The sequence below is a fragment of the Maylandia zebra genome, linkage group LG22 (genome assembly GCF_041146795.1).
Source record: "Maylandia zebra isolate NMK-2024a linkage group LG22, Mzebra_GT3a, whole genome shotgun sequence".
NCBI lineage: Eukaryota > Metazoa > Chordata > Actinopteri > Cichliformes > Cichlidae > Maylandia > Maylandia zebra.
Window position 1 is genome coordinate 10071973 of NC_135187.1, and position 119068 is coordinate 10191040.

The window sequence follows — 119068 nt, forward strand, 5'->3', positions numbered from 1 at the left end:
CAGAAACAACTCAAATATTATGGAACATGCTGCCCAGTGTCACAAAGAGAGAAGTAGTGAGTTATTAGGTCAAAGTGAAATGTATTTTGGTACAGTGTGTGATGTCAGACTTTTTAAGCAAAGCGTTATTTCTTTTTTCTTTTTTTTTTTTGTCAATATTTAACTTTAGTACAGCACCCAAACAAGAGCCGTCTGCATCTTTGCTTTATTCCACACCAAAAAGCATTAACCTCGAACAGAGATAAGTAGCTCTAATGTTGTAATCTATAGTCAGTTTCATGTCAAGAGTCAAATGCTGTTGCACGTGCTGAGTATTACTGGACCAGCTGGTAGTTTGCAGAGTTAGTTTCTTTGAATATTTTAGCTTTCAGATGCTAAGCAGAGACTGTTTTTTTTTTTAATACTGTAATTGGTTTGCAGTTTTTCTTTCAGAGCTCACTTGATGTAGACAGTCTCTATGTACTGCATGTACTATATGCACTCGTAGAGACAAATATTTTGGAACATGCTGCTCATTGTTCGCAGAGTGATTTGTGTTTCGGTTTAATCCGAAGGAGGCTTATTATGGTACAGTGTGCAACGTCAGACAATCGCTACAAGACGGTGTGCATTTTAAATATTTTACTTTTAGTACAGCACCCAAACAAGAGCTGTGTACATCTTCACTTTACACCAGACCAAAGCTTAAACATGAGCAGTGAACTTTAACTCCACACTCTCGCTCTCAGCGACGCACTTTAGCCGGATGTCCATCAGTCTGGTCTCCGTTCCAACCACTGATGACTGAAACGGCACTAATTTCTCTTCACTGGCTCTCTGTCAAATTTATAATTGATTTCAAAGTTAGATTTATAATTTTTTTGCTCCAGCTCAGCCACAAGTGTCCAGAACAACTGCTTTAAGTTCAGAGCAGCAGTTCTTTTTTCTGCCATGCCCCAGTTCAAAAAGTTGACGTTTATTATGGAAATAAAGGCTAAAATGTCATCAGCTCATTTCCTTTGCAAATAATTTTGGAGCTATGCCCTATTAGCTCAGTGACGTAGAAGTTGAGTCGGTGGTCTCAATATATTTTTGATTATTTTACATATATTCCTGATATTGGGTTTCATACAATGTATTCTGCCCTTTGTTTGTTTGTTTGTTTGTTTGTTTGTTTTAATAAACTGATTTTATAATTAGCACTAATCAATGGTTGGTTTCATATCAAAGTCACAGATAATATTACATCTGAAGGTTACAGGACCAGCAGTTACTTTGATTTGATGCTGTTCCATCTGCAAGAAGTGAAATGACACACAGGGACACGTTTCTGGTTCAGGAAACTTTTTTTGTATTTTATGTTAAAATATCAAAAATAACATTTAAAAAAATACAAAAGGGTCAAATTGAGCTGTAATACAAAAAGTGCCCAAATAAGACAGAAAGAAAAAGAACAAAAAGTAAACTTGGTGGAGAAAAACCAATCTCCCCCCCCCCCCCCCCCCCCCCCAATGCTGTCAGTCACATGGTTTGATCCACTTTGATAGCACCTGTATATCAACTAGCTCCACCCTCAGCCTCCTTCTTTGACTCACTGACTAACTATGTAACTTTAGTGGCCCTAATAAAGATGTAAACAGAAATATGGTACCGATGGAGTGTAAAACTATAAAGCCGTGTATGCGGAGTGTTGACAGGATATATACTATAAAACTTATTTCAGCTGTCAACATCTGATGTCTGTTAGAGACCATCAGATGTTATCTGCAGTTATCACATAATTTCTAGTGTTTTGTGAATTGTGAATTTTTGTGAATGTGCAGTCTTGTCAGAGGACGTACTACCTATACCAGCTGATAACCAACGAAAACCTTGGAAGACCTTCAGAAAGCCTGGAGTCTTTTTAAAAAATCATCACAAACTCATAAAGAATGAGGGAATGACCTACACAGCACTTTATGGAAACATATATACCACATATCAACATATATGGAGCCACTAACAAACTGCTTGCAAAGACTGGAAAAAATAAGCCTAGCTGTTTTTATTTTTTCATCTTTAGCCTACCCAGAGTTGCTGTGCATCTGCAAGCTACTTTGCAACCCTCCTCGTGCCATGCTGGGACTTATTGAGTGTCGTAACTCTTGTCACTGTTCTGGGCTCTGCAGCCTTTTACTTCCCTTGTATCAACGTGGCACTCCCATAAAACTCCCATAAAAGTCATATCAACCAGTATTAATTATCTAAGGTGGAAATATCAATCTACATTCATTATACTGATCCTGACTTGATCTGTGTACAAGCATACCAAGGTGTTCCTGTTTTTAAAGATGGTTGCAACAAAGGCATTTTTATGTAATGTGTAATTTAATGTTAGTTTAAGTGCCTCAAACTCGCTTTCTCCTCAATGTGTAAAGATTATTCTAGTGGAAGCTGTTCACCCTTTGTTTCCCTGAACCTCCCTCTCTGTCCTGAGGCAGTGTCAATGCAGGAAAGGTCATCAGGACCTGAATGGCGAGCCAGACAGCCATCATAAAGGAGGCAGTCCATCCAGGACCCCTGTGGGGATCAGGTAGGACACAAGGGTCCCTGACATGAAGCTGGGCTTAGCACATCAAAGATTGGTGCTTTAAGAGGGTGAGATTTGAGAGACCTGACCCTCCAGCAGTCACACTAATTAGGAAACATGAGGTCGAAAAAGAAATGATTAAAGAAGAAGATTGAAAATCAGCCTAAGCCCACCGTTCCATTAGTATGTAACTAACCTTTTTTGTTTAAAATGAACTCATTTTCATGATTGTGTAAAACAAAAAAAATAATTATAATAAGATCTCCTGTGGCCGCGAACAGCTTTATCAGACTAAGATATTAAAAAGCTGAAGAAGCTTGGAGAGTAGGACTGGTTTATAAATGCAATCAAGTATTAAACATGGTTATTTTTTAAGACAAATGTTAAATTGAAAAGATTCCTTCCCTAACATTCAAGAGAAAGACTGAGAGCTGAAAATAACAGTCAACCAATATTAATTCTATTCATATGGATTCAGTGGGAGAAACGTTTCAGAACTCATCCAGGTATCCCCGGCCCCATAAACCTTATTTTGCATAATGACTGAACCCAGCACGGTGGTGTATCTATGAACCATAAGCTCAGGTTTTGTTTTGTTTTTAATATGCAAATTGTGGTGACTGTGGCTCAGTAATGATGAGTACCATTTACAGAGAGTTGGCCAATGATGATTGTTCCCATTTCACATAAATAGGCTTCTTGACTCCTCACTCAAAACCAGTGTTCCTCCCTGTACAGTATGTGTACATTCCCATCACTGAACGAGTGGCCACTGGCATGTAGGTGTAGGTGACTCTGGTGTCCTGGACTGATGAGGCAGCTCTTCTGTGCTGTGGCATCTACTTAGAAGTTGTATGCTTTCCTCGATGTATAATTCACAGCAAACATACTAAAACTTAAAAACGTATGTACTATATTACTCCGTTTATACCAGGGGACCCAATTATTGGACCAGTTTTTAGTTTAGTGTGTTTTGGGCCTTGAGAGCCGAAGATACAAACAGCTAGGTGGGATAACCACATTTACTCATGGCCTTGATGTTCTTCTGCTTCCCTGGCCGCTGTGTCTGTGGGGATGGTGTTGGCTCTCCATCCTGATGACACCCAGTTTGTGCTGCAGTGGATGATGAGAATTAAACCATGAATACTGATGTGTATGGATTGGTGTGCGGTGCACGTAAGCTTTCAAATGTCCCCCATTACTGTGAAATCTCACAGTCGAAGAACACTAGACTGTAATATTTCTTATCCTTCCTGGTGAATCTGATCTGTTTGCCCATCAAGTTAATGAGATCAGTGAATTGTGGTACGGCCTGAGATTTGGCTTTCACTTCCTTCTGTCATTCACATGCCAATGGATCGGTGTTGTTCCAGGATAGGATATCATAGCCCTCTTTTCCACTTCCTCCATATACAAATAAGCCACTGAGAACTGGGAACCCATGAATCTGCGTGTAGTGCTGGTCCTTGTATGTGAAATATGTACAGTAGATAGAAGACACCGCTCCAAGAACAACCAACACGTCCTTCACTTCGCAGCTGCAGGCAGGGGTTTGTCCAGATCTAGTATAGTTACTGCAGTACTTAGTATATCAGTACAGGTCTAAAGACCTTGTACTTTTTTATTTTTTGTATTTTAAGTATTTCTTTTATGCTGACTGCTTCTGCTCCGCTGCATCTTGGATGCAAACACTGTACTTTGTGCACCAATACTTAGTTGTTTTAAAGCGTTTGTTATCTGTTGTTCTAGATAAAATGACCCAGCAGTAAGCAATAAAATTATCTCCAGGTGCAACATTAAGGTTATATAAACATCTTACTTCATCAATCATAGGATCCAATCATGACTTTAGCTACGTAAATAATCTTAAAGCCTAAACCTACATAGGATCATGACTTTTACATAAATAAATGGTTTAAATATTTGTTTTTAATCACAACAAAATAATGTTCTAGCTCTTTTTAAATACTACATCCCTAATCCAAATCTACTCTGTTTTTTCCACTTACCCGGTGCGGCGGGGAGGCGAGCCCCGAGCAGGCTCTCGCTTCTGGTGCCGGGCATGATCCGCTCCGTGGACAGTGGCAGGTGGGGAGTTGACTTGGGTGTTACACCTGTCAAACTGTAACGCAGGTATCCTAAGGTGAGCTCAGGGAGGACAGAAACTTCACTTGGAGCAGACGGGCAAAAGCTCACTTGATCTTGATTTTCAGTATGAATACAGACCGTGAAAGCGGGGCCTCCCGATTCTCATACCTTTTGGGTTTTAAGCAGGAGGTGTCAGAAAAGTTACCACAGGGATAACTGGCTTGTGGCGGCCAAGTGTTCATAGCGACGCCGCTTTTTGATCCTTTGATGTTGGCTCACAAAATTGTGAAGCAGAATTCACCCACTAATAGGGAACGTGAGCTGGGTTTAGACCATCGTGAGACAGGTTAGTTTAACCCTACTTATGATGTATTGTTGCAATAGTAAATCCTGCTCAGTACGAGAGAAGGTTCAGACATTTGGTGTAGATGCTTGGCTGAGGAGCCAATGGTGCAAAGCTACCATCTGCTTCAGAATCCTGCCAAGATGCAGTGATACTGTAGTGCTGTGGATCTTCAGTCGGTCTCGGATAGCCGGCCCGACGGTGAAGAGAGGCATTCGTGACTGGGCTGGGGGACGGCCCGACGGCGGTCGCCCCTCTTCGATCGCACACTCATATTTGTGGAGAACCTGGTGCTAAATAACTTGTAAACAACCTGACTGGGCTAATTTTGTGCTAGTTTTCTGATTTCCTGTGGATCCCTGCTGCCTTGTCATTCATCTACAGAAATCTTGCATCTTACTTGTACATACTGATTATTGTTGTCATTTTGAGTAAATTAACTAAATTATGAGTAGATTTGGGGGGAAGAACGTGTGCTTTATAGCGCAGGGCAAAACAAGAGCTTCTGATTTGTCCCAGTTAGCTTGATTTCATAAATTTGTTATAGAAATGAATATGTAGTTAATCGTCCAGCTTGAGAATGAAGTTGCTTAGCACATCCGCTTTTCATTGTAAGCACGTTATTCAATAATCCTTTCTACTGTCAATCTAAATGACACCTTTTTTTAAGGATGCAGGCAGCATTTCTTTGGACGGCTGAAATCTTCCATGTTGTTTGGGTTAGTGGTTTCTGAAGATGCCATCTGAGGTTGTTGACAGTTTTCGTTTTGTTTGGGAACGGCTCTCTCAAAGTGCTGCAGGTGCACACAATCGTGTTTAGTTTCAGAAAGATAACACCAAAAGCAGAGAAGGAGAGGATGTGTTATTCAGCTACAGGGCAAAGCGACATTATCAGAGTTCCACATAAGACAGCTTGACTTTAACTGAGAGCCGGGGTGATAGAGTGATAGCGAGTGCATAAACACTTTCAGTTTTTGTGTTGTTCACTTTCAGCTGTGAGTGTGTCTGTAAGTCAGTAGCTGTGAGTCGTCTTTATTGGGCAGTTTTCACCCTAACAGGCACATGCTCAGACATAGAAACGAGTAAATGCCCTAAAAAGCAGGTTTTTTTTAGGCAATCTGCTGGATTATGGCAACACTTTGGAAACATGGACCACTGCAGACAGACAGTCACATTGTCAAATTATCTGACTATAATGGATGTTTATAGAAATTTAGCCTATTCATAGTTGAGTAACAGAAAACCAGCTCAGCACTTCAGACCTGAAGCTGTAAAAGGTGCAGGCTTTTGCACTATAGCACAAAATGAGCCCTTTGTTTGTCCAGGGCTTTTCACCTATTAAAATCTATCTCTGCAAATCTAAAACATGCCCTTTAAAGAACTCTGTCAGCTTTCAGTAAGCTTTGAATTACACACGGTCTGCAGCAATTCTCTTATTTCACATCACCAAAGTGTTTGCAGCTTGAAATTGGTTTTCATACATTTTGCTTTCCTCTGTTTGCTCGACTATCTACTTTGGCCTCACTTCATGTCGCACCTTTTCACGTCACGGGACTTCTGGATCTTCAGACTTCAGACTCTAGTGCAGCTGCAGCGCTGTGATTGTGGTATTCAGCGTTGAGTGGGGACATGCAGGGCCTCGCTGCAGACTGACGGCCGTTTGGGAAATGGGACAAAGTCTTAGAGAAAATATGTCTGGAATGTAGTGGAGAGAAAAAAAAGACAGGACACACTTTCATAACCGAGCCAAAAGGATGGTTAAAGGTTACAGTAATCTTGATGTTGTTTAGAACACCAGAGCCCAGCAGATAATTTCCTTTAATATTAACTAAGCATCCATAATTACATTATGTGCAGCCTTTAAGATCAGTAATTCATTTTGGATTGCAGAGGGGAGATTGTGTACATACCAGTTAAATAAATGATTTTACCAGTGAGCAAGGCTCAGCAACTTAAGTTAGCCAGCTACAGTTGTGGTCAGACTTTTGCATGCACTCATCAGGGGCATGAATGTCATGGTAATTCTGAGCTTTACTGTTTCTTGATTTATATTTATCCTCCTAAGAGCTCTTTCATGGCATGCATTTTTAATTTTTCTTTGCTATTTGGGTTGATTGGGACCTAAAGAATGTAAAAACAAAGAATTACCAGATTATTTGGTTTTTTTTACCTAATTTTTGTTTTTGAGAAAAATGAGATCCACATATAAGGACATTCATTTCAAATTTTGATAGAACAGTGTCAGTACAATGTCCTCGTAAGTGGATATCAGGTCTTTGTAGAGAAAAATTAAGCATTTTGGTCTAGACGGCCCAAATGTGATGTCCACATATGTGGACGGCAGGTCCTAGGAGGTTAAATATCTATATATAGGTACTGACTTGACTCGTTTAATAAGTGGATTTGAAGGTTCCACAACATCCTTTCACTCGACTGTTAACTTCTCATTAGTGATCATGGCAGCAAAAAGAGGATTTGAGTTCCTGGGACTCATTGGATTGACCAAAGGAAAAGTCCCAGGAACTCAGTGAAGATCTAAGGAGAACTGTAGATTTACACAAGTTGGGAAGTTGCCGCCCCAGAGCAACAAAGCAGCACAGTCACCTCACAGCAAGAAGAGCTCGCTGAGCCCGCTCTATGTTGAGTTTGCATGTTCTCGTTTCTGCGTAGGTTTTCTCTGTATACTCCAGCTCCTTCCCACAGTACAAAGACAGGCATGGTGTGAGATGAACTGGAGATTGTAAATTGACCGTAGGCGTGAATGTGAGTGCGAAAGGTTGTCTGCCTCTCTGTGCTAGCTCTGCGATAAACTGATATCCTGACTACCCCACCCTGCACCATCTTCCAGCTGTGATAAGCCACAGCCTTCCACGAACCTGAAGAAAATGGACTTATATTAAAGAATAGAGAAAATCAAACATTTTGAATTAAATATCTGAACTGAACTGTTTTGTGGGAAGGTTTTGTGAAAGTGAATACAAAATACAGTCAACACAAATCCAATTTAATATGCTACAAAATATTTTTTTTGCCTGCAAATTGATGTGATTAGTATCTGCCAGTTATTTTTCGGGACATGTAAGTGTTGATGTTTCGACTGTTTTACCTAAAAAAAGGTTGACATGATAAACTTTTACTATGTATCGTCAAACATCCTCTTCTAAATTAGCTCGCGGTTCCTGTTGTATTTTATCAGGAGCAGAACGCTTCATGGGGAGAGATCTTTTTGTGACAATACTTACATTTAAGTGGATGAATTCTCATATCATATGTTTTGCTCATCGTAGGATTGACGATATCTTGCTGATTGCACTGAGCGCAATCAGATTCAAAACGGTGAAAGACAACAGTTCCCTCATCACCGCTGGCTGCCTCGACCGACGCTTGTGAATGCACTTTGCACCGACCTGTTGGCCTGTTCACTTCAAAGAACTTGGATGTTTACGTCCTGGGTTGCATCCATGTTGTACCAGTGCACACATGTCAGTAGTCTCCTCATTCCTGCAAGATCCCGTATTTAGAAAGCGCATTCTGGGGCTCTTCCCGTATTGTTGTAAGTCCCTTATTTGCCGCCTCACGATGGGATTAAATCTCTGAACTTCAGCTGAACTGTATCGATCCAACGCATCAGAGAGACAGGTTTCTGATGAAGGGCGCAGCAATCTGCTGATTTGTTTTATTAATTCCACTTCAAACATTGCAGCAAACTTCGGATGGAATAACAAAAGCGAAACCACGAGCTTGTTATCTAATCTGATTGTCTTGAAATTACCTGTCACTCCCTGGCACACGATTAGATTGTGATTGCTTGCTTTTTAAAATAATTTTAGGAGCCAATGCATTGCACAGATATTCATCATAATTTATGAGGTTGTAAATCTGCATGCCTAGATATTACTAATTCAAGTGCAGAGTTGAAAGATAATGGGCAGCAGCATGTGTTATTGTTATGGCTGAGATTTCTGTCAGATTCAGCCACAAACTTTTTTGTTGACAAGTTCCAACATGAACAATCATCTTGGCATCACTTATACAATGAAAAGCTAAGCTAAGGAGGATGATGATGGAGTATATAAAAAGACCGGACACAATGAGTCCAACCCAGATGTTTATTACTTGGCACCCATCCTGCCAAAACAGCAACCCAGACTCTTGGTGCTCTCGTCCCAGCGCAGGTTAGCCGACGCTGGCAGCTGGATGGCAGCGAGGCGCTCAGCCCTCGCTCAGGTCACTCACCTCAAATGAGTGGGCTTGGAGTGTTTATGGTCAGGACTCGTTGGTCCACGTTTTGCATGAAGACTGTAAACAAAAGGAAAAAAGGTGGTCTGGCTCTGTTTAAAGTTAAAAAAAGGTGGGGGCGAAAGCAGAATATTTTGAGCCGTTTACTTATTTACCTAAGCTGAGATGAAAAGATAATTATCAATGTTGTGTCTATGCTTTACACGTGAAGCTAAAATTAGGATGTATTATTATTATTTTAGAACTCCTACTAGAAATGCATGCTGAAGCCAGGAAACGCTGACTTTTTCTTGGGCTGGAGAATGTAAACGGAGGGAAACATCTAGTCTGCTCCTGTCCAGTGGTAACAGCACTCGCCTACCAGCATCTCTGAAGCTCACTAATTAACACATTGTGTCTGATCTGTTGCATTCAGAGTGTGAAAACAAAAAGTTGTGGTTTCAAGATGCCACCCTCAGTTCACTGTCGCCAAGCTTTAGCTTTGCAGTGCTTTTAAATGGGACCATCCTTATTTCCAACTCCATATATATTGCTGGACCCTACTAGAGTAGCTTTGCATGATGCACAGGTCAAAATAATCTTTAAACTGGCCCCTGGTGCAAACCCTTAGTAGCTCCACCTTCTGAAACAAGCAGTATTAATTCTTCTACCTTTAACACTTGTTTAAAACCAGCTGTTTTCTGACTGGCTGCTTCTCACAAACAGAGGGTTTGATCAGCGGGTGGGTGGAGCTTCTGTGTTTACACACTGTGGGATATCCTCACTTGGGGCAAAGAGTCAGAAAAACACTACTTGAAACAACTTTAATAGCAGTCTGAATCTTGAGCTTTTGGTTCAAAGGAATTACTTCTTCACACACTGACTTCATTTTGTGTCATTTTTATGCAATTAACAATTTGATCACTCGATCATTACATTCACACATATGGCTCGTGCAGCACCTCGACCCCCAGCCCCCCTACACTCCTTAAGGTTCCCGATATAACCTGTATTATTGTCCAGAGAATAGTCCAAATAACAAAACATGATGTGCAGCTTCTAAAGTATTTCTAAAGTTGTCCTTTCAGTTTCGCTTTCACCTGCTGTTGTGCTTTTAAGGCATTTAAACATCAAACCAAGTTACTGGCATTTTGAAGTACTGGAAAGGTTTTATGCAGAGGCCATGCTCGATGTAGACTTTAAATGTATATAGCCAAAGCCAAGTTCAAACACCAGTCCCAGGGCGTTAATAATGGCTGAAAAAAAGCTATTTATAGCACATACTCACAACTAGAAGCTACTTGTTTCGATTGCATTTCTGCTCAAGTTTTAGCCCCGGATGTGTTTTATTCTGCAGGTATTTTCTGCACGGTGCTTTGCAGAATTTACGGTAATGTTTGATTGCTGTCATAATGTGTTAGAAAAGTGTTCATGCAGTAAATCCAAATGAAAATCTTTTTACATGAAAAAAGGCAGTTTGTGTTTTAAAGGCTTTTATTCTGAAGTATGTTGAAGGCTTTGATACTTTAAATGTATTAACAAATGAAAACAGAGGTAATGGCATTAATTGTTGATGAAATGTCTCTCTCAAGGTGGTTTACACACAAAAGCCTAGTCTTCGCTGCTTTGTACACACCGTTCCCATCTATCAACGTTTACCTTGTGCGTCCTTCACGAGGCACAATAAGAGTTTCATCTCCACCTGCCTAGCAATGTAAGCAAACACGCCGACAAAAGAGAGCAAAACAAACAGCAGATGCTATTAATAACATGTTACCAGGACTGATACTGTAAGTGAATGTCCTCGTTTCTTCATGCGTTTCTCTTTCAGGTTATCCCTCGTAACTGAAATCAAATCTTAATCTGTCTGTTTGCAGGGTCAGCTCAGGGGAGTGTTTTTTGCTGATAATGTGAGGTTTATCCAGGGGCCAGTGTGTCAGCACTTTGCTGCTGGCATTTATAGCAGTGAGAGGAATATGGGTTAAAATTCTCGAGTCAGTCAGCGGCACTTTTTTTTTTTTTGTAGTATAAGATAAACCTGAATCAGTTTAATTCTAAATGCAATGAATGAAAAGGATATTTTTACATCAGCTTGTTTGACTAAGAGCTGCTGATGTTTTGCAGGAAAAATACTTAATTTATGCAATAGATGCTCCAGCTGTGTGACAAGTGAAAGCAGTGTAGAAATGTGCATAGTTTTAAACCAGTAGGGGTAAAATGGACTCCAACACTACTTATTCAGCAGTACTGAAAAAGAAATGAAATTAATCTTATAAATTATCTTTATTCGAGTCAAAAAAGGTAGATTTGCTAGGGCATGCTCAGTGGCTATCGACTTGTCAATTAGCGAGTTAGCCAATGAGCATGCAGTATTACTCCCTCTTCACATCTTGATTCAAAACACCCAGATCCCAGTGACAAACATGCTCATCCTGAAGCTTTTTAACAGGACCTCACTAGCCAGTGGATAATGTTATGGTGTGGTGGAGCTGAAATTACTGAGTTCCCAGTGAGAATTTTCAACTGCAACTCTCTTTGAAGGTTGGAACAGCCATAAACCCCCCCACATAACTATCTCTGATCACGGCAGTACACATAAACATTAGTAACACTGTAAAACTATTGAGATGCCACTGTTGTGTATTTATGAGTAGCCAATCAAGCCATACGTAGAGCACTGACCAGCCTCTGTTGGCGAATATGTTACATTCTGTGTTTTTAAACACACCTCAGACTGATGATGACTAAAGGAATCCGACATCAGTCCATCCTTAACACTGTCTATTAGTATAGCATGCTAACATTTGGCAGAAAGTAAAGTGCAAGTAAGGCTGAGGAGAGTGTCATTAGTCCAGTGATAAACTCGATATTCAATCCAAGCCCTTCTAGAAGCAAAGGCTCTTGAAAACACCTTCAGAAACTTGTTTGGGCAGTTATTTAGACGCATTATCCAGATTAACTTTAATTTCAGATGTCACACGGACATAAAAGTGCTTGTTTTAGACTCACCACTCAAGTATGATAATAACAGTGTAATGACTTTTCCCCAAAATAAAGGTTTTAAAAGCTTCCATCACGGTCAAACTCTCCCATAGACTTCCCATGGTTTCGTGTTATCATAGCCAGGGGTGCACATAAGTGGTCCGCAGGTGCGCATGCGCTGTCAAAATAAAAGACGCGGACCAGATAAGAAGTTGCAACGCGCGTTTGCGTACATAAGATTTCCTGGAGGAGGACAGACATTTGTTTAGAACTCTTAACGCTGGCTTCAAACAAATGCCAGCTCACCTCCTGCAACCACTTTCCCGAGAATGCGCGCTTCTTTTGTGGTTCGGACTCCTTCTGACATTTCTTTGGAGGTGGAGGAACACCAAAGTACTTGCTTAAAGGAGCTTGCTTCTTCAACATCTTTAAGAGTTCTAAACAGAGTCTGTTATCTGGTGGTGCTGATGTAAACCCAAGAGATCGGTGGGATGTATCTTCTGGATACCATGAATGCACCAACATTTCATTGAGAAGATAAAGGTAAAAACCTTGACTCGGAAAACTCGAGAGGAACACAGCAGTCACTGGAATTTGTCCTATTGGGTAGTGAAGTAAAAACATTCATGCCAATCTGTCTTGTTGTTGTCGACATGCCTGAGTCATGAAAGTGGTGGTCTTAGCGACTGACACTGCCATGCCTAAAGCGATGGTGCTGCTAAACTAAAAATAACTGAAAATGTTTCTGTATTTAAGCTTTAATTGACGTTAAGCCATTCTTCTACAGTAGCTCGCCCTCAGGCGGAGTCTTGTCAGCCAGGATGATGAATGTTGGGTGGGTGAATTACTGGATCAGGAATGCTCTCAGACTAACAGCTGTTAGCCACGCAAACAGAAAAATGCAAACAGTTACTTCAACTCCCACATAAATAAATATTTTATTATGTTTTTAACTTTGTATGCATGAAGTTTCATGATGTTTTTAACTTTGGTCGCTTCATGCATACAATCAGATGCAGCATTAGAAGCACCTCTGCGTGGAAACTGCTCTGCTGAGGATGTTTTGTAGTGTTTTGCGCCGTATCGTTTGGGCCCGTTGGTCAACGGGTGGGGCTCAGATTGGGCACTGAGGAGTTTTCTTTGTTTTGCTCGAGCCGTTCCTGAGCAGGTTTTGTGTTGTTTCCCTGAAACTGAAACTGCTTATGAAAAACATTTTAGTTAACTGAAACTGTTGTGGACAGAGTAGAAAAGTGAAGACAACGTTAAACAGTATTTTATAAAAATGGCAAAAAACCCAACCGAGATTTAAAAATTCACCCTTCTGACAAACACATCCATCTATAATCCATAACGATAAAGCTTCATACTGAAACTAAACCTTTTTAAACAATAAAAACTAAACCGAAACAGGCAAAAATGAACTAAAAAACAAACATTTAAAAGCACATTCAAATGAAAACATCTATTTAAAAAAATCTGTCAAGTTTAGCTTCAGGCTCAAAGCCATTTAGCAGAACACTGAATTATAAGAAGATGATTAATGTTATTCACTTTATCTAATGGGTTAAAGGTCGTTGTCATTACTCACAGGGAGACTTCCTGTAAGGGTGAAAGAACTATTTTATTGATCGATCATATTTTTTCCGTTGGCACCGATCAGTTTTACAGGTTTGGTTGCACCAATAGAAAATATTTGAATGATTAGATAATTATTTAATGATTTTAAATAACTAACTGGGTTTATTACATTTGGCCTTGATTCAGTCCAGCTGTTACACCCTCCCTCTTCACATGAGTGTAGCTCATGTGTGAAGTCACTCTTTAATGGTTTTGTTATTAATTCAGTTGAATTACATTATTTTTAATATAGCAACAGTCACTTTAAAGCCTTTTCTACTGCAGAGTAAAGAAACAAAACCCCAACAGTCACAATGACTGCTGGAGCTGTCCAGTACAACAGTGATCAGTCAAACTGTGTACAATAATACAATAAAGCCTTGTGTGTTGGCAAGCAAACAGTGCATCTCCAGCGTCGTGCTGGTGCTTCCCGTGGCCGAGACATCAAAAGCTCCCATTGGCACAGATTAAATATTAGATGTGTCGTACTCGGTCCACAACAAGTGAGACAAACACAGTGAAAGTGGGTTGGGAGAGGGTTTGGTGTCCGATTATACCTGGACTCTGTAGTAGTAGTATGTGTAGTATGTGCAGTATTACTATAGGTAAGATTCCCACAACTCCTCATGAAAAGTGATATATAACCAATGGTCAGTACCCAAGCTTTGCACACCATCATGCATTGCACTGAAGGGAAAATAGCAGAGCATCACAACATAAACTAACCAAGGAATTTACAATAGAAGTTAAGCTCAGTATTTATTCATAACAGAAATACACATGTGATACCAACGACTCACTGCAATGAAACATGTAAAGTTAATTATTTTTGCCATTAGCAGATGTTAATGTTCATAAAGTTTAATATGTTTAATCTCTTTGTTTTAAGAGTTTCATTTTCTTTAATAGTTATACAGTGGTATGGCACGCAGATCATCCAGTACGAGACAGTAAAGGCGTACCTGTGATCAGCAATGTTTTTAGTTTGCTTCATCGTTTTATCACAAAAATATTCACCTGGCTCTTCATCGCTGTCTCAGCTCTCCTGCTTTACCCCAACAGCTGTGACTGGTTTTAATGTTGTGGCGGATGGGCGTACATGTTATGTCATCTGTATATATTTAGACTTTGATGGCGAATCTGTTTTTCATCGCCTGCTGACTTTGACTGATTTAATTTTATACACTGGAGTTCACACCGAGGCTGGTTTCTGAAAGTTTGTGTATAATTCTTTGCGTTCTGAGCATTCCTCCTCAAATGTGTGTGACACTGTGAGACAGGCGCAGCACCGTTAAATAAAGCCGTGATGGAAAAGCAGAGGTATAAGTGCCGACTCATCTCATCCCCACAAACATACTTGTCAGCAGCAGAGCATTTTCAGAATATCTCAGGGATATTCTGAAAATGCTCCTCAGTGTTTGTCGTGCTCCTGCCAGGCAGGGAGGGTCAGGCAGGACTAAGAGTGGGATTACAGGAGTGCTGAGAGATACCAATAATCAGCCCAAGTGTTTCAGGCCTCCTCGCCAAGATGTGATGACAAATCGAGACTCACTTCAGCGTGCCAGTTTCCAGTCTCACCCTCACAGGCCAACATCTTCCACTACAAACCCAACCCTGAATCCTCAGCCTCAACCTCCCACACTGGTTTCATTTGCTCCATCATCCAGCAGCCCACTCCTGATAACCTTCTCAGCCAAACACTGAGTTTGGCTCATGCAGCCAGGGTAATTAATCCGCTCTGGTGGGGCCGCAGCCGAGTTTCGTAATGCTTTCGCACACCTGGGAGTGTTGGTTGGAAAAACAGGGCGTGTGGAGGGAGAGCCAAGCGTTGGGCACACGTCAGAAGCAGAGGCCACCATGCCCTGCCCAGACGTTCCTCGCATAGGTTCCTATTGTTCAGCTCCCGCGCTTGAGAATTCCTGTCGAGTCGAGGAGATTCCTTCACATGTAATGGGCTATTATGTTGTGCTCGCTCTATTGAATAGACTAATGAGTTATGCCAAAAGCTAATGTCTCAGGGGAGTTCTCTGCACAGAGCTGCGTAGCACAGACTCAGTGCCATTGTGTTCAGACCCCCCTGTCCGTTGGCATGCTGTTAACCTGATCAGTGTGCAGGTACAGTGAGGCATCTCCTTTTAGCAATTATCCTGCAGACCTGAAAACTTAATAAAGCTACACCTGACTCATGGTGTAAAATCGAGGGCATTTAAAGGCTGAGGAGATAAGAACAGAGTCATAAAAGTAAACATGCAACAATCACGCTGATAAAAGTAATCTGACAACAAACTGTACAGTCACTGTTGTAAAAGAGCCAAAGTGATATAACATTTTTTTCAGCAGAAGTCTGTTAATATTTATATTGTCAATACTTTAGCACTTGATTTTTCCATAGCGTTATCTTACCATCAAAACATACGGTGAGCTTACTACTTTACTACTTTACCTTACTCCATTTTTACCAACCGCAGCATTAATGTAATAAGAATTTAAGTTTATGTTTTAACGACGGCCACATACATACCAATACTTAAAGACGATTAAATACATTTTAATTCCAGTTAATTTCCTTCTGAGCTGTGATGTAGCCACTTTTACACAACTACAAAATCCAAATCCTTCTGCCACCACCCAACACTGATGTTGTGCATCACCTTTATGTCATGGATTACATTCGTTAACCTGACTGAGCATGTAGAAGAATGCCTTAATGGATTGCTGTTATTGTTCATTTTCACCTGTGGAAGAAGCATTCAGATATTGCTCACCTCACCGCATGAGATCTTAACTTAATCTAAAGTTAAACACGCTTATTGTTGAATTTAAAGACTGTGGTAAAAGAGGCCTGCGGTTGTTACAGCGTGTGTTTTTTGTTGTAGCTGTCTGCATATATGCTGAGTTTCATTGTATTTGTTCCATTTTTAATATGCTGAGAGTTTGTACAGCTGCTGGTTTGGCCACGTCTGTCTTTCAAAATTAATTTTTAGCTCAAAGGTAGGTAAAAATGATCTAGTCCTTAGCAGGTCTTAAGATTAGGTAAATACTGCCTCAGATGAACAACAATACAGGAAATATGACAGTGTGTCAGTATTTATTTACCCAAAGCTAAGCAAGAATGCGGTGTGTGAAAAACTAAGTACACCCCAGGATTCAGTAGCTAGTGGAACCACTTTTAGCAGCAATGACTTGAACAAATTGTTTTCTTTATGACTTTATCAGTTTGTCACATTATTGTGGAGGAATTTTGGCCCAGTCTTCTTTACATTGTTATCTTTGTTTCAGGTAATCACATATCCACAGCTCTCGTCAGGTCCTCCCACAGTATTTCAGTCGAGGCGATGTCTGGACTTTGGCAGGGCGATTGCAACACCTTCTTTTTCAAACATTTTGTTGTAGATTTGTTGCTGGGACTTGAGAGTGCTTTGGTATACAGACGAGTTCTTCGTGGCTGCAAAATGAGCCCAAATCATCACACCTCCACCACCGTGCTTAATTTATGTTGTGCTTGCTGATTTGCTGTGTTTGGTTTTCTCCAACTGTGATGCTGCACTGCATTATGGCCAAAGATCTTGGCTTTTGTCTCGTCTGTCTAAAACATTGTTCCAGAAGTCTTGTGGTTTGTTCAAATTGAGCTTTTTAAACCTAAGCTGTGCTGCTGTGCTCTTTCATTTGTTGTTTTTTTGCATATATTGTTGCTTCCTGCTAACCAGGGCCTGTAGCGTCAGAGATGTAAGCCTATTTTGTCTGCACATTAGTACTTCTATTTCACAGAGACATATCCATGCTTCTGCTTCCATTAACAGGATTTTTGTTTGGCTGCGCTGACCACTGCACCTGGGATTAAGTCCAGCTTTTTTGCGTGTCATCTAAACTTTCTCATTATTGTCTGAATCTTTGGTCCTGACTGTCTCCTGCAGCAGACATGCCTCCAAATTGTTTTGCAAACAAACAGTAGGTCTGTGTGGAAAATGTGACTTCAGCATTGTTATGATTGGACTCAGAGCGCGGGAGGACACAGCAGTGTTTCTTACAGCACGCCCGAGGCACAGAAACCACCGCGGATTTGTTTGCTAAATGGGCTGGATAGATAAGACTTTTCACCCAATTTGCATTGGATTGTTTTTTAGCTGCTAGTTCAAGCAGCTCTCCGATGAGTGATGGCGGAACAATCTGGGCATGCCAGTGTTTGAGCCGAACCAAGAACAACTTGTATCACGTTCATTAAAGAGCAGGGACGTGTCTGACAGATTAATCCAGCAGATTCACGCCGTTTTAATCTCTGCTTTGCAAGAATAAGTGCTTGGAGATCTTTAATGTATGATATAACTGTAGCTTTAGCTGTTTTTGTGAGTCCTGTCCAGTATTACTGTGAAGCTTATGGTGTGTTCACACTAGACACGAAGCAAAGTTTTGCTTCGTTACTGAGTTTAATGCATGCATATGTGGCGTCAGGTTACAGGGTCATTCCAGAGGTAATCGACAAAATGTGGAAAAAAATCAGGTACGTTTTTTTAAACTATAAGTTTAGGATGTTAATGAAGCTACATTTTATCATCATGTCACTTTGACATGTCGTGAAAGTGAGTAAAGATGGGCTGAAATGTTGCTTTTTGTCGATTAGCATTAATTTTCCTGGATGTTTTTAGCCCGAATGACTTTATACAATGCTGTTCAAAAGTCTTGAGCTCGCCATCATTTCTTTATACTTTCCTTCCAAGGAGTCTGCAGACCTAAGTCAAGGGGTGAAGCAGCGTTGTGTCTAAACGTAACAGACAACAAAGAAAGAACCGATTTTAAACTGTATCTTTAAGTGCTTTGTTTACTAGCAACCTGTTGTTTTGTACCAAAAACGTGATTTCAAACACTTATATGCATATATCTGCATGGTGTGTAGTGTGTCTTTAAAAAATTTGAGGAAACTGGATTAGTAGAGATCGAAAACAGGACAGACCTAAAAAAAACTATTTACATCAAATAAAGATCAAATCATGCAAATCGCGAAAAGACCAGGCAGAGGACCTGAGCGATGTGTCCGGCCCTTCAGATGTTCACTGAGGGGTAAAGGTGGCTGTCATGAACCCATTTTTGATGAAAGGAAATGGGGATAAACAGCTAAAGTATTCCAAATTATACAGGAGCTGGGCTTAAAAATCTGTGGTAACAGGTCTTTTTCAGTTGAATTTTTCCTGCCACAGTCTGAAGACATGGATGTTGGGTTCATTCCTGTGTTAGCCCTGCTATAGACTAGCAACCTGCGCAGGGGTGTACCCTTCTTTTTACCCTATGACAGCTGGGAGAGAGCCCAGTGCCCATCCAATGCTAAATTGGATAAGCACTTAAGAAAATGGATGGATCCTAGAGTAACATATTTTCAACACTTTGGTTTTCAGTCAGCTTTCTTTATGACCTCTATTTAAACACTTAGTTGAACCATGCAGCTGCAGTTGGCTTGTGCTCTTCCAACCTGCTTGTCTGTGGGAGAATCCCAGCTGATGATGAAGGTTACAGTCCACAGTCCACATCTGTCTTCTAAGCATTTGAGACCGATTTTAATTTTAAACGATGCACCAGCACATTGCTGAATATCTGCATCCCCACTCTCAGTGGCCGATACTTATTATTTGTGTCAAGTCAATTTTGGTCATGCTAAATGTTTAAAAATACTGTAACGAAGAGCTGAAGAACTCTGAAACTTTAAAATGTCAAATATCAGTCTCATGTCAGTATCAGTACTAGCCCAGAAGTTCATACACTAATTTCTCTTAATTCCTTCAAAGCTGACATTTCCATGGCTCTAGGGTTTCTTTTTGCAGCAGTGATAATAGCTGGATGAATGATTTACTGAAATAAAACGAAGTTGACTCGCGAGCCAAGATTAAATTAAAAGATATGCACGGAAGCTCCTGAGAGGAGAACAGCTGCCCCTGGAGGAGGAGGAGTGGTAAAGGTCGACGAGGAGACAGCAAGCGTACATAATGACCTGTATGTGTAATGATCATTAAAGGTGAGCCGGGAGGTCGTGGCAGGTTGGAATGAGAACTACATAAGAGTGACACGCGCTGTACTTTGCTGAGTCACTTGGTGGTAAAATGTGGAAACTTTGAGGTGGATACATAAAAGACACATCTTACAGGGTTGAACATAAACCGCGTGCTGGATGTGCGAGCTGCTGGAAGAAACCCGACGTCCACTTTCAGCTCGTTTAGAAATTGCACTGTACACACAGGTTTGTTGCCGAGATGAAAGGCCATGTTTAGCTGCGTTTGACTGCTCTTTGCCTGCACTTTCTTGTTACCTCTCAGTTTGTCTGTCTTTATCTTGTTGCTCACACTTTGCTTTCTGACTTTCCCTTTTTTTATTTACCAACTTAAAACCCTGCATACTGAACACATGCAGCTTTCGTCCCAGTTCAGAAACTTTAATCCCACATTCATTCTTTCTTCAGCGGAAAATGAACCTTTGACGTGACAAAAAATGAAGGAGCCGATCCGTCGCTTTTAAATAAACGTATCAAATTTATTAAAGTTTGCCCAGAATTCGGCACGTTGGCGACCAATCATTTCGCAGAAATGACAAACCAAACAAACAAAGGATCGACCAATATGGCCATCTAATTACAATGTGTAAAAATGATAAATAAATAGAGAGCAGCACATGTAAGCAACAAAGTTACTGAAAACATAAATTATGATGAGTGAATGGCAAGAAATCAGTGATAACATCTGGAATACAAAAAAAAGGCTCCCAGCAGCTGACACACAGGAGACACCCTGTTAGGTAAATACAGTTTCAGTCAGTGAAAACATGTCTCGAGCAAAGCCATGATACAAGGCACATAATCCCTTTTACTGACAGATGATCTGTTATTGCAGTTGTGTGCTAGGAAAAAGAAACTATGGCATTTTCAGAATATACAGCAGAGATTTTTTTTTATTCTGTTAGAAAGATTTGAGTACATTCCTCTCTGTAATATCAGGTTCATGAAATGTTATTTGGTGTCTGTTTTTTTTTTGCTTTGTTTGTTTGTTTGTTTGTAAAGTCAATAAGCGTGAGTCTCTGACCGTGACATCTGAAAAGATCAATGAGTGTCCTTGATTTTTGCAGATTGTGGCCAAGTTCTCTTTTTCAGCTTGTCTCCTTTCACCCGAACTCCTTGTAATGTCTCTAACGTCATTCTGGCGTCTGAAGAAGTGCAGCCCGGTCGAGCTGTCTGTGCTCTCTGCTCTGCTGCACTCGTGAAACCGACATGGAGTCGGTTATAGCCGGCCTTATGCGGGCTACCCGCTTCCTTCCTGAGGGGCGCTGCTGCACAGAAGTCCCCGCTGGCTTTAGAGAAGGTTTAAAGCCCCTTCCTGCCTCTGTATGACAGTGCAGAGGAAAGCAGTCTTCTTTAGGAGGCCACGCTCTCGCCCTCCCATGCTCTCGCTCTGTGGTGCTGTCTCACCCTCCACTTCTCCAGGAACAGGCGGGTTTTCAGCGCAGCCCTGAGCGCTGGAGGCGGTGCCCGTTTATCACTGTTGTTCTTCAACCTGTAGATAAAGGCATAAAGCCATTAGACATGCAAACCGGTGACTTTGCAGATTATGTAAAAAGCAGGTGTGTGAATTGGAGCAGTCAGTCAAACACATTCAAAACAAAGTTGTTACTCCTGAGTGGTTCGAGAAGATGGATGTTTGGAGTTTTATGATTCCAGTTATTAATAAGTGAGAAAGTACAGACATGTGGCGCCGCAAACTTTGAGACATGACAGCACATGAACGCGGCTCCTTTACCCACACGGCTCCCACAGTTAAGCGACGTAAAGTGGCAGAGCTTACTCGAGGTGAATTCCACACGATCCTAGGAGTTTTATGGAATTTATAACGCAGCTCAGTCATCATAAGTTTCAAGGAATTCCTCGCTTGGGGGTTAATCTCTAAATTTCTGCTTCTGAACATGTGCTGGCTGTTTTTATCCTGCAGGCTCACGGGTGTTACGCTCACAAGAGCTGACATATTTCACGCTACAAAGGGGCCTCGTGTTGCTGTGAGGTTGTACAGGGGCGAGTATAGAGGGTGGCCATGGGGTGGTGCACGGCCCCCTGCTGCCCCACCAGCATCAAAAGTGCTATTGGACTAGAATTGGACAAGAGTGTTAAAGCACTTTTAATTATGTATCTACAGCTTTTTACTTCTACTCCACTACATTTTAATACAAATATAGTACTATTTACTCTATTTAGTCATTTTTTTCAAAGCTTTAATTTAACTAATGGTGATTTTTAAATATGAATCAACTAAGAAATGTTGCTGTTATTATAAATTAATATACCCAGAAGTATTTAAATTATTTAAAATCATCACCAGCTGCAGGATGAAAGTAACAAACAAGAATTATTACCCACAGTATCATATATATGATTCTGTGTAGAGTATATTTTGATGCTAAAACCTTGAGAATGTTAAGTAAGATTGTGACTTTTTCTTAAGTAAAGAGATCAAATGCTTGTTTCCACTGTGCCACTTTGTCCTGTGTTATTGCACAGGGCCACATGGGAGCATGAGAACAATGCCCTCTATAGATTTCAAATCAAATATTTTGATTTCTTTCTTCTTGTTCTTTGTCCTTCCAGTCCCTCCCTATTTAAAAAAAAATCCTTTTAATGTCCCTGGTTGTAATTGCCACTTTATTTTGCAAATACTGCGGTGTTTATCCCTCTTTAGTGCAAGCGTGTTGTTTTACCTCTTAATCCTGTCCGTGTCTGCTGCCAGCTTGTGTTTGCGCTGCGCCCCAGCACCGTCGTCGCCCCCGGGGGAGCGAATCACCACGTCGGCCGTTGTCTCATACCTGAGAGCGGGAGCAGAAACACGCGATGAGAACAGGATCACATTTCAGTTATTCATTTTCTACACAAAACCTGTCGCCACATGTGATGGAGACAATGCAGAACGATAGACTGGGAGCGTCTTTTGGTGTCACTGTCAGTAAATATGCTTTGGCTGTGTGAAGCGCACCTGAGGCGGTTTTCAGGCCGGCAGAAGTTCAGGCAGGTGTTGTCGTTTTCCCGGACACACTGGCAGCGAGGTACGCTCCTGGGTGCGCTGGAGTCCGCGAGCGCGCGCCGCGTCCGCGGAGCGTTGCCGAGTCCGTACGAGACCACGCGCCTGGATGCGACAGAGACACAGTTAGAATCATAAAACTAAAAGAGTCAAAAACTGAAAACTAAACATGCTTAAAAACATATCAGAAGACTGTTGAATGCGATTCAATTTTGTTGTTTCGCTTTCACGTGCAAAAATACAAATAATCGGAGATTGCTTAAAGAGAGTAAAAACGCATAATTTATCGCAAAACTTCGTCAAACATCAATCTAAGCGATTTACTTTCTCTTTACACATGTTTACACGCTGCTGGAGACCACTAACCACACTTAAAAATACTTACTCAGGTGTGTTGACCCATATGATGTCCAGGTGGCAGAAATAGACGCACTCCTTGTCCTGGAACGATGCGCAGGAACAGCGTTTGGTCCGCACATGGCGCCCCTCTTTGACGGTGGAGGCAGTGAGCGCGTCTCCGGCGGGGGCCGACAGGACTGTAATTACAGCGTCGTTATCAAAACACAATCTACAAGCTATTAAACTAAAGAGAAGTTGAGACTAATCTGCATAACTGCAGGCTGGGGATGTTTTTGATTTGATTTGCTTTCACTCAGCATGGTGAGTGGTTTGCTCGGTGTTTATATACATTTACGTAAAATTAAGTTTATAAGTGGTTGGAAAAAATCTCGCAAAAGTTACCTGTGGAGGAAATCCAGGAGTACATCACTGATAACACGGAAATCCAAACGTATATATCCATAGTTTGCAGTAAAGTAGTGCTGAAGAAAATGAATAATCCCTCAGAGGTGAGAAAACAAGCGTGTATCCCTCAGAGCGTTTCAGCGAGAGTCCTCGGAGATTCGCGCAGGAGCGCAGAAGAGTCGGTCTACAGTCTCTGTTGTCAGTGTGGGCCCACATGTGCAGCCCTTTGACTTTATAGTACAAGTGCTTCCCACCTCCCCTCCTCCCCCTGCAGCGCTGTACAGTTTTGTCCTTTGGCTTGTACCCAGACAATAATGTTTGTTAGCAGTTGGTCCCTGATAAGGGGCCGTGCAGGCCAAGTTGAGGAGTTTGAGATGCTTTGGTTCCAAGTTTGGGGGTGTGGGGAGTGTGGGGGGAGACTCCAGGCGAGTAAATGCGACCTGAGCCGTACTCATCTAGTGGTGCTCTGATTAGACAGCAGGTGGCAGTCTAGTGACAGCATTTCTGCTTTTGCAAATATTCACTGTAGACGTTTAATACATCAGCGTCAGAGGGGACTTGGGGCTATTTAGCAGAAATATAGCTGAAGCACACAGAACTACAAAAAATGTTGATGCTTCACTTAAAGTGTATCAGCATGAGTTCTTTCTGAAAATTACTCAGTTTTTCCTGCATAAAAAAATAAACCTCAATAAAGATGCCTTAGCCTTTTCTGAAAAATTAAAAAATGTCCCCAGGATTATAATAAAAACATGTTAACAGCCAGGCTTAGTATTCTCAACAATTAAATACATAATGGAAGTTTTGATAAACAACAATAAGTAAGGCCTTGGTTCCCATACACGTGACTTGGTATTTAGTACTAAATATACCATTTTGTGCATTATCTGCACAAAAAGTGATGAGTGGAATTTAAAAGTGCCTTATGCCCTTTTTTAATGAGAGGATGAATTAATTTTCTTTAGCTTTATCTTATTTGTAGGCAACAACGGTCGCAACTGATGGTGACTAGGAGGCAAACTTTGTGAAGGGGAAAAGGAGTGGTTCATTTTCTTGTGTGAAGCAGACAACAGGTACCTGCAGAGTACCCATGACCTAAAGGGAGGTAGAGACTAATTAGAAACCATCATGAAAGGTACGTGTAGGTATGTAAGGTATGTGCCTTCAGCAGGATCAGAGATTCAGGTGATGGAGAGAAACTATATGGTTTTGGAGCTTTAAAAATAACAGCTGGCAAAAACGCTGTCAAGTAAAAGTATAACAGGCATAATAATTTTACATTCTATTGATAACGAATGCACCGTATTGTGTCTGCAGTCAAGTGAAATAATTCTTTCAAACTACAGCAGCATAACAGCTTAAAGACACAATTTGAAAAAAGCAGTGCCATCCATACTGGCACAAAGGCTTTAAAGCAGTTGGTTTAGTCTCCAGCACTCTTTTTACTGCACCTCCCCTTAACTTAGATAATGATCTCAACTTTTCTTTAGAATTGTAGTGTCTTAAATCTGACCTGTGATCTACACATTGGGGGGAAAAAAAACAAAATCAAAGCGCAAGAAAAGACCCAAAAAATTTGACTTTATTTTTATTAGTGTAAAAATTAGTCTAAAAGTGTAAGTGTACCTTTTTTAAAATGACCTTACAATGAGTGAATATATACACTCATTGTAAAACTCTAACCATGAATACACCCACTCACTGACTAAACCTGTGAAAAACAGAGAGCAGCATGATCATTTTTAGTGGAAAAACTTTCTCACGTATTGTTTCATGACGGGAAAATAAACTCAAAGCAAGCTTAAATGGAGTATGAACCCGATTAGACCTCTACAGCACAATGCAATTTGTTTCTTCCTTCATTTCCTACTTTAATACACATATCAATATCTAAGACTGTGAAACAGTACAAAGTATTGTCCGCTGCATCCACTTAATCACAGCTTCTAATAAGATATTCCAGCATTTTCTTAAGAAGCCAGCATGTGTTCGTATTGGGACTCGTGTCGTCCACTCTCTGTATAATCTGCACGGCTGCAGATCAAAATGTTGGTCTGCTTGTTCATGAGCTGGAAAAAAGAAGTGAGTTTAATGTGAGTCATTCTCTCTGTTCTTCACAGCATTGTTTGCCTGAAACAATACATTACATAACCGAAGCAAACAGCTTTTTCTGGGGTCCCTTTGGTCATGATGTTTGCCGGAGATTAAACATCTCAGCTGATAAGTATGGCCCAAATGGAGTGTCCTATTTACAGATTAATTGTAGTCGAATTCCACATATGACATGTTTGTAGCGTGTAGGGTATTTTGTGATTGTCTGTTGTCTTGCGTCACCCCTTGCGATCACAAGTTGGAGCAGACTACTTAATCTGATGGTTTCCCTCCATCACCAGTTGTAATAAACCGTGGAAACCGAGGGGTACTTCATTTTCAGACACACTTTGCTGTGGGCAGCAGTGGAAAATTGGTCTTGTTTGCATGTGTGTGCATGCCCATAGTGGAAAAGTCTTAGGTAAAGTATCCTGTCGTGCTCTGATGCCCCTACTCAGAAACTGGCCTCGAGAGTTTCCACTGGCTGGGAAAACAAGTTTGTCCAGGAAAGAAACAAAGCAGGGGAGCTGCACCACGAGCAGATTTGTAAGGTTTGGATTAAAAATTTTGGCACTCAAGTTTAAATCATGCATGGTGTGCTTAAGCCTTTAGAAACAGCCCAGGTTTTCTTCTGTTTTGGCTCTTCGCTTCATCAGTGTTGCAGATCTTGACCTCTAGGGGTCTCTGTTTGCTTTGCTATAGCTTCACCCACAGCAGCCAGCCCTGAGGGAGGAGGGGTGGGAGGATTAGTCTTCAGTGTGGATGGATGAGTCACCTTTCTGAATGGTGAAGAACAAGGTTATCACTGAAAACCTCTTAAGACGACAGGGAAGTTTTCCTCACTGAGGCCAGATTGCCATGTTTGAGCTCTCCATATCGTCACTTTTTTATTTGTATAAAATAAATCAATTCGAAGTTTAGGTCGAATTCTACTCGTTAAAATCAACAAATTGCAATATTTAGGGAATGTTTATCATTAAAGAGTGGTAGTAAGTGATACATTTAAAAAAAAAAAAAAAAGGAAAGAAAAAAAAGATTGAACTATGGTTCAAGATTGTTGCAGTATTTTTTCATCATTTAACACAGCCCAGCGAGCATGCTGATTTTCATTCTGCTCAGGTCTATGCAAAGGTTAGAACACAGAACAGTGCTGAAGCAAACGTGTGCAACATCATCTTTCTGAGAGGTAAGAAACTAAAGTCTGAACACTGAAAACAAACATAACCACCTACTTGTAATTTAAGAAGCTCCATTTTTGGCTCTGCAGAGCATATTTTCATGGTTTAAACTATTAAGATTAATATGTGTGCTTCACATGGCAGTTTGATGTAATTGCTTTGGGGCACCAGATATTAATGACACGCATTTAATGTGTTCATTTCGTAATGAAATCCCTTTGGGCAAGTGGGTTATTTTATTTGCAGTTGTAACAAACAGTTTGCTGCTCATTAATTCATCTTTCAGATCTTTTCCTGTTTGGTCTGCAAAACTTTCCGAGTTTTAAAATAAAGTCAAAAAACCCTAAAAACCAAGCTTATCATTGCAAATCCAGTTCTGTTTTAAAACATAAGCTTTAAAGTATTTCCAGGAAATGTAATTGATTTATTTATTGTTAGACTGAAACACTCCACCTGTCACCTGTAACCGATTCACAAGTCTGACACAAAAATTGTCTAATGACAATCTTGCTCTAGTAATGGCTACAAGTCTGAGAAGACCAATAATAATTCATGTAACTGAGTCACCCGTAAGATGAGGGTAACATGAAGTGTAAAGTGTACGTTAAGATCCATTTTTCACTAACTGGAGCATTTCTGATGTGGCTTCATTAACTATACATCCATAGTGTAGTGGTTTACACATTTGCCTAACACGTGAAGGCTCCAAATTCCTCTGGGGTGGGATCAGGTGTTAAATAAATAAATAAATCTGCCAAATCAAACATGTGGAGCTACCTGCTGTGATGAAAGTAGCTTTTATTAAAGAAGCAAACTAAAGTCTACATTTAATGACAGGAGTGTGTTTTTCTGGCTCATTTCCATCAATTTCCAGTATATAAAAGCACAGCCTGTAAACTGATGTTTACTGTTGGAAATGAGTGAGGTTTGCAGGTGATCAGAGGGACGAATAGCCTCCTTTTTAATGCAGTAAGTGTTTAATCAATCAAGTATAAGACAGTTTAAAGGTTTATAAACAATTTTTTTTACTGATACAGTTAAGAATATTGATACAGCAATGTAAAGCTACCATAATGCACATACCTATGGACTTATGGGTCATAATGGGCACTAGATGGATTATAATAAATAGTTGAACACAACATCTGTACACAGAAACATTGCCCGATAATCCATAGAAATGTACATATACAAGTACAACATTTATAATTCCATAAATTTACGAATGACGAATCCTCCAGAATAAAATTGATATCATCCAGTATTATGGTTCTTTTTTATTTTTTTGAATTAAACACAAGCATTGACTGAATTTATAAGGAATTATGTACAGATTCCTAAACAAGAAACTCCATAAAGGCACAATTGTCTATACAACATGTACAAAAAAAAAAAGAAAAACTGTCTGGAGCTGACAATTTGGAAAAAAAATTAAATGATTGGTCATCATCATCATCATCATCATCATGAATGTCAGCATCTGTGCTTTGAAAGGTGATTTGCTGAGAAACAAACCCCTGAAAAGTGTTTTCAGTCTTACAAAGTGACAAGAATTACAAAAGGAGAAGAAGTGTTTCCACTTGAGGGTTTCAGGTGGCAATGACCAGTCTGTCTTCATCGTCACTGGAGGCCTCATTATAGTCTTCAACTACCTTCTGCCAGCTGGTCACTGGTGGCGGTCGTAGAGGTGCAGGATCACCAGCTCCTTCAGCTGCAGGCTGTTTGGGGCTTCTTGCTTGACTCTCAGGAGCTGGTGATGGATTCTGCTGGAGGGATTTTTCTCGTTCATCCCTCGCCACAGTCTGTGTGAGCTCTGCTCCACTGTTACCTCCGGGGCTAGCCCTGCTGCCTGAGGTCAGTTCTGGAGAGGAGCTGACCTTAAAAGGGGTGGGTGGTGAACCAAGCCTGTGTTCACCATGAGGTGGCTGTGTTCCCAGAGCTTCAGGGCTTCCCTGCCTCTCAGAGGACCCGGGGAGGGGACTGAGGGTGGACAGAGGGCTGAGCGAAGGAATGATGGCAGGCAGGGCAATATTTACTATTTGCAGGCCTGGGACGTGTGTCTGCGGCCCAGTGCCGCTTTGGGAGGTGGGGTTGGCAGCTAAAACCTGCACTCCGAGGGCAGCATTGAGGGTGAGGCCTTGCTGGGGCAGCAGCTGTGTGGATGCCAGGCCTGTATTGGTCAGTCCCATGAGGTTAAGTGTTTCCAGACCCACTGGCTGGATCGTTTGAGCCTGCAGGCCAGTAACCTGCCCTAGAGGGAAGCAGGGTACAACACTGCTGATTGGTTCCTGGACCACAAGTGGCTGAGTTGGCAAGCTCTCCGTTTGGGGTGGAGTGTTGGGAGCTGGCAACGGGCTCGTGTTTCGATGAATGACGCTCAAAGCTGGGATGGTGAGCTGGACGGGGCCCGCCTGGATTGGCACAAAGGTAGAATAAGCCGCCAGGCCAGCAGGGACCAGCTGGATCCCCCCAACTGGAACCATACTGTAAGAGGAGCGAGATGGCTGCTGAGAGTGCAGGGGCAGGTGACTGAACAGGTGAGTCTGGGTCTCTGCTCCCGGTGTTTGTGATACACCCTGTAGGGGGAAGTGTGAAGGAACTTGAGAACCAAAGGAGGAAGTCTGTGTGCCCCGGTCCACTGGTATACTTGACTCACTGGTTGCCACAGCAGGAGACGCAGAGGTGTCCTGTGAAAGGAAAAAAAATATCGTCACTTCTTGACATTATTTTAGCAAAACCCAAGTTTAGAAGATATCTGGATGAGTCCAGTAGACCTATAGGATTATTCACCTTTGCTCAGAGAATTCAGAGGAGTTTTGTGGAAGTGCCTTGCATGCAGGAGTCAAAGTAAGGGTATGGATAGGAAAGAAGGGAAGCAGACAGGGAGGGATGGAGGGGGACACATGGAGAAAATAAGGGTCTCACCTGGCCTATTTTGGAGCCCTTGCCTTGCACTGGGGGACTAGGGGGCACATCAAAGTCTGGGTAGTCGATGGACATCTGCCTGCAGGGTGACACTGGGCTCATCATGTGCACCGACTCTGTGTCTGAGGTGTAGGACTCTGATGTGGTGGCAACAGGTGGAGGAGAGTGAAGGAAAGCCATTTGACTGCAGCAGGACCCCGAATGCTTGCTCAGGAACACGGGGCTCATCATGGGGACAGATTCGGAGTATGTTGTGTGGGATTCGGGAACTGGAGGCTGGGACAGAGGGAGGGAGATGGAGCTGATCGACATCTGGGCTAGGAGTGCGCTAGGAGGGACGTCAGCCTCTTTGGAAGAGATGTGCTGCGGGCTTGCAGACACAGAAGGATTGGTAGAGAGTCCCGACTCTGCCTGGCTGTCCTCCTCTTCCTCCTCGTTGTCATCATTCTCCTCATCATCAGGACCATCGGAGTCATCTCCATCTGAATCTTGGCGGTCAGCACTGCTCACCTGACTGCGGTCTCCTGCCGAGGAAATACGTGAGAAGAAAAATTGAATTCTTGTCTCTGAAATCTGCTGTACTTACACGTCATCACAGCTAGAAAAAAAACTCATTCACTAAATAACTTTGATTATCATCCAAGATTTCTTTCTTAAAGTGAGAAAAAACAGCACTGAAAATCCCGCTACTCGTGGATGTTTTGTACTGCTGCTGCAGTGTTTCACACCCTACACCACCATACGCCCCTGAGCTCCATCACAGGCAGAGGAGGAAAAACAAATAAGCTGTTAGAGACTTGGACCACAGAATGTTTTCAGGCAGCCTCTCTCTCCCTCTCTTTTTTTCTAAAATTAGATGCAGCAATTTCCTCTTTCTAAACGCTGTGCATGTCGCCCACATACGCTTTGAGTTAAGAGGAAGAAGCTGCATTTAGAATTTCTAATTAGACCGTGGCAAAGCCATTGATCGACATAGCAACAGAGCACAAGCAGGGACACTCCATGTTTTATATTTCATGCCATTAAACTATTAAAAGAAGGGCAATCCTGCTGTTAGAAATCAAAGCTGACTGTATAAGTAAATCTGAATTAAGTCAATATTATATATGCAACTGTAGTAATACAAAACTCATATTTTACAGACAAACTGTTCATCTTATAGAAGTTATGGCTTTTGTGCAATTCCCTCAAGGAAAACCCCGAGGAGCAAAGCACCGTACCAGAGTCCTCAGCATCCTGATCGTCAATTAGACCGTCAGGCACCCCCATCTCCATGCACTTCTTACTGTGGGCCTTGGATTTCATGTGCTTGGTCAGATTGCCTATAACAAAAAGGGAGGCAATGAGGTCTTACGGGTGGGTAGAGCTTGAACAATAGCACAGAAGGAGTTTATGTAAGAGTATGCGGTCTTTGGGAAAGCTCTATGTAAAGGGTGAGTAACTGATAAAGACATTTTTAAATGAACGTGGGTTGCTGACACCAAGTACTGTTCTGCAGTGTCGCGTGGGTAGGCAAGTTCGATAAAGAATGGTGAATCATACTGTCTTGGTTTAAGAGATGGTGGAATAACATTTTTAATTTCACAGCTTGTAAAAGGAAAGAGTAAATTCTTTCAGTTCCTGTGTGTTACAGATACAGAGTTTGATATTGCAAAATCAGGCGTGAGAAAGAGCTATAACTTTTAAAGACATTAACAGAACTACATTTGTTCCTGTTTATACGAGGCTGCACTAATTATCAAAAGACAAGGCAAATGAAAAATCATACATGCATGTACTGCATTTAAAAGGGACTTATACAGCTGCATTGTACGAACTATAATCACATGGCTTTAACACTCACCTTTCGTCTTAAAGGAGAAATTGCAGTGGACACAATGGTACGGCCGGACATCAGAGTGAGTACGGATGTGTTTGCGCAGCATGCTCGGCTTCTTGCAGCGAATCCCACATTCCTCACAGATGTATTTACCTCGCCCACGGCCACGTACATAAACATACTCCTCGTTAGATTTGTACCTGTGGGTTTGAAATGTAACCATGAGCACAAAATCTAACATAATGTTGCTAACATTTTGAATATAATCAGATTGTTCCGTTTCATACCCGCCATCAAATATTTTGATTCGCCTCGGTTCTGTTGTAGTGACCAAGTCCTTGTCTGAATCGTTGCTGGCTTGAGTCTCTGGCTGCACTTTACTTTTGGTTTCAACTGATACAGACTTTTGGGTTACTGGCAACTGCAGGAAAAAGATGATATTTTTGGATGTGACTCAAGAAACAAGTCATCATTACAACATTATGATATTTCAGACTTTGCAGAAAGTTAGTCTTACCCTGGGCATGACATCCTTCAGCTTGCCTGAGTAAGACAAGATGTCCGATTTCCCACTTGTTTTTATGGCTGATGTGTAGTGTATTTTCTTGGAGCTCTGCTTGGAGTCAAACAAAGACATGACCACCTTGGTAGGCAACCCCAGTGGGTTAGGGTTGTTGGGTTTGGCTGTCCAGGTAGCGTATGCTGAAGTCTTCAGGTCGGTCTGTTGAACATGGAGAGGTTTCCTTTTCATCAAAAAACACCATGTGAAAGTGGTGGTGGTCTTCAGGCTGGGGAAAGACAGGCGGTGGCTGTCTTTTGTGTTAACCACAGACACAGATGTGGTCAATTTCACTTGACCACCGTGGAAACTGGAGGGCCTAATTGGGGATTTGGCTGGAGTCCACCTCTGTTCCTCAGCTTTTTCTTGAGGCTTCAGATTGTTGTTGGCTGGCATGGAGGTTCCCTGGCTACCAAGTGTAGTATTCAGGATAGGGCCTGTCTCTTCATGAATAACAGTTATTGTATCTTTTTCTATCCCAGCACCATCAGGTGACATAGGTTTAACATCATCAGTAGCCTCTGAGTCCTTCTCCCCATCTGACTTAACCTGGGGCAGAGGTGGGGCCTCCGTCTCAATGGGACTGTCCACTGGTTCAGTTGTGCACACCTGCCTAACGAGTGTCAGCTTCCGTTGTCGGGTCACCTCCGACATCTTGGAATTAAGATAATTGACTGATCGTCCATCGGTGAGGCAGGCCACACCATGCTCATCTTTAGCTCGTTTTTGGTGCTTTTCCATGTAGATGTCCAAGCTGTTTGCAGGTGACAACATTCGTTTGCTTGATGCAGTGGGTTCCTGCTGCGGGCATAGTGTTACTGATGCCAGTTTCTGCGTGCAATGTAAAGACCCAAGAGGAGTTTGTTCTACAGTGCGGTTATGAGGGCCTCCTGTCTGAGCTTGAGTCCTATCTTTCTTTGCAGTTGTTACAACACGAAAATCACTTTCCACACTGGGAGTCGACGACAGACTATTTTTATTGGGCACAGAGTGAGCAGGGTGGATCTGCTCGTGAGTTATCAAGATCTGTGGCAGTGGTACAGCACTTCCTTGGGTTTGATCAAATGATTCTCTTCGCTGTTCACCCGACAAAACAACCGTCTGTGTTTTACTGTCTGCAGCCTGTTGACTGGGTTGAGCTACATACAAATTTTGGATTACATCAGATGATTTTGAAATGCTCAAAATCGGATTGGCAATTGGTATTGTTAAAACTGGCAGGGCTATCTGAGCTCCCTGTGTGCCAGAGAAGGAAAAGGTTTGGCCTGTTCTCAGAGCTGGACACTGTAGTTGGTATTTGGGCACAAAATGTTTTTTTTCTTCTGTGTCAGCTGGTTTGTTTTGGATGTTCTCTCGACAAACCAAGATCTGGTTTAGTGGTTGTTGTATCTTTTGGCAAATTTGAACCCTTGATGTTTGGTGCCAAGGATGTGGAAGGCCATGGACTTGAGGCTGCTGAGTTGGGCTACCCAAATTAATGCTCTGCACCATTTGCTCATTCTTTTGCAGTGGTGGTTCTTCTGTGTGCAGGACAAAGGGCTGAGGCACTGCGCGCCTGCTAGTAATGTGAATCTGCTGGGGTCTGTTCTGAGTGAAAGAGCTAACATTTCCAATGAGAGGTTTATCTAAAGGAGCGGCAGCTTTCCTAACAGGTTGCTGACTTTCAGGTCCAATTTTTAAAGACATCTGCCGAACTAATGGCCCCCGTCTCCTTTCAATTAGTGGCACCTGGGAAAGTTGGGAGAGTTGTCCACTTTTTGGCTGTCCAGCAGGTGACAGAGATCTACTTGGAGATACATTGCCAGAGTCAAAGGATTTGCTGCGGTAGTCACATGAAATCTCCACAGAGGGTTGAGTACATGTGATCTGTTCAGATGCGGCACGCCTCATCATTCCAGGCACACCAAGGGTATTGAAAGCTGTTGGCAAACACTGAGTCTCTGGAATTTTACCAACGCACTCTCCTCGAGAAGGACTCTCCGATCTAGATGGCTCATCTCTGTCAAAAGAGGCTGAGATGCTGGAGCCACGAGAAAGACTGCTGTCCCTGCTGAGGCTTCGTGAGAGGCTCGATTCAAAACTGGATTCGCCCGATGAATGATCCATTTGAGCCAGACGAATTCTCTTCTTCTTAGGGGGAAGTTTCTCTGCTGGGAGCTTTGACAAACTCTCACTTCTCTGAGGCCAGCTGAACTGATCTGCAGGTTTATCTGCTGGTTCAGCAGTCTGTGTTTCATGTTCTCTGTCCGGTTCCACTGTGACTAAAATCTCAGGAACTTGAATGTTATTTTGACGAACAAGGCGAGACTGATGGATAGGAGTAGAGTGTTCACCAACTGGTGCCACTGTCCTATCAGTGCACTGCTCCTTTCTTTGTTTTCCATAATCTGTGCTCTTAGGTTTTGATATGGTTTCATGGTAACCATCAGTTAAGACACCAGATGCCACATCTGATTTGGGTTTGTTCAGGGGATCCTTCTCCATGCTATCAACAGGAGAGATCCTGTCAATAGACTCTGTCTCAAAGGAATTGGGTCTGCTGAGAGAGTTGGTGTGTCTGATGACTGAAGTGCCGCTGCCTTGCCTTTGCAAGTCTCCTTTAGCAGGGGTACTGATCTGGGTCTCTCGTATTGGCGAAAGTCTGGAATCTGGAGAATTAATGCCTCTTGCTACAAGCTGTATCTGAGGTAGCTTTGGCTGGTTGATTTTGGGTTGTATATCTACTATTACAGCATGGTGAGGAAAATTCCTGTTTGCCAGAACTGCTGGTAGCTCAAAACTAACAGAGCAAGGTGCACTAGTATCAGTTGGAGACTGATCATCCTCATCACCAACACTTTTCATTTTCCTCCTCTTCCTGAATGATGTCTGTTGATCAAGTACCCCTGGCCCAGTTGTGGTTGCTCCTGCTATGGGCTGCTGTAAATTAACATGAAAAACATCTTGGTCAGTTTCTTTGGCAGCCATTGGTTTGTTTTTTGGACCATGAAGTTCAGAGCAGTAGAATTTCTTGTGAGTTTCAAAGTTCTCTAACTTTCTGTACCGGTTACGACACGTTTCACACTCATACATCGTGCCTTTAGTCTGCTGAGGTTTTCTGTTTCTTTCCTGACTGTGTTCAAAAGACCTGCTTCTTTGCATGTGCTCTGCAGAATTGCTTTGTCCGATATAGCCCTCATCCATGGAGCGAACAGAGGGGAGACCATGTCTCTCATTGTGGGAAAAGTCCTCTACTGCTATTTGTCTGACCAAGGTACGAGAATGCATTGCAGGATTTGGGGTTGATGGAGCTGATGAAAATACATCGTCATTTAGTGCACTAATTTTGTCATCACATGACTGGCTGCTGCGCAAAGGATGGGGGACAGCAGCAACATTAAGGGGAAGAGCAGTGTGTCCTGGTGTAGTAGGCATAGAGTTGCTCCTTGTTATTGGCAAACAATCCATCGGTGGGTATTGGGGGGGTACAGAAAGAAGAAATACTGGCTTTGATTTATCTGTGGGAGTGAATGGAGATTTGGGGATGTCTGAGCTGGAACTTGACCTTCTTCCCATTGGTTTAAGATCAAACTGAAAAGAGTCTTTAAATATGTATGACTTCGGGGAGTCTATGCTACCTCTCCTTGAAAGAGAGGTCCTCCTTGGCTTTACACTGTCCAGCTGCTTGTTGTCAACTACTATCTCATTATCAGATATCAACTTTGTAATTCGTTCTTCTAAAGAGCGTGCACTGGCTTCTAATCGTGGACGCATTTGTCCGTCTATCGCCCTTGGTCTCTGCTCATGTGCTACATGCATGACTGAGGCAACCACAGGAGGGACATTAGGAAGAGTGTTCTTGGCAATATCAACATCTACTGGTGGAGTTATCTTTACAAATGGACTGGGTGGACTCATGGCCTGATCAGCACTTTCAGAACGTGAGAAGTAACCTGAATCAGTGCTTCCCAAACTACGTGGACTAAGTAGACACTTAGGCTGTTGCTGCTGAGAAAAGTCTGTTGCTTGTTGCCGCTGAAGCTGAGCGTGCCCACTTAACAGTGGAGACTTGCAGTGTTGGTCTTCATCTTCACTGACGGTTTCTAGTAAGGGATTTGCACCATCCACCCCTTTCAGAGATGACAAGACTGTGATATTCGATCTCAGACTGGCAGTCTGGAAGTCTCGTTGTCGTTGTGCAGCAGCTTGCTCAGGTGCTGCTCCTGTAACTCTCGGACTATCCGCCCTCAGAGGGGAGACATTAACTGGGTACACAACAACTTTTGGGAGTGCAGCTGTTACTTTAGGCTCGTGAGCTCTCTGAGCTGGGGATGATTTGACTGAGTCAGAAACACCGGATAAGTCCACTTCCCCATGGTTGGCTTGTGTTCCACCTGCACTCAGTAAACTGTTTTCAGACAAAGCAGCCACGCTGCTTTGTGACGAGTCGGGGTCTAAGTCGGCAGTGCTACCTTCCTCATCGCTGTCTCCACTCTCCTCTGCCTCTGAATGTGTTCCTGTGGTTTTGTCAGACTCTTGAGATAGCGATCCACCTCCTGATTCGGAGCGTGCAATGAGACCCAGTTTTATGGCATGAGCATGTGATTTCTTGTGTTTGTACAAGTTGCTCTTGGTTTTGAATGAGAAGCCACAAGTAACACAGGGATATGGCCTTTCTCCTGTGTGAGACCTGATGTGTTTGAGCAGCACACTGGGTTTTGCACATGCCCGGTTGCAGTATTCACAAACGTACTTTCCTGGTTTTTTAGGCTTTTGGTCTTTGGAAACCTGTTCAGCACCAAAGGTCATAACAGTGGTCATCTGAACTTGGTTGCTGCCTGGTGTAACTGGGACCTGAATACTGCTGGGAACACTGGCTGAGAGGGACTGGCATGTGTGCACAACTGGTGGTTGGCTTTGTGGCAAAGCACTTGAGCCAGAGGGAACAGGAGCATGAGTTATAGTAGATGGTCCTGCATTAAAGTTTATGTGCAAGCTAGGATTTTCTGGATTGGAAGCAACGGGCATAAAATGCGGTGTAGCAAGGGGAGCGGTACCCTGTGGACCTGTTTGTAGATTTCCCTGTATTGGCGCTGCAATGCCAATGACATTGCCCTGTTTGTCAATATAATAGGTCTGCATATGGGAAGGTTGGGTCTGGAGACCAACATTGACACCTGGCATTGCTGTGATTTCACCACTGGCTTTACCGATGGCTGTGACCTGCATCGAGGCTTTCCTCTCAGCCAGTGTGCTAAAATCAGGCTCCATGGCCTTAAGTAGAACATCAAGTGGAGCGCTGTTGGCGTAAGGATCTCCGTCAAAGCTGGAGTCTTGGCTTTTGCTTTCTTTAGGCTTTAGAGTTCCTTTAGCAGTAATCAGAGTGTCCTCCTCACCAGCTGTGAGCTCAAGCGATGGTGGCCTAGAAGATGATTTTTCCTGCTTCAGCCTTTCAGCCTCAGCAGAAAATGACCCCTTGTCAGGGGACGCTGCAACTGGTTGAGCATACTTTTGGTCACTTTCTCCACTGGGCGATGTTGAAAGATTGTGGGAAGGACTGTTGGAGGAGGAGGAGCAAGAATGCGGAGTTTCCTTGGACGAAGATCCTCGGAGAGCAGATTCAGCAGATGTTTTTGACTGCAGGGGCTTCTTCACTGGAGATTTTGGAATTTTCTTTAGCTGATTCTCTGCAACAACCTTCTTCCTCTTAAGACCCTTTATGCTGTCCGCATTTCTTCGACTGCTGTCAGATAGCCCTGTGGAGACAGAGACAATAATTAAGGTGGTATAATAACCATTTCCTTCATCTCCTCTCTTCCAGTGCTACCACAAAGAGTTAGCACAAATGACATTATTGAAAAAATTAACTTCTACTGCTGACAACCTTGGCTTATAAAATGAGTTTAAATGTAATCTCTATTGGACACAGGAAATAACTAATGCCATTTTGAAAATCATATTTTTCGTATAACTAACTCTTCTTGTTCCATGAAACTAAAACAAAAATGCACACAGGAAAAGAAAAAGATCAACAGCTCACACACTACAGTGCTTCTGTTTTACCCCTTTATAGCGCATGAAGAATGTTTGAAACACACTTTAATCTCAATACCAGCACCATCTTCCAACTGGAAACAATAAAACAAGTAGACTGCAGTCTATTAAAATTACTGACTGTTCTGTTTTTGCTTTATTTCCCACTATTTAAATAAATTAACTACTTTTACTATTAATTCTGTACTATATAAGCTGTGTTATCTCCAGTGACAAATAGTGACACTATTCTGGATCATACTGCACATTTACATGTACATGTGTTATCATTTTAATCCAACTGTAAAACGAATACATAACATTTGTGGTTGTTATATATAAAAATATGTCTTAAACAGCTTTTTGAGAGCTTCAACATTCCAGTTGTGAAAGCTTTCTCTGCAGCCTACTTTGTTTTCCATCAGCTTATCGATAATTTGTTTTATTTAGATAATGATAGACGTATACTACAGTGAAGATACTTCGCCCTCGCACTCGTTAGCTGTGTGACTAATACCACAGAGACCCACGCTTTATTATGCAAGTAACAGTCACTTCTTGCCCTTGTTGATAAGAAATGTTGACCTATGAAGGCTCGGCTGATCAGAAAATGGTGCAAATAACTAGCGTATAACAAAGTACATCTGCGTGCTTACTGAGCTGCATTCTTATAATAATAGGTGCACTGTTTTAAAAAGGGCACACCCATGCAATGGTGTCCCATAATAATGACTGAGGCAAGTGTTTTCATGGGCATGTTGCACAAGAGTAGCAGTGTCACAGCCTGTCAGTTTCCTGGCCTGTGTAGGTATTTCCCAAGATGACTTCAGGGTTCTTTCAAGGGCTTCCCTTTACATAAGTAAATCCATTCTCCATGCAACTAGAGAGGCTTTAAAACTGCCATGCAATCAATATAACAAGGTCTTCTGAACAAACCCTGTTTTTTAAAATAACCTTTTCTAATTGATGCTTAAAAACAATCTTTGTACAAACTGTAGCTAAAAGACATGGGAAAGGCAATATTTATTCATCCAAACTACACAAACCAGTTCTCAAAAAAGGGACGTGACTTCACCACAAGTTTTCCATCATTAACAGTCACTGAGATAAAAGAAGCCCTTTTTGTTAACCTTCTCCTCATTTCTAAACACTCTTATGTTCCTGTAACTGCATTAAAATAATATATTTAATGTAAAATAAAGGCGATCCTTTAGTTATCTAGACCAAGGGCAATTGACATACTTCTTCATAAGGCAGGTTGCCAAAGAGATTACCCTTTGACTTACTGGCAGTGATAAAACTACCTGCTGTACTTTAAGAGGTGGACTGAGATATTTATACCCTGTTTAGAATCACCACCCAATCCCATTTACAGTGGATGATTCAATCAAAGGTTGAGTGTCATTAAAAGGAAAATGCACAGCAGGCTGATTCTCAGGCACAGCTTAGTCAAACTGGCTTTTCTATTTCAATGTAGTTACACAACAGTCCACTTATCAAAGAAACTGTTCGTGTGTTCAGTCGGGGCACAATGGAAAGATTACTGAGAATTTATGCACACAGATCAAAACAAAGGAAACATTTTATGGTAAATACACTGGTCCTTATATAGCGCTTTTCTACTCTTACTGAGCACTTAAAGTCCTCTTAAGCGCACACAGCGCACTCTTCTTTGCCGTTGAGCCCTTTTTACCCTTTACGTACACGCTCTAACACCATCTTGCCCAAAGAAAATCAACACAGAGGGCTACAGGAGCTGTGGATCAAACCCTGATCTTCTGATTAGTAGATGACGCAATTCTCCAATTTAATTGCCGGGTTCATCTTTAGAAGAGACGGATAATAATAATTTATATTTTTTTTTTTATTTCAATTTAACTGCAGCATTATCACATGATTATGAATGGATCGTGAACAAAAAAATAAATAAACTCTATCCACCAGATCGCTGGCAGCCCATCGTGGTTTAGGGGCTGAATTTGGCAACAGCGTCACACACCTGTGAAAGGCTATGTCGTAGGCTCTACATAGATTCACTGCAGAAGTATAAATCACACATTTCACTGGAGACCAGGTAGAAATTACAAGTTCACACCAACCTGGAAGCATCAACAGCTCTACAGTACTTGGTAGTTAAATATCTAATTGCTTTTAAAGAAAACCTTAAAATTTAAATGGGACATTTTTGTGCAACCACATAAACATCTGCCACTAATATCTGCTTTCATGCTCAGAAGACATGATAAATGCATCAGTCTTCACTAAAATAAAAATAAAAAAAACCCCACACATGATGTTTATAAGGGCAGTTACCTCTGCTCTCTTTTTACCTTTAAATACAGTACTTATATCAGGTTTGCAAGCCTTTCTAACATTAGCTGTACCTCTTACAATAAACACGAGTTCAAGCACTTTATTACCATAAAAACCTTAATGAGTCTGCCTGTTTAAATGCAGGATTTATTCATATTAATAACAGTAAATCACTGTTGTTTTTACTTTTTTATTATAATTTTTTTCAGTGTTTTTGCCCGCGTACCCTGAAGCACTTTGGGTTTCCTCTGGGTGAAATGTGCTTGCCGTGCCTCACTGATGTGACCGATGTAATAATCTTTCCTTTCCACATCAGTGATTTTGCATTTATTTTGCGCTTTTTGCTTGTGCTTTATTTTAGGTTAAATTACTTATTTAATTCACTTTAAACCCTGAGGTGGTGAAAGAGAAGATATTCTACATTAAAAATGAAAGAGAGAGCTTTCCTCGCAGTTCTCTGGAAATTGCAAGTTTTGATAAGAGATCTCTTACCTTTCTGTGAGCCTTTGGGGTCTTTAAGCTCTTTCTGTGCCTCCTCGATTTTATCTGCAACACAAGAACAGAAACCATTTTCAGCACAGAGCAGCGCGCTCGACAGTCGAGGCAGTGCAGAATGAACTAATGATTCTGGGGATGCTTCCCACACGGCTGCAGCAGGATGAAGGTCTTTCAAATGAAAAACAGACATTCTTCCATAGCAGAGAGAGTGCACTATTCCATTATGGAAACTACTGTAATCATATGAAGGGGGGCGCACACAAAAACACAATCACGCAGGCACACCCACTTACAGAAAAGAGCAGTACGAGGGTGTTTGATACACAGATTAAGTTTGCAAACAAGTCTATAAGGTGGGTTCGTTGTCATTATCACAGTGTGCGCTCTAACCCACAGATCAATTTGCATATTTAACTGCAGTTTACGCCCCTCGGGGGGCACAAGAGTATTCAATTCAGCTCTTCTATATGTCACAGCATATCACCCACATCCAGCAGGTTAAGAACCTGTTTTTGTATGACCCATATGGATGTGTGGGAGGTGACGCAGTACTGTAATCAATATTAATTATATAGACTGGCTCGTTGTGGCGTGAGTGGGTTATACACAGTGGAATAGAGGCAAAGAGATGAGTTAAATCCTCTGGTTTCCTGCTCCTGCAGGGTCACTGCCACTGGCTGTGGGAGTGAGGAAGGATACAGAATATGAAAGTACATGTCCAGCACTCATTATTTCTAATTTATGTTCAAAACTCTGACTTCTTCTCCAAGTTCAAGCAACAGGCAGACATATTTATTCATTAAAACCATAACAATAAAAAAATTCATATGAAAAATGAAAGTGCAAACTCATTACTTTCAGGAAATCTGATGGACCATTAGCAGCTCTTTCTTCTTTTCCTCACTTTCTATTATGCAAAACATATTCTGAGCTGTTTTGACAGCTTTGTTTCCTGGATACTGCAGTAATTTGACTTTTTTTTTGCAGGCTTCTATAAGCAAAATGTAAAATTCTGCATGCAACACACAATACCAGAGCCTGGCCACTACTGTAGCATGTCCGTGCCTTCCCAAACCATCCATGGAAACTGGATGGAAAAACAAACCCACAAAGACTTCTATGCCCTGCTTCTGACATTAGAGTGCAAGCGGAGTCCTTGAGGACCGGTGGGAGTAATTTTGCACAAATGTTAATGGAGAGTGAAAGAGGATGTTCCTCTGTGGTTCCCAAATTTACAGTCCAATGCCGGGAATACTCAGAGGGGAGGACACAAGCAGGCCACAGAGGAGGTCAGGGATTCTGTCATCATCTCTGTGTGTTTGTGTTACTATAGTCACACCCTTCTCAGTCTCTCTCCCTCTCTATATCCCAGGCACACGCCGCGAATTACATAATGCGTCCCCACCCCTGCACTGCTGTAGAGCAAAACAAAGGCACCCTGCCAGCAGAAACACAGCAACCGAGGCACACGAGGAGAGGGTAGAGCGTTTGTTTATCTGCACATCTTTAACAAAATGGTAGATAGAAAGAGAGCAAAGACAGAGGTACGCATTTGTTTACATATAAATGACCACGTGAACGCCCTTGGCATCCAAAGGCAAAGGAACTGCTGTGTTTTCCTGGCAACGAAGGCGGCACGGTATTTCTCCAAACAGAGAGGATCCCGAAGCTTCCCTCAGAGTCATGGCTACCACGGCTCACCCTCACGGCTTCCTCGTGTAAATATCTGTGCTGCTGCAAACCAATTTGAGATAATAAATGCTTATTTTAGTGGTCGGGAGGTTCCGAGGTAGACTTCAGAGAGCATATGCTTCATAGTCTACACAGCGTGATATACATATGTCTCGTATTAGAGCACGCTGGCAAACAAGGGCGTAAGTGATTACTGCCCACCAAAAATCTTATTAGTGGTTGTGTATGTTAGGAGAGCGGAGTGTAAGCTATCATAGAGCATATTCTTCTTCTTACATAACAAGCTGCAAACACGACCCCCTCGCGCTGAATGACACCCATGAAGTGGAGCTCTGGAGCATGGAAAAGATCAGGAAACCCCAGCGTGGGTGAATGGAAAGGGGCGAGGCAGCACTACCTTCAATAAGGACGAGAAAAATATTCTACTCAGAGCGCCCGAATTATTAAACAAGCAGGGAATTATTATGGGGTTGCTCATATTTGCCTCATTATGGCTGCTGGGGTTGCTGAGGTAGTGTGGGTGAGGGCTACATGTGGGCTTTGCGACCATCCCAGTGCCATCTAAAAGAAAAAATTGGTGTAATTGTACCATAACCTCAGCAAAAACAGCACAAAGGAATCCATACAAAATGTTAGTGGTGATGAAAAGCAGAGCGCTGCATTGTGTAACATGACCACAAAATTTGAAGGAAGCGAGAAAACCAAAAAGACAACACAGTTTGAGGACATTAAAGTCAGACAGAGCCACTTATAGGGCAACTGCTTACAAGTGTGGTTTTAAACAGAGCATAGAAGGGAAGAAAAACTATTTGTAGGATCCTTGAACTGCTTTTTAAAAACACTGTGCTGTACATACTCCAATTCTTTTGGCTCCTTCTAACCATTAAACACAAAAAAAATGATCATCGCCCTTACAAAGCACATTGGGCTGCTGCCCTGGGAGTTTGGTGCGCTTAAGTAGACTGTACTGTAAGCAAGAGGCTTTAATAATTTAGTGGACCATGGATCGATATGCAACTTAAACATGCAGTGGTACTTTGTCTTACTTAAATCACAAAGGAGTCTGATGTGCAGGTTGTTCTGTTCTCCTACAAATGAAACAACAGGACAGCAGCGAAACGCAGATGGAAGTTCGCCCTCAGTCTCGAGGGTGCCAACTCCTGATCTTTGATCTATAAAACGTGATATCTCAGGATATGATCAGGCTGGGAGAGGCCCGAGTGGGCGGGTGCATGTCAATTAGGCTGAGGTTAGTGGGCGAGGGAGTCAGTCTCCTCTCTGGTTGCTGTCATGACAACCACAAATCTTTAATGCCCCCCCCCCGCTCGACATCTTCCAGCCCACTCCTCTCTCTGTGCTGTCTACGATGACTAGGAAATATGATTACCGTTACCCCCAGGGCAAAGATGACGTAACGGCAAAGAAAACGTTCACACCTTTCGATACCAGCGCCCACCTGATGTGAGTTTACAACCTTGCACTTATGGTGGGGGGGGAGGAGTGTTGGGTAGGAGGGGAAGCCCATCCAAACAGATGAGCTGCAGATCTAAACATGATCTAAACTTCTAAAAAAAACAACCTATGTCAAACTAGATCCCCACCCTCCTAATGGATAATAATAATATTACATTTCACCCTACATCGAGCAGCATCACAACTGCATCTCCCTGGCACTGGATCCCCGCTGAGAGTCCCTCTGCCTGTTGGCCAACAAATAACCACCAGGCTCATACACCCTCCTCCCGTCACTGCCAGCTTGTAAAAATTCATATTTTACTCAACAGCCTTCCCTGCTGGGCCTCGCCGAGCCAAATGGCGGCCATCGACAGCACTGTGGCAGCGTTTCATGGCAGCCATATGCACAAAATTCACGTGTTTCAGATGGCCCCAACAGTTTGGCTTCAGCTTCCCCTGTTATAGCATCAAAGATGTGTGCGTGTGGGGAGGGGGATAATTGTTTTTCACAAAAACAGCATCTGCGAGGGGTTTGAGGTGTCACCAGCACACCAACGAGAAGCCCGAAAACTGCTGCTGGACCATAGTTTGAGCCGTCTTTTTAATCACGTCTGAGGTACTAAATTAAAACAAATTCTGTGGAAACGGTTGGTGTCGTGTCCGTGATAGTTCGATCCAGATAGGTGGACTGAAGTGCCTGAAGCTGATGTGTGGATGATAGCAGGAAGCAGGAGGACAGCGGGCGCTTATTGCTGGATCAAACGGGAAAGAGGAGAGGAAGAGGAGAAGGAGAGCGGAGATGACAAGATGGGATTCGGCAGCTGCCCCCCTCTTCGCTGTCACTGCGCGGGAGGGAGTTTGGGATTATGTAACTCGAGCACCTCCACCAGCCTGCTGTACCCACCCGGCTCTGTGCAAACACTCACTCACACGCTACCATCAAACACCCATCAAAGACACCCTCACACTAACTGATGCATGCGCTCACTCACAGACGAGGACATTTTCCAACTCCGTAAAAATGGGCAATCGATGGTGATAATTAGTTGAGCAACCATACGCTAATTAGCAAATAAAGCACACTGATCATTTATGCATAATTAAGTCATTTATTAAGGAATATATGGTACTCCACATTCCCTTCCTCCAGCTGGTTTTCTCTGCTTTGTTTACAGATCATTAACTAAATAATATTAAAAAAGGTAAATGAATTCATGAATTAATAACAATTTAAAAGAAACAGTAGATTGACTGAGATTAAAAACAATTTATTGCAGTCCTGCTTCGAAACAGCACTAAAGCATTGAACCTATTCAGGTAACTGTGGGTAAGACATTTGCTGTTTAGATAATGTTCCTGCTTTTGTTTGTCTTGTGCAGCTTTTAAAAGAAATCTGGCAGTTTCACATTTGGCTCAGGGGGCCAAGAAATCAATTTATTGGCAAAAATTATTAAGAAAGGATTGTCAGCATTAAGTGAGAGATAAAACAGGCATATACGGTAGAAATCAAAGCTTATGTCCTTTAATTGATTAGATAACAGACAAAATCCACAATTTACTTTATTTCCTCATAAAATATTTAGAAATCTGCTCTCAGTTGTGTCTCATTTGATACCAATTCCAACAATATGGGTTCCTGAACTGTTTTTAAGGAAAAATTGGCAACATAAACATCTTTTTTAATTACTATTACTTTACTTGCAAAAAAAGATTAATCAACAAAGTACTTAGCAGATTAATGAAATTAGTATTTCAGCTGTGCTGTACGTAGCTTCTCCTTACAGTCTTTTAATTTGGTTCCCTCTGATTAGAGCAGGATTAATAGACAGAAAGGCTGAAATCATGCCAGTTGCACCAGCTGTAGGAAATAAAGCCGTCTGCAGCCAAATAGGGAACCATTTCAACTCTGATAAACGCCCGGTTTGTTCTTTTATGTAATTATAGTTTAAATGACAGATGTACAGGCAACAATATTTTCTCTTCTACAGAATCCTGATCGCTCCCTGAATGGCTTCATTTGACAATGACGCTATTATTAAACATGGGCATCCCCTCGTACAATACTCATAACAACAGCTGGCAGATGCATGAGCTGTGCAGAACTCGCCGTCACCTTTAAAGGCAGTCTGTCGATCTCATCTTTGTCTCCTCCAGAGGAGAACCTGAGTTTTTGCTGTCCTCAGCAGCTGACCGGTGCAATAAGTGTCCATAAGGGTTGTCATCAGTGCGTGACACATTCTTTATCATCGCGGACACACCCGTGAAAACAGCCTGCCGGCGGTCTCGAGCAGGGTGAGCCAATCTGAATGCAGAACTGAGACTGAAACGACTCGAAGGAAGTACAGCTTGTGCTTCCTGAGTGACCGAACAAAAGATGAGGAAGCGCAGAGGAATCCCCAATCGCACTGAGTGTCCCATTACCCTGCAGTCAATCATCATCACCAGTCAGCTCAGCGCGATGCGACTGCCACTCCCGCTCCCTTCCTCGCATTAGCTCCCTCTCACTTTATCAAATCTAATCAACACAAAAGCACAGACACAGAGAGAATGATGGGAACACCTAACACCGATGAAGAGGGAGAGAGCATAAAGACTCGGGACAAAAATCGAATCTAAAATCTAATGCGGGTTAAAATTTCTTTAAAGTGTTTTTCTGCTTGATTTCTGAGATCAAATTTCTGGACGGATTCTTAGTTTATACTTGAAGAAGGTTCAGTTTCCTCTGTTGCCGTTAAGTCAGGTCTTTGAAAATAAACCTTTCAACTGCATAGCGTGATACTGCGTGTGCAACACGTTTCATTCTTTTTAGGACTGATTATTTTAATTATGGTTATTGGCACGTTAATATTGATACACCAGTTAAATATTTGAGGTTTCCAAAAATTTAAGCAAATTTCAGTCTTTAATCATTGGAATATATATATATATATATATATATATATATATATATATATATATAGCATAGTGGTAAGACTACACGCCTCTAGAGCGTCACAAAATTGATTCCCGCCTGGGGCATCTGTATCCAGTAAGGGTCCTAAGGCTAGACCCCCCCCATGCGAGCCTACTGCACACACATGCTATGGCAAGGGGGAGCCAGGACGACAGGTCAGGGGGGAGATATCATCACTCCCACCTGAGATTGGGTAGCAAGCCCCAAGTGTGATAGACCACTAGGATCGTTGAGTGCAAGGCTACGAGATATATATCTTTTTTTTAAATTAGGAAATTTAAAAGAAAGTAATGTACTGAATGCATGTGTTATAAATGTATTATAAATTTACATATATATTATGTAAATGTATATAATTTTATTTATGTATATACATTTTAAAAATGATCTGCCTCAGGTGAACACTAACATAAAATAAGCCTATTTTTATGATGAAGTAGAAATATTTCATAACAAACGAATTTTACAAAATTGTAAAGACTGGACTCGATTGTTTTCTTTAAAAGCAGTCTCTGTACGCATTTAGAAGTTGACGAGATGAATGTAGTTCATAAAGGTAAATGCTTTTAGTCATCTAGATGCAAAATGTTGACTATTTAATATCTCACTGCCTCCTTTGATCTATTTTTTTTTCCCTAATAAATGTTTTCAGTGGGTCTGGGCTACGGGCTGGACATAAACTCTTAATACAGATGCTGTGATGTATGTAAAATGTCTTGCTGTAATAAGTAAGTCATTTTATGGAAAAAAAACCCAAACCAAACCTCATCTGAATAGCAGAGAACCCTTTAGCATTAACGGTGGCTGCACCGGGGCACAGGGAGGTCAACTGTGCTGCTGCATCCACACATGCAAAGTAAAAGTTTACTATGCAAATAAAACGAATAACAAGGAAAAGATCCAGAAACAGACTGTGTTACTGGTTTTTGAGTGAGCCGCAGAATCAGGTTACAAACGTAAAGCCGTCCCAGTGCTTGCACAGACTTGTCCCTTACAGAGATTCCTTCTGATTTTCTGACTCCTTCAGTTATATTGCGTACCACAGATACGTGGCTGTTATTTGCATATTACTTGGAGAAATGCTATGTTTTAATTGCTGGGACTGTTTGCCCTCAGAGTCAAAGCAGAGACTCCTTCCCAGTTTTTACTTCTGCAAACCCCATTTATATCTGAACAAATACGTTTTTTTAACCTAAAAATAAATATTTTAAAATCATTATTTTCTCTTCATGTTTACATTTTACGCAGTGCGCCATCAGTTTTTTGGAAAAGTGGTTCAGGGTTGCTGATCCTCATCCTATCCTGCCCCCCCCCCCCCCCGCAGCCTGGAGATCAGCTGCTGTCTGCTAAACATCCCACGAAGCGGGGGCGACAAGGTGGAAGGGATGTGGATGAAGGGAGGCAGGAGTAGAGCTGTTTACCGTGTTGTTTATGAGCAGCGTGTTGAGTGGAAGTGACAGCAGCAGGGCAGGTAAGAGTTAAAAAAAATATTTTAAAAACCCCGGCATCAACTGGAGCTTCAGGCGGGCAGCTTTTAATAATGTATCACCATCAAGAGAGGAGAGATGAGGATCTTATACACAGGGCAGCAAACACACACACAAGCTGAACAATGCCGTGACAGAGGTGCACTTGTCTTAGTTACCTCTAAAAATAATGCTAATAAGAGCTAAAGCTACTGCATCCTCACAGTGATGAAGCTGCAAACACCCAGTCAACAAATGAAAAATAGATCACACCCTCCCTCCTGCACACAGACAAAGACAGAGGTTTGGTGCGCTATCGGTACAGTACTGCTGCCTCCGCAGGAAACTGTAGGTGGAAGAAGCAGCAGACTGGAGGCCACTGATTATTGGGACCGCGTGGGCACCCTTGTGAAAAATTGATATAACGAGAAACCTACCGGGTGGGTAGAAGAGTGCGTGTTTGTGTTCATGTGTAGGGGTTTTTAATGGTGCGGGCGGAGATGAACGTGAACGTGAATATTATCCTCTATCTTTTTCGGTCCACGCACGCATTAAAAACCTTCTCCCCCAAAAAGCTGTATGCACCAAAATAGACGAGAGAGAACCAGACTTCCAAACGCAAAGCCAAGACACGATAAATGATGCGTTCCATCCCGCAGCTGCAAATCACGGAAGGTGTCAAGCTCGTTTTGTAGAAAAATTATTAACAAGCTACCCAAGAAAATTAAGATGCTGCTGCAGTTAATATCCCAGATTTATTATTTGTTTCTAATTTATTCCAATAATTTCCTCTAATATTTACTTTAGAAAAAAAAAAATCAAGGTAATTTCTACGGTTTATGGTTTTCCTTAAAACGAATAGAAAGAATTGACAGATACAGGCACCAGTTTAGCTCACTGGTTGAGCAGATGCCTGTATGACTTATGGCTGTGGGGCAGCAGCCAGGGGTCGAGTCCGGCCTGCAGCCCTTTGCTGCATTTCTTACCATGCACTCGCTCCCTCTTTGCTGCCAAACTGTCAAAAAAGATAAAAAGCTCAAAAATAATCTTAAAAAAAAAATTTGAGTCGTGCAGAGTTGTGATTTCTCTGGATCTCTGCAGATTTGTTTCACTGTTGGTCAAAGCTTGAAAAGTTGTTCCTTAACCCTTGAACCAAAATGCGAAGTCAAAATTGCATTGAAACACAAATTTAACCAGGTGTCAGAACTAAAACAAAACCAGACCAAAAAACAAAATATATTCAACTTACAGAGTTTTAAAACAAACAAAAAAAACCAGCAGAGCCGTAGACGTACTAGCACTAAAGTAAAAGTGGAATCAGGTTTGGGTGTAACAGCTGAAGTTTCTGGTCAAGACTTCCTGTTACCGTTTGCAGTCCAACCATGAAAGCAGATAAAATTGAAAAAGATAAATCAACATCAGAATAAGCCCAATGATTAAAGACATTACTTCAGCCAATGTCTGTTTGTAGAAATTATTCACCTGCATTCAGTCAAAGCTGATTGGTCGGTCCTATTCAGAAGACTTCCAGTACCAAAAATCACGTCTTATGCCTTCAAATTCCACTTTGTTGTTCATATGCTGAATCTGTTTATATATAACATACTCTCAATATAACACCACTATTTAATTTCAATGAAACAACTACTTTACACACGACTGCGACTAATTATTTCATTTTGTTTCTATTAAAGATTCATTTGGGTTTTAAATCCGTCACTTAATTGTTGGGTTGAAAGCATCGGAAACTAGTGAGAAATTTCCATTAGAGCCATCCAGAGCTTAATACTTTACACCGTGCTTACAGTGATTTAATACACCGAGGGAAACATTTAACATGTGAGAAGCTGAAATCAAGAAATATTTAATCAGCCGTAGAAAGCGTTAGGACCATCAGAGATTTGGTTAATCAGCATTAAATTAGTATTAAAATATTATTCGTCACATAAAAACACATGCACGGGCTCGCCCCGGGTTATTTATCCATCGATCCATCGACCAGAAGCTTTTAGTATTCCCAGTTCCCGTCTGGCTCTCGCCGCCGACCGAGCTCTCTCAGCTGGAACAGCTTCCCCCTGCAGCTACGGTGATCTACCACAATAAGAGCACTCAAACCCCAACTAACAACAACTCTTCTCATGTTCGACACCATGTAAACTCTTAAATATGGAAGTAAAGTTTGAACTATTCATTTGAAAAGATATTAAAATGCTTATTCAATCATTCAAACCACTAAAATCAAATCAAACTGTTATCAGTCAATTCCTGATTGTTTCAGCTCTAGCACACATTTCCTGTTCTGTGAGGAAAAAAAACCCTTAAAAACCCTTAACTGAACTGTGAGCAACTTTTCAGTTTGGATTTGATGTCACCGTTTGAGCCCGACAGTTTCACATAAGACGTGAAACAGTCACTGAAATTTAGCAGCGAGCTCTCAACTGTACACAAACACCCACTTCTTTCTTTGAGGAGTCTAAAAAAAGAAGAAACTGGAAGTAAAAACAAGCTGCATGTCAAACTGCATCCAGTCAGCGTCTCGAGTTCCCCCTGGCTGCTGAGGGGCTGTGACACAGAAGAAACAACGCTGCAGCAGTTCCGCTTTACTGAGCTTGGCGACGGACGGCCGATGTGGCGTCAAGCGACGCCTCGATGGGCCGTGTGGGACAGGAAGCACATTTCAGTCACTTCAGCGTGAAAATAAATTTTGCACACGTACGGTGAGCTCCGTGCGTCACACAAGCAACAAGGAGGAGGAGAGGAGGTAGGAGGCAGGGGGGGACCATAAGAATTTGAGGTTTTGAAAGACCTTTAAGGCATTTAATATTCAGATTAATGCAATCAACCCACCTAATTCAATTCTCATTATGATTTTTTTTGCTCAGAGCAGACCACGCTACCTCAAATTTAAGCTTTTCAAATATGATCCTTCCTTAAATTTGTCTTGAAATGAATTAAAACTGAATATTAGTTAGTTTAGCAGCTGTTCTTGAGCTACTTTGTCATTATTACTGCAGATTTCCCATCTGTTTATGGACTTATATTTGACATAAACACTCACTTAGTATAACTAATGCCGAGCATTATATATTTATTTACTTTTGGACAAAATATTAGCAGGCAAATGTTCAGAGCAGGGGAGCATTTCATCAACAGGAGGAATAAAATGAAAGAATATTTTGATGATGTTGTGACAGTAAGAAAATGAATACCTCTCACACATCTGGACAGTAAATCTGAAGCTGAAGTGAGCAGGTAGTTATCTTAGTATGAGGTTAATTCTAATTATAGTGGGAAAAACAAGCTGGAAATAATTGTTAGTTCCACACAGGACCAGTATCGTCCTCTCCAAATCATGCTGGTACAGTCAGCAGTAAATAATAAATGGACTGGTACTTATAAAGTGCTTTTCTACTCTCACTGAGCACTTTTTAACTACAATTCAGCCATTCTTACAAACACAAACATTACTGTGATGAATGCAATGAGGAAAACTTGGGTTCAGTGTACTGGGGTTGAACCGCCTCTTATCCTCACTGAAGCTATATTGTATTTGCAGCCAGCAGAGGCTCTAAGACGTTACTGGTCCTGCAGAGGAAGAATGAGCAGCAGTCTGTTTTTCTTTGTTTTGCGATGGCTTGTTTTTACGGTGGATAATGTGTGATAATGTGGTGCGATAATGCGGATTCACTTCGTTTCCTTCTGTTTTCGCTCTTTATGCTAAGCCAAGCATCTGCCGGTTCGAGGTGTATATGCTTACTACGCACGCACACCTGTCAGAAATAAAGTAAATAAGCATATTCGCCAACTATACCTCCAAGCGGCAACAGGAAGCTAAATGAGGCTTATGAATAACCAAACTAAATGCACAAAGGTGCAAGCACGTTATAGCCATCACAGTGTGCGGTCAACATTTACTTAACAGATGACAAGAAATCCACAGAATATTTTTTAACCACTTTAAAAAGACGTCACCTCCAGTTTGCAGAATCTGTGGTGCAGGGTTTTCACTATTTTTTGACTAAAGGCAAAACAATGATGAGGAGGGGGAGAAAAGCCAAAATAATAGCAAACGTGTCAGATAAATACTTGGTTTCATTCGGCATAAATGCAAAACAGTTAAGCGCAGATTAGAAATGACATATTTACATTTCAAAGTTAAGAAAAAGTGAAACTTCATCACAGACTTACACATCAATCTGTTGCTGTGTTTCCTGCAATCCTGCACAGAGTGTGGCACATCAAACCAGATGGCAGCGCTGCTTCCCGTCACAGCAACATCCAAAGATAAAAACAACTTTCAAACACACTCTGGATCCCTCAGGCTCGACTGCCCCGATGCCCAACTTTGGCTGATTACTGAGGCGCCGTGAATGAGTGACAGCTCACTGACTGCTTCCTGTCTATGCCGTTCGCTTTGACGACTCAGACTTGAGGAAAAGGTGTCCCACAAGCCTTCACCGACCCCCCCCCCACAAAAGCTAAACTTCACACCTCTGACCTCAGAGGGTAAACAGGAAACGCTGCCGAGAATCCCCGAGAGCGTGACGAGTGGGTTCTTTCACAGGACAAAAACTCACTTCTTTGCTGGACGCTGCTGATGTGAACTCCTTTTGTTCAGGAGACAGAAGGAGACTCTGCAGAGAACAACAAGTGCATACTTAAGTCTGTGTCAACACAAGCAGTCACAAGCCTGCGTTTCCGTCCTATCAGCTGTGGCTGCGCAGCAGCACGGGGCGTTGCCTGCGGTTTCCTCAGAATAATGTGACGAGGAGGGGAATTCCTGTAAGGCCCAGGGAGAGGGGGGGAGGAGGAAGGGAGGGCCCGGCCAAACAGAGCAACAGTGCAGGCCGGCTGACGTCACTAAAACCGGCTTTGGCACCCTCCAGGGGATCCTTCTCTCGGCCTCCCTCCCTCTCTCTGTTTGTCTCGGAGGAATTTAAAGCGTCCTGCCAACTGCTGGTTGCCTAACAGCTCACTCACGGGCTAAAGAAGACTGAGGTGTTTACCAGAGGACTTTGCTTTTATCCCCCCCCCCCCTTTTTTTGTTTTTTAAACATCACAGCCTTAGTCTTTCAGTTCCTTTTTGACAATGAGGCTGCACGTTAGTCTGAGGTGTTTTTTTTCTTCCTTTTCACATTAAAAAGCATATCATTCACACACCACTGTTCATTTTCATACCGACATCAACACACTGCGGGAAACTTTTGAAGTGTTTAATCCTAAATTTCATTTGAAGCAGTATTACATGAGTCTTAAATTGAGCTTTTTTCCCATCTGAGGACACCATGGTTTTGATTTTTTGTGCAGAGACTGCTTCTGCTTTTACGCACACGTTATTCAGGAAATACTTAGTGTGTATGCATTTGATGATATTTAACAAAGATCCTAATACATTATTCTCTTCAGACATAAAAAAAAAAAAAACAAACAAGCTGTCTAATGTGTGTTTTTAACATTACATATGCCAATATTTTTGTGTTTTGGATACAGGACTTTATATTGTTTCAAGGTTTCCGGGATAAGCCAAAGTAAACAATCGAATTAAAAGGAAATGAATCAACAATGTGTGCATTTTTAAGCAACTTCTGGTTTCAGCTTCTCAAATGTTATGACAGATACACCAATTTTGTAAATACGAAACTAAATCTAAACTAATCAGCTCAAATAGTCGACTGGCCTCTGAAATTCATGCTGGTATGTTCACGTATGAGCACAGAGAAACTTTCCTTCTTCTGCCATCATGAGTTATTGAAGTCAAGTGATGGTTTTTGAAGGGATATGGGTTAGACTTTTTTTTTTCCTAATGTGATTTTGAAATGATTGATGGTCAGTTTCCCTCTTTGGAGAGCAGAGTCAAATGCGATTTTCTTTCATTTGCCTGAAGTGTCCCAGCTATAAATACAGCCTCCTCTACTTTGCCTTAAACAACAGCAAACCGCTGCCGCTCTCAGAGGCACCCAGCGGCAATTTTGTTTTTCTTTTCAACTCCAAAATTAAAAAAAAAAGAGACATTCAAGGCTGAGTGTGGGCGAAAAACAAAAAACAAGATTCTGGAAATGGCCGTGAAAACTGCAGAATCTTGTGAGGATTTTTTAAGTCAACAACAAATTGTGTTGCTCAGTTGAAGCTCCCCAAAGGCGGAGCAAAGCTGACTTGACGGACACTGAGGGGGTGAGATAAAGCTGCAAGGTCGCAGTGAGAAACAGCCTGCAGGTCGCTGTGGGAGGGCTCACTCCGAGCTTTTAAAGTGACCAGAGTCAATAGTTAAAAGGAGGGGATTCACCCCGCTCACAGCAGGCAGACTTCCAACAAGTGCTTGGCCTCCTGCGTTACATAAACGCGATGAGCCGGGCAGTTAAATGACAAAAGTGTCTCCCTAAGTGACGCCAGCCTGCACATTTAACCTCACTGTACTGTGGTCTGGTTGGGAAAAAAGAGGAAGCTCCCTCTGCTTTATTTTTGTATTAGTCATTATGGGGAATTCTCAGGGTTTTACAGTTTGGCCGCAAAAGAGGTTCAGAAAATCAGATAAATATTTATCCAGGCCAGGGACAACATGCAGCGTGACCAAGCACTTTTTGCAGTGTCATTGCCGGGGTAAAGAAGATAAACAGTTCACAGGCAAAAACTCCAGGATCAACACGGCACACTGTAATTAGGCCGGCCAAAGCTGCAGCATAAAAAGTCTGTCTTTAAAACTGACCTAAAGAGGGATCACTGTGTGTTTTTGTGTGTGAGTGGAGCAGTGGAGGACACTGCGCCTCATCTCTGTGGGAACATCTGAGTTAATGACAGCCGAGCTGGTGATAATGCAGCACAGCCTGAATGAAGTAATCCAGCTACTAACCTCTAATACTGTCCCTGTGTGTGTGTGTGCTGGCTGTCCATTAGCTTTAAGATATCTACAAACACTCGCACAATCAGGGTTACCACAGCCATTCAGCTCAATACAGCCACGAATTCAACTGCCAAAAAGTCTCCAATCCATGCTGCATACAAGCAGTCGCCCACGCTGACCCTTCATACTCCAAATACCAAACTGAAACCAATCAAAAACCACGTGAGCAGGGCAGTCACAGAGCTGGGAGGCTTTTCTTCTCTCTGGCTTTTTCTGTTTGGGGAGTTCACGTTGAAAATTTCTTCTCTTGGCTTCATCTTCGAATTTTAAATGCATACCGTCACGATCAGAAATCTTTTCAGCCGAGCACAAAAACCACGTTCACACACTCTCATCGGAAACGAGCAGATTTTTGGCAAAAGGGTCAGAATCCGCTGTATATACTTATATTTTATGCTACTTTCATTTCACCACACCACACTATGCAGCCAAATATTGTGTTTTGCTCTCAAAGAAAAACATAGATAACATTAAGATTATACTACCAATACCAGTGAACTTATCTTGGTTGAGATGTCAGATTAGTGGTTTTTATTTCCACTAAACGGATATTTGTCTTTTCTTTTTCATGATTCATATTTTCAGATATTTCAGAGTAAACAGTAAAATGTAAAATCCAAAACAGCGACCTCCATTACACCTACTGCTCAGTTCATCCACTGTCTGAAACAAGTCTACTTTCTCACGATTGGCTGCCCCTCGTAAACAAGGGGGTTTGAACTGCAGGTGGGTGTGGCCTCTGTGCTCACAGTCAGTCCCGTGTGCCTGAGATGACCGTATTAGTGTATAGTGTATGAAGCTGTGTTACAATGTGTTCGGAAAAATGCCAAAAACGTCAAGGAATAAACTTAAAACTAGAGACCTAAGTGGTTTCCGGAAGTTACAGAAATGAGCAACACAGACACGTGCTAACAAACCTCGTAAAAGATTTGAAAACATTCCTGAAACTGACTGATCAAGGACTGTGGAGGACGTTCATATAGCCAAAATAATGAGGCTTTTGGCCCCGCCCACTTGCTATTCAAACCTTCTGTTTTACAAATAGTTATTTTTCATACAGTAGATAAAGTAAGGGACTGCATGAGGAAAAACTGAACTGCACATCATGCAAAGCTGCTCTAGTAGCATCCAAGACTATAAATGCAGAGGGTGGAAATGCCCATAATAGATCCTCTTGGCTTTGCAACGATTAATTTGACTGCTTTGAAACTAAGTATATTTGCTGAAAATACTACAAAAACATGATTCGGCTGATTGAGTACATCTTCCACCCCTCTGCTGAGGCTGATCTTTGAGGAAATGTAGAAAAACTTCTGAACACACATTTATAACTCAGAGGCTTTGACGCAATCGTGGTCCCAATCAGAGGAATCTAACGCGATTCAGGCCAATAAGTTTCATCCAGCTGGCAGCTGTTGCTCTCGTATCTCTGAATCTAATCACAGTGCCATCTTCGCTACAGGAGGAGAGACTATTACAGCCGCCAAGCCTTCTAGGAAAAGAGACAAGTCTTAATTAGATCTGGAGCTTATGGGGCTGAGTACAGTGAGAGGCAGAGAGCAACAAAAGCCAGCGAGCGCGTGCAGGAAACCGGGATCTGACAGTATGCAAGGTCATTGATCATGTTACAGAACAGCAGCAGGATCCTGCTCAGGCTCGGCTTCTGAATCCAGGCTTCTTCTCACCTATTCGCCTCTTTTTGTCTCCCCCCCTCCTTCCTGCTGCGCATACTGAAAAACAAGCCTCGTCTCTCAACCATCACACCCTCCTCCACCCGCTGCCTCCCACTGCTGCCCTCAGGGGAGGAGCTGAGATGTTAATGAGGGCTGTTGTGATGTGGAAACACGGGGCATGTTAATGGCATGAAAATCCATTATGATTTAATTTAAACAAATCTCCTCTCGACTGTAGGATGAAGGCTGCTGTTGTTTCAGTTTGAACCCGGTGTGCGGCTGAAAGGTTTAATCAATTAGTCGATCTGTGATTGTTTAGGCTGAGTGGAAATGCCAGACATTTACTTTGCTTGTCGTTTTCTCTTTTACATTATTGGCGTTTGGAGATTTACAGACATCGTGTAGAGCTGTGGGAACTTTCACTTTGTTACTATTATTATTTTGACATTTTATGAAGTGATAACAACTGTCAGGTTAAATATTAGTTGTAGCCCAACTAATTTTTTATATTTGCTGCTGTGTACACAAATTATTTGGTGGATTATGTTGCTTAATCCTCCTGAAACCAACAAATCTTCAAGTCTAAAATGCTGCATATATCATATGTAAATATCTGCATATTTACAATAAATCAATTCTTCTGAGGTCCTTTCAGGACTTTTTTCTAATATTTTGATAGTTTTAAATTTGAAAGAAATGCAGGAAAGCCATGTGGAGCAAACATTTATACATAAATATGTTCATTCAGATTTTTGGCATAAACATGGTGGTTTGAGATATTTTCATTATTCAAAATAAATCCACTGCAAGAAAATAATTTTGAAAAACCAGAGGCTGAAGAAGCTGAGCTTTCCCATAACCCATTTCAAACGCCTTACTCTCAGTTTATGGCACACGTTTCATAATCGTACATGAAACCAACATGTCACAGCAAGTTTCTGTGATCTTTGACTGACTCGCGACTTCTAGAGAAAGCAGCACAAAACCATTTAACAAGAAGCCACTTGATAAAGACTACGAAGGCTTTCTCGAGCCAAAGCTTTTTGAAAACATATTCAGTGACGACACCACAGCTGCAGTCTTTTTACATACCGAGAAGTGTGCTTGTTCCTTACAGAGTGCCATCGGCTCGCTCGGAGAGACCGGTGGCCGGCGCTGTAGACTCCCACAGGGCTTTCCTGCAGCTGCTCTGCGGCTCTCTCTGGTTTCTCTATCTGCAGATGCCGCCAGACAACCATCTGCTTTTATAGCTCATTTAGCACATACACGTTCTTGCATATACGGGGTTGGTGCTGAATGTAAACACAGAGGGACATGTCTCAACAGAGGCCACAACAAACAGCCCTGTGTATGTCAACCAGCGAAACAAATCAAATCAAAACTATTTAACCATTTAAAAATCTAAAAAAACAAACGAACAAACACTCGCCGGACACTTTATCGAGTCGGCTCAAACCAGTTTTCTTGAACATGACAATGAGTTCACCGTACTTTCAGAACTGTCGTAATTCCTCACGGCACCGATTCAGCAAGGTGCTGGAAACAATGCTCAGAGATTTGAGGCCATATTGACACAATAGCATCGCACAGATGCGGCAGATTGGATGGCTGCACATGATGTCAATCTCCCATTGCACCACACTCCAAAGGTGCTGTACTGGATTAAGATCTGGTGACTGTGGAGGACATTTGAGTACAGTGAGCTCATTGTCATGTTCAAGAAACCAGTTTGAGCTTCATGACAAGGGGTGTGACATGGTCAACAACAATACTCCGACAGAGGGCCCAAGGTGTGCCAAGAATATTGTATATGTACAATATATTGTATATGTACAATACAATACATATCTCCTGCATACATAATGCTTGGTTTCAACTTCAGCAGGTTGTCTCAACCACATCTACGTGCATAAATGCATTGGGTCGCGTCCATGCAATTAGATGTTTGCTTTAACAAGCATTTGAGCAAGTGTACCTCACAATGTGGCTGGTGATTTTTTCACAGAAACTAAATGAAGGTCTGAAAGGCCCAAAAACGTCTGTGTGAGATGATATCATCTTGGTATCATCAAATCTTCAATCAGTTGGTAGTTTTTGCTCAACATGTTGATATATATGTTTTAAAAACAAACAAACAAGCAAAAACAGGGCTCCATAAGATATTTTCAATGATTTGTCAAACAAGTCTGAAAGATTTTCAGAGATAAAAATGCCACATTAAGGCACATTAAACTAGGACAATGTCTGTTAATCAGCTAACTGAATGATCGCCAGCATTATTTTAGGTAAGCTGTGGTTGTCTGACTGACACCACTGCTGCTGCTTCTCCCTCTCTGATGTTGATATCGCTGCCCACCTCCACCTCCGCCCCTTTCACTGTTTTCTGAGCGTTTCCTCTGCCATTGGCAGTAGGCAGGAGGTAATGTTACATAATCCAAGCGAAAGAGACATGGCGTTCCCTCACTGTCTTTTTATCTTCCTCCTCCTCGTCTCATTCTCAGTCCTCAAATTTACCACCTTGTCCTCCCATCCTCCTCCCTGTTTGTATCACTACCACCATCATCTTCTCCGCTTCTTGCCCACTCCTCTGTCTTTTATTGCCATCGACTTCAAATATAATAATTCTTTCACAATCAATCCAAGTAAATTGAATGATATTTGTGAGAAAGCTGCAGAAAAACTCCTGAACCTACAATTCCAACCTACAACACATCCACTTTGCTCCGATGTAAGGCAAGTAAGAAAAAGCAGCAAATTCTCACATTTAGGAACCATCAGCAATTACCAGAACAGCTCGAAATCACAGTTCAGTCGTCGAATTGATTAATGAACCAATCCAGTCAGCTATACCTCAATTTGGGTTTGCAATAGAAGTTTAATTCATAAAGTAAAGAAGCTTCTGGAGAGTTTCTTTATTGAGATTGAGTCCAAATATGATTGGCAGCAAGCGAGTTTCTCACTAAAGAAGTCTTCAAAAAAAAAAAAAAGTCCAGATAGTGCCGTAAAAACCGAGTTAGGATGCAGTTTGCTTCAGCCTAAACCAACTCTGCTTGGTGTAGGCGATGGTGCTGCTCAAGAAGGTTAATTTCACCAGACTGTTAGCTGCCATACAGCTGACAATCTCACACACACACACACACACACACACACACACACACACACACACACACACACACCTCCAACAGCTAATCTTCAGAAAAGTTCAGAGTTATTGTGACCAATAATATCAGTAAACCTCTTATTTCCAGCATTAATGGACATTTAACAGCCTTTTATCAGTGGTCATCACTCCCATACTCACATAGACATCCCCAGTAAGTAGACTCCAGCAGCCAGTAGCCTGAATCCAGTAAATTTCAGCCAACAGACTTCGCACACTGACCTTTTGGCCTCTTGCTAGAAGAGCGCTGCCCCTACTCTGTCTTTCACATTTGCCCAAATGCCACAGCTCTGCAGCATCTGTTCACTAGAAAAGCTCCTCCTTGGTGGTTATTGGGTTTAGGTTTATGTGGCTGAACTCAAATTGTGTGTTTGTGAAAGTAACTTGTTGCAAATGTGTAAACTTAGCTCCTGTTCTCTCGTGTTGTTTAAATCCCCACAGAAAAAGGCAGTGGGAGCTCAGCAGGAATTATCTGCCATACATTTCTAAGCTTTTTTTCTCCTGTTTTGTGTCCAACCAGGGAGCACGAGTTTATGTTTGATCCTGCAGCTCCTGTAGTGGCACTACTCTTTCTTTATTTCTAGAAAGAGTAGTGCTTTTTTTCACGTTTTGGGCTTGGAGTCCCCGATGTGTATCCACTTCCTTTTTGTTCATTTTTCATTTCTTTATTTGTATTTTTTGCTTTTCACTTTATACATGAATAGGAAGTCATTTGACTCAAGCGAAAGAATGATCAGTAGTTTTGATTTGAGGTATGAGCGTGTACTCAAATTAAAGGTCATAACATCTCGGTCATAAGACCTACCTGGTATTTCCAGGTTGTCTACATGACCTAGGTTACTTTCTGTTTATTTATGATATTGTGGTATAATAGTAGCTAAATAAGAATGATTTCTTTGCATATATGTGTGGTATACAACCAATAATTAGGTTTTATTGACAACATTGATGATAATATTCAATTAATTTCAAAAGGTGAGCCAACTATCAGCATTGTATTTCTCCAAGCATCCATTGAGCGTGAAGCAAAAAAATCAAATCAAATACACAAGAAAAGTTTATGCCAGTTTATATCCACTGCTGTAAAACAGTCTTTGCCATCAAACCACCGAAGAAAAAGATCACGCAACAAGATGGTAGCTTCAAAACACCACAGGTGAAACAAACCTAATGTACTAAGTGGACCTTTAAGACACAGCGTCAAGTAAATCATCATTTATTTTGATTATTTCCATATTGGCGGACACACATAGCGAGCGAGTGTGGTAAACAGGAAACCGTCCGGCACCGGAGTATTGACCCGTGTGCTTCAGGGAGAGCTAACGAGATGATGCACGTAATAAAATTACTGCAGAAAAAGGCAAAAGGGGGGAAACCTTGCAAATAAACAGATCTCCAAGTAACTCTTAAACACTCTGGTAGCATAACAGGTATTTCTATTCTTGCATGAAGCTGCTCAGCGGGGGAAGGAGAGGAGCTCTGTGATGATGTCATACTGTGTGGAAGAAGAAGAAGAAGAAGAAGCCAAAAGTGTCTAAGTTCAGCTTCACTCTATCTCTGGACGAGCTGTTGCGTAACGCCTCCAAGCTCATCTCCGACTGCAGCTCACAAGCTTACGCTCTCCTCTAGCTCATGTTGTGCGTCAGCTGCTGCTGTCCGGCCACCGAGGCCGAACTCGTTGCCCCAGACGAGCGCTGGAGTGTCTGAGCTGGGTTGCTGGTGGGGATTTTAGTGAGTTAAACCCCTTAACCGAAGTCGTCGTAACTTAGATCATATTTCAGTCAATGCTGATAAAGTTTTGAAACTATCAGACACTCAGTTTCTTTTAATTTAACCATCGAAGGAAAAAAAGACAGAGAGAGAGAGAGCTGAAATTATTTGCCGCTTCAGAGCATTTGAAAATTTGAGCTCCTCAAATGTGATGACTTTCTGATTTAATTCAGCATTTTTATGCATCATTTCCATGCAGCACTTGTTGCACTTGTGAAGGCAACAGCTAATCTTGAGCTCTGGGGAGGTTATGGAGAATATCTTCTGCTATTTTCTGGCATTATGTCAAGAAAATAATGAGCAGATTATGAGCTACTGGCAGAATTTTTGAAAACACAAGAAAACAGGTGAATCTTAATAAATGTTAAACTCGTTTTCCCAACACATCAGGATGAAACAATGCTAGAACAAAAGGGAGACAAACTAAGGAATAATTACAAACTTCTACAAAAACCTGTGGTTAGATGAGCAAATGAGTAGGAAGGTACAGACAGAAACAAGCAGACAATGAAGCAGCCCACACTGAAACAAAAGCCTGCAGCGAGGAATAAAATACAAACTGATCAGCACAAAGACAAGCTCTTGCAGCGGCTGCACAATACCTGATAGGAGGGAAGAAGAGTACCAAAGAAAGTCGAGACTTTCTCAGAGAGCAGCTGGCTGCTCCCGCTTGGTTTTCCCTCCTGGAGTCAGACACGCTTACGGGGAAACACCTGACATTTCCGACCCAGACGGCAGACACTTTCCCAACCAAAACCCGCTGACATTCCTCTGTGCTCTCTCCGTCTCCCAGAGAGAAGAAGAGAAAAGAAAAGCACAAGACTGAATCGGCACTGCAGAGCGGAAAGCCGAGCGTCTGGCTGCCGTCTGTCCTCACACACTAACGCACAGCTGTGTCTCTGTGCTTTCACTTCTCACTTCTGCCTGGTTTCTCTACTGTCAGTGTAGCAACCACGCTTCTTTCTCCTCCCTGCCTGGCTTCGTGTTCCTCCCCCCTATCCTCTCCTCCCTCTTCGCTCTCCTTCCTTTCTTTTTTTTTTCTAATCCCTACTCTAAATCTGGGAAAGCCCTCACTGCCTGAGAACTGACTTCCCCGAGCTGTGTATCAGTGCTCTCTTCCTGCAAGAAAAACCCCCCCCAAAACAAACAAAAAAACAAAGCAGGATGGGAGCTCTATAAACACCACAGGTCCCTAATTCCCCTAGGCTCACATATACACACACAGTCCACATCAGATTATCCGCTAACCTACATTGGGCATTCAACCTCCCACACCCCCGTAGAGGCTATAAATACCCGTCTATCTGCTCTGTGCATTGATCTGATCTGTGCAGACGACTGTAGGGACTAATGAAGACGCTGAAACACAAATGTCTGCGGGATGTGTAATGAACATTTTCAGTCTGAACCGTGCGCAGCTCTGCCACCATGTAAACATTGCGAGATGTCTTTTCAGAGGGATAGAATTTTGTGAAATGCATCGATCAGTTACAACATCAAAATTGCAGACACGTGAACAACACTGAGCTTTCATTACAATGCCTGGCATCTCTGTGGTTGTTACGTTGAAACACGCATGCCCATCTAAACATCGTTTCCGACAGAGCACACCCTCCGTGGACTTGGCAACGGTCCCCAAAGGAAGAAAAATGCGCAAACTGCTCTAAAAAAAGCTTAAACTGGCCACCAAAACCAATACGTCCCAACATGATTGGGAGCGAGCCACTGCGTCTCCAGACCTGACCGATCCAATGCCAATGGCCAGAAACCACAGAACACATCCACTTTTCACACATTTCAAAGGCATCTAAAAATCCAAAGTAGTCAGTTTCAAATACTAAAAACATATATGCAATACTCCTATAGACTGACTTTAACCTCTGCCATTAAAATGTGTTTTCTGAGTGTTACTTTTTTGATCATCCATCCATCCTACCTCCTCCAGGGTCGCTGGAGGGACTGGAGCCTCCAGCTCTCACAGGGCGAGAGGCGGGGTACCCGCCTAAACTGGAGCCACCAGTTTATTGCAGGGATAACACAGAGAGGACCATTCACATGGAGACTCCACAAAGTTTCGTGTTCTACAATTACAAGGATATAAATCTTTTTATAAACTTTAAAAGAGACTAGCTAGCAGTTAACCCCACTTGTCATGTCTCTACATACAAAGACTGCTCGAGATTTCCACTCTCTATCATTAGAACAGATTAGATAAGGGGCAGGTGCTTTGTAGTTCATGTGGCAGTTGATATGTTAGCTTAGCGTACCAAACCACCTTAGATGGGGCTAACAGTAGAAACAAGCCATATAATATTTTTGGTATTTGACTAAGTAGCCTCCTGGAGGCTGGGTAGACCCAGAACACGCTGGACAAATTAAGTCTCATGTCTCGTTTCAGTCAAGTTTAACAAAAACCCCACATAGGATATCTAGATGAGCAGTAGAAAATGCAGTGATTGAAGTCAATGGTACTGCAACTTCTACAAAAAGTTAGATTAGAAGCAGCTATGAACCAAATTGAGGGTTAATGTTTTGGAAGGATTTTTTTTAACTAATCATTTCAGCACCACAGAAGCTTTCTTTCATCACTCACCCCCAGGAATAAGCTTCTCTCCTCTGAACACCTGTACTCGCTGCCTGAGACTCATAGTTAGTCATTCTGTGCACATGGAAAATAAAGCCTTGGTACAGTAATAAACAATACCTGCATTTCATTTCACGAGGCACACCTGAACTAAAGCCTGAGTCACACATCGAGGCCCTCCAGCACCGCACACAACTTCTCATCCCTCTCACAGAGTTTCACATGGCACCAGCTAAAAAGGGGTTTGGGGGTGGGAGCAGATTTGCTTAAATCATCCTGAAAGCAAGGTCTAAAAATACAACCAATCAAGCTTTTCCTCCAGCTTTTCCTCAGTGAGCGCCCTAACGAGGAGGAGGGAAGTCGGGGATCATCGTGGTTTAGAATTCCCGAGAGACTCTTGAACCCGAGAGGCATCGGGAGCTCCGAAATCTCCCCTCCACTGCCAACATCTCTCCCCATGGCAACAGCAGCTAAAGGAAGAGATGGCCCGTGTTACGCAAGAGGAAGAAGCTTTTCCAGTAGGCAGAACCCCTTCCTCCTCCTCCTCACCCTCCTACACATATTTTCACAGCCTCCTTATTAACCGTTTTTACATTTATCCCCATTGCTCTCCTAACCAGACATCTTTCTCCCTCGCACTTTCACACGCTGAACTCTGGCACGCTGCCATCCACGCCGTTCCCTTCCCTATTATCAACCGCTGCTTTGCCCCCTTTTCTTTCTCCCTTTCACTCCCCTGTGGGTGGCATTCATCTTCGTCCAAAGCTGCAGAAACGCCGCTGCTGGTGCTCCACGCCTGAGCGGCTTTCGATTTAAAAAAAAATAAGCTGGTGCTACAGTCAAATGACCTGATAGCTCGTACGACAATTGCTCAGAGGCTCAGCGTGACCGCTTGACCCAAGTTTCTGCAGGGTTCACCACGATAAGCTAAAGACCTTTTTTAAAACCCACACACAATTAACTTTAATACATGTTTGTGTGTCACACTGACTAGAATATAACAATGGCATGGAAAACAAGCAGAGACAAGACTGATCTGTTATTGCATAACACTTTTTCAGTGCCTCGTTATGTACACCAATAATCCCTGAAACCAAAAGTACACCAGAGGCAGAAAATAGAAGATGGTGTGAAGTTTTTGCTAAAATTGACACCCAGAGTTAGAAAGTAGTTGGCAGTAGTTACAGCCAGCAATTAGTTTAAGACTTTAACATTGTTATAATAACGTATTAATTGGAGATCATTTATCTTAGAAGGTAGATCACACCCCAGTACTCCCCTACCAATTCTGACTACATATCTGACTATGCCTTCTCACACTACAGGGTGCTTGTTCTCATTTACCAACTAGGCAGCACCCCCCCATCCATGTTCTGTTTAAGACGTACTCACCCCGGAGCCCTTACAAGCCATTAGCCCATTACCTTAAGCCCAGCACACTTCACCTTCAGACTCTCTGTCATCACCGAGTCCGGCCGTGTCGGTACCAGAATCACCAAGTTCTCTCATTGTCCAGAATTTCTCCTGATCTTTTCTCCAGCCATTCTTCCATATCTGAGCAGCTAGTTCCACTTCATACAAAGGGATCCCAGTACACACAGTTAAGCTCATGGGCCACTGGTCACTACAAGCCTATCAGTTGCATAACCACAACAATCTTCAAGATATTCTAAATGCTCAGTCACTGCTGCTTCTGGAGGATGTCTTCTTTGGTGATCTTCGCTGAGGACTTCTCCAAACCACAACCACAGAAGCGTGGTTGTTCACAGCTTCATGGCACACTTTTCACTGCTTAAAACTTTGCCGTTATGGTTCATCGTTCCACTTGATTATTGTCACAAATTCAAAAGTGTACTTATGTGAAGCGGGGGTGGAGGAAGTAGTAAATTCCATTGGACAGTTACACACACACTCATAGAAATAGAGTTATATTAAATAACTATTTTCCTAGCAGATCCTTTTTTTGCAGAACGGTTTCTCTAAAGTTATTGTTCCCACATAGACAGATATTTTACCAGTAAACCACCATTTAAAAAGTAAGTAAATAAATTATGATGTTAAAATCTAAACTTTTTATATTTCATCTTTGTGGTGTACGTCTGCATCGTGGTTTGTGCATGCATGATATTAAAAGCATATGAGTAACATCAGAAATGAACTAGGCCTAAAATGATTTTCTGCAGTAAAATAATAATGATGATTTTAACAAGATATGTCTGCAAACTAAATTTCTCTATTAAAAATGGAGTGCATTACACACAACTGCCCAAAGGTGTGCAAACTCTCTACTCTCTTCCTCAAATGTTGCTGTCTACGTGCAAAAAGAAAGGTCCACAAAACAATTTTCAAACAATAGGAAGAGCATGTGTTATCAGCACTGATGATTTCAAGGCATTGAATGCTGTAATATCTTTGGACCCTGTGACATTGTCCGGCAAAGGGTTACCAGGGCTCCACCCATGAGCCAAGCCCAGGAGAGCGGCTCATCAGGTAGCTCAGCAGGTCCGGTCAGGTTGTAATTTCCTGTAAGTTCCTGGCTTTCTGACACAACTACCTGGTAACCATAATGGAGCATTAAACAACTAAAATGTTGAGTATTCAGCCGAATATTTCACTCAGGAGTTGGCACACAACAAAAACAAAGCAAAAGGTTGGTGAGGAACAGAGTCCAAATATATTTTAGAACTGCTCGATAACGGCTGCATGTGTATATAAACAGCAGTTTACTGACAATCTTTGTATCAAGCTAAAAAATCAAAGCCATAATCCCCGTAGCTCTGAATCTGGGCTACTTTTAAAAAGCCAGCTAGTTCATCTGTGTTGTTAAGAACAATTCTATGTATGAATCTAAAAGAAAGGAGAACAAACTACAGGATAATGGTGAAAACAAAAACAGTTTTACAAGCTGTTTGAAGTTTGGGCCTTTCAAAGTTGCTCAGTGTGTGTAAATACCTACAGATAAGTTCTCACACCCTTTCTCTTGTACCGATCATGCATGGTAAGCTCCGCCCCCTCTCTGAAAGCGTGTATGCGTACACAGTAACGGTCAAATATCTGCACGCATGTCATTAAAATATCGACCCGACCTTGCTGACCCTTGTGACTGTTTAGGGGGTTTCAATCTTTCACCATCGACCCGCTGCAGTCCACTGGGTCCGGACACCCAAGGACAGACCTCCTCCCCTTCACTTATCCTGCTCCCCTGATACTGACAGACCCTTTAGGGCACACAGCACTCACTTCCTCCCACACCTCCTCCGCCTCCTGGCTCCGTCGATGTTGAACAAACACAAACCACACAGATGAAACAACATATTTCCTGCTGATGGCAAGTGGCCTGCACAAGCAGCACGGAAACAATCAAAACAAAGAGCAGAGTTTATGAATGAACAAGCAGCGCTCCGTGATATGAGGCAGGGCTCCTGTTTTTTTTTTTAAAGAGGCCCTACGGAGGGAACTTGTTTGCTGACATGCGAAGGGTCCAGCGATTCGTATAAAATGCCCACAGTCTGGAGTTGTACAGCTTTCAGCTCCATTATTCAGCATCCTGCTTTCTGCTGACTGTCTGCTGAGGCCTGTGCGCGTTTCTAAAGTAAAAGTCACAAGGATTCATGAGTAACTTTTAGACCTGCAGTGTGGCTCAGTGGTGAACCGGAGCAGGGTTAGGGAGTTTTTCTATGCCTGCTAGTGTCGAGCAATGGCGACTATTTTGATAAATTAGTGCCGAGGTTGTTCTGGGAGAGCATAAAACAGGTAAACATGTCAAAGGCGGGCAATCATTAAGTCACTGTTTTGAAAAGGGTCACACTCACTGAATGTGTGTGTGTGTGTGTGTGTGTGTGTGTGTGTGTGTGTGTGTGTGTGTGTGTGTGTGTGTGTATTCCTGCTGAAAGCATGCAAAGTGTGCTCATTATGGAGTGCAGCTTTCTTGAAAATGGCTCGAAACAGTGAGTGAGTGAGTGATGTCACTTGTCACAGGAAACCAAAGGCAAAACTAAATGAAATGCAACATGTCCAGCTAGCTTTCTGAAGATCAGTTTGAGTTTGTTTGCAGTGAATGCAGCTCACCCTGCGCTTTGACATTGCCCCACACTGACTGCCTGCATGATACTGCACTGATATAACTGTGTTGGTGTTCCTCCTGCATCATCAAAACAGTGCTAGCCCAAGATCAACATAGCAACGGACCAATGACATCACTGCAGTAGATCTTCTGGTAGAAGTTAGCTAATGCGAACCACCACGAGTAACCTAAATTTGGCTAACAGGAAACCTAACTTCATAATATATTTATTATATCATGTAAATTAATAAAGAAAACTCCTGAAATTTGTTACAGAAGAAAGGTTCAGTAGCTATTTTGACCCTTATGAACAACACCAACATGCAAATATCTGATGAAGGGTGGCAGCAGATGTGGAATTCCATTGCTAATAATTAACTGAATTACATAACATTTGTTTAATTTTGTATGGAGACCACAGGAGGAAAACACTTTTGGAAAACAATTTTCCATCCAAGCTGACACATCTGGTGAAACAGTTCTTAAACAGTTGCTTAACTTGTAGGTAGCTTATCTGACATTTGACCTCCATAACAGATCTACAGGTCTATTAATGCTCTTCAGGTACAAGTAAAAGATATAAAGTCAACACAGACATCCTGGTGGAAGTGTTGAAACCTGTTCTGCTCTTTCCTCTACAACTACCTTGAACAGGACACTGAACATATACCACATCCTCAGTGAAAGGTCCCATTACAGTTGTCTCATTGCATGCAAACAATGACGTCACTATTCACTGAGGGGAATGGGTACTCAGTGCAGTATTTGCCTGAACAATAGGTGTCACTACTTAAAATCCTACACATCGGCGCTGGAATAAGAGCAGAAGTCAAAACTGGAAGAAGAGAAATGTCTCCAGAAAGTTGCATCTTTTCAGGCATCTGTGTAATCTGGAAATCTTTGAGCTTCTGCAGTGATATTGTTGGAATGTTTAAATCCAACACAATCGTGCACTACTATTGAGAGATGCACGACCCGCTGAAATGGTGATTTAAGTATGTGTCACGCCATGTTTAGCATGTGGAGCGGTTCGGGGGGCAACAGTGAAGGGTGTATTTGGCCGTTTAAAGTGATGAGATTTTGTAAAAGTTAAGACATTTTAGTCAGCCTTTTCTACCCTGCTTCAAAGACCAGGGTGAGCATTAACTTGTTTTAGGCTTAGAGTTAAACTTTTGTCCAAGTTAAGGTTCAGGACACAGACTTGTCAATGAATGTCCTCAGAAAGATATCCAGTGTATGCTTCCACCTCTGACTATTGGACAAAGTGTTCCATTATGTGGTACGGTACGGTGCACGGTGTGCACGGTACACAGTTCAACAAGTTGGAGAAGAAAAAAAGAAAAGAAAAAAAAGAAAAAAAACAGTTGCAACTCGCCTTTGTAGGGAATTCTGATGTCAGAAATCAGGCAAGTGATTGACACACAGTATCTCTAGAATTTGTTTTGAGTTTCCGGACACTCTGAATCCGTTTCATGCTCTTATTTTGTCTGCGTAGTCTTCACTTTGAGACACTGATGCTTTCTGGCTTATTGAAACGTTGGAGCGGAACCGATCCAGATCATTACGCACCGTCATCTCCACCGTAATGGCATCAAGAGCGCTGAAAGTCAAAGCTGACATTTGTGCTGTAGATTGTTTCAAGATGCAGCAATAAAAATCTGAGTGTGGAATAAAGTTTTATCGCAACCGTGCAAGAAAATGTATTTAGCAGAGGCAGGGACATATAGACCAGAGGGGGTTGGGGGGGGATCCCGTGCATCCCCAGCAGCAAATCTCACCCTGCACAGCTGAACGTTAACCTGCAAGGAAAGCAGGCTGCTTGCACTGATAACATTAGCCATGTGCAGCAAACTAACGTGACATCATTGGGCAAAAAGTCACACAATCAAAAATGAGCTCTTAAATAGACATATGTCCATACAACAGGTAACAAATCAAGCAGTTAACCAACAGAAAAGAATTTTTCAGAAGGTCCTACAAAACTGGTCAGCACATCATATTCAAGTGCTTCTTGAATATGTTGATTTTCTCATTTTTAAGTTTCTAATTTTGTAAAATTATCATGTTTGCTTTTGTTTCTTTGTTTTGTGACCATTTACTCAAAATGTATTGGTTTTAAGTAAAAGCAGACCCAGTTTCAGTTCCATTAAGCTGCTATTGTCTCTGCAGTGCTGCATCAACAAACAAACAAACAGTGGAAAAATCCTTCACTGCACGTCACAAAGAGCTTGCTGCAATTTTCTCTAATCATTTCGAATTGCTTGTTGTGATGCAGCCTTCTTATGGGCGTCTTCACTCTCCACAGATCAAAAGTGTTCAGGCTTGGATGACAGAAAGCAGGCCGAGTGAGGCGAGGGGGTGGATAATCTGTAATAGAGCAGAGACGTGCCGCGTGGAGGCTTTTCAGAAAGCGTACGGACATGTCAGGTGACAAGTTTTAACGTGCTGTGTAAAGCGAGTGTGGGGGGGGTCACCTCAGAGTTTGTCGCCTGCAAGAAAAGCAACGGCTTGTGCTCCCACGAGGCCTGTTTGTTAGTCATTCCCCTGCCCGATGCATGTGACTCCCGAGAAGCAGAAGCCCACAGCTGCGCTCTGATTGGCTGATGTGCCGCAGCGATGCTGATGATGGCAGACGACCCACGCAGCAGAGAAACAGCAAGTGTCAGTGTTGATAAATACAGCCCACGGCCTGACCTTAAGGAAACCGCACACTCAACCTCTGCCTTCTCACCCATCTGCCCACCTGTCGCTTCCTCCACCACAACATCTGCTTCGCACAGCAGCAGAGGGCCTGTCATTTCTAGTCAAGGACAAACTTAAATACAACGATGGAGCGCAAATTCAGCATGTGTGTAATCAGGGAGGAAAATGAATGTCCCAGATGGATGTAAAGACACTGGAATTGAATTAATTACGCGGTGAGGTATTATAGTGCTGCAGCAAACTGCTTCCATTAATACTAATAGCAGTCTAGCAGTGTTCATAAACATATAAAAGGCAAATGAGAGTCAGCAGCTCTCCAAGCAGCCTCATGAATCAATGCATGATCTGATAGCAGCCTGCCTGGAAAAATGATGACAAGGTGAGGAGCTTGTTTTTGAGCTACGAATCTGAATGGACCTGCGTGCCTGTCACCGTCAGGGCAGAAGGGGAAACGGCGCCTTTTCCCCACAGAATCAGCCATTGTTGTGCATCTAAACGAACTCTACCCGTTTCTCTGCAGAATCTCACCACTTCACTCTCAGGCAGGAAACTCTTTCCTACAAGAGCCGTTTCTTCTTTTCCCCTCCAACCTCCCTCGACGACACATGGCTGACTTTGGTTTCTGCAAAATGGCCACAGTCCTCAGAGTAACGCCCTTCAACAGGCTGGATTTATGTAACCATTACGGTTCAAACACAGGAGGGATGGGATAAATTAACTTGCAAAGGATACCTCCTTCCTGGTGAATCTCTCCTCCACCTCCTTTTTTGCTGAGCTGAGCTAAGATTGAGACACATGAGATCCTCATTATGTCTGACTAGCGAATGTCATCCCTTAGATGTTAAGTAGCGTAAAAAAAAAAAAGCTCGGGGATGGAAGTTTCTATTTAAATGTCTAAATTTCTGAGCTAGCAAGCTATCCTGGAGCCAGTTGCAAGTGAGGTAAGCAATTGCTAGTTATTATTTTTGTTATACATTTTTTTTAATAACCAAATAAATATTCAAATTTTGCTGGTTAAGACCAGAAATACTAGTCTGCTGAACTCATATTTTCCAAGAAGTTATGGGGTCATTTCCCTCTAGCTACGACTGCAGCGTTGGCGCAGGGCAGCACTCCTCTTTATAAAACCAGCAAGCTACAAACTAAGATAAATAGTGTAGTATTATTAGTATTTAGCAAATTAACGTTTACACACGCAGCAAACACTTTCGTGATGACTTTAGAGGCTCAGTCACTGGTTTCAGGTCATATTTATTGATGTGTTGGAATAGACAGGGCATTGGCTGTTCAATCACATTTCTGGGAATGAGGATGTTTGTAGCGAGCCTTCACAAACCAGTGGGTGATATCACAGTGGTAATGTGCATCCTTATTTACAGTCTATGTTAAATAAAATAAAAATAAAAAAGCTTACAGTTGTAATGTGAGTCAGTCTCCAAAATAATCCAACATTGTGTGCGCGCGGTGTTATGTGCTGCAAAGTGCCACATTAAACCAGCTCTGATTATAGAAAAATGCATTTAAACGATGATATTAAACCTCAAACATTGTGTTGCATTTTTACTTTTTTTGATCATTCTCTCCAATTTCTTCCCTTCCACTCAATTTACCATAAATGTTGCATTCCCAGTGCAAACATGTCTGAATCTGACTATTTCCTGCTGTGCTAAATCTGAGTAAGGACAACTTTGGCAAATGTTTCTCCCAGAACTGTCTGAAGTTTATGTGTGAAAACAGCTATAAGGAGGTGTTATTTTCGCTTCAGACTCTCGTTTTATCCTGCTCTCGTCACATGTTACAGTCCTAATATTGTTTACTTACCATATTTTTTACAATTTGACGTGTTTTTTAGCAGTTTTCCCTGACCCCTTCCCCTCCCCTCCTCATTCGTAGGAGGTTCCAGCAGTCGGACACAAGAACAGCACCTGCAGAGCGAGACTCATGCTGCTCTGTTTCCCTGGCAACCCCTACATTGGGCTTTGCTTGTGCAAACCATTAAGCAATGCCAGCTCTGCATACACACACACAGCTGCACACACGCACACACTGAAGAGCGCCCCCACACAGCCACCCTTTTAAGGGTTTTCCGGCTGGCAGACTTCTTTTTTTAATTTGAGCAGTTTTTCCAAAGCTTTTATTATTATTTTTTTTTCTTTTTACTTCAACTCCAGCAGCCTGACCTGCGTCACATTTTCCCCACACATCATAAAAACGGACCCCCTGGGAGGCAGCAGCCCCCGTCTAACAGAGGCAGGTTTTGTTGGGGCATTTCTCTGCAGATGACATACATCCTCAGAGTCTATAGGAGCTCTCCGCCTCCTCTCTGTGTCATGAGCATATCTCCAAAATAATGTGACACGCAGCCCCGGCACCGGTCCTTTTTCGCCACCGCAGGGAGGATTTCTTCCACTATTCTGGGCCCCTGTGCTGACGTGAGCAGAGGCAAATCCCGCCGGCTCCCACCCTGTTTTTTCCCCTCATCATTCCCGCTCCGACGCCAACGCTCACCTTTCTGGGTTGCCAACATCAATGCTGCTCAACCAAGTTTCCAGGAAGTCGCTCAGCAGGCTGCAAGAGCTTACCTGTGGAGGTGGGAGGGTGCATGTAGGGGGCGGGGGGGAGGGGGGTGCACTCATGCACCAAGCAAGTCCGAGAAGGTCAGCATTCGTTAGCTCCAATTTAACTGAGCCCTTCACTAATGCTTCACTTTGAAAAGTTTAAGCCAAATAATTTGACTGATTGGACAGAAGTTCCTGATACACACCCAAAATGGAGCCCATTACACACACACACACACACACACACACACACACACACACACACACACAGGTCAGCCGTTCTCAGGGGGCCCCTACGTAAATGCCAAAGTGGGTGGTGGCAGATCTGAGGATCTTAGCTGCAACAGGTAAAAGAAAAGACTTTGACAGGCAGCTAATAAATGACGCTTTGATCATTTTGTCTCATGGGAGAAGAATACACGTGTGCCTCCGCAGAGTAACACTCACAGCGCAGATGAAAAAGGTGCACGACTTAACAAATGAAGAAACACACATGCGAGACCTTTTCTGCACAGGGAGGCGGGCAGTGTTAGCTACAGTATTAGTCACCAACGTTTGGTAAACAGGCAGGAGTTTGACAGACATTCAAACTGAGAGTGTGCAGACGGCGAATGGGTTTAGCTGAGGTGGGAGGAAGAAAAGCTGAAGTAGGACTGAGAAGCAGAAAAAAAAAAAAAATCAGCATACCAAAGCACAACCACGAAACTGTAACAGCACCCTTCAGAAACAGACCTGCAAGTTAAAGCTCACAATGAGGAGTTACACCACCATCCAGCTCTTCTTATCAAATTTGCACATTTCTTTACACTTATATGATTGAAAACTGAACAATTTTGAGTTTAGACTGCATCACCTGTGGCATTTTACATACATTTTATAGAAAAAAATATTCAGCAGGCAAATCGATATTGAAAACAGGATTGACTGGGCTTAACTAGCTGTGATTGTAAATTAAATAATTAATCAGCTCTATTACGATTCACAGATTTCTTCCATATTATGTCTGCTGTTCTAACAAGGAGGTGTTATCAAGGAGGTGAATATCAGCTCATAACAAGAGATCTACAGGGCATAAAAGTGACTTTGGGCACTGTGACATGTCAGAAAAAATTGAAAAATAATTACGTGGTAGCTGATAAATCCTGATTATTTCCTCAAATAACAGATGACTAATAACTGATCCACAAAAGATCAAACTATGGGCACAAATTTTATTAAAACTCCATATTTCACGGTCTGAAAAACAAAGACATTTAATCTAATATGAAGTCAGGCATGAAACTGTTAGATCAAAAGTGATAATTAATCACAGCTCTCATTTATAGCATTTAATCCACACAAAATACAATGTGCAAATGTCAGTCATTTCCAGTAAAACAATGATGAAAATACTTAAATAAATGACGATAAATCTATGATTGTGGTTCTATTAAGCTCCATATTTTCTCTACAAGAGCAGCTTTTCAGGATTCACAGTGCAAAATGATCCTTATTTGTCTATTCGGGGCCTTGGAGCTTAAACAGCCCCTCTGTTTAAGCTCCTCCTCCTTTAAGGCAAAATACTTCTCATTGGTTGCCCCTCATGACCCCCTTGGCCATATCCCCCTTGCTGAAATCATACAGGCTAAAGTAGAAACAACTGTCTGAAGCTGAGCTTTTGCCTCTCATGGATTATTTCTCCATTAGATGACCTCATCTGAAACTCTGGCCATGTAAAATATGAGCTTACACCATTGCAGCAGCATATTTATGACAGAAAATAAGGCAGACCATAAGAGGGCATCCTTAAATTTCCCAGCAAAGGCTTTTATGCCAAATCACATTAGCCTTTTGGGTGTTAAACATGATCAGACCAGGACAATAAAGGCGTAACAGGTTCGAAGATAGTGATTTGAGTCTATCTATTAAATAAAATATGTCTTCATTTACTGACTAACTTGTAAATTTGTTTTTCTTCTGAATTACTGTGTTGACATAAACCCCTGAAAAACATGCTAAACTAATTATAAAACAACAAATTACATAAACAAGTCCTAACAACTTAACTGACAAATTGGCTACCTCAAAAAACAGATGTTACCAGGTGTTGAGGAGGTTTGCCACAGAGTAATTACCCCGAGGGAGAAACCGCCCTCCACTTAGCCCCTGGTGATTAAAACCACCGTGCCATCTGCGAGATTCATCTCACATTAAGAGTTCATAGCAAATGAAGAAAGGGCAAAAGTCTCTGGTCTCCAATAGTCATCACTTTCCATCATCAAAAATTCATTTTGCACAGCGTCTGAACTCTGAGCCTGTGTGTCTGCCATTAAAGCTCGCTCACTGTGAGGAGAGGCTAAAATATAAGCCTTTATTCCTTTGTTAAAAACAAGGAATAGACATTAACCCACATTTCGGGATGGCAAAGGGAGCAGCTGCCTTCCTCTTCTCACCATATTCAATTTCACACAATATATGGCCATAAAAATTCCTCCCCGGCGGGTTCCTCCCCGGCCCAGCTCTGCCAGTGTCAAAGTGAAACCTTCTCCAAGGTTGCCACAGAGTTAAACAGGCATCCCTGAACTAGTCGCAGCCTGTCTGTTGTAGTTACTGTTGCTAAAACCCCGGTTTATTCCTGCCTCTGGGAGAGAAGTTCCCTTTGTGTGAAGCTCGCTGCACTCGCACACTGTAATTTGAAGGGACTGTACGGAAACACTGGTTTGGCTGCCTAAGCGTGACACAACACGTAAAAATCCATTTTCTCAGGCCGGGATGTTAACCCTTTCCCTGCAGCACTGCACCAGGTTCACGACCCTTAAGCGGCAGGAGGTCGTGCCCTTTACCACACGGTGATGTTTATCTGGCAGCATCTACTTTTAACTTCTGCCCACCTTGTATTTTTACAAAAAACTATAACCCTGACACTAATAAACCTAAACTGAAATGAGCAAACCCGCTCTATTAAGTAACTGAAAATAAGGCGAAGTGAAAAGAAAACCTCTAATATATCTGGTATTTCCCTCAAATGTGCAATCAGAGTGTTTCCCACCACCACCACCACAATACCACTTAGTATGAACACTATGAAACTTAAGGTGTCACTGAGACACACAGCTGGAAGAGGCCACTGTGCCATTTAAAGACATAAGAGAGACACGAACCCTGAATGAAAACGTGAGAGTTTCATAACAGCAAAGATGGCGCTTGACTCACCCCCTGCCACCCCAGCCAGCCAAGAGTAAATAGAACACTTTTAATTTTTGTTTTGCTCTGATGCTGACGACCATTTCAGACATGTGATGCCAGGCATATCTACCATAGACAGTATAACAGATGGACATAGCTTCCATGTCTAAAAAGTGAAGCCAATGCGGAAGTGCTTAAAATCTACACTCTTAATGGGAGGGGAAGGAGGGGATACCAGTGGTTGCACAACGACTTCTGGCACTAGGAAGTCTAAGGAAAAACAACCCTCACACTTAACCTCTGTAAACACTTCTCTGATGAGTTTTAGGGTTCAAGCCCTCATTTCAAGTCCTACCAAATAAAATATCATCTTCATTTTTTACATTTTTGGTCATTATGTGTCAGAAAAGAGAATGATCTATGCTATGATAAGCTCATTGTGAGCACATTTGTAGTAGAAGTAAGAAAAAACATGCTTTTTAAACTTTAAGTGTTTGTGTTTTGCTTTCTAGATAGGAACTTCTCAATAAATGCCCTGATTGGTTGCAAAGATGAAGCCAGATTCTGTTTTCTGCAAAGAAAACAGAAGCTAGTCGGGCTAGCAACTTCAGACGTTCCCACAAGACATCAGTCTGTGTTCATATTGAGTCACCTGCACACTCATTGCTGTATTTGCCCTAAATCATGGCTCTGTCCCAGTATCCTCTCCTGCAGTCTGAAGCACCCAAGTGCATGCTCACAAATCCCCTACACTCAGTAGACAAGCGTAGTGACAAAAAAAAAAAAACAAAAAAAAAAAAACCTCTACATGCCAAACATTTAACCTACCCTTCATGCATATTTCTCCTGATATTGCTGCAGTGATATTCAGAGCCCAGGATTCAACAGCAGAGTAATCACAGTTTGCTTTAAGGCCCAACATCGATCAGTCGAGATAAAGAAGGGCCAACACTTTAAATTCAACAACCCACCTTATTATTATTATTATTATTATACACATCCAGCAAACACACACCAATATCGTCATTCTTCTGCAGTTGTGTTTGTTCTTCTCTTAACTCTGTTTGGGGTTTCTGCCCACTCCTGGGTCAAATGTGTGACCTTTTAGTATCTAAACACTTCACTAAAGAACTTCTAAGTTTAGAATTTTCCACTCTTTGGATTTCCAGTTTCATAGGGAACATTCATTCGTGCAGAGTGAAGTCAACCTCATTTTTGAAAATATTTTTGATAAAAGCTGTTACAACATTGGATAATTCACATTTTAATTTTGAGTAGAAAGGCCACCACAGCACCGTAGGCTATTCTACGGGATCTGCCAATTTGATTTCAGGCATGAAATCAAAGTTTCTGTTGTAGTTTAACTACGCTTCTAAAGTCTAGTTATTGTCTACAAACAGGTGCCACAGACAAACAACCAGCCGTGCAGACTGCCTTTACAAAAATTAGAACCTCATTCTTTCACAGAAGAGCTTTCTGTTACAAACAAGTACAATACAATACAATTTTATTTATATAGCACATTTAAAAAACCACAGGTATCACAAAGTGCTTCACAGAATGAGTTAAGAGCAATAATTCAGTTTCTTCTCTCCTAGATGTTCCACCATCAATTACTGGTGTTATTGCAAAGTGTTTGGAACCACAGCAACTCCAGACCTCCTCTGTTATTAACATCAGGACAGAAAACTGTATGCCAGGAGCTTCGTGTCATGGACAAGCAGCTCCTGCAGCTGTATTGTGTAGGTGGTTCAGTACTGCTGCCATATGTATTATGAGAATAATATTTTATGGTTAAAATGTAGCTGGAAAAAAATTAAAGGACAAAATCTGAATTACTTGGACATACTGACAATTTATTTTTGAAAACTGAAATAACATCTTGTTTCTCTAGAAGCAGGTTTATATAATTATTTTAGCAACTCCTCCATTCTCTCGTATTTAAGGAATACGATTTTAGGAGCGCTCCCTGTTGTGCAACCAAATTTCTGTATTTTTGATTAGCAGGAAGTGGAATGGTTGGCAGAGATTGCCTCCAGCTTCACTCTGTTCAACAGCTCATTGTGTCTTAAGGCTGTGTGGTGCTGAGCAGGTGGTCTGTAGGGGTGTTTTTTTAAACCTTTAAAATGAAGCAAATCTATGAAAGTGTGAGAGAAATTTTACTATAATGATCTGAGCTGCAAATGAAGCTCTTTATCACAATTTCACATTAAAATATAATTTAATACCAACTTATTTTTCCTCCTATTGGTATACAAGACACCATTTTTTAAGATTTTACATCAGATTTATTTTTAATTTGAGTCTAAATGCAAAATGAAACTACTAGATAAGCCTAATGATTTACATTCAGTTGAAAATCTTCAAGAAACCCTGACCTTAGTGTGACTCTGTGATTAAGGGAGATTGGCTTTGACCTGCTATGCATTTCCTTCCCAAAGCACAAGGCCAGTGCAGAAAGCTGACAAAGAGGCATCGCAAAACACTCCCGAGGGTTAGAAGAAGGTCAGTTCTGCTAAAAAACAAAGGCGGCGAGACCAGAGAAGCTCGACTTTTGTTGCAGCTTTCAAGCAACAAACAACTCTGTTCCTGTGTTCAGTGTCGGCCTTGGGTTGGTTAGCGTGCCCACTGTGATTAAGGGAAGTAGCTGCTGTAGCCGATTCTGGACGTGGATGTTTAACCACAGTCAGTGCTGAGGTCAGAGAAGTGGTTGATCATTAACAGGAAACTGATGGCAGTTTGTTGCAAATTACTGCAGCAGTGAAAAGAGAAAAAAAACAACACAAGCTTAAAGACAAATCAAATCCAGAATTTGGCTTGTAAAGATTATTACTCTTTAAGCAGATGCAAAATTAAGTCCCCATCCTCACACATTACACATTAATCAGCCAACAGGTTAAAGTAATAAGATGCAGAAGCTTTATTTATATCTGTGTCAGCACACCGAGGGATGGGAAACACTGTCTCCCTTTCCCTGCATCAGCTTCACAGGGTAAACATTTTCCACCTTGTTAAATGTACCCGCATTCACTGCGGTTGTTTACCATTAATCACACAGTGTGATGCCCGCTAAAGCTAAAACCAGACCTGTAGGGCTTCGGTGTAAGGATCTTTTTTTTTTTTGTATAAGACGAGGAATGCAGAGTCAGTTCAATAAACACTGAAGTCTGGGCATTTTCAGGGGCAGACTTGTCCAGGAACGGGAGTGAAAACCCAAGAAACCACACAGACGGATAATAAACACCACATGGAAGGTAGCATCTGGAAGATGGTCTTACAGGTACCAGGTGTGCTTCTTTATTTGGGACTACACAGCATTTTTAATCCCCTCTCCCTCATATTGAGACACGTTTTGATTGGCTCTAGTTTTCAAACACCAACACTGTAAGATGAGCACACTTCTAAAGTCTGCCTTTTATTAAATGGTTGCAAAAAATAAAAAAATAAAAAAGGGTCTCCTGCAGGTCAACACCTCACTGTCTGGTTCTACATGTGCTTCCCCCGAGAGGGGAAATTAGAAGACACCACAAACCACCACACAGACGTTTGTGGACTACGCTGAAAAATACCACAAACAAAAAGGATGTACAGCTACAAATACAGACTGGGAAACTTCTGGTGACTGGGTGAAACTGATGGAAAGTTACTCTCAGAAGGTTTTTCCTGTTTCTGTCATTTATTTGAATGCGACAGAAACTTGTGCCCAACAAAGACGATTATGAGGGCATCCCCACGGAAACACAAATGATCATCAGACAAAACAGCAGCTTTTGTCTAAGAAGACTATCGCAGAATGAAAACTTCAGCTTCCTTTTACAGTTAGGTACCCCACATTTTGGCCTCTTCTTGATTTCTTTTTTTTTTCTTTGCAAATTTCTCCCACTCAACTGTTTCCAAGGTTGAAAAAAAAATATGTTAGACAAAAATAAGCCTCATAATCTCAATGTGATTTAAATCTGACTACATCCGAAACGTGTAAGAGTGACAAATATCCCAAGAAATCGGGAAAAGAGCAAACCCTTCCTATACTGCACTTCATAAACATTTATAACCACTTGAACTGAAACCAGCAATTGGGGAAAAAAAAAAAGAAAAAAAAAAAAAAGTGAAACATGAGAATTTCAGTAAAAAATTAAAATTGAAAATATTTCATAGTATGCACACACAGTGCAAATTAAATACAAAGAGTATTACCACACATTTCCTATAATCCTATAATTCATAACCTTTATAATCTCTTCTGCTATTTGCACATTCTTTACTGTAAATTCCTAAGTTAATTTGTAAATTTTGTAGTAACCTGTAAATTGTAAATATTGTAAAACTTTTTTTCTGTCATTTAATGGTCAGGCATTGTACAGCTACAAGCATTTCACCCCCATGTCATACTGTGTATGGTTGCGTGTGTGTGACAAATAAAAAAATTTGAAAATTTGATTTGAATTTTTATTGAGCCATGTGTCGCTGAACTCATCTTCAGGGTTTCCACCAGTGAACTGAAAGCGCATCAGCCCACTGAGCCTAAAATCAACCCGGGCAAGACCTTCAGCATTGTGACGTGACTAAGAACATTTATAACTCCAAATGCAATGTAAGAAAATCTGAGGTGTTTCTGTTAGTAACTGTGAATTTAAGATATTTTCAGACTTTTTAAAAATGGCCCATAAATACTTTAAAGACAGACAGTGAACGCAGCTCGGTGCACACTGTCAGAAAGATTTAAAAAAATAATAATAATAATAATTCTCAATCAAGTTGAATTCAAGGCCACACTTTCCACTGCAACTAGGTCAAACATCCTATTTTAGACGCACAACACAGCTGACATTCACAGCTGTCGCTCAGGTGAAGGTGTTTATTTTACCACCATTTAAAACAGTACTTTCACATGTAGACGGTCACCCTAGTTCCCAGTATAGAGCACAGGATATCTCACCCACCTCCTTGAACTTTAAATATCAAGTTTAGGTACACTGTGCTGACAACAAACGCCAAAGCAAACGAACATTTTTGTATTATGTTTTTTGTTATTTCTCTACACTTTTGTTTTTTTGTGCTACACTTTCATATAGCACGTCTTTTAGAGAAAGGGATGCTATGTATAGATCACATTTTAGTCAGAGACCTAACTTTGTAATTGAACTGCTAAAATTCACAAACTATTTCTGTCTATTCACATTTCCTGGTTCCCACTCTGTACAGTGTGAAACAACATTATAAAGGGTTTGAAGGCAACTGTATTGTATAAATTTATAAAACAAAACCTCTATCACATTTAATTAATTAGTATTTTAAATGTCATTGATCATTTTATGACCTGAATCTAACTGATAAAGTTGTTTGTGCTTAAAAGTTATAACTTTTAAAAATAAAAGGCAGTTGTCTTGAAACATACGATGGAATGTCGAATGCAATAACTTAATGACCAACTAAGAATTTTATTGTGCTTCTAAATCTGAATATTATTAAAGTGAAGGCTCATAGGTGCACAATTAAACTAAAGTGTCCAGATTTAACTGAAGGTCTGAGGTTGGAGTCGTAGCTCTGCTCGTTTAAGCCTCGCTGCCCCCGCCTGTTTACATGAGTGCAAAAATATCATGAAGATGGTGCAGGATTTTCCTCATCGCTGTGACGCTGTTGAGGTTGTCGACCTCCCTCCTTGCTAATGTAGAGGATCAAAAGGACATTTGTGGCTGTGATTCTTCACCAGGTCTGGAAAAGGAAAAAAACAAAACAAAACAGACCACCAAGGGTGAAGCGGCCGACGCCTCAACGTAGTGCGAGACGAGCTGTATCTTACAGTTACGACATTTTTGTTGTTTTTATTTGTTTTTGTCTGAAGCACCAGAAACCTTACACTGGATGCTACCAAGCTTGTCCTATTCAATCCTATAAGCTCTGATAGGCCAGTCAGTGTAGGTTGATGTTAAACATTTTAGTATTACATGCTTTATTATAGATGTGTGAACTCTTTTGGCTCAAAGGATATTCTGAATTTTAATATTTCTCCTCACCAGCCATCGCTCAACTGTAAACACAAGCTTAAAGATGATACATGCTCATTTCTCGTTTGGACTAGCTTTGCATGACTCAAAGTTCAAAGTAATCCTTATTTTTCTTACATCAGGCCTTGCTGGAGCCTCTGAGGTAATATTTGTCTGAAACAAGCTGCTTTATCTGCTCTCTCTTTAGATCTGTCTCCTGATTAGCTGCCCCACAGAAAAAAAAGCCTAAACATGGGGCTTCTGTGCTCACACCCAGAGCTGCCCAAGTTAACCATACTGGGGACATCTGCTTTCACCTACATCACACGGAGAGAGAAGAAAACTTGAGTCTTTAGCGTCATTTAAAGCCTGAGCTAATGACTAACAGTGATTACTTATACACGACTTGATTAGCTGAAGTTTTGGCCATGTTTAATATGAGTATTCCCACTGTGACAGCTGATATGTAACAGAAAGTATCACAGTTTGAAAACATCTATTTAAGCTGCGAACCACAGACCAATTTGAATGTGAAAATTGTGCACATGATACAAAAAAGTGAGTAAAGCTCCCAGCAGAAGTGCACGAGCATTACTTCCATTTAGTTTGTTAGCTTTAGGGCATGAATCCAGTATGCAAGTCACTTTTAATCGTTGAGGAAAAATTCACAGTGGATAAATTGAGGTTGATGCACTTGTACTGTTTACGTTAACAAAACTAAGCACACCAACTGTTATTTGTATTGCTGCTTGCATTTCTGTGTGTGCGTGTGTGTTCCTCTGAAGGGGAAACCACTGCAGCAGAGCTAAGAGAGCAGCTGTTTGACAAAAGTAAACAAAGACTCAGAGGAGGGAGGACAGGAGTTCCTAACTTCCTGCACTGTTACCCACAACCTGCGTCACGAGATCATTCCTGACTGTGCACACAAACACATGATCTATATACTGAAGGGAGCCTGATGCAACCCTGTTAAAAAGTTAATTTAGTTTGGAAGTTCAGCTTCTTTAATCAATCTTAAAGCCTTCCCATGAGGGTAAATGATTCACTGCTCACCTGGGACCAGGGTTTTCCTTCTTTGTGTCTCACAGGAGGAAAAATGCTCTGTGTGCGATGGTTTGTTATGACTGAGACAAAAATACAGCCAGCGAACGCTCTCCCAGAGCAGCCCACAGATTCAACAGAAACAAAACAAACTCACAGTTCCTTCCTCTCGGCCGTTTGTTTGGATCTGCGCGTTTCTTATTCAGTCCCACAGTTAAACACCAAGAGACCAGTTTATCAGTCACTCCAGGTCCTCCAAGTGCTTCTGGAAGTATTTATTCATCTTAAACTGAACACCCTCTCCTTATAGTGTTGAAAGATTTTTCTCTTTCTTTCTTTTATAGAAATTAAGCATCAGTGATCCTGCTTTGAACATCAGTTGGTTGTTATTCTTTATCCAGTTTAATGCTGAAAGTCCAGTCTGACACCAGAGTTGAACTCCTGGCAACAGCAACAACAAAAAAAATCCTAGTAACAATGAGCCAATAGAAATCATGATTAACTGACATTTTATGTCGTTTAAAGTTTAAAATAGATTGTGGTAGCCAGAGACTGCATATAAAAGTAGGACGTAGCCACTGTGGCATCACTCATTGGTGTCTGGACCGAAAGTTAGCATGCTGGGGTTTTTTTGAGCGGTCATGTGGTCATGTCACACAAGAGGGTAGACCACTAAGTTAGATGGTTGTTGCTTCCTGCTCGGAAAAATTAAGCCAATGTGGAAATCCCTTAAACCTGCATTCTGTCTGAAAGGCACCAGCAATAGCTGTGGTTGCAAAAAGACTTCAGGTCCTATAAAAGGCCTCTGAAAAAAATAAAATGTCTCTTTCTTGAACTCTGGAAACACTTTGCTGCTGAGTTTGCAGGCTTAGTCACTGATTTGGGGTCATACTGAATAACCCATTTTATTCAGTTTTATTTTTTAAGGAGCATTAGCCGTTAAATTTTCCACTCGCTCATTGGCTGACGACTTGTCAGTCACAAGTTGTCAGCCAAAGAGCAAGCAGTTTCCAACCCAGACCCACCCCTCATTGTCACGTCCCGTTTCTTATAATCAAGATGGCCACAGCAGAAACCTTCAACTCAAAGGGGTCATAACAGAAATTCAGAAACCAGCGGATGACATCATGGTAGTTGCACCCATACTGTCTCTGAGTTATTGCTCGCTAGCTTGAACATCTATGCATGGGCACGGCACAGACATAGATACCTGCTGATTCACGCCAAGTAACAAACCAATAAAATATTTAACTTTCAATCGCCAAACGCTAAAGCACGGACTTCTTGGATGTCTGTACCACACAGCGAGCCGTATTATTAGTCAGATATTTTCACTGAAAGCACTACAAAAGGCACAAACACAGTCAAAAAGTCCAGCTCTGTGACTCCAATAAGCAGAGAGTTGAGGGCATGAAAAACTCTAAGAGGGCGTTACGTGTTAATACCAGGTTGTTTTTTGTACGTTTGCTCTAAACAAATTTGACATTTTAAAACAGAAGTCAGTGGGAAAAAGCTCATTTTTGTAGCAAGCCTCAAGTGGCCACTAGAGGAACTGCGACTTTGAAGATTTGGACATTTGTGGGTTGAAAAGATGAGTTGACAGACAATTTAAAATGAAAAAACATCATCTTTTTTCGACTGGCGGGTAAGTCTCACTCACAGAAAAACATCACTGATACATGGCTATAACTACCTCCGCCAAGAAGGTTGTGTGTGTGGGTGGGTTGCTTGCTTGGCTGGATTACTCAAAAAGTTATGGATGGATTTAACCAGAGATTGAAGTTAATCACTTTTAAGTTGGGCCAGTCTACCAGGATCTTGATGTGGACTCATCTCCACTGTGAGAAAAGGCTATATTGGACATTTGCCATCATAACTTCAACAAATTGGCACAAACTAATCTGGATTCATGCACAGCTGGGGGCACATTTTCAGCCTTGGAGGAGGAATGCTGTTCTCAGGTGTGCTTGTTTCTTTTTCAAATAAATCCTCATGCTTTGGTCTTTTTAGATTTTAACCTTAAGATAACACGCAAATGAATGCAACAGATATGATTAATGGTTTCCACTTTTAGAACACTTCTACCTCCGTGGTGCTTAAAGTAGTTTACATTTCTCAGTTATTCTCACACACAGAGCAGACCTGGGAGTCAGTTTGGGGTTTTGCACAAGGACGTTTTGACATGTGGAAGAGGCGGGGACAAAACCACCATTAAACTGAGGTTAGTCGCAAGCACGTTGTACCACCTGAGCCTTAGCCTTAAAAAAACAAAAACAAAAAACTCCTCCTCTCTGAAGTATATAAATTAATGAAGCTTAAAACTCATCTTCGCTTTTCTTTTTCCACTAAAAGCTTCACCACGGGGCTCACACTTCTGTAAAATATGGCTTAAAACAATAAAAACTAACTTTAAGAAAACAGAAATAATGTAACCAAGACTCTGAAAACATTCGTTCTTCGTTTCCTAACAGTATAATGTTTGTCAAGTCAGATTTTAGTTGACTGGAGGGAAAATTTTTTACTGTGCTTCTTTTTATATCCCAGGCAGATGCTGCCAAGCCTGTAAGGCAGAGAGGACCTGAGAAAAGAATTAAACAGCACCTCCTTGCTTGATGAATTACTGCAGTGTTAATATGCAAAGGAAATTCTGTGTTAAAGGCAGGCGTTGAGCATCATCATGTGACAGCTTCAGGGCAGTCTGAAGAGGCTTCTTTGAGTCTCCAGAAAAAGAAATTCTCCACAGCAGTGTTTAAGCATGTGATTGCACGCCATGCAATTAGCACTTCCTGTCTGATAAAGAAAACCCCTTGAGAGCAGAGCCCTGAGGAGAGGTGATGAACTGGGTCAAAAGGCACGAGGAGACGCCAACAAGTCATCGAGCGATGAGGAAGTGAAGTGGGTACTCCCCACAAGATGTTCAGAAATGTCACAATGGAGGATGGAAATAAGTCAGCACTTAGCTGACACTGTACTGCATTTAAAAGATGAGAAACACAGAGAGACCTTTACTTTAAACTGAGTAAAGAGTTGCATTTAAACTGTAAGGTTTGATTTTACCACCACAACAGAACATCTGACTAAAAATAAAGAGCCAAATCGTAAATTTTGAACACACTTTTATGTAAAAATCCTCCCACAGTGCAGTTGTCTCTACACTTGCGTCCACATTAAAATGTCAAAACAGTTAATTCTCCTCCTACTGAACAACAATAAGCCGAGCAGCCACAGAAACCCACCGAACAACTAACATTTCCATTTAAGTAAAAACCTTTTAGCCTTTTCTAATGTACAGTTTATTAGAGCAGACTGCCATAAAACAATGTCTCGGGCTATAGTTTTCATTCAGAAATTACACATAGACTTCACCTAGGCAGGCTCAGACCAGCACCGTATGTGATTAACTTATGAGCTTGAAGGCCTCTCTGACCACAACCTACAGCAGGTGGAGAGGCTGGTTCAGAGCGCTGCTACGCCGAGCTAACCAAAGCTGCAGAGCAGAACAGGGACTCCTGTCTCCACCTGCAGCCCAAGACTGTGCAGTTGGGGCTCAGACTGAAATATTTGCAGAGGAAAACTTGTGTTTCTTACAACACATACACAAAAACACCAACAACTATCTGCTATAAGGACAATCCAAATCTGTGGAAACTCCTCCTAGGTTACTAGCAAACAATGAAAAGCTGCACCACTGCCAAATGTTATCTCTGTAATATCACAGCCAACACAACTTCACATTTCATACATTTGCTGTACACAAAAAAAAAAAAAAGCAAATTGAACTTTGGGAATCAACTAAAGTGGGCTGAATACATCAAACAAACCCACAAAGAGTCAAGATGATCAGAAAACCTAAAAGAAAATATAAAAAATATGCCCACAAAGCTGGGCAGTAATGATAAAACCAACATCAGCATTTGTACTGGATAAATGCTGAAAAATGAAGAGCTGATAAAACACACAGACACAAATCAATTAAAAACATCAATATCAGCATCAGCTGTGAGCCAGCTTCTTTAAAAGCACCTGTATCGGCTCAGATTTCCACAATCAGTTCATCTTTCACACAAAGAACCACAAATCAACTTTAACAAGGCAAGAAAAAAAAAGTTCAAACACAGAAAATGGCTTGAGGGAGACATCACCCAGACAAACAGAATAAATGTGCAGGCTACCCTCACACTGCTGCTCCGGTCTGGTTTTCTCTCCTTTGTTTTTAAAAACATTCCTGAGCTGACACAATAATAGAGCATTACAGGCAAAACCAGCGTTCACGGTTTCATTTGTAAGCTGATTCAGATTAAAGAGGATAAACAGAGTCAACTTAAACTTACGAGCTTCTCCCATATAGAGCTGCGTGTGGATGAGGAGCTGGAGCCGGGAGCGGTTTCACTCTGACACAAATGGCTTTACTGAAACCAAAATTTCATGAAGTGAAAGGTCACTTTTACCTACACATGTCAGCATCTCCGCCACAAGACTCGTGGCAAAACACTCAGGTGAGCGATGGAAAGGTCACGTGTTCTGTATACAACTAATATAAGAAGCACATATGAAAGAGACCCTAATCAGAAGTGAAAAATATCAGATTCGGTGTGGTTTGTGGTGTTCAAATAGTCATGATAGAACAGATCTGAGTCATACGTGTGCAAAAAACATCAGGTTCAGGTCACTTTCTGCTTCAAGGACAACTTCAAGAAGCCAAAACACAACTATGAAGACAAGAATTTCATTCTTTGCACATTTTTACTCCTTAAAATAAAAATAAAAAAAACAATTCTGGCCGTTCAAGATCTTCTAAACACACCCCTGAAACAACGATCAGCTGCGCTCATCAAATTTCTGCTAATCATCCTCTGAAATTCTGAAATTCAAATTCCACAAACACTGCAGCAGCTGCAGCACCGCCGTCTGCACCAACACCATTTAAACAGACTCGAGCATCGTTCGACCGCCATTTCTATCGTCCTCTGTCGGGCAAAGTAATGAACTGTTGTAAAGCTCAATTATTTATGTGGTTTGTCCAAAGAGGCTTCACGAGGAGCAAAAAGACAAAACACACACACACACAGAGGAAGTGTTTATAAGATAAACAGAGGGACTCTGGCTGGCTGCTCGTGGACAAATCTGTGAGGATTGACTGCTGGGGAATGGCAGTGATGCACATTTTCACACCCAGCATGTAACGCTGCACATTTGTCGATCTGTGAACTGCAAACGTCTGTTGACACACAAATCTGTCAATTCTCGACATAACAAGGAATCCTTCAAGCCAATTGGTGCTCCGCGGGAGGATGCTTTGACTTAAGCATGCCTCCATCAGGCCTTTAATCTTCAACTTTGTTAAATGTATGTATTCAAGTAAATATCTGCACATTCACAAGCGCCAAAAACCGCCTGTAACACACCGTTGTGTGAGGTGGCAGGCCCTGGAGGACATGAGTGCCACTGAGGGAGATTAAAAGCAAAACACTGCTTGCTTTATGTTAATACTGCGCTTTGAAAGGCAAACAAAAGCCACAATTCTCTGTTTACATTAATGAACTCGGGACACAAAGATGTGAAAGCAAAAATGCATCACATCACAACTTAAAATAAAAAAAATGAAAATGGGGATACAAGTTTTACACGAAGCGTTTGGTGGCAGGGAGCACCAGGATGTCTCAGGTGAACCGATAACCGACCGGCGATAAAATAAGCCTCTCTGTTTGTCTCGCTGCAGTGACCAGAGGGAGGGCACTCCAATAAAGCAGCCACTACTGAAAAGTCGTGTATCATCTACCTTAAACTCGATCCGTAATATGAAGGGTAACCGGGATAGTCAGAAACACAATCATCATGTCACTGGAACATAAAGATAACCATACAATATTTTAAAATTCTATTATATTTATTGTTAGATTAGTCCCTTTTCTTTTTTACTTTTAATGTGATTTACAAAAATGCACAAAATTAAAATTAAAGATGAATTTTACTGACGGCATTATTTATTATTTAATATTTGCTTTTGGTTTCACACGGGACACAATGCCCAGTCTCACGCGGGAGGAAGTTCTGCTTTTGAGCCTTTTATCCACCAAAGCCTCGTCTTCAGAAGAGCTCTAAAGGGTTTAACGTCCCCTCGCGTCCAATGCCAAGTTGCAATGTTGAGATCAAAGCAATGCAATTGTTCAGCTGCACTAATGGTTGCAGAGCAACATTACTAAGAAAATCAGGAGATCGGTGTAAAGGCAAACTGCTGACCTGTGCACGCTGTGAGTGCAGGTATATGTACCACTTGTGCACTGGTAAATTACACAGGTTATTTTGTTTGTCTAGAAACACAGAGCACAAAACCAGCATCAGGGTTACTTTTCCGGTACACGAGCTGTCAGCAGGCCAACTTTGCAGAAAATCTCAAATTTTAGGCTGCAAATGAGCACAAAGACTGTAAATTATACTCTCACAAGGCGACCGCATTAGCCCGAAAAACAGCAACAAAGCGCACTGACGTCTGTACGCAGCATGAAGACGATAACAGCAAATGGAGGAACCAAAACTACTTCACCATCTCATGAAAAAAAAAAAAAAAATCCTGGAGGAGTTCAAGGAGAAACAGCACAACTTAACCCAAACACTGGAGAGCTATTCCAACACTACACTCAGTTCTCAGATAAGCATAAATAATGTTATCACAGCAACAACCAGCAAGGCTGTACTTCCTCTTATTCAGCTCATGCCTTGCTCCTCTCTTCATCTTCTTCTTCTTCTACGCCTGACATTTCAGGAAATAAAGACGCTATTTTCAATCGAATCACACATCTTGAAGGAAGAAATACAACCAGGTGGCGAGTCAACAGAGCACGTCCCCTTAAAAATTCCATCCAAACCAACGCGTCTTATAGCCGAAAGTATCTCAGGAAACCTCGAAGCAGGACGGTCGCTAACTCACCTTTTAAATTCTTGGGGTTGTTCTGCTTGGTGCGCGGCATCTTTCCGCCTCAGTTCACAGGTGCATCTTGAGGGGTGGGGGGGGGGGGAGTGGCTGTTAACCTTGAGGTGAGTCGACTCCTGAGCAGTCTTGGCACATCTAGAGGGGAATAAACAAACACACACATATACTGTGAATACATCAAGTCTGCAGAGGCCAAACATGAGCTCCACAGATCAATGAGGCACTGTGCAGCCTCTCCTGCTCCCACTTGGCAGCTGTCTGGGAGTCCAGGACAGAGCGGCTGATTGAGCGTGCTCCTCAAACAGGTGCCCGGGTCGGAGTTTTTCCCCCATTTCAGGGCCGCCTTGAAACTACGTGCAGCGCTGCGCGGTGAGGCTCGGCCTGCTCTCTGCCGTCAGAGGGGAGGAGGTGTGAAGACATTCTGTCGATATCAACATAACCCTGCAGCGGCTGCTATCTGCCGCTCTGATCTCGAGGCTGACACAGAAATGATAGAGTTACTGCTCATCACTTTAACGAACGTCAGCGTGGATCTCAAATCATGCAAACTATACAACCCCCCCCCCCCCCCCCCCCCTCTGAGCGTCAGGCAAAGAAGTGTCAGAGATCTTTCTGTCAAAGTTCAGTCTTGCAGGTCTGCATCCTCCATCGATTGTTTTCGCACTGATATCAATCGATGACCTTTCCCTAAATGGAAGATTAGAAGCTTATTATGGCTGCAATGCAAATTCCAGCTGACAGAAAAAGGTTGGTGTTCAAGTTAAATGTTACCCAGATGTCAAACCCACAGTGCTACCTGACATGCACAAGCAGCCGCAGAGCAAACGCTCCCCCTCTGCGCAGACAGGAAATCACTAAAAATCATGAATAAAACCTCTCATTTAATGGCACCATTAGCCTTCCTTTGCCCTTGCATCATCTCCACCCCAAAACACCCCCCTTACCCCTGCAGGAGACGTGCACGTTGCAGTGAGCAGCAGTGCTTCAGGAATCAAGTCTTTTGTTTCTTCCCCCCTCCTCTCTTCCTCACCAATGTTACATAACACTTACTACAACTGGATGATGATGATGATGGTGATATTTTGTCTCCATACAGTTGGTACATGTGGCGCTAGAGCAATGACATCATCTCACGGTACTCACACTCGCTGCAGCAGGTCGCACAAAAACACATGCAAGCTCGGCTTCAGTAGACGCATGAAGAGGGGCTCCTCGCCGGGTGGTGTTTGAGCGCAGGGGTCGACGGCGCGGACGAGCTAGGGGAGCAGGAGGAGAGAGACGTTTCGTCTGTCTGTCAGTCCGTCTGCCAGCCAGCCTGACTGCTTGCCTGTGTGTTTGTGCGCGCACAGATATGCGAGGAAACACCCCGATACTAACACGAGAGAGAGAGAACGAGAGCGAGGGAGAACAACATACAATGCTGCGTCCCGTTCAGGTGACCAAAGAGTGATGATTTCACACCTGAGGGGCGAAATGCAAAAGCAGCCCCCACTGGCTCTGAGTGCGTTAATCACAAGACTGAGAAATATTAAGCATTAGATGCAGAGCGGGCTGCAGGAGCATGTGTGCTCCGGGTTCATGCAGTGCAGTCATTAGAAGCAGAGCTAAAAAGAAAAAAGGGCATTACTGGCATTTAACTGTGCGCAATGAAGTCAGCAAAAACAATGCGTGGGAATAGCGTATTTTGTGCCTGTTGCAACACGTGAACGCCCTGTGAGGGAGGGCGGAGCCAGGGAAAACCCCTCGCTTGTCGCTGCAACAGCGCTCGAATGGGACGCTTCCCTTTATCCAACAAAATGCAGTCAGATTCCAGTTCAGCCACACACACAAATACACACGTTTGTCACGGCAACAGCGGACACACAAACACACTGAGGAGCAGCAGGTGTAGCTGCTTGGCTTACCTCCAAGTGCAACAGCGGGCACTGCGCAGAGAGGCGACCCCGGCAAGCACAAGTTTTTTTTTCTTTTTTTCTGTGCTGCAGGGTCCAAAAACAACACTGCGCAAAAAACAAATAATAAAATAAATGCACAAACAGACTCACACCTCTCCTCTCTCAGTAACAGACCCCCCTTCCTCCTGCTCCTCCTCCCCCTCCTTCTCCCCCCACTCAAAGTTAGCGACGGGCTAAAACCGGGCAACACACACACACAGCTATAAAAGCATGTCGGACTGTCTCCGGCTGCAGCAGCCGAGCTCGACCTTTAGCAGCCGCAAACGCGCGCGGGGGAGCAAAGAGAGCGCGCGGGACGCGGTGATACTCACAGGTGCGGGTTTGGCTCGTGTCAGGGCCGCAGCACACCTTTTAGAGTAAGAAGGGGATCCGCTGTTTTTTCTCCCTTCACCTTCTCTCTCACTTTCTATTGCAGGAAACAGACAGGCCTACTGACGTCAGCGGGGGTCCCGTCTCCGCCTCCCAGCCACGAGGGGTGTCCTCCCAGGCCAGCGGGGGGCTCCCGACGGCCGCCACGTTAGCGCAGGCCCCGACGCCTCCTCGTCGATGCCCCTTCAGTGAGCCGCACCTCCTCCTCTTCCTCCCTGTGCTCGCTCCCTCCACGTCTGCAGGTGAGGCGCCGCATTCCGCGTCGCTTGTTGCAACCCCCCTGCCGGACCCCCACTCAGCCTCTCCTCTGCACATAGCTCAGGACTGACGGTTTTCCCGGAGGTTCCTTGTTGTCAGGTCACGTTGTGCCCCTCCGCCACTACCGGCCGGGCTTCCCCGTGCACGGATCCAGCTGCACGGACGTGAACAGGGGGGTGGGAGGACTTCGTGCACCAGGACCGCTGTCCGTGGCGGTAAACAAAGGAGAGGGATAAACCGTGGTCTGCACGGGTGCCGAACAGCCTCTGAAATGCATACAGTTCAAAATGACTCACCGAGAAGGCCTATTTTATGGGATTTCTTCCTCCACTAACATATAAAGCCACAAACACCAGTGAAAGTGTGGATATTCAGGTGCCTTTGGGTTCCCAGTTACAAACCAAGTGATTTTGTTACCTCATATGGGTTTAATTCCTAGACTGGGAATCTCCATCTGAAACCTAAATCAGATTTGAAACTGTGGGAGATCGGGTTTCAGCCTGTTATGTAATTTAAACCATAAAAAAAATTGATTAAATATTTTCCACAAGCCTCAAAAAGATAGAAAATCTGGAAAAATCTTTTCCTACGTATAATTTAAATATATAGTGACTCGTTTTCTGCAAGCTTTATTTGTTATTGCATGCTCTGTACAATTTTTTATCAGTTACAGATGCTTAAAATTTTAAATTTAAAAAAAATATATATATATTTTATTTTATTTTTAGTATTTTTCTTATTTGTTTTGCAGATGGGTCTCAATTATTTGTGTCGATAATGTAAAACATCTAAAAATATTATATATTTACATATTTATGTATCTGTATTTTGTATTCAGTGTTAGTTCTTGTGCTTGATCTCCTGACGAATACAAATAATAAAGAAAATAGTCCTATACTAATACTCCAGGGCAGAAATCTATTTTTAGGACTGATTTTGATTTCATATTGTTATTATAAAACTATTAAAGGGTTTCATTAAAGGCCCCTTTTCTGCAGCACAAATACAATGACATTGCTGTACAAAAATTAAAACAACATTGTGTAAAAACAGGAAGCATGCTGCTGCTGCACTTGAGTAAAATGTTAAATGTGATTTGAATCAGTGGTTTCAGGTGTGTCCTTCCTTCAGTTAGTGTTCATATGTCTGTTTGAAATATGAACATGTCTCTCCAGATATGTACTCTAAGTCTGTAGCTGTAGCATCGAAGGGGCCAGTAAGAGTTTTACTGGCCCTTGTTATATGTGACTTATGATTTCCTCCACAGTAACCTAAAAAGCACCACAGTTCTCCTGAGCTGACAGGGAAAAGTTTGATAAACAATTCATCTCTGCTGGGAGGTTTTCATCTGTTCAATATTCAGGGTTTAATTGATTGTTTGCTGTTTTTATGTGATTGCTTGTGGGTTTTCAAGCATAACAAACCAATTAATGCGGTAATGTCTACGTATCACAATTTGTGACACCGCTTTTCTTTTTTGGATTGATGCGTTCCCTCTAGAAAGTCTCGATAACATGCGTACTACAGACACGATATATATTCAGTTCAGACACTAAAGTTTCAGATTATAGTTCATAAAGCAATTCTTTTGGATTAATTACCCAACATTATCCACTCAAAACTGTATTTAGAAATTTGAGCTAGCCGGCAGTTCGTCAGCAGGAAAGCTAACAGGTGGGCTAGCATTAGCTAACATTAGCTTAAAGAAAAACAAGGTTGGATTTGATCCTGAAAACTAAACACTCCCTCCATTAAACCCTCGCTGATGTAGAATGTAGTTCTCTCTAATAAGAAGCTTGGAAAGCACTGGACTTCTTTACATTTCGTGAAGGCGTTTCACCACTAATTGAGTAGATAATATTTAGGCTGGATGGCTTAGCTATATCAAAGTCGGAAATTCCTTTGTTACAGGAGTTAAAAATTCAATTCAACAAAGCAAATGTACTTTATTAGCAAGGGGTCACCATAGCTGATGGATTCACATATCTGATTTTACACAGGAAGCCCCTCCTGACACAGTCCTCCCATTTGTCCAGGCTTTAAGACAAGCATTAGGAGTAAACCAGGAGAGTTTATATCTCTCAGTCTTAAATTGGGAATTTTTGCAAGTTAGCCGAATATGTTAACCATTACACCATATAGCTTAAATAATGCATACATGTGTTTTTTTAAACAGATTTTCTGCCTTTTTTGTTTAATTGCTAATTACATTAAACACTCAAAAATGATGTTGAGCACAGTAAAGAACATGCCAAAGCAACACTGTATAGAAGTGTTGGTCAATTAGAAGCCCACAAATAATACTGACACACACTACAACAAAATAATAATAAATCAAAAAAGGTGCACACAAAATCAAGTTTCTAATAATCTTCACCCTCGAAGGAGTTTTAGGAAGAATAATTTTTGGTCACCAAATAATGTTTACCAAATTATCGATGTATATGTGAACAGGGCTTAAGCAGTATATGTACAGTACTGTATTTTCACCAGGAAAATGAGAACTAGGTTTAGCTATTTAATTTAATGTACAAACATCAATGGAAATGCACTATAAAAGGCAAAAACAGAGTTTGTATAATCCTAATGAGCTTGAAAGTCCATATTTGGTATGACCTCCTTCACTCTCCAACACAGCCTGAACCTCTTAGTTAAGCTTCCTTGTCATTTCTTTAAGTAGTCTTCAGGAAAAGTGCTCCAGGCTTCTTGAAGCTAATTCAAAGCTCTTCTCTGAATCTTGTCTGCCTTTTGTTCTGTTTTCTGTCAAAATGACTCCACAGTGCTTCAGTACTGGTGAGATGCGGGCTGGCCAATCCACGACTGATAGTGTTTCGTTGTATGTTTTTCTATCCAGGTATGCTTTTACTCTACTGGCACTGTGTTTGGGCTCACTGTCATGCTGTAAAATGAAGCTACTGCCTAATATAACACAAAGAAATCAGACTTTTGCACGGTACTGGAAGTGTACATTTAAATTTAAAAAACTATAACAAATTAAAATATTTCAAAACTTTTCCACACCTGCCTGACAGAAAATCTCCAGCATTTTGTTGCATATTTTTAAACATCTCAGCTTCCTCAGGAGATAGCGCCTGCTCACCCACCTGTTGTATAAAGGCTGTTTGTATCTTCCAGTTCTGCCAGCCTGTTGTCAATGCGCACAACCCATCATCACATCAACATCCTGTGTTTTTGGCCACCCATTTCCTTCTAAAGCTGAACTTTTGTTTAACCCTAGCATGCTAAACTTATCACGGGGGAAGAACTACCCAAATACATATTGTTTTTTATTTTCTCGTCCTCAACATGAGCTCGTTGGACCTCACTTGGAATTGTTCACTAGGCGTCACATTCCTTGCATAAAATTCAACCCATGTCCGTCGCATAGAAATCAGTCCACCAGCTAATGAAGGCAACCAAGAGATTTAAGTAATAGCTCTCCTTTTTTAAACAAATTCATATACATTGGCAATAAACTGCATTATTAAAAAGAAGATGAAAAAAATATTCTTACCATAAATATTTTTTGTTGATTTTTGAGTTAAATTCCTCACTAAATGCAGTTAATGAACAATAACAGCTAATGTGACCTAATGAGACCGAACCTGACAGGAACGGTAAGTTAAACTACTGCCTTTGTGTTTGTTTAACAGAAATAATACAAAATGTATAAATCTCTCTCTACAGTGTCAAATGTGCTATGTCTTACATGACCTTTGTGATTCCACACTCTCTTTTACACACAGCTTTTAACTCACATTTTCCACTGCAGCTTCATCTTTGCGAGCCATTTAGGTGACGAGAAACCTGCAAGCATGGAGGGAAATTTTACTTCTTGCTCAGTTTCCTTTAATAAGCATGAAACAATAATGCTACATGTTCTCACAGCCCACTCAGGCACACACAGAGGTCTGTGGAGCAACACAAACCGTTAAAACGACTCTAATGATATATTTTATTATTATTTATTTAGGCTGTGGGTGTTTTAACGTGATCCGCAGCAGAACGCTCTGCAGCAGTTGCCTGGGTGCACTGGTGTTGTTATTTTTATCCCATGTCTGTATTCCTGGCTCCACAGTCACGGTGAGTGTGAGTTGGTCCAGCCCAGCAATGATACATCACTGAATGCAAAAGGTCATGCTATTTTTATTTTTTTACCCCATGCACCAAAATAGCTCTCAGATAAATGCATAAATAAAATGAATAATTTCGCCCGGTAACCAGTTGTTTGAAGTGCATTAGGAAAGCAAGTTTATGTCTAAGAAGCCTCCTGGTATAATTTCCATCCTATTGCAACAGTGTATTAAAAAAAAGAAGATGACAATGAGATAAAATGCATCTTCAACTCATTGTTCAATATGTCAGTAGCTGCATATGCTGCAAAAAGTCTCTGAGAAACACACCACCACTCGAAGAAACTTTGCTGCAGTGAGGCAAATCTACCCATTAATAAGTTATTTTGTGACAGCCGCCCACCACCATATCACAGGCTTCCTGCAGTCTGCAGAGTAGGACTCCTGGCTCAGTTCAGCTTTATGACTCACCTGTTTCAACTGTAACAACTTAAAATGGCACATTTGAATAGTGGAACTTTTTTTTCTGCAAGGAGAGGAACAAATTGTTGTCTTTTCACAGTCAGATCTGAAAATTGCTGCAGTGATTCTGTGTGGTTCATCTTCTGTGAATGAACGAGGGCTGTCGTGAAGGTGATTCGGTTCCTCTCTCTTGAATACAACAAGGCTTTTTGTCAATTAACAGCTAAAATGGCAGCGGCTGCTGTTGCAAAGGATTCTCATTCTTCTCTATGAGACTGCTGTCTGTACACTCTCATTAAAACTGAAATGTTTTGGGGTTTTCAGCTCAAGATGAATATAGCGAGGAGGGTATGGTGTGTGTGTGTTTACATAACCACATTTTTCCCGAGAAGATAGCTTGTTTGGTTTGAGCTAACCAAACGCCAAGAGTAGAACAACTGTTTATGAACTGAGCCCTCAGATGCATCCGTGTTAGCCAAAGTCAATGCAAGCAGGGATCCAATAAAAAGAATAATAATTTTGTGGTTGTAGCTAGAGCCGATCCACGTGTGTCTCTAAAGATCAGCAGAAATGTGTTATTAGCCTGGAAGGTTGTTTAGATTTATAGTATTACAACGGGTGAAGGCAGAAATCGCTGTTGCAGACCTATCAAACAAATAAAAACCTGAATGAATTGTGACTGCTGGATTAAGTATACTGAAGTGTATGTAATCTGCTTGTAAAGACAGTTGATCGTGCCGACAGAGGTTTGCACTGGCTATAGTAAAAAACTGCTTCTTATTGCCTGTTTGTCTAAGTCCCCCCCCCCCGGGTTTCTTAGTCAGTTTTTCTGAGGGGGCACAGTTTCACAATTACAAGGTATTGTCACGAAAGCTTAAAATTCATCATGCAAATCTACTTGTAGCGTAGGTTCTATCTGATTAGGTGTGAATTGACTTGTTTGGTTCATTCGCTTTAAAAAGGCCCTACACTCATGAGGAAAAGGGTTTTTACAGGACTGTAAGCAAGCTTGTGAGCGCCGCTGACCCTGTTTGAAAATGCCAAGATCTGTGTTTGAGCTTTTCTAGACAGATAGAAACTGAGGCATGTGCAAATGATGACATGGGCAGCTTTGTTTGTTTCCTATTCTTTTTATTTAGCTGATAGATTCCAATTTATATACAATTGTTTAGCAGAGAATCATCTCTTAAACAAAAGTTAATCATGGGCATCCACAGGGTTCTGTGTTGGGACCGATTCTTTTTATGTTAAACATGCTTCCTTTAGGTGAAAACTGCATCAATTATCCATCGCACATGGGTTAGTTAAACTACAGAGATGTCCAAAAGACGTCTGGGGGCTGTGTGACATTATATTTGGCTCTAGGGTTGTCATTATAGTAGCATTTCAAACTTGATAGCATAACCCAAGAAAATACTCAATACCATGTGTGATGCCACACATTGGCTGCATTGTTCTAGTCTTCTATAAAATCTAGAATAACACAAACAATGACAGCAGTTTTCATATGTTGCCTTATATGGTGAACAAAATACAGGATTGTGTTTATTATAGATAATAAACACAATCCTGTATTTTGTTCACCTTTATATATGTGACAAATATGTTAAGATATTTTACGATTTTAAGAAAATAAACAGGTAATGCTGTGTAACTGTCATTGCAAGTCAAATAGGGTAATAATTGTGTTATCATGGTAAAATAACACCTATTATGGAAGCTTGTATACGCAGTTTAAAAAAGCAAACCGGGTTTAACTAAGTCTTATCTCAATATTTTAACTTCCTGACTAAGTAACTCCAAATTTGCACCTACTTATGAGTAATGGCCTTCTCCTGTGAATTGGACCCAGATTCTCAGTTTCTTGCTTTTCCTGTTTAAATAAATCAGGATGAGCTCATCGTGGTCTGATGTTGACTTCATTTCTATCACAGTGGGGGGTTTTTTTTTTTTGAGTTGCATTTGGTTTATGTTTACATTAGACAGAAAGATCTGATCTGGAAATTTCTGAATTTTGTGTTGCTTTTCGACGACACACAGTGTGTAATGGCTTTTAGTCTAATTCTTAAGATACACAACTTGGAATTTGGAAATAATTTGTAATTTTTAAATTGACATGTCTAAATACCAAACTGACATTTTGACTCTTGGGTTGTCAAAAAATGTTTAATTAGCAGAAACATGCTTTCCTAATTTAATAATGGTACCAAAAGGCAGGGCTGTTACCGGCTGTTTTACTCCTACATCACTAGCCGCCACCTTACTGACAACTTAACAGGTGGCTAATGTGGTTATTGGAGATCTGCTAACAGTTAAATGGCTAACAGTAACATGTGTGCCAGCCAGCCTCACCTTAATGAAAACAAATACTTCAGTGATGCTGAAAGAGGAACTTTACAAAATTTCTCATAAAGTGTTGTTTAGTGTTGTGAATGTTACTTTCAGCTGCTAGAGAGTAGTGTGGCCAGGGAAGTTGTGCTTCTGCTGGAGGAAGTATAGCCAGCAGTGTTGGTATCGATAATGCTGTAAATGAGTGTCTGATAGACACTAATCAATACTAAAAATTACTGAGTATTGATTTTTTTTAACAACCCTATTTGGCTGTAGAAATCTTTGAATCATGGTGTAAACAAGAAACTCACTCTGAATGTCAGTTCCTTGCCCTTCTGTACTACCGGCTAGATAGTCCTTTCTTATCCAAATCGAAGGTCAGAAGGAAACAGAGTTTGAAAACTTGACCCTACATACCTTAAAGATAATGCAAATCAACTCAGGAAGGATCTAAGACTCAAGCAGGCTCCCTTTCTGTCTCATTTCCATCTCTCTGAATGTAATTATTGAATACAGGTTTTTTTTGTTTTTTTTTATTTTTGCCCGTATTCGCTGTGGGGTTTCATTTGGCAGCATAAAATCCTGCCAAATGAAACATGCTGAGCCAACTGCTGTGCTGACCCCTTGTGAATGAGGGAGCAGCCCAAAGTAGCTTGAGTTCCCTGACATTCCCAAACTCTGCCAAGTCAGATCAACCTCTGACAGGCTAGCAGGATGATTGCACTTTATATTAAAAGAATAAGACTGCTTCAATTGCTCCTGTATCAGTGTTAGTGAATGGCGGCAGGGCTATTAATATCCTGGAGTGGCTAGAAAAAAATAAATAAAAGCACAGCTGCCCACAACTGTCCTCCTGAACAATAGGCTCTTATGTAAAGGGAAGGCACTGCTGTGTGTGTCCTTCTGTAACCCATGTTCATGGGGTTTCTTGAGATGTTTTTCTTTGTTTCTCTTCGTTTAAAAAATAGATATTTACTGAATGCGACCTTCCAAAGAAAGAGTGTATTCATAAGGGAATGCCTGAGTGTCCTATTTCTCTTGGCACACAGAGAGGCATTTGGATAAAGATTTATGTCGCTGAAGTATTTATAGGTTGCTGTCCTTTCATTCCCCCCCCCCCCCCCCCCCTCTTGATTTCTCAGTACACTTCCCATTTCCACATAAACACCCTATACAACTACAGTACAATGGTTTTGGCGCCCAGGCTGTCCTGTGGAGACAAGCTGTGCATCACACGCATATCACCCCGGACCGGTTTTCCACTTGAGCACCATTACAGAGTCAGGAAGCCGAGTGCAAACGATTCCATCTACATTTCAGGATTTTCCAATTAAAGGTGCCATGCATGGTTGTAAAAGGCAAATTTTAAGGCTGTAATGTCACCTGTTCTCAGACTAATTTGTGTCCATGCAGGATCCTTGGGCACAGCAGGGTGGTTTTAAATGTAACTCACTGGTTTGTATCCTCCCCAGCACTACTAAAAGGTGGGGTGTGCACATTGCTGGAAGCTTTGTTTACAACACATCATATGATATTACATAACTGAGGCTGTTGCTACGGCAACACCAGGACTCCACCCCTTCCCTACCCAACCAGACTTTGGACACACACATGTGTACATGCACACATACACACACTTTTTTGGACTAACAGGACCGCACGACTTAACATCCATGGCATTCCACGCTACTAACAAGACGGCCTCTCTCTGGTGGCTGGAAATCCTCCTTCCTAAGAGATATTTAACAGTCACCCGGAGGAGAAACATCTTTCCGCTATGATGGCTCACCGCGGTGTTGTTTGATAAACAAATTAAACATTCACCACATTTTACTACCTGCGCAGGAACAGTCCTGTTATTTATGGCTTTTAACCAGAGCACAGCCAACAGAACAAAAAAAAAGAAAAGAAAAAGTGATGTAAGCTCTCAACCCGTACAATGCGCGTGTTGTCAGCGGGTGAATGGCAACCGTGTGTGTCAGCTTTCATTACTGTGTGTAAGCAATCAGCTCAGCCAGATGAATTCAAGGTCAAGGAGGCACTCCTGGCTTCCTGAGCCATACAATAACAGACTTCCCCACATAAGAGCTGTCTCTTTGTATTGAAAGGTACAGCACTGAGTACTCTCTCAGCTCTCAGCACTGTCTCAAAGCGCCATTCACGTCTGACAGTTCAGCAAGAAGGCTTCTGTTCCAGGTTACAATGGTCCCGCTCCCCATGGAGTCGGGCTTCTCAAAGTTTTGATCACATCTGACATATTTTAAAAATTGTTTGTAATGTGTCTGTCCAGAGAGATTTGGCTTGGTAATTTTATCGCCTTCCTGCTTATTTAAATAAGAGACGATGTTGGACTGCAGCAGTGACAATACAAACAATGAGAGCTTAAAGCTTACAGTAGATTATGCAGTGAACATTTCATTGGAAGCTGAAATGTGAACACGATTAATTGTTATGCATAATAACCAGTTGCTGGGGAAAAGTGGTTATTGAAAAATAGTTTCTGGTGGTTGCAAGCGGATTGCTGCGTTTGCCTGTAGTTTGCATGGAAGACGTCGACCTTTCTGTAAACACTCGCCAAATACCAGCCAAACGGAGCATGTTCAACTCTAAACTAAAAGTTGTGTCTCAGTGCAGTAATCAGTGTTCTTCAAAATGTGCAACTTTTACTTTGAAGGCAGAGTGGGGCACTTATAGAAGAATCATCCTTGGCGAGCTACCAATGCATAGCAAACATGAACAACTTGGTGCCAGGTTCCTCAGCTTTGAATACCTTCTAACAAATCATAACAGCATAAACGTGTGGATCAATGTCTTCATATCAAACTGTTGGACAGTTGAGGCTTTCAGCCTACTTCTTCCAGGAAACAAGGAAATGATGTATCTTCATAGAGCTTCCTGATTGGCAGAGGTAACTCGAAACTTTGAATTACTGTTTTAAAATGTAAAATTTATAAATTAAAAATGTTGAGATGTGGATGAATTTTTCTTTTCAGTGGAAGAAACAAGGTTTCAGAGGGTCTAAACAATGACATGGTTAGTGGTCATGTGATTAGCCATCATATGACTTCAAAACCTTAAGAGAGGGTATTCAAAAACAGCCATGGTGACATTAACCACCAGTTTTGAACTCGCATTTTGAAGCTTCAGCATCGGCATGTTGTTTTTTTGGAGGTAGATTTTACCTTATATGGAATAAAGTGTGGAGCTCTTAAATATCAGCTAAGATTTGCCAGCTCCATTCATAAACTGTACTGGTGTAACCCACAGACACACACATATCTGTTAATAAGTTGGCAAGTTTTAGACTAAAAAAAAAAAAAAAAAAAATCCCAGAACTTCTCTCACCAAAAGTAAAGTACAATCTCCCGGGATGGTCTGCTCCCCATAGTGAGCCGTAACACCAGCGAGATAATCCGTTAACACGCTCCAAAAGGCTCCAGCAGCAATCCAGTGAATGAGGCCGATCAGCTCACTTGCCAGTGAGTCAGGAGACCTGTCAAACAGCAAGGCACACCCATAAGTCGATTAGCAACTCTGAGTTGTTTTGAAAGGGAAAACTTTCCATAGAGGCGGAAGTGTTTTTATTAGGCTGTAAACATGCTTTTTAATGGTATGATGTTGCACTTTTAACATTAGACTATGGAAATTCAATCTTTTTTTTCAAAAGGCCAGAAAAGGAACTGCAGTTTTTGTCACTTCAGTGTTGGCTTCACTTTTAAACTCTGGAGGTTGTCCTCTGTCTGCACACCAGCACACACAGTTTGAGAATCACTATCATGGTCTTCCTCTTCTTCTGCTTTCAGCTGCTCCTTTTGGGGACTCCCACAGCAGATCATCTTCCTCCTCGATCACACCGACCCTCTGCATATACTCCTTCCATGTCCTTTGTGTGTTTTTTGTCCATTATATCGACTGTCCCTCCCGGTCCCTCTGATATACTCATTTCAGATGTTCTGTTTGGTTAAATGGCCATAAGCGTGGATGTGAGCATAACTGGTTCTCCCTCCTCCCTGTTTTAGCTGTGCGATAATCTAATGACCTGTCCAGGATGTAGCCCGACACAGCAAAGATAAGATATATTTTATCTGAAAAGTGAGGAAATTCCTGTGACACAGCGGCCAAACAGATTAAACACAACTTATAACAAAAAATACAAATAATAATACAAAAAATAAATTCTCAGTAATAAAAATTATATTAAAGAAAGCTTCTTAATAACTAAAAATCTAAATAAAATACCATAAAAGTATATGAAAAACAATAAATGTAATGCAATCTAAAGAGCTATTTATAAATCAGGAAAGCAAAATAAAATTGTGGAAACGACTTACTAAATGTAAGACATGTAAGGATAAGAAAATGATATCTGTAAGCAAACGGATCTATTAATCAATATGGATTATTTTACATCCACAGCTTGTGCTGCCTTTTGGTGTTTAGAAGAATTTAACTGTATTTATGTAGCTCTAAATCACAACAACAGTTGCCTCAAGGCGCCTCATATTAAAGTTGAAGTTGAAGACAGAGAGACCCCCACAATCAGATGACCCTGTGTGATCAATGACTTTGGTGACAGTGGGAAGGAAAAACTCCCTTTTAATAGGAAAAAAACCTCTGGCAGAACCGGGCTCAGGAAGGAAGTTTTATTTTGTTATTACGTGCCATGATTTGTATTTTTTCCTGTTACTCACAGCAGTATATGAGGCTATAATTCACCCCAGACCTGACATGAAGCAATCTGTTCAGCAACTTTGATACTGAGAGTACGTGAGGATAAAAATCAGTAACACTGATCTAATTAACTTTAAGTTTAGAGCCTGTGGACTGTTCGATAGTAATACCAAAGACTTTCAGAGGACCACATCTGCGAAATCGTAGGCTTTGGCACACAGCTGCCAACAGCTGGAGGACACATCTTAAAATTAAGGTACATTTTTCTCCTTTACTCAAGTCCCAACACTAAAAAGATGGCATGTGTCCTTCCTTTTAAAATGTTCCAAAACTACCCATCACTTTCTTTCTTATGATACAATTAGCAAACCCCCACCTCTGTCCCTTTAAAAAGAAAAACCAACAACCCAAAAGGTACTCATTACTCAAACAGATACTTGCAGCATGATTTGTTTCTGCTTTCCTTTCAAGCCACCAGTTGTTATTCCTTTTTTCCCACTCACTAACCTACATCTTTAGCATCATCAGGAATTTTTTGTAATGAAAATGGCACCACGAATGCAGAAGAATTACAAAGGCTGGGAATTTACACAATAAGTCACAGGCTGCAATATGAAGTGTTACCGAGCTACTTTAGGTTTCTTACAAGGGACAATAACACAATATACAGCCTGTATATAAAAGGTGGACATGAGTATCCATCCCTCACTCGTCTGGTTTTCAAAATGCCAAAATGGTAAAACCCCTCAGCTCCAGGCTTCATAACAGGAACCAGAGGTGGATGGCGTGGTGGCTGCGTTCATCTTTTATAATTAAATCAAGTTAGAATTAGTTCTCCTTGGCTAATATTCTGATTGGTCCTGTGTGGAATAGGTAATTTGTCTCACAGAAACAGAAATTAACCCTGGGATTGTCTTGCTTTTGCAGACATCTCTTGGCAATTTCTAATTGAACTCTCCCAAAAGTCTCATTCACAGATCCAAAAATATTTATCATCCATCCATTTTCTTCTGCTTATCCGGGGCCATGTTGCGGGGGCAGCATGAAAAACAGAGAAGCCAAAACCTCTCTCTCCCCAGCCACTTCCTCCAGTTTATCCGAGGAAACACCCAGGCGTTCCCTGCCAAGAGATATAATCTCTCCAGTGTGTCCTGGGTCTATCCCGGGGACGCGTTCCAGTAGAACATCGCCACAACATCTCGCCCAGGATGCATCAAATAGCCGAGCCACCACAACTGGCTCTCCTTCAGTGTGGAAGAGTAGCCTTTGAATGACTGAGCGCTTTACCCTAACTCTAAGGGTGTTGAACCTTGATTGATTAGTTGAACCTCAGATGCAGGAGCAACAATGCGGTTTCTTTATCCTCTTGAGAATATCTGAAGGCTGACGGTAATTTGCCCAAGCAGTCTACATGTGTTTTTTTGGACTTCTGTGGAGAAATATTCACCATTAAAAATTAAGTTTATGTTAGTTGAACCTTTCTCAGTATACCTATGTCATCCATCATGGTGTGCTGAGCTGCGCAGTGATTGCATGATAAGAGTCTCAAAGCTAGACAGCTCAGAGTAATCGAGCACTGTGGTCAGAAACTGACGTCTCTACCTATTTAAATGTTTGTGCAAACCGTCTTGGTTAAAGCTGGGAATACCTCAAGTAAAAGCCACCTTTTACGCTGACTTTAAGCGTTGTACAGCATGTGGAGTTGACGGTGGAAAGATGTCACAGAGATTGTTCACTCTGCTCTAATCCATGCTGACAAAGAAATCACCTTAGCCAGCGTTAAACACAGCCCTCCTTGGAAAATATATAGCTGAGGTAAGCGCTGTATTTGTGGCCTCTTTAGGCTCCACAGAACTGCAAAAAGAGCCCTTAGGAAAAATAAATTCTCCTTTTTCACTGTTCCCTTGGACACATATGAGTCCAGAGGAAAAAAACATCAAATGTTTTTTAAGCCAGTCTTTAAAGTGCGGCCAACATATTTCTTCTTCTTCTCTCGGATTTTGTTGCCCTTTATTGAGTCCCTGCCAGTGAATCGCTGGCAGACTTTCCATTCAGCTGCAGAAACAAACCTGCAAACTGGCGCACGACACCGAGCCGGGGCCGTGACGACATCTCAGCGGCTTCGCCGAGTAGGATGTGGGGTGAGGGAGGCCAGACCGGAATCCTGGATCCTTAAGTTGAAGAGTGTTTTCAGGAGAAGCCTTGTGTTGTGTCAACATTTCCAGTGACGTTGCCACAGAGGGAAAAATCCCAGCAGCCAAGAAGGCCAGGCAGTACTAATGAGGAAAAATGCTTTGAGTGTCAGATGACAGTATATATAAAGTATTTTGAGAGGAAAGCAGGAGAAGACACTCAGATATTCCATCCAAACATAAACAGAAAGACATATTAAAGAGGGCTGTACTTCATTAGAGGACTCGGAGCCAAAAAATAAATATATATTCAGACAGCAGTGTTTGTAAACAGAGCCATAGCTACCACTAAACCAAAGACTGGGCCTTCACTTGGCCTAACGTCAGGAATTAGACAACAGAAGTCAACCCGCGGTTTCAGGTTTGTGATAAAGGTGTAGCACTGGTAGCGTCTGACCAATCAGAAACATAGGCAGGTCTGTCGATGGCAGAGCAACTGATTTTGTTGTTAGGGTTGACGTAGTGCAGTGGTTTGTACTGTCACCTCACAGCAAGAAGATCCTGTGTTGAATCCTGCCTGGGGCTTTTCTGTGTGGCGTTTACAGATTCTCAACAGGCATTCCAGCTCCCTCCCAAAGATGTAGATCGGTGGTCCACTCAAGACGTACCCCACCTTTTGCCTTATGACAGCTACAATACATTCGTTGACCCGGATTGGATAAGCAGAAGAAAATGGATGGATAAAGCTATTAGAAAAGGAAAATATGAAGAGGTTACGCACTCGCTACAGGCTCAAAGCAACACAGCAGCTGCAGACAAATCAGCGCTGTGTGAGGGCGAGAGGGAAAGTGCATGAATGTGTGTGTCCTTCAAGTGTTTTTCTTAGTATTAACAAAGTTTAGCCGATTTGAAGCCAAAAATTGAAGCCAACAAAAGATGGCAACTGTGTTGTGTTTGTAACAGATGTGTCAGTATCACAGACACAACAGGATCCGACTGTAATTAATTTTGTCCTCAATTAAATTAACATGTTGCTTAGATGTTCATAAGACATTTTTTTTTATCTTACTCTTCCAGCTGCAGCCCCAGCGGTGTTAAACAAAGAGCAATATCAAAGATGAATTTAAACCAATAACAAGGTTTAGCCTTCTTGGATATTTTAAAGAAAAGGCATTAGTGGTCTGTTTTAGGATCATATCTAGAGAGCAGCAAACCTCAGTGCTGCTGTAGCTCACCTGGATGACCCTGGGAGGTTGCAAAGTCTTTCCTGGACCCTTTCCTGTTTATCTCTGCTTTCAATAAAAAAAAGACGTTAAAATAAGTTCTTGCAGCCAACAGAAAAGGAAACATTAATGATTGAAACTGTTCCATCAATATTTTTATTTATGCTCATCAGGGAAAGAGAACACCTACCTTCAGAGAGCCCGTGTGTCATGGTCCGAGGGATTCTACCAGATTTGTGATGCAGTGGTTGGATCTCTTTTCTCAAACATAACCTGCTCCTGAGCAACACAGGTTACCATGACAGAAGTGAGCCGTCTTTGTAACCTTGTAAACACCTGAGTTTCCCTGAATATATCAAAGTAAATCCTGCTTCATTCACAGTACACTACTTGTGCTTAACGGCTAGATCATGTCAAAAAAACAATATATATTTTATATATGCATACACACTGCAAATATACTTCACAGAAATCATGATAGCATTATTTTATAGTACCTGTAGTAGCATCACATCAGGCTGGGTAAAAGTAGAACTTACACATAGCTGCATGTTTGGACCAAAGCACACGGGCTGTTTAAAATCATAAAGTCCATTAGCCGTTTATAGCATTTTAGCATATAGCATGTCTAATCTGGGTTTTTAATGGTTAATTATCATCTTTTTATCTCTTCAGGTTGTTTATTTGCATCTAATCCATTAATCCCACCGAGCTTGTCTCTGAGGATAACATTTGAAGACTCGCAGCTGCTTCTTGATGTGCATGAAATGCTTACACCTGGCAGTTAATTATGATAATGCTAGACTAAGCAGCTTATCAGACAGTATCTTATCTTCTTTAATCTAATTTGAAATATAATTGTTTAGCTATACGATTGATGTTAGGTTTGCCACGTCTAATATTCACCTCTGCTTTCAAATGGGCCATATTATCAAGCTAATGACATGCGCTTTGTATTTTTTCAGTGCATCTCTGTTAGTTTGCGGCATTACATTACAGTAGCTCTGTTTCTGACCACCAAACCGAACCAAATTAAAAAAACAAAGCACACCATAAACTGTCTGAAACGACTTCAAACGAGGGGGAAAAAGTTTCTTTGTTGATCATTCTGAAAGGCTGATTTCCTCTGAGTCACGATCTCATTGTGAGGCCTTCCCACTTCCCTTCTTGTTTATATTTCGTGCATGGTGTTCCCCCGTTAGTTTCACTTTTTGACTCACCGGATGAACAGTTTAGCACTGATTTCCACAGTGACGGAGAACAAAAAAAACCTACAAAGGTTCGCATTAGGAAGTGTGCAGGGAGACACGGTCATGTGGAGCCAGGTGTAAACACTGGTGCTGTGAACAAGTCTGGGCAATCTCAGGAACGGCAGCGAAAACCCTCCAGAAACTTTAGAGATGGTAGCATCTGGAGGAAGTTGTACAGATGGAGGAGGAGGAGGACTGTCTGCAGCTACACTGAACAGGTGGTGTGCTTCATTTAGGACTGCACAGCAATTCTGTCCACACATGCTGAGACAATGTCCCACATTTTGAGTTTTATAAAAAGTCAACACCGTAAGACGGACACTTGCATCAAGTAACCACAAACTCACAAGATGTACAGATTTTTTTTTTACTATACTGGAAACTACCACAAACAAAAGGAAACACAGGTAAGATAAAGACTGGAAAATTTCTAGTACCTGAGTGAATCTCTTTGGCTCAAAGAGTTCAGGTATGCATCCCCACGGGAACACAAATGATTACCAGACCATATAGCAAGTTCAGAATCACCAGTTAACCTAATCAGCATGTATTTGCACTGTGGGAGGAAGCCCGAGCACCCAGAGAGAAACCACACCAGCACAGGGTCAACGAAGTCCACGCAGAAGGCGACGGATTCAAACCTAGAACCTTCCAAGAATAGTTTATTATCACTGACCATGTTTAATCTTTTCTCCAGCTTTATTTTATGTTTGAAAATGTAAACTGTCGATTTCTTTGTCGATTCTGCCATTTCTGTAGCGGTTTGGTTTTCCTTTAAGCTTAGGCAGTAAATTATGTTGATAGATATTTGGTATTGGGGTAAAAAATACACATTTTCACAACAAAAACATACTTTAAAAGCCAGATATGCAACCAGCTTCTCTAGCTTAGGTCCACAGGTTTGGGATGAGCTTGAAAGGACGCTTGTCAAAAGGATCTTAAGACAACAGCTTCAGTAACACGCTGTGCGACTGAGGGTGTTCGACTACTCGTTAACACAACCAGTCAGATGCATTTAGGTATGGTGAACCCATGGTGCTGAGCTGGGATTTTCCCACACAAACATCTCTATGGCTTACAGAGAATGGTCCAAGAAAGAGAAAATATGCAATGAACAGAGGTTCTCTGGGTGAAAATGCTTTATTGATGTAAGAGGCCAGAGGAGAATAGCCAGCCTACACTTAGATAGGCCGCTAGAAACCGCAACCGCAGCTCAAATAACAACTTGTTACCACAAAGATATGCAGAAAAGCACCTCTGAACACACACGTCAAACTTTAAAGCAGGCTACAGTAACAGAAGATCACACCGGCTGCCACTCCCGAGCTAGAACAGGAAACTGAGGCTGCAATTCACACGGCGCCTGATCTGATGATTCTCTATTTCTGCTGCGGTTCAACGGTTCAGGCTGGTTTTGGTGATGTAATGTAATGTTTAAAACACCTTGGAGATTTACAGCAGGTTCTGTACATCAGTAATTTTAGGATTCGTTTTAGAGACCTTTAGACATTTGTGTTTTATGCATGTTATTTGATGTCCGGGCCCTTATTAACAACTCTTAGACAGATTGTGGAGTCCTGGTTAACAAATGCCTATTTTTATGCAGAATTATAATCATAACTGCATTTTTATTGATTTGTGAATAAAATGAAATTGAAATGAACAAATAAGGACACCTGGTAAACCTGGTGAAGTGTCCTTATCTGACATTTTCGAAATGAGGAGAAGTTGGATGAGGATGTCTTTATTGATCCCTGCAGGGACATTTAAGCCCGGCCTACGTATAATGAGCAGTGAGTCATTGTCAGTATTGTTCTCTGTTTCTCATAAACCTTGGCAACTGTGGGCACCAGAGTTTGAGGTTTTTTAGATGAGTGGTGGTCTCATTTTTACAGGTCTTCTGTCCGCTGCTGCTAGGCAACGTCTTTAAAGGCACCGTGACATCATGTGTGACCTCGGGCGTGTCCCGTCGAATCAGATGCACCGAAGCTGTTCTGGTGGCGCTTGGTGGACGGACGATCTGATTTCCTCGTGTCAGCATCACTGTAGTGTATAAATAAGCCTCCACTGACTGCAGCGTCCACATTTGCTGATGTAAACATGCCTCTGACAGCAAGCACCGGACTGCTTTCTTAAAAAGAAAAAAAGATATAGAAATACGGAAGTGAAACTTCTTCTCTTGCCAAATTTTCAAACGACTGCAAATATTTTTCCCAGGCTTTTCTGAAATTAATGTGTGTTTATGTAGTCGGGAGTTCTGAAAGCTGTACAGTGAGCTTGCGTGGGTTTCTAAAAGTCCATTTTCCATGTGACATCAAGTCATTAAAGTCTTCCCAGTGCCATTTGTTTGAACTCTGAATGCTTGGAAAACATTTCCCGGAAAAAAGCATAATTGAAAAAACAAAACAAAAAAAGATCAAGTCATCTGCGTCGTTGCTACTTTTAGATCCTCCTCTGGAAAAAAAAAAAAAAGAGGGCAGGAAGCAAACCCAGCGGTTCTGCTTGGAAAATGCTGCACTAGCTGAGGCGGTGAGGAGGAGCCGGATGCAGCTCCCTTGGTACTTCATCTATGAGCTGATTTATGGGTTTTGAACAGCTTTTAATGACCCTCCACTGTCCCTGTGAGTGTGGGCCCTGGGGAGCATCAAGGCAGCACAGTGCGTGAAGCTGGGAGCCCTGGAGGTCAGTGGGAAACCTCCACAACACAATTTATGGAGTCATTAATTGTTCGCTGAGAGTTGGAGGGAAAATCTTGAATCTGAGGCCAGACCTTTGTGGGGTTCACATTTCTCCACAAACCCACGCAGGGGCACCGAACGGCTGACATTTGTGTCAAATTACGAGATAAATCCTGCTCATTACAACTCGGATCTTGTTTTTGTGAGCTCAGCTATCTTTTCTACTGGGGATCAGAGTACACAGTAAACAAGCAAACAAAAACATGTCACACCAACCTCTATCATCCAATCACGTCTGACTTCAAAGTCCTGCATTTTGGCTTCTTATCAATGCTCATGTCCTATAAAAAGGTCAAATCAACTACAAGTGATATTTGTACCCTCAATCAATCTGCAGCTGTTTAGCTAGCATAGCATTATGGCATAAAGCCTCGCTACCATCCTGTATGCTAACAAGTAACAAGCTAGCAAGTACTGGTGTTTTGTTGGTTGAGTTTATTTGAATCTTTTGGGCTACATCCACACGAACACGGTAAAGAGAGATTCCCTACTTTTACTTTGAGAAATCTCTTTGTGGTTACATGAAAAACACACAACAAAATGATATCCAGCATTTTTCAACAGCATGCTAAAGCAGCACCAGAAGCTATAACACATCGCAGACTCTGACAAGGAAAGGAAATAAAGGTACACAGCTTTGACTTTTGAGACAAAATCTATATTTTTCTTTGCCACATGTAAATTCAGAAGATTTTTTATTGACCTTGCAAACTCAGTTTACATGTGTACAAAAGACATATAGAAAGGCTTAGTTTATCTTTATTATAATATAGCTGCTTTCTGTCAGGATATAAGAAGTTCAGAGCATTAAAAAAAATCCCCAGTGAGCCAAAGCATTCTCAGACTAAATTCAACCAGAACATCAGTGATGTGCTACATCAATACACTTCTTTGACTGACAGCAGAATTTGAATGAACTGACACCTCGCCATGGCACGAGCTCACCGGTCCTTCAGCCCTGTAAGCTAAAAAGACTCAAACTAATTCATAATTTAGTTTAACTGTCCAATCTGATGGTTTTATGACCAGCTTATAATTTTATTTCATTTAAATCTAAAGGATTTTGATACCTAATTTACGTTAGAATAAAAGTGTACATATAATAACCTTGACTAAGACATCATTGCTACAGATCATCTTGCTTGTATTTTTCAGACCTCAGCTGTTTGTTTGTTTTTTTAAATTTTTGTGAACATCAGTATCTAAAAAATAAAAAAGGATGCATTCAAACACCAAAAAAAAAAAAAAAAAAAAAAAATCTGCAACTTTTTAACGACCTTCTCAGCCCGATACAGAAATTTTCCTCGGCCTTGTCAGAATGAGGTCGACATAAAACCAGCACAGACTTTGTTTCCTTGTGCAGATTAATCAAACGTGTTTGTTTTAGAGGTCCTTGCTGGCAGATTTTGTTCGGACTAGTCGAGCTGTCTACCCGTTGCTGTCCGCATGTCGAGCTAAGACAAACAGCCACTGGCTGCGGCTTCATATTTCACATATTTGTATCATTTAATTTGGGATTAACTAGTTTGTTTTGTTTTCTTGCTCCATTCTTTCACCGCACTGTCATCTGAAGTTAATGAGGAAATGAAACCGTCTCGGTTACTGTTGCTGACATATGAGATGAAGTATTCCCCCCCCCCAAAAAAACAGGATGTTTAAAAGTGGGTCATTTCTAACTGTCAGGGTCAAACAGGGGCTTTAAAGGTCTTCCCAAACTGTAATCCAGCCATATACACTAATTATATTCTTTAGTCATGTTTGTCTTCACATTAAACCTTAAACGCATTAAACATGAAGAGTTTACTGTTTGATTTAAAGCTCTGCGCTGGGTTTCCTCAGTCAGTAATTCTTGAATGTAGCAACACTTATTTCACTTCTTCATCTTCACTGGTAATAAATCACTCCAATCTGAGGGCTGGGGATTGGAAACATGGGACATTATACAGTTTAACTAAATTAGCTGCAATCAAAATCAAATACAGGCTTTCCCCAGTGCAATCTTTACTGCTCTCTCGATACGACTGCTGGCAGCAACTCTGCCTTTCAAGTAAGTTTTTTTGCTTTTTCCCCCCTGGAAGATACGTTTTAACCACATATTATTTTTCAGTCTTATTAGTGAAAAATTAAACTGTTTCAGGAGAGTGCCGCAGACATCCCGGATCATGTAAACTCTACAATTTGTGGGCTTTGTGGGTTTACTGCTGAGGAGTAAGCTACAGTGCAGATTCATACAGTGGTTACTGGGTTTGAAGCGCTCTCATGCCCCCTGTGGACAAAACACACTTACACACTGTAACTAACTGCTCTAACAATTACCCACATTTTTTATAAAATAGTGGACTGGTTTAAATATGGTTTAATAAGGTAAATGCTCATGTCTCATGTAGATAACCCTTTGGAGATTTAATTAAAATTATAAGAGCAGCCAAGCAGTCGGAGTGACCAGATCACAACAAACTAAATGTGGGCCAAAGAGTATGTTTGTGTGGGAGATTTTTAACCTGTTAACCTTTGAAACTGCTCAGTGTTTTCTCAGTTACTGTTCCATCGAGCAATCATTCATCTTTCAGTGGGCATGACTTCATCAACTGGTGTCTTTTTTTGAGCCACAGCTTTCTTGTTAGGCTCAAAAATAACCGATAAAAAGCATAAAGCCTGTTTAAGAATCTCCTTTCACCAGTTTCCCCCAGTTATTAAATATTTTCCAGTCTTTATTGTAGCTGAAATTCCTTTTGTTTGTGGTAGTTTTCATCCTAGTCCCGTGCGACTTTGTACCGACTTGTAATTTTCCACCTCGGAGCGTGGCATGTTAACCTGCAGGAGGCCGGTGATGTCTTCACAGGCATTCGATAAAAGCCAAAGTTTAGGAAAGTGTCCGTATTACATTGTTGATTTTGGAAAACGGGAGCTCATCAAGATGTGGGACATTGACTCACTGTGTCAGAGGAGATAAAAATTCAATCACCCTGGAAACAGCTGACGGTGTCGATGTCAACGGGTAAAATAACAACATCCCAACCACACATTATTAGGTACACGTGTTCCGCTGCTCTTTAACACAAATTTCTAATCAGTCAGTCATGTGACAACACCTGAGGGTATTTAGCCATGTGGACAAGATCAGGGTGACCTGCTGAATTTCTGATTAAGCATCAGAGTGAGAAAGAAAAGCGAATGTGGCTTGTTGTTAGCGTCAGATGGGCTGGTTTGAAAATAAGAAATATCCAGTGCCAGATGTCAGAGGAGACTGCTTTGAGCTGATAGGAAGGCAACAGCAACTTTACTCATTATAACCGAGGTATGCAGAAGAGCATCTCTGATTGAACAGCACATCAAACCCTGAAGGAGATTGACTATTGCAGAAGAAGACCAGACTGAGTGCCACTCCTGCAGACTAAGAACAGGAAACTGAGGCTACAATTCACACAAACTGGAACAATTAAACACAGAAAGGCTTTGATCGGGCGAATCTTGATTTCTGCTGCAGCTTTTGGATGGAAAACATGCTTCCATCCAGCCTTGTAATACCAACACGATCAATCAGTGGAATTTCAAGTCTTGTATTATACTTGTACCATGTTTCTCGCTCCAGCCACACGGTGACCCTGGACAAGCGGTTAAGAAGAATGACGGACAGATTTGTTAAAGGTTAGACGAAACTGATAATCATAGTGTGTTAAAGGCTCAATCTGATCCATAAAATGCATGTTATACAAATAAAACGAGACGATGATACGCTCCACAACTTCCTCCTCAAGGCATCAAAAGTATTGTCTGTTATTTTCCACTCTGCGTGAAAGTGTATATCTACACATGGACTGAGTGCCTTATTAGAAACACATGGGCAGCAGCTCTGCCAAAAAATCCACTATTACAGAGTTTACACATACAAAAACCTGATAATTCTTTCAAGATAATGCAATATAGTCCAGGTCAACAAAAACGGAAGAAGTCTTAGACTTTAAAGAAGACCTGCTTTATTGAGTTGCTTCAGATATCAATATGTTCTCCATCTTGGGAGAAACTCTGGCAAAGCTGCTAACCTTTCTGTGATTTTTATTTTAGACTTGTTATTCTGAACTGAAATAATAATAACACTTTTTATTGTTCATGTGAGAGGATTCCAGGAATGTGTATTACTGTAAAAGTAGCAAATATGTGTGTAGATAAAATGTGCTGTGTTTAATGTGTTCATAATCAAACCTTCCAGCATTACACATTAGAGCTGGGAAGACATGCTGCCCCAGACAAGTTAACTTAAAACTTATCTATGCAGATAGATAATGCTGCGCCTGCTGTTGTTTATGCTCGACCTCAACGAAAAGCAGCCATTCCTGCAACTGCTTATACTTTGGGTTAACTAGTTTCAGTCCAATTAGAAGATCAAAAAGGCGTGAGCTAATGAAGTCACCAGTCCCAGGAGTGGGTGAGTTCAAAGTTGTGAAAATGCAGGTAGGCTGAATAAGATATTAGGATAGCTGGTGGTGGCTGTGAACTCAGAGACCACAGTTTGTATCCTGTTTCAGTTCAGTCCGCCAAGTTAAAAACACGAGGACTCAGGGGTTGGTGGTTGTGGTGTGAGGTGATGGAAATAAAATGTCTCTAAACACTGATCCCTGGACCCGCCGTGCCTTATTCACACCACAATATTGTAAGGTAAAAACTACAGTAATACAGAGAAAACCCCAACTTGAGCAAACTTGGCAACAGTGGGAAGGAAAAACTCCCTTTTAACAGGAAGAAACCTCTGGCTCAACCAGGCTCAGCGATAAGCAGCCATCTACCGAAAGGCTTTCATTGCAGTTTGTCTGTGTAGGTTCTCAGTGGTCGAAGTCATGGTAGTCTCAAGTGCTTAAATGCAGGCAACTGGACTAATCATGAAAGTCACATGATTAGTCTCAGGACCACCTCTACTAAAGTACATCTTCATGAACCAAACAGAAGTCCAGATGCCTTAATTTCAAGCAGTTAAGGCTGTTGATGTAAAAACATTTTTTGGCTCGTTGATCAATTGTTCAGCTCTGGGAATATCAGCTATCCAGATTCTGAATGAACCTAAGTGACTGTTACATATGGAAAGTAGACAAGGAGCAGGTGGAGACCCAGACTAGAGCTAATAGCGGGGCGATCGTGGCTCAAGAGTTAGGAGTTCGCCTTGTAATCGGAAGGTTGCCGGTTCGGACAGTCTCGGTCGTTGTGTCCTTGGGCAAGACACTTCACCCGTTGCCTACTGGTGGTGGTCAGAGGGCCCGGTGGCACCAGTGTCCGGCAGCCTCGCCTCTGTCAGTGCGCCCCAGGGTGGGTGTGGCTACAATGTAGCTTGCCATCACCAGTGTGTGAATGTGTGTGTGAATGGGTGGATGACTGGATATGTAAAGCGCTTTGGGGTCCTTAGGGACTAGTAAAGCGCTATATAAATACAGGCCATTTTAATACAAAGTTAATATTGAACACAAAAAGGACCCCAAACAAAAACCTGTGAATGTGGTTCATATATGAATATAAACTGTATCGACTCAGAATGAAATAAGCCCCATATTCCAGGATTTTTCCAGCGCATCCTCCCATTTCCACTTCCGTCACAGTCCGATCCCTCTCCTCACTTTTCAGTCACGTTTGATAACAGCTCTGTGCTGCGGCGTGGAGCCTTGGGGTCGGCCGTCACTTTAAACCCGCTGATTTTACACCGAGGTTCGTCCGCGCAGGAGCGTGCATCAAAATGAAACTACGGTGATGCGTTCGGGGGGCTCACTAGGATGTACGAGATACCCCCGAGTTCAGTCCCACATTGATGAATTGTACATGCCTCGCATCACACCTCCCACGCTGCAGCTTATGTAATGTCAGCCACGCGTGGAGAAGCGTATGCACGTACGCGTGTCTATGTGGATGTATTTATATCCAGCCTGGGATTGAAGGAGCTGTGACTCATTCTCATTGCTCTTTATTTTTACCCCACATTCTGCCCACCCACCCACCACCTATTTCTTAGAAGAACAGGGAGCTGTAAAAAAGAAAAAAAAAAAGAAAGTATATTAGCTCAGAATTTCCCATCTGTTCAGTGATGTTAAAATATCACTGCAGCCTCATCAGAGTGAGAGCAGAGACTTCTTCATTCCAGATTAATCTCATCAGTCAGACTGTCACAGAAATGACACTGCGGTGGAAATTATAACACCTGAAAATACTCATTCCTCTCTATAAACTGTAAATCTGTATCTAAATGTCTTTCTGGAAGCTGAGATCCAAATGACAGGCCACTTTATTAGATACACCTTGCTGCTTTCCATCGCATCCCAAAGGTTGTCATTTTCATGCTCAAGACACCAGTTTGAGATTATTTGAGCTTTCTGGCATCATTGTAAAGGAACGGACTTGCTCAGCCACAATACTCACGCTGTAGCTATTCTTATTCAAGGTTTCAGATGCTGTTCGTTCAGAGATGCTCTTCTGCACCTCGGATGTAACGAGTTTCTTTTGTTTTTCGCAGCATCCTTTGTAAACCATGGATACGGCTGTGTGGGAAAATCCCAGCAGGTC

The 119068-nt window shown here is 41.8% G+C and overlaps 2 protein-coding genes and 1 long non-coding RNA gene across 6 annotated transcripts; all 3 read right to left on the minus strand.

Annotated features, from left to right (window-relative positions):
• Window positions 1-20284: 20284 nt before the first annotated feature.
• edn1 (endothelin 1) lies at window positions 20285-23911 on the minus strand. The gene is made up of 5 exons (XM_004569190.4): window positions 23573-23911; window positions 23217-23367; window positions 22787-22936; window positions 22515-22619; window positions 20285-21322 (listed from the first exon to the last, which is right to left on the minus strand). The coding sequence occupies exons 1-5, from the start codon at window positions 23631-23633 to the stop codon at window positions 21184-21186; spliced, it is 606 nt and encodes a 201-aa protein (XP_004569247.1). The 5' UTR covers window positions 23634-23911; the 3' UTR covers window positions 20285-21183.
• A 3888-nt stretch (window positions 23912-27799) lies between these two features.
• hivep1 (HIVEP zinc finger 1) lies at window positions 27800-93450 on the minus strand. 4 transcript variants are annotated; one of them, XM_004569189.5, is made up of 9 exons: window positions 93333-93450; window positions 91064-91201; window positions 40965-41018; window positions 32106-37882; window positions 31876-32009; window positions 31613-31788; window positions 30990-31091; window positions 29770-30293; window positions 27800-29531 (listed from the first exon to the last, which is right to left on the minus strand). In XM_004569189.5, exons 2-9 carry the CDS (start codon window positions 91101-91103, stop codon window positions 28434-28436), a joined length of 7905 nt encoding a protein of 2634 aa, XP_004569246.1. In that variant the 5' UTR covers window positions 91104-91201; window positions 93333-93450; the 3' UTR covers window positions 27800-28433. The 4 variants fall into 4 exon arrangements, with proteins under 4 accessions (XP_004569246.1, XP_076735697.1, XP_012779591.1 ...); XM_076879582.1 differs by lacking the exon at window positions 93333-93450 and adding an exon at window positions 92971-93022; XM_012924137.4 differs by lacking the exon at window positions 93333-93450 and adding an exon at window positions 92210-92697.
• Window positions 93451-93837: 387 nt separating this feature from the next.
• LOC143414729 (uncharacterized) lies at window positions 93838-103949 on the minus strand. Its single transcript, XR_013095424.1, has 3 exons — window positions 103860-103949; window positions 97407-97455; window positions 93838-93914 (listed from the first exon to the last, which is right to left on the minus strand). It is a non-coding gene; the product is annotated as an uncharacterized LOC143414729 (long non-coding RNA).
• Between the last annotated feature and the right edge of the window lie 15119 nt (window positions 103950-119068).

What these genes read in the sequence shown, in the direction of transcription:
- hivep1 (XM_004569189.5), bottom strand. Translation starts at nt 91,103, where the DNA reads ATGCCGCGCACCAAGCAGAACAACCCCAAGAATTTAAAAG. An exon ending in ATCAAAATATTTGATGGCGG is followed by an intron (nt 31,789 to 31,875) that starts GTATGAAACGGA and finishes TCAAACCCACAG; the next exon opens with GTACAAATCTAACGAGGAGT. An exon ending in TTTCTCCTTTAAGACGAAAG is followed by an intron (nt 31,092 to 31,612) that starts GTGAGTGTTAAA and finishes TTTTTGTTATAG; the next exon opens with GCAATCTGACCAAGCACATG.
- edn1 (XM_004569190.4), bottom strand. Translation starts at nt 23,633, where the DNA reads ATGGATATATACGTTTGGATTTCCGTGTTATCAGTGATGTACTCCTGG. An exon ending in ATATGGGTCAACACACCTGA is followed by an intron (nt 22,937 to 23,216) that starts GTAAGTATTTTT and finishes TGTCGCATCCAG; the next exon opens with GCGCGTGGTCTCGTACGGAC. An exon ending in GACACGGACAGGATTAAGAG is followed by an intron (nt 21,323 to 22,514) that starts GTAAAACAACAC and finishes CTTTATCTACAG; the next exon opens with GTTGAAGAACAACAGTGATA.